Source organism: Delphinus delphis, chromosome 4 (genome assembly GCF_949987515.2).
Source record: "Delphinus delphis chromosome 4, mDelDel1.2, whole genome shotgun sequence".
Lineage (NCBI taxonomy): Eukaryota > Metazoa > Chordata > Mammalia > Artiodactyla > Delphinidae > Delphinus > Delphinus delphis.
Window position 1 is genome coordinate 111,475,587 of NC_082686.1, and position 144,179 is coordinate 111,619,765.

The 144,179-nt window shown below is 39.9% G+C and overlaps 1 protein-coding gene and 1 pseudogene across 2 annotated transcripts; both read right to left on the bottom strand.

Moving 5' to 3' along the window:
• Window positions 1-7,499: 7,499 nt before the first annotated feature.
• Window positions 7,500-8,254, bottom strand: LOC132424250 (tropomyosin alpha-3 chain pseudogene; annotated as a pseudogene).
• Window positions 8,255-13,686: 5,432 nt separating this feature from the next.
• Window positions 13,687-113,831, bottom strand: RYK (receptor like tyrosine kinase). 2 transcript variants are annotated; one of them, XM_060011294.1, is made up of 15 exons: window positions 113,416-113,831; window positions 83,798-83,919; window positions 72,414-72,513; window positions 70,557-70,691; window positions 67,283-67,336; window positions 63,480-63,624; window positions 57,580-57,680; window positions 54,476-54,601; window positions 53,113-53,199; window positions 47,406-47,475; window positions 41,609-41,741; window positions 40,538-40,647; window positions 40,218-40,377; window positions 15,366-15,502; window positions 13,687-13,981 (listed from the first exon to the last, which is right to left on the bottom strand). In XM_060011294.1, exons 1-15 carry the CDS (start codon window positions 113,642-113,644, stop codon window positions 13,870-13,872), a joined length of 1,821 nt encoding a protein of 606 aa, XP_059867277.1. In that variant the 5' UTR covers window positions 113,645-113,831; the 3' UTR covers window positions 13,687-13,869. The 2 variants fall into 2 exon arrangements, with proteins under 2 accessions (XP_059867277.1, XP_059867276.1); XM_060011293.1 differs by having other exon boundaries at window positions 54,476-54,609; window positions 57,579-57,680.
• Between the last annotated feature and the right edge of the window lie 30,348 nt (window positions 113,832-144,179).

Sequence of the window (144,179 nt, forward strand, 5' to 3'; positions counted from 1 at the left end):
TAAGTGGCTGGTTACACACCCTAAGCCCCCTCTTCTGTCCTCCTCTGCTACCCCCACTAGACTGTGAGAACAGGGTGGCTTCCTAGCCTTCTCCATTCCCAGGGCCTGGCAGAGCTTCTCAGTGTTCTAGTTGAATAAACAGACCAACGACCAAATACTCAACCAGCTGATCGAATCCCTTTGGTACAACATAAATTTATTCCTGAGTGGTGAGGACAAACAGCCAAATTGTATCTCCCTAAAAACCCCTCCTATACGCCAGGCCTGGCAGGAAGATAAAGCCATGATGGGGTGCCTCGTGCCCACACGTCACAGCCACAGCACTGAATGCAGCATGGGAAGCAGCTGGGCAAGCTCTAGATCTACTCATTCTGCTTTCCTGCACATGACTGATCCGCTGATGGTAGGTAATACACAGGTTAGCTATGCTCTGGTATGAAAGGATGAGATGAGCTGGGCCAGTGAGATGGCCTGTCTCAGAAATTTGATATGAATATAAGCAAAGAAACGGCCGGTTAGTTGCAGATACGTAGTGTGTACATAGAGGATTAGGAAGGCCAAACTGGCCGTATGTAAGCTTCAGTTACAAACTATAAATAAGCAGAGGAAGACGCTAGCTGGTACCCAGAGAGAAGCCAAGAGGAGGCTTTATAAGGCTAGGGATCAAGGACGGCCTCTCGGACAAGGGAAACAAAAGCACAAATAAACAAATGGAACTACATCAAACTAAAAAGCTTTTGCACAGCAAAGGAAACTATTAACAAAACAAAAAGGCAGCCTATAAATGGGAGAGGATATTTGTAAACCATATATATGATAAGGGGTTAATATCCCAAATATATAAATAACTCATACAAGTCAACATCAAAAAAAAATGACCCAATTACAAAATGGGCAGAGGACCTGAATAGAGTTGACATTTTCCAAAGGCATATAGATGGCCAACGTACACATGAAAAGATGCTCAACATCACTAATCATCAGGGAAATGTAAATCAAAACCACAATGAGATATCACCTCACACCTGTCAGAATGGCTATTATAAAGACCACAAATAAGTTTTGGCAAGGATGTGGAGAAAAGGGAAACTGTCATGCACTATTGGTGGGAATGTAAATTGGTGTAGCAGTCACTATGTAAAAGAGTATGAAGTTTCCTCAAAAAAATTAAAAATAGAACTACCATCCAAACCAGCAATTCCACTTCTGGTATTTTTCCAAAGAAAAGGAAAACACTAATCTGAAAACATATACGCATCCCTATGTTCACTGCAGCATTATTCACAATAGCCACAATATGGAAACAATTGAAATGTCCATCCATAGATGGACAGATAAAGAAGATGTGGTGTACACACACACACACACACACACACACACACACACACATGAATATTACTCAGCCATAAAAAAGAATGAAATCTTGCCATTTGCAACAATATAGATTATATTAAGTGAAATAATTCAAAGATAAATGCTGTATAATTTCACTTATATGTGGAATCTAAAAAACAAAAGAACAAACAAAACAGGAACAGACTACAGAGAACAAACAGGTGGTTGCCAGAAGGGAGGGGGAGGGGGGATAGTGGAAAAAAAAAGGTAACTATGTGAGGTGATGAATGCTAATTAGCTTAACTGTAGTGATCATTTCAAAATGTATATTTATATGAAATCATCACGTTGTACACCTTAAATATATACAACTTTTGTCAATTACACCTCAATAAAGCTGCAAAAAGAGTTTAAAAATTAAATTTTAAAAGGACAGTCTCTTGGGAGAGACGACATGCATGGTGGTTTCTGCAGGTGTGGGGTTACCTGGATGGATGGGAAGTGGGGGTATGGTGCAGCATTTACAGGAAGGGAGATTACGTGTGAAGGCACAAAAGGGATGTGTGTCTAAGAACCACTGGCTTCGTGACTGAGTAGAGAGCAAGGGAGGGGAAGAAGGTGTGTGTGAGGGGGACAGCAGGGCCAGATGGTGGAGGGAACTGTGTGCTACGGTGGCAAGTCTGGTCCCTGCAGGGAACGTTGAATACGCTCCAGGAAGACCTCACCTCTGGACACCTCCGTCTCACCGTGTCGCCCTCCCAAACCCACGGCTCCACCATCTCCCAGGACTAGGCCACCTCTAGACCCAACGCCAGATCACACTCTACTCACAAACTACTGACCCCTTTCATCTCACATCTATGCTGCAACCTCTTAGACACAAGGCTCCAGGCCTTCAATATTCTGGTCTAACTACCTTGCCCAGCTGGAGCTCACAGCTGACCATCTGAACTACATCTTACCAACACCCTAAACTCTCTTGCACTGCTGTCCTCACACCTGTCCAGAAAACCCACAATCCTCCATCAACCCCCCAGTCAGACTTCTCTCCTGTGGCGGGCTCCTAGCTGGGCCCCAGATCTATTCTCCTCTTCTTCCACAACACTAGAGTTTTAGTTGGTGACATGGCTGCCCAGCTAGACCCATTTCCCAGACTTCTTTGCAGCCGGGTGGGTGCCTAAGTTCCCACCAATGGAATGTGAGCAGAAGTGATGTGTACAACTTCCCTCTCTCTTACCTAAGAGGAAATTATTTGCTTTCCACTTCTGCTCCTACTGCCTTTCAGGAGCTGGAACACTGATATGTAGAGCCCAGCTCTGGCCATGCAGCCACAGTCTGTGGATGGTGGAACAAGATGGAAGGGCCCGAGGACCCTGAGCGGTCCTGAAAAATGAGGCACTCCACCCTCCTCCCTTTGCACTGTAACATGAGAGAGAAATAAACATTTATTATATTTAACCCACTCCTTGTTACAGCAGATTCTACTACTGTCAAATGTGTGGAGAAAAATGCCGTAACCCATCAGGGCAGTCCCGTCTCCAGGCCTCAGCTGAGGTCCACTTGCACTTGATCCTAATCAGCTCCCTTGCAAATTTCCCCTAGTCAAAGCTTCCAACTCTCATGTTTATCAGGCCCCCATCCAACCTCTCACTCTCAACAATCCTGTCTTATGGCACAACAAATGTGGAGACCACCAAGCAGGGTCTCCCACCATGTTCTACACACCACTGTGGTCCTCTCCCCTTAACTCAATGGTTGGTGTCCTTTTCTCTGTGCTCTGATTAGACTCCTTGGATTAAATTCACAGCTCCACTACATACTACCTGTGCAACCCACCTCAGCTTTCCTTTCCTCAACTGCAAAATGGAGGTGACAATACTACTTAACAGGATTGTGAGGACTAAATGAGATAATGCATGAAAAGCAACTAGCACAATGCCTGACACATAGTCAGCAATGGGCACCTGCCACTAACATCACTGAAACAAATGTGACCACATCACTACCTGATGGAGGCCTTCCACTGAATCTCTGTCACCTACAGAACATAGTCTAAACCTCTCAGTATGTTAGGCCCTTCGTGACACATCTGCCGTTTACCCCTGGCATGTTCTCTCTTGCTACTCTCTGCCTTGAACACTATGTTCTAATACCAAACTGCCCACAGATCTAAAAAACAAAACAAAAACCCATTCACTGATTAGACAGATATATATTAAAGTGCCCGCTTTTGGAGCATTAGTGACTACTCCAATAAATTAATTCCCCTTCCTGGAAAAAACCACCCACCTCCCTAAAAATCATCATGAGAAAAAGCCTATTTTTCATCCTGTGTCTGGGAAGTGATACTGAATTCAGTTTCCTAAAACAAAAATTAGGTTACCCTTCTTTCAGCTTTAAAATGCGATGCTATGCTAAGATGGTTATGGGGAAAAAAGCAATCTTTATATCTACTTTTAAATCTTATTGTTTAATGCACGTGAAATGTTGTATCCCATGGAAAGGGAAGGAGGTTCCTTTCAGAGGGACATTTGACACATGAGCCAGATGGTGAGGCTGGCAACAGGATGTTGAAGAGTAGGAAGACGGCCAAGGTGGCCAGCAAGGACAGTGGAGATGGGGGCAGGCCCTCAGGGCAGAGCCAGTCCCAGATTTTCACAAAGCGCGTAGCACCTGGCTGCAGTCTCCTGTCTCTTCCTCTTCCTGCCTTCCCAGAACAGGCAAGAAGGACCCTAGGGAGTACTTTCCACGAGACAAGAGTCTGCTTAGCTGACCAAGAATGCCTGTCAGGTCAAATAAAGCTGCCCTCCTTTCAGTCAGGTCACGTGTGGGTCTTTCTAAGGGGAAAAAAAGAGCAAAGGCCAGAGGGACGCTGCCTAGAGATCCCAACACAAAACTTAAACACAGGTTTATCAGGACATTGCACTTCCTGACGAAGAGATTACGGTCAAGTCAAACCCATTCTGGCCTGAGCGAGTCAGAGTTAGAGGAACTTCATTCAGAATATGAACTCTAGTACTTTTCTGGGGCCAGGGCCTATGACCAATTCCTCCTCAAGTCTACCAGAGTGTCCAGAATGTCCTGTTCTCTGAGTTATGGAGACAACATCTAGGTGTTCCTTAGATATATAGTAAGTAATGCTATCACCAAATAGTTCCAATTCAAAATTAACAAACCTTACATGAATGCAAAGAGTCTTTAAAAAGGCATATAAAATATAGTCCAGTAGATTCATGTGATATTTCATTAAATGAATAAACAAATGTTTAAGATCTTTTAATAAGAATATTTATGGAGACAGATAGCTAATCTCTAGCTTACTTCCAAAGGCCCTAGGTAGTCAGACCATGAAGCTAGAGGAAAGGCACCTGGTGGGAGATACCGCAGGCCAAACACCGAGAACAAAAATATCCCTGCAAGGCCAAATCTATAAAGTGGTGGCAGAATTATGGACTCGTGGAAAACAGTAGGGCCGAGGCCAAAGTACCAGCGATCAGGATGGAATAGTAGGGTTTTCTGGACATAGAGGCTAAAATGTTACCTAGTAATCCCTACCAGGATTTCTCCTCAAATAATGGCAGTACTTACCAACCTGAAAACTAGCTGACTGGGCACTCTCTACATTGGCAAAGACTTCATAACCACTGCACTTCCTCTCATACTGACAATACTCTGAAGCAGTGATATACTGCTAAAGGAGGCCAGATACCAGTCCCTTACCCCATTTCTGCACAGGGGCAGACATTGCTAGTTGCCCACCAACAGCCATCCCTATTTTCCTACCAATGGAAGCCAAATTTTGTTCAAGGTAAGAATGTGCTCAACTAAAAAGTTTCCTCAAATGTGCACAAACTGATGAATGAATAGTGTATATATATATATATATATATATATATATATATATATATCCATTACAATGGAAAATTTGGCAATAAAAAGGAATGAAACCCTGATACATGCTACAATATGAATGAACCTCAAAAATGTTACGCTAAGTGAAAGCAGCTAGACATAAAAAGTCACATATTGTATGATACCATTTACATGAAAGGTCTAGGATAGGCAAATCTAGAGAGACAGAAAATGGATTTGTGGTTGCCGAGGCCAGGGGTGGGGATGGAATTAGGAGTGACTGCTAATGGGCATGGGGTTGCTTTCTTTTTGTGTTGGTAAAAATGAATTCAATCGTGGTGATGATTGCACAACTCTATGAATATACTGAAAATCAGAGCTGTACACTTTAAATGGGTGACACGTGAATCAAATCTCAATAAAGCTGTTTAAAAAAATCCAACAAAACCAATTTCCCAAGATGCTGGACTGCTTGGGGTACCCATGTGCTACAGTTCTGTCCAGTAAGGTGTTGGTGGAAGTATACTATGAGAAAGTTGTCTCCTCAAAAAAGACTCAAGTAACTCGTGTCTTTTGCCTTTCATCTTTTTCTCATCTTCTTGCCTACTAAAAGTCTAGGCCCTGGGGGTCCCCTTAGAACAAAAACATGTTAAAGATGACAGGGCAGCAAAAATGGAGGTAGCGGGTAATGGATGATATCCTGGGATCACAGCACGAGCCCTGGTTTGTCTCTCTCTGGAATTGTTATGCGAGAGAAATAAACCTGTATTTCATTAAGTGATTATAGTGGTATTTCTATCACTTGCAGCCAAAGGCTATCCCTAATGATGCACGCCTATCTAACATCAGCCTGGGCTGATTCTTGGAGCCAAGAAGGAAAAGGAAAAAAAAAGTAGACTCAGAAAGACACAAAAAGTTGATTCCAAATGTAACATTCAGACACCATGGAGTCAGCGTCAATTTTTTTGTTTAAAGGGTAAATAGTTATTTTATTTTCAAACTATATATGTTTTTCCCAATTTTTGTATACCGCCAAGGGAGTGCTTACCCCTCTCTAAAAACAAATCGCTAAAAAATGCTTTAGTTTTAAAACACTGATGAACCAAATACGAGCAAATGCATATTATTATTATTATTGGAGGGCCTGGTTCTTTATTTCAAAAAGACATTTATCAATGTTCAGTATCAAAACAGTTACACTATTGGTTTTTCTTTCTCCCAGTCGGCCCCCAAAGAGACGACACCAAAGGAGAGTACATTTAAAGCCAATTTTGCTGAAGGATGCACACCTAACTGACCTCACCGAAACCTCACCAAAAAGGGGGGATCGGGTAGGGAAAGAAACTTTAAAAGACCAGCACACTGCCAGCCCCAAAGAAGCAAAGTTTCAAAATAATATAAAATTTAAAAACACTTGTACATAAGCTATTCAAGATTTCTCCAGCACTGACACAATGTACAATGAGATGGCACTTTTAGAGACAGCAGCTTCAGACCCAGAAAAGGGTGATGAGTTTCATATGGCTAAATCAGCGGTAAAACATAATTTTCTTTCCTTTCTTTCAAGGAGGCGGGAGAGCAAATAAGTGGTCACCTCAAAATAAGGGGCACATGATCCATTCTGTGGGTGGTGGGGAAAGGGGTAGAGCTGGGACAAGGATTTCGTCTCAGAGGTCTCACCATCTTAATTTCGTTTGGTCACTTCTGATGGAAAAAAAAAAAAAGTTGCCCCAAAATACTGTAAAGCTGAAAATCTGAACAGTGGTTTTTTTTTGTTTTTGTTTTGTTTTGGCTAACTCATTCTGCAATCACCTTTCTGGTTTGGCGGGGACTTTTTGCAGAGCAATGAGGCTTCCCAAAATGGAGTCCTTCTCTGGGCTGTTTGGCTCTCAGGAAGGCAGGCCCATACCTTTTTCCCTCCTCTATGGAGAGGGCGATATGTATTAAGCTGAAAAGTTACCTTCCAAAAGTGAGAAAGGGATTAGACTGCTGCTTCAGAACTATGGAAGTATCTGGAATGTTTTACAAATGGCTGCTACACCAACAACAAAAAAGATAATTACAAAATGCATACATCACAGCATGCTTTTGAAGACACTTAGCATTGTGCTCCGTTCCCTTAAACGTTGTTCCCAAAGGTGCTCAGCCTCTAGCCCAAATGGAATCTCTGGGGAGAGGCAGAGACAGTTTGGCGAAAAGGACACAGGGGTGGGGGTGGGAGACGTGGCAAAAGGAGAAAGCAGCTTTCCAGTTAAAGCTCAGCCCTCAGCTTAAAGGTCAGCTTCAGGCAGGCTGGCCTCAGCGGTCGGGGTCAGAGGGAGGGGCAGCGCAGGGCGGGACTAGGGCGCTCTACATCTCATCCAGGTCAAGCAGAGTCTGGTCCAGCATCCTTTGTGTACAGAGGTGCTCCTCTTTGGTGCATATCAGTTCATCTTCCAAATCACCGTCTTTTCCAGCTTGGTTACCGATCTCTCAGCACACTCAGCACGGGTCTCTGCCTCCTTGAGTTTATCAGTAAGAATCTTTCTCTCTTCCTCATATGTCTTCTTTTTGAGAGTACTTTTCTTCAGCAGCACTCAGACACTTCAGCTTCTGGTCCATCAGTCTGACCTGCTCATCCGTCTCTCAGCAACCGGACTCTGCCAGCTCAGCTCGCTCCTCTGTGACTTCCAAGTCTCCCTCAATAATCACCAACCTAAGAGCCACCTCTTCATACTCTTCTGCAATGTGCTTAGCTTCTTTGAGTTGGATTTCCTGGAGCTCCATTTTTATTTCCTCTTTTAAGCCTCGGTTTTCAGTAACCTTCATGTCTCTCTCGCTGTCATCAGCAGCTTTCTCGGCTTCCTCCAGCATTTTCAGGGCAGCGGCCAGGCGCTCTTGAGCGCAGTCCAGCTCTTCAACCAGCTGGACCCTATGGTTCAAGGAGGCCGCCTCAGCCTGTTCCCGGGCCGCCTTTCTCCTACACTTCCGCAGGGGGCGCTCAGACCTCTCCCCCGCGTCCCTGGCCTGCTTGCTGCAGAAGCGGGGTCTTGCGCTTCACCACCTCGGTGGTGGTGATCCCAGCCATGGTGCCGCCCGGCCCCTGCTCGCCTTCGGGTTCCTGCCTCCTCTGCCCGGAGCTGCGGTCGCTTCTCCGCCAATGGCATATTATTATTTGCTCAAAGAGGAATCCTTTAAACTATAATCGATTCCCCATTTTTTTTTTTTAAATACGTTTCTAACATCTGTTCTTTGAAGGGTTAGAAGACATCTCCCATTAAACCCTTTAGGCCTGGTCAGCCTTAATCCTTAAAGAACAGCACTCTGAGAGAGAAAACAAAGGCCCAGAGTTTCAGTTTACTTATATATAAAATGTATGTTCTCAGTACACTTATGCATGATGTTCATGTGTCCCAGAGGATTAAGTTCAATGTTATTCTGAACTATTAAGGGCATAAATGAACGTAGAAACAAAAATTATTAACAAGCAACTGTTTATGTTTTTCTTTTCTAGCCCCATAAATTATATCACCTCCTTTTTATCGTATGGGTGGGGGTGCAGGGCATGGGAGAGTAACACCTGGAAAAGAATCTTCCACTCAAGTCAATGAATTACTTCATTTGAGATGATTATTTCATGTACAACTCCAAATAAAGTTGACCTTATAGAAGTATGAAACAGAATTTGCAATCAGGCTAATTGTTTCTGCGACCAAAGAAAGAAGGGAAAATGAAGTATCAATGAAAAGGTGGCTGGGGGTGGGGCTGGGGGTTGCTTAAGCCAGCAATGGGGTGGGATATGGTCTTCCCTACCAATCTGTCTCCTTTTATTTCATGCTTTATTGGTTTATATTACATAAAACTTAAACTCTTTAAATTTGAATATAAATACCACATTATAATAGAACACAGTACTTTAAATGAGATGTTTTACAGAGTTACCATTTTTTTTAAAGCCTAACTGCTCTCATGTGCAAATTTAGGTGTTTTTACTTACCAATTCACTAAATATTCAGCCCTAAAATATGTCAAGCACTAAGTAGGCAGTGGAGATTCAACCTGAGTGAAACACAAGTTCCTATCCTCAAGAAATATAAACAGCCAAGTGGTAAAAATAAGCCCCCATCTTAGCTTTGCCAGAATGTAAACCCAGGGAACAAGGCTGAAAAGCAACTATGGCAGAGCCTGGAGGAGCGGGGTGAGGTGTCAGGGGAGTCTCTTGGGCACTGGGCAGTCTGGAGTAGAGTGTGGCACAGGCATAGGAAAGGACACATGAAATAGCACCACGCTCAGGCAGGAAAGTGGTAAGCTGGTGAAGCAGGAGGGGACACAGCAGAGATGAGTGGAGGCTGTGTACACCTAGGTGCTCTGAACTCCACTCTGCAGGCTCTGGTAAGGGGCTGAACGGTTCTGAGCAGGGACAGCTCAGTTTTAGGAAGCATTACTGGCAGAGGCTGGTTGGGTGGGATACAGACCAAGGCCAGTCCAGCAGTTTCAGGGCAAGAGGCCAAAAGATGATGATGGTAAGCAAGACCATGGCAGGTCTCAGGTCCTAAGGAAGCAACCTCAAAAAAGGCAGGTTTTCATATAATGGAAACGTTTAAAGTTCTGTGTACCACCTCTCTTCACCCTCGCATTTTCCCCCAATAAAAACATAACCTTTACCAAAACGAGAGGCTGGTGGCTAGAGCGGAGAGGCTTTCATGCTTGCAGATCAAATGACAAGAACGAAGAGTATTCCACACCCAAAGGGATTTTTCTCCCTCTGCTCGCTCATTCCCATCACCAGTGAAACATTTCCTGGAAAACAAACATGTCCCGTGCCTGCCCCCACAACCCCCCACCCCAATACTTCTTTGATCTCCTCTAGTTCTGTTCCATTTCCCTTCACAGCAAAACTTCAAGTAGGGTCTCTACTGTCCCACCTAGTATTTACACTTCCACTTGCTCCAATCCCTACTGCTTCTGTCAATAATTGCATAATGCCAAATCCCATACAGGCTTCTTCTTCCACTTTGAAATGCTTTCTTTCCTTTTTTCCTGTTTTTTTGTTGTTGCTTTTTCCAACTGTAGTGGTTTCTTCTCTTTTTCTGTTATTTATTCTTCCTTCACTAGATCATTAAAAGTTGGAGTTACCAGGACCCCGTCCCAAGACCTCCTCTCCATCTACACTGGCTCCCGAAGCAAGTTCATCCAATATCATGGCTTTAAATATGGTCTGTATGTTACACTCCTACATTTATATGTTCAATGAGACCTCCTCCCTGAGCTGCAGGTTCTCATCTATCTACTCAAAATCTCCACTTAGATGACCAATTGGCATCTCGAACATGGCTTACAACAAATTACTAATTCCCCCTGCTAAAGCAAAATCCTGTTCCTCCTAGTTTTTTTTTTTCCATCTCAGTATATAGTTTGGCCATACAGCCAGACTATATGTTCAAGCTCCAAACCAACTAGTTATTCCTGATCACTCTCTTTCCTTCTCCACCCCACCCTCCAACATCCAATGGATCCAGGTCCAATCTGCCCCTCCCAATCTCCTGCACTACTCTAATTAGTCCAAAACCACTATCTTTGCTCTCCTAAACTATGCAACAGTTTCTTATAGTCTCATTGCCTCCACCCTTGCCTCCCTACAGTCTAATCTTCACAAAAATGTTGGCATAATCTGTAAACTGCAAATCAGATCACGTCACTCCCTTATTTAAAAACTCCTTGACAGCCGCATAGCACAAGGAGATCAGCTCGGTGCTTTGTGTCCACCTAGAGGGGTGGGATAGGGAGGGTGGGAGGGAGACACAAGAGGGAGGAGATATGGGGATATATGTATATGTATAACTGATTCTAACACACCATTGTAACTAAGAAACTAACCATTGTAACTAAGAAACTAATACACCATTGTAAAGCAATTATACTCCAATAAAGATGTTAAAAAATAAAATTAAATTAAAAAAATTTTTAAAACTCCTTGAATGAAATCCCACTGTACTTAGAATATAAATGTGTCCCATGGCTTACAACCACCCCCAACCCTGCTCCAATGTCTGTTCCTACATCTCCCAGAGCTCTTCCCTAACTACATTCTAGCCACATTGGCCTCTGTTCTCTTCTTCCAGTGGCAGCAGCTGGAGGATGAACAGGAAGGGCTGACACTGGAGGCCAGCTCATTCCTGCTTTAATGCTTCTGCAATTATGTCCCTTCTGCCTGGATTTTCTCATAGGTGGCTTTTTGTTACTCAGATCTCAGCTCAAATGCCACCTGCTCAGAGAAGCCTGACTAAAGACATGTAAAGTTATTCTCTGATACCACTCTGTACTTTTTTTTTTATAGCACTTACCAAAATCTTACTTATGTTCATTATCTGCTTCTTCTAACCAGAATGTGAGACCTAGAAAGGGAGGAACATCATGTCTTGTTCCCTGCATACCTTGAAGGCCAGATATACAGTTGGCGCTCAATAAATACATAATGAATGAATAACCCAATCCTCCTTACTTCTATAAATAAAATTTTCTTACAATGGGGGTGTTACGAGAAAGGAGAGAATATAATAGAGCTCTTGGTCACTAGGGCCAGCTTATACCACATCAGTGCTTTGCTAATTTGCTTCTTTACTATAAAAATTACATTTTCTACAAAATCTATTCAGTAATATTCACAAACCACTGGAAAAAGCCCAGCCATGGAAATCTCGTAACTGCTCTTTTCACTGAAGTCAGTGACTCCAAGTAGTTCTGCAAGAAAAATCTATTTAAAGTCTTAAACCACCTCTAAAACAAATATACATACATAAAATAAAACAGCTTACAAACAGAGATATGGTTAAAGGCACCACACATCCAAGCAAACTGAGAGCACCTCTTACTACATGGTAATTTGGGACAGAAGTCAATGACAGCACTTTTTTCTTTGAACCGATCTTGTGCACAGAACTGTGATATATAAAAAATGCACTAACCTGAACATATTAAAAAAATGCACTGAATGTTGGAAGGGATGCTAGAGCGGAACCACTCACTTCATGTGCATAATAATACATAATAAACGCTATAAATAAATATTTGTTGACTGAATGCCTTCTAAGATTGCAGGTTGTCAACCAAAACTTCTCTAACTTACAAAGTTCAAAGAGCTTTGAAAAAGCTGGCCCCTTAGGGGGCTGAGTATTTCATAAAACCAAAGAACCAGTGTTAATAAATGGCATACAGAAAGATCACGCTCTTGGCCTGCTTGTGACAGAGCACGTATCATGTGAGCTATTTTCCCAGATGTGCTGCTGATTCATAAAGCTCCTTTAAGAACAGCAAAAGCCTCCAACTGCTACGCATTCTCTCCTATGTACCTGTGAGAATGGGAGCAGAGGCAGGCACATGCATGCCTAGCTATTTAAGAGGTCCATTCAACTCTGCCTTAGGCCAACTCTAGCCAAGTATAAATATATACATACCCTGAATTTAACGGCTCTGGAGAAAAGTTTCAGTGCTGTAATACTTCCTTGTAATAATAATCTCAACTTTTTATTAGAACCTGGAGGCTGAGCAGAGTCAGCTGCACTCGTGTTAGGGCTTGGGAGTCTGAGTGAGACACCCATGAAATGAAACAGGGCTATCTAGCTGTTGTGTGTTCAAAGACTTACCAGACACAACCAATCATTCATTATGAACAATATTTTCAATACTGTCATAATATAAAACAAATCCTTTAATTTCTCAGGTGTTTTTAAAAAACCATTTTATACTTAAGCCAGCCTTGAAGACAGGTACAAAATCTACCTGTTTACATTTTTTTACTCAAAACAACTCAAGCACCCATTCTGTGCATGGCACTATTCTAGGTGCAATAAAAGGAATTCCTAACCTTAGAAACAAGATTTCACTTTCTGGAATTGTGTTATCTCCTTTTCCAGAGAGTAAAAATAAATAAGATCGCCACTGTTCACTACTGACCTGTCCCAAACCCACTTCTGGCTCACAGAAATGCTAGGTTCTGCCAAAATTAAGATGTTTCAATGAACTCAGCTCCTACTTCCCCCAAAATAAGAAAGGAGAACTCCTTTTCATTAAAAAAATAAAGAACAATTCTCCATGGAAGGGCAGTTTCTAATAAGTATTTTTCTCTTTTTTTCCCCTCTAGCTTTTCTTTCAGTGTTCCTCCTCCAATATTGCCTTTTCCTGTACAAGGCAAACCGACATCTTTTTCTGTTTTTCTTTTCCTAAGAAAAAGTACTGCATCTTGAAGACAAACCATTCCCAAGACTAGTGATAAATATTAAAACAAACAAACAAAAAACTTTAAAGGTGAATCACCTACATTACCTTGATGAAGTAAAAAAAATAAAAAGCAGTTGCACTAAGGTAGCTATTCCAAATACCTGTGTTTAAACAATTTTAAAAACTGTTTATTTATTTTGTAAGAATGTACCCCTAGTCCAAAGTTAACTATGTTTAAAAAAATTTTTGGCCAAAAAATTTACAAAAACATTTTCAGTTCAACCTAATGAAAGTGATATCTAGAAAATATTTGACATCATTAAGTCTGCCTTAGATAGTTCCGATTCTAAAGCATTCCTAAGGCACGGTGCTCTGGAAGACAAATGTGCTTCTGCGGCGTTGCGTGGCGTATGCGGCATCCGTGACCGGCTGCAAGTGAGCCCTGGCAGGCTCCTTCCTCCTGACGCTGGCGGACTGTGAGAGGAGTCAGACGTAGGCCCCCAGGGCTGCATGGAACTCTGTGAGACACTGGACCAGCTGCTGGAACTTGGGCCTCTCCTCCGGATCTAAGGCCCAGCAACAAGCCATCACAGCAAATCTGCAGAGTGACAAGACCAGAAAATTTGGCTAGTGATGATATAGTACTCCTAACCTTTTGGTCAATATGATACCAGTTATGTTGTCTATCTAAATGTGGGCGTGGAGAGGACGATATATTAAAAAAATCAATCAATATTACTATCTGTTGGCAGAGCTAAAATGAATTATCTGGATGATATCTGTGGATTTCAATTCTGCAACATGTCAAAATATATCAGCAAATAGAGATTGTATATAACTACCTAAAACATAGTCAAAATAATAACCTGTGTTATCCTGTACAGTTGACTCTTAAGCAACACAGGGGTGAGGGGTGCCGACTCTCTGCATAAAAATCTGTGCATAACTTATAGTTTAGCCCTCCGTATCCCCAGTTCCCCCTCATCTGCATATTCAACCAACCATGGACCATGTAGTACTGTAGTATTTATCACTGAAAAAAATCCACACGTAAGTGAACCCACATTGTTCAAGGGTCAACTGTATTTGAGTTCTGAAAGAAAGAACTTGGAAGAAGAGGAACCTTTAACTAAACTGTAAGAATTCTGGATCTACAGTAAAATCTGTGCAAAAGCTGCCACCTTGCCACAGTATAAAAACCTTCAGGGGGGCTTCCCTGGTGGCGCAGTGGTTGAGAGTCCGCCTGCCAATGCAGGGGACACGGGTTTGTGCCCCGGTCCGGGAAGATCCCACATGCCGCGGAGCGGCTGGGCCCGTGAGCCATGGCCGCTGAGCCTGCGCGTCCGGAGCCTGTGCTCCGCAACGGGAGAGGCCACAACAGTGAGAGGCCCGCATACTGCAAAAAAAAAAAAAAAAAAAAACCTTCAGGGGATACTGGAACTGAGACTCAATCACCCCTGAACAGCCTCCTGCCCACTCCGATCCCATTATATGGGAAGACTAGCTATGTGATAAAAGCAGGAAACAGGAACTATCCCACTCACCAGACCAGAACATCTTCCTTATACGTATATCAGTTCACACCAGCTGGCAAGGCACAACAGCAATGAGAAAGGCTCTTTATAACTAAGGATGTCCTTAAGGCTCATCCTTAAGAAAGGCTTAAGGCTCCTGTGCAGGTCCTCACTCTACACAGGAAAACTGACAGTGTTCAGTGTTTTCTCACTATGTACATAAGTCTCTTGGATTAGATTAATCACTACAAATATGAGATGCAAAAAGTCCTAATGTCAAATGCTTTAAAAAGAATGAATGAGTCTGGCTGACTTTGTAGTTTCTCTACAGGAGTATAATTCAAGTCCAAAGAGGCATTATTCTCAAAAGGGAAGTCTCTGTACAAGTATGGACACCTGTTCTTTTTCTTTTATCCAAACGTCGTAAATGGAGTGAAATCCATGTCTTCAAGCTCAGAAAAAACTTACAGTTCATCAGGACAGTTGATCGGCTGGGCTATTCGGTAACCGTCTTTCAGGTACGCGGCCATCTCAAACGGGTCGATGTCCACATAGGGTGTTTGGCCCAGAGTCATGAGCTCCCACAGCGTCACTCCAAAGGCCCACTGAGAAGAAGAACGGCAACACCGTGAGGGGATATTTAAAACAGCTGTCAGAGTGCTGCTGCCTGTGGCGAGGAGGGGATATTTAAAACAGCTGTCAGAGTGCTGCTGCCTGTGGCCAGGTAGGGACCAAAAATAGCAGATTGATCAACTTTTTTTGTGTGTGTGGCATGTGGGATCTTAGGCGTGGCATGTGGGATCTTAGTTCCCTGACCAGGGATCGAACCTGCACCCCCTGCATTGGAAGTGTGGAGTCCTAACCACTGGACCACCAGGGAAGTCCCAGCAGATCTATTAACTCTTAATGAAAGCAAAATGTTATTTATAAAAAGAAGTCTACCATACCCAGTTAGATTCTCTTGTTGGACAGAAAGGAACATTTTAATGAATGCATTCTTTAATGTGAATATCATTATTATATATTCTAAGGTAATTAGAGCCATGGGAAAGAATTATTTTTACTGTTGATTACAAGCCCCACCACCCAAAACTGTTAATTATGTCTAAAATTTTCCTAATATGTAAATGTGTTAAATACCATAGCTGGTCAGCAGAGCTGAAAAGTGGAAAATGCAAATCATGTAAAATATAATGTCATGGATTTTTACTATGTTCAGATAATTTAAATTAACAGATGAAAGTATACTGGAAGAATATCTTCCAACCTTGCTTGGGTAAAACATGAGATTTATTTAAAATCAACATGTAAACTATTGGTAGGAGCAGAAATCATAAGCAGTGGCAACAGTGCTCAGTCATGGTCCAGCCAGGGCTCCTCAGTTTGCCTGTGGCTTCTGGACAGTGTGTGGACGGCAGGAGTATGTCTCCACAAAGCTGCTGCCATGAGGCAGGACAAGACTCAGACTGGGGGCTCCCACTGATCTGCTGCCACGCGTGGGCCTTGAGGTCAGGAGAGCTGAAGGTGGATGAGGAGGAAGATACCTGTGTACCATGCTATCATGTTTATGAATACCTTCAAGTTGTAGACATTTGGTTTTCATTTTTCTTTCTTTTTCTCTTTTAACTTTCACAACGAACCTATGAGAATCACTGGTAGCCCAATTTTACAGATGAGGAAACAGAGAAATAACCTGCCCCAAAAAACACTTTTTATAAGTGAAGGGGGGGAAAAAGGAAAGGGAAAAAGAGGAAAAAAACACAACAGGTCTGTTTATAAAATCTAAGCACAGTGCATCAAATTTTAAGTTATTTTGTTCAATAATAATGAAATACTATTCTAAAGTATACAGATTTTTTAAAGCCTTATATTTGTAAACAATAGTTTTATTTCTTATTATAATCTAGGCAAATAAGGAAACAGTGGAATGATATCTTAGAATATTTTTTAAAACTGTCAATGGAGAATTCTATACTAAGCCAAAATGTACTTGAAAAATGAAGACAAAATACAGTTTTTCAAACAAAAGCTGAGAGACTATGTCACTGGCAGACATACACTTCAAGACACGTTAGAGCAGTTCTTCATGTGGAAAGAAAAAACACCAATGGGAATTTGGATCTATACAAAAAATGAAGAGTGCTAAAAATATATGAACAACAACTAAGTATTTTTTCCTCATTTAAAAATTTCCTTAGGGCTTCCCTGGTGGCGCAGTGGTTGAGAATCTGCCTGCCAATGCAGGGGATGCGGGTTCGAGCCCTGGTGTGGGAAGATCCCACATGCCGCGGAACAACTAGGCCCGTGAGCCACAAGTACTGAGCCTGCGCGTCCGGAGCCTGTGCTCCGCAACAAGAGAGGCCACGATAGTGAGAGGCCCGCGCACCGCGATGAAGAGTGGCCCCCGCTCACCGCAACTGGAGAAAGCCCTCACACAGAAACAAAGACCCAACACAGCCAAAAATAAAATATAAATTAATTAATTAAAAAAAAATTTCCTTAATAGACTGTTTAAAGCAAAATCCCATGCACTGTGGGGTTTATAATATAAATGGAAGTAAAATGTATGCCCATAATAGCATAAAGGATGGAAGGGGATGAGTGGAAATACTGTATTGGAAGCTGCTTATATTAAACATGAAGTGGCATAATATTCGAAAGTAGAAGGTGTACACTGTAAGCCCTAGAACAGGTTTCCCAACTTCAGCACTAGTGACACTGTGGACTGGATGAGTCTCTGTTGTGAGAGGCTGTCTTGTGCATGGCAGGATGTTTAGTTCAGCAGCATCCCTGGCCTCCACCCACTGGATGCCCCAAGTTGTAATAACTGAAAATGTCTCCAGATATTGCCAAATGCCCCACACCCCCAGGAGGGAGGGTGCAAAACTGCCCCCAGTTGAGAAACCCTAAGCCAGACTGATGAAAGAAAATAAAAAGACACAAATAACCAATACGAGGAAGAAAAGAGGAAACATAATTACAGATCCTACAGACATCAAAAAATATTATAAGCAACTCAACTTTATGCCAATAAATTCAATAACTTAGATGAAATGAACAAATTCCTTGATATTTATGTTACCAAAATAGATACAAGAACAAACAGAAAATCTATACAGCCCAATATTTCTTAGAGAAATTGAATTCAAAATTTAAAATCTTCCCACAAAGAAAACTCTGCATCCAATTTCACTGGATGAATTCTATCAAACTTGAAAGAAAAAAATACAGTATTAGTTTCCTAATACAATGTTAGTTTCCTAGGGCTGCCATAACAAAGTACCACAAACTAGGTGACTGTTTAAACAACAGAATTTGCCTCACAGCTCTGGAGGCTAGAAGTCCAAAATCAGGGTGTTGGCAGGGCTACACTCACTCTGAAACCCACAGGGGAGAATCCTTCCTTGCCTAATCCTACCTTCTGGTGCTTTGCCAGCAATCCTTGGTGTTCCTTGGTTTGCAGCTGTAGTACTTCAATCTCTGCCTCTGTTTTCACACAACATTCTCCCCTTGCATGCCAGTGTCTCTTCTTATAATGATATCAGTCATACTGGATTACGGTCTACCTTAATTATGACTTCATCTTAACATTATATCTCTAATGACCCTGTTTCCAAAGGTCACATTCTGAGGTCTAGGGGTTAGAACTTCAACCTATCTTTTGGGGGAACACAATTCAAACCACAGTACAATCCTACACAAACTCTTTCAGAAAACAGGGGAGGATGGAACACTTCTCGACTCATTTTTAGGCCAGCATTATCCTAAATACCAAAACCAAAGCGTTTAGCTTTTTGGAACTTAATATCTTTTTTATTAATTGTTACCATTAAGGTAGAACAACGGCCATCCTTGAGGTCTGTGCTTTGGGAGGAGGGAAGAGACAGGGCTCAGATGCAGACGGATGTATATTTTTAAAATCTTCATAGGTTTAAGGGGAATCTTCTGTTCTGCTTAAAAATGGAAAAACGATTTCAAATTAATAAAAGTTAAAGGAAGGTGCCTGCTGACATACAGGTGTTTGTCTTTAAACTTTATATGAACTTTTAATAATGACAGTAATTAGTCATTGTAACGCTTAATTTTTAAAATAGTGTTCAGGGCTTCCCTGGTGGTGCAGAGGTTAAGAATCCGCCTGCCAATGCAGGGGACACGGGTTCGAGCCCTGGTCCAGGAAGATCCCACGTGACGCAGAGCAACTAAGCCTGTGCGCCACAACTACTGAGCCTGCGCTCTAGAGCCTGCGAGCCACAACTACTGAAGCCCGCCTGCCTAGAGCCCATTCTCCACAACAAGAGCAGACACTGCAATGAGGAGGCTGCGCACCTCAATAAAGAGTAGCCCCGCTGGCCGCAACTAGAGAAAGCCCGCGTGCAGCAACGAAGAATAAATAAAATCTTTATTTATTTATAAAGCACCAAAAAAATAAATTAATTAAATTAAAAATTTTTAAAAATAAATAAATAAAATAGTGTCCAATTGCCACAGGGAAGGTAGTTCACTACACAGATGGAACAGAGCCCAAAGAAGTGAAGCTAGTTGGAAGGGTGTTCCTACCCTTTATTTACAAGATAAGATGGGTCTGTTCCTATTCACTGATTGCGGTAGCAGCTTCGGGGAAGGAATAATCAATCCAAACTAGATTTTGGAGGAAGAAACAATAAGAACTGGTAAGACGTGGATACTGCCACTTGATGAGTAACCCCATCCACTGACAAGGGATGTTCTAACAACTTCTGACTGTAAGACTTTCATAGTAATGCTGGTGGTATCTGAGACCTGGAGTGTACACAGGGACCATAACAGTACAAAATATATAAGATGACTTAAAAAAAATACTTCTTTCACATTGTTGTATCCACATTACCACTAAGCACCCATCTAAGTTTCTTATGTTACATACTGCAGCACTAAGAAACACCAAAAAAAGAACAATAAACCCAAAGGGAAAGTTCCAGTTTCATTTCCTTACAAGCCAACAACCAAAAAAAGTGATTAATTACATGTTGGCTCACCAACCCTCTAAAAAAAATCAAGACCAAACAGCACAAGGATAATTTGTGGAAAACTTGCTCTCTAAAGTCTTCTGATAACTGAACCATTTAAAATTTAGACAGACTTATTCTATAATTTCCTCTTGTTTGACGTCTTTGAAAAGAGGGCAATGAGAAGGTCAGCCTGTTTTTTCCAGAGTTTTATAAAACTTTTATAAAAGGCTCTTGCTACATCCATTTAAAGAACATGTAGAGAATAACAGTGTTCTTCTATTCATCTTATTTCTCTTCTCCCAACTTGTGTTATTTTACAGCTTCTTAATATATAGGATACAAAATTTTTTCTTCACTAACAACATATACAGATGTGACTTGTCAAAAAGTATATAATACTCGGGACTACCCTGGTGGTGCAGTGGTTAAGAATCCACCTGCCAATGCAGGGGACACGGGTTCGATCCCTGGTCTGGGAAGATCCCACATGCTGCGGAGCAGCTAAGCCTGTGTACAACTACTGAGCCTGTGCTCTAGAGCCTGCATGCCACAACTACTGAGCCTGTGCACCTAGAGCCCCCCTGCTCTGCAGCAAGAGAAGCCACCACAATGAGAAGCCCGCACACCACAACCAAGAGTAGTCCCCCACTCGCCACAACTACAGAAAGCCCGTGCATGGCAATGAAAGACTCAACGCAGCCAAAAATAAATGAATGAAAAATTTATTTATTTTTTAAAAAGTATATAGATCAGAGTGATGTGAGGTGAGAACTCCACCAACCCTAAAAGGTCTCTCCCCTAGAATCTCCAGAAAGGAACATAGCCCCGCTAGTACCTTGGATTTAGCCCAGGAAAAGTCCAAGCTACAGAAAGCCATGTGGATGAAAGTCTCTTGGTGCTCCAGCCAGGAGTCAGGGCTCTGCCTCTGAGGTAGGAGAGCCAACTTCAGGACACTGGTCAACAAGAGACCTCCCAGCTCCACATAATATCAAACGGTGAAAATCTCCCACAGATCTCCATCTTAACACCAGCACCCAGCTTCACTCAACGACCAGCAAGCCACAGTGCTGGACAACCTATGCCAAACAACTAGCAAAACAGGAACACAACCCCACCCATTAGCAGAGAGGCTGCCTAAAATCATAATAAGGCCACAGACACCCCAAAACACACCACCAGACGTGAACCTGCCCACTACAGAGACACGATCCAGCCTCATCCACCACAACACAGGCACTAGTCCCCTACACCAGGAAGCCTACACAACACACTGAACCAACCTTAGCCACTGGAGACAGACATCAAAAACAGCAGGAACTACGAACCTGCAGTCTGCAAAAAGGAGACCCCAAACACAGTAAGATAAGCAAAATGAGAAGACAGAAAAACACACAGCAGATAAAGGAGCAAGATAAAAATGTACCAGACCTAACAAATGAAGAGGAAATAGGCAGTCTACCTGAAAAAGAATTCAGAATAATGATAGTAAGGATGATCCGAAATCTTGGAAATAGAATGGACAAAATGCAAGAAACAGTTAACAAGGACCTAGAAGAAATAAAGATGAAACAAGCAACAATGAACAACACAATAAATGAAATTAAAAGTACTCTAGATGGGATCAATAGCAGAATAACTGAGGCAGAAGAACGGATAAGTGATCTGGAAGATAAAATAGTGGAAATAACTACTGCAAAGCAGAATAAAGAAAAAAGAATGAAAAGAACTGAGGACAGTCTCAGAGACCTCTGGGACAACATTAAACGCACCAACATTCGAATTATAGGGGTTCCAGAAGAAGAAGAGAAAAAGAAAGGGACTGAGAAAATATTTGAAGAGATTATAGTTGAAAACTTCCCTAATATGGGAAAGGAAATAGTTAATCAAGTCCAGGAAGCACAGAGAGTCCCATACAAGATAAATACAAGGAGAAATACACCAAGACACATATTAATCAAACTGTCAAAAATTAAATACAAAGAAAGCATATTAAAAGCAGCAAGGGAAAAACAATGAATAACACACAAGGGAATCCCCATAAGGTTAACAGCTGATCTCTCAGCAGAAACCCTACAATCCAGAAGGGAGTGACAGGACATAGTGAAAGTCATGAAGGAGAAAAACCTGCAGCCAAGACTACTCTACCCAGCAAGGATCTCATTCAGATTTGATGGAGAAGTTAAAACCTTTACAGACAAGCAAAAGCTGAGAGAGTTCAGCACCACCAAACCAGCTTTACAACAAATGCTAAAGGAACTTCTCTAGACAAGAAACACGAGAGAAGGAAAAGACCTATAATAACGAACCCAAAACAATTTAGAAAATGGGAATAGGAACATACATATCGATAATTACCTTAAATGCAAATGGACTAAATGCTCCCACCAAAAGACACAGATTGGCTGAATGGATACAAAAACAAGACCCTTATATATGCTGTCTACAAGAGACCCACTTCAGACCTAGAGACATATACAGACTGAAAGTAAGGGGATGGAAAAAGATATTCCATGCAAATGGAAACCAAAAGAAAGCTGGAGTAGCAATTCTCGTATCAGACAAAATAGACTTTAAAATAAGGACTATTAAAAGAGACAAAGAAGGACACTACATAATGATCAAGGGATCGATCCAAGAAGAAGATATAACAACTGTAAATATTTATGCACCCAACCTAGGAGCACCTCAATACATAAGGCAAATACTAACAGCCATAAAAGGGGAAATCGACAATAACACATTCATAGTAGGGGACTTAAACACCCCACTTTCACCCATGGACAGATCATCCAAAATGAAAATAAATAAGGAAACACAAGCTTTAAATGATACATTAAAAAAGATGGACTTAATTGATATTTATAGGACACTCCATCCAAAAACAACAGAATACACATTTTTCTCAAGTGTTCATGGAACATTCTCCAGGATAGATCATATCTTGGGTCACATATCAAGCCTTGGTAAATTTAAGAAAATTGAAATTGTATCAAGTATCTTTTCTGACCACAACACCATGAGACTAGATATCAATTACAGGAAAAGATCTGTAAAAAATACAAATACATGGAAGCTAAACAATACACTACTTAATAATGAAGTGATCACTGAAGAAATCAAAGAGGAAATAAAAAAATACCTAGAAACAAATGACAATGGAGACACAATGACCCAAAACCTATGGGATGCAGCAAAAGCAGTTCTAAGGGGGAAGTTTATAGCAATACAAGCCCACCTTAAGAAGCAGGAAACATCTCGAATAAACAAGCTAACCTTGCACCTAAAGCAATTAGAGAAAGAAGAACAAAAAACCCCAAAGTTAGCAGAAGGAAAGAAATCATAAAAATCAGATCAGAAATAAATGAAAAAGAAATGAAGGAAACAATAGCAAAGATCAATAAAACTAAAAGCTGGTTCTTTGAGAAGATAAACAAAATAGATAAACCACTAGCCAGACTCATCAAGAAAAAAAGAGAGAAGACTCAAATCAACAGAATTAGAAATGAAAAAGGAGAAGTAACAACTGACACTGCAGAAATACAAAAGATCATGAGAGATTACTACAAGCAACTCTATGCCAATAAAATGGACAATCTGGAAGAAACGGACAAATTCTTAGAAATGCACAACCTGCCAAGACTGAAGCAGGAAGAAATAGAAAATATGAACAGACCAATCACAAGCACTGAAATTGAAACTGTGATTAAAAATCTTCCAACAAACAAAAGCCCAGGACCAGATGGCTTCACAGGCGAATTCTATCAAACATTTAGAGAAGAGCTAACACCTATCCTTCTCAAACTCTTCCAAAATATAGCAGAGGGAGGAACACTCCCAAATTCCTTCTACGAGGCCACCATCACCTTGATACCAAAACCAGACAAGGATGGCACAAAGAAAGAAAACTACAGGCCAATATCACTGATGAACATAGATGCAAAAATCCTCAACAAAATACTAGCAAACAGAATCCAAGAACACATTAAAAGGATCATACACCATGATCAAGTGGGGTTTACTCCAGGAATGCAAGGATTCTTCAATATACGCAAATCTATCAATGTGATAAACCATATTAACAAATTGAAGGAGAAAAACCATATGATCATCTCAATAGATGCAGAGAAAGCTTTTGACAAAATTCAACACCCATTTATGATAAAAACCCTGCAGAAAGTAGGCATAGAGGGAACTTTCCTCAACATAATAAAGGCCATATAGGACAAGCCCACAGCAAACATCATCCTCAATGGTGAAAAACTGAAAGCATTTCCACTAAGATCAGGAACAAGACAAGGTTGCCCACTCTCACCACTCTTATTCAACATAGTTTTGGAAGTTTTAGCCACAGCAATCAGAGAAGAAAAGGAAATAAAAGGAATCCAAATTGGAAAAGAAGAAGTAAAGCTGTCACTGTTTGCAGATGACATGATACTATACATAGAGAATCCTAAAGATGCTACCAGAAAACTACTAGAGCTGATCAATGAATTTGGTAAAGTAGCAGGATACAAAATTAATGCACAGAAATCTCTGGCATTCCTATATACTAATGATGAAAAATCTGAAAGTGAAATCAAGAAAACACTCCCATTTACCACTGCAACCAAAAGAATAAAATATCTAGGAATAAACCTACCTAAGGAGACAAAAGACCTGTATGCAGAAAATTATAAGACACTGATGAAATAAATTAAAGATGATACAAATAGATGGAGAGATATACCATGTTCTTGGATAGGAAGAATCAACATTGTGAAAATGACTCTACTACCCAAAGCAATCTATAGATTCAATGCAATCCCTATCAAACTACCACTGGCATTTTTCACAGAACTATAACAAAAAATTTCGCAATTTGTATGGAAACACAAAAGACCCCGAATAGCCAAAGCAATCTTGAGAACGAAAAAAGGAGCTGGAGGAATCAGGCTCCCTGACTTCAGACTATACTACAAAGCTACAGTAATCAAGACAGTATGGTACTGACACAAAAACAGAAAGATAGATCAATGGAACAGGATACAAAGCCCAGAGATAAACCCACGCACATATGGACACCTTATCTTTGATAAAGGTGGCAGGAATGTACAGTGGAGAAAGGACAGCCTCTTCAATAAGTGGTGCTGGGAAAACTGGACAGGTACATGTAAAAGTATGAGATTAGATCACTCCCTAACACCATACACAAAAATAAGCTCAAAATGGATTAAAGACCTAAATGTAAGGCCAGAAACTATCAAACTCTTAGAGGAAAACATAGGCAGAACACTCTATGACATAAATCACAGAAAGATCCTTTCTGACCCACCTCCTAGAGTAATGGAAATAAAAACAAAAATAAACAAATGGGACCTAATGAAACTTCAAAGCTTTTGCACAGCAAAGGTACCATAAACAAGACCAAAAGACAACCCTCAGAATGGGAGAAAATATTTGCAAATGAAGCAACCGACAAAGGATTAAATCTCCAAAATTTACAAGCAGCTCATGCAGCTCAATAACAAAAAAACAAACAACCCAATCCAAAAATGGGCAGAAGACCTAAATAGACATTTCTCCAAAGAAGATATACAGACTGCCAACAAACACATGAAAGAATGCTCAACATCATTAATCATTAGAGAAATGCAAATCAAAACTACAATGAGATATCATCTCACACCAGTCAGAATGGCCATGATCAAAAAATCTAGAAACAATAAATGTTGGAGAGGGTGTGGAGAAAAGGGAACACTCTTGCACTGCTGGTGGGAATGTGAATTGGTTCAGCCACTATGGAGAACAGTATGGAGGTTCCTTAAAAAACTACAAATAGAACTACCATATGACCCAGCAATCCCACTACTGGGCATATACCCTGAGAAAACCAAAATTCAAAAAGAGTCACGTACCAAAATGTTCATTGCAGCTCTATTTACAATAGCCCGGAGATGGAAACAACCTAAGTGCCCATCATCGGATGAATGGATAAAGAAGATGTGGTACATATATACAATGGAATATTACTCAGCCATAAAAAGAAATGAAATTGAGCTATTTGTAATGAGGTGGATAGACCTAGAGTCTGTCATACAGAGTGAAGTAAGTCAGAAAGAAAAAGACAAATACCGTATGCTAACACGTATATATGGAATTTAAGGAAAGAAAATGTCATGAAGAACCTAGGGGTAAGACAGGAATAAAGACGCAGACCTACTGGAGAACGGACTTGAGGTTATGGGGAGGGGGAAGGGTGAGCTGTGACAGGGCGAGAGAGAGTCATGGACATATACACACTAACAAACGTAGTAAGGTAGACAGCCAGTGGGAAGCAGCCGCATGGCACAGGGATATTGGCTCGGTGCTTTGTGACAGCCTGGAGGGGTGGGATAGGGAAGGTGGGAGGGAGGGAGACGCAAGAGGGAAGACATATGGGAACATATGTATATGTATAACTGATTCACTTTGTTATAAAGCAGAAACTAACACACTATTGTAAAGCAATTATACCTCAATAAAGATGTTAAAAAAAAGAAATAAAAAAAGGGAAAGAGAAAAAAAAAGTATATAATAATTCTTTTTTACTCTTTGATGTAATATTCACTAATGTTGGGACTATTCAGAGATTTCCATTCTGTTACTTCAGGCTGACCTCAATATATTACATATGATGAAAAAAAATTTTGTTCAATTCTAAATGATCTCATCTGACCATAGCAAAAGCATAATCAAGTGTTTTATGGCTAGGCCTTTCTGTTAACACTGGAAACCTAACATCCCTTTCTCATATATGGAAATAGGTTCAGATGACCAAAGTGGAATTAACTTAATGTGGGACAAGTGCTTTCCAAGCTTGAGTAATAAGAAAAATCACCTGGAGTGTTTGTTAAAATTACAGATTCCTTAGCCCCATCCTAGTAATTCTGAGGCCTGGAACTCAATATTTTTAAGAGTCCTAGCTGGGTCCTAAGATCCTGCAAACTTAGGAACTAGTCTTAGATGTGTTAGCGGTGGTGGTCAGACAGCAAAGACAGAAGACAGTTTTTATGTATTTTTATTGTAGTATGGCCAACATACAATAAACTGTTCAATTTGATATATTCTCACATATGTACACACCTCTGAAACAACTGCCACAATCAAGATAATGAACATATCACATATCCATCACTTCCCAAAGATTCTTACAGCTCTAATCCCTTCCTCCCAGTCCCCACTATCTCCAAATAACCATTAATCTGCTCTCTGCCACTAACATTAGTTTGCATTTTCTAGAATTTCACATAAATGGAATTATTAAAACTGTACATTTTGTCTAGCTTCTTTCACTCAGAATAACGATTCTGAGATTCATCCATGATATATTGACAGTTCATCCCTTTTCACTGCTGAACAGTAGTTCACTGTATGAATACAGCAGTTTACCCACTTACCTGTTGATGGACATTGAATTATTTCCAGGTTTAGCTACTAAAAATAAGGCTGCTATGAACATCTATGCCCAAGTATTGGTAAGGACATATGCTTTCATTTACCTAGGAGCAAAATGACTGGATATGGTATGTACATGTTTAACGTTTTAAGAAACTGCCACACTGGGAATTGTCCCTGGTGGTCCAGTGGTTAGGAATCTGCTTTCCAATGCAGGGGATGCAGGTTCGATTCCTGGTCAGGGAACACAGGCCATGGGGGAAATAAGCCCACATGCCCCAACTGCTGAGCCCACAGGCCTCAACTAGACAGCCCACACACCACAACTTCAGAGCCCACGTGCTGCAGTGAAGAGCCCTCGTGCCACAACTAGAGAGAAGCCCATGGGCCACAATGAAGATCCTGTGTGCCACAACTAAGACCCAACGCAGCCAAAAATAAATAAATTAAAAAAAATTTATTAAGGATAAAATATCTCATACTTAAAAAAAAAAAGAAAGAAAGAAACTGCAAAACTGTTTTCCGAAGTGTATGTACCATATTACATTACCATCAGCGGTATAAGAGAGCTACCGTTCTTCCATATCCTTGCAAAGACTTCAGTCTTCAATTTTAGCCATAGTAATGGGTGGGGAATGGTATTTTGTTGTGGTTTTAGTTTGCGTTTTCCTAATGATTAATGATGTTAATCATATTTTCATGTGCTTATTTTCCATTTATATATCTTCACTGGTGAAGTGTCTGTTGAAATATTTTGCCCATTTTTATATTGGGTTGCTTTTTTATTACAGCTTTTTTATTTACCCTGCTATCTGAAAGTAGAGCATTCCTATGAAACCTTTTGTAAACAGAAATGCCATAAAGTGAGGCAGCAATTACTTTAGAACACATCTTACTAACACATGCACAATATAAATCGAGATAAATCACAGATGCTCACAAGCACAGTTCAAAGCCATGGTGGCTTGATACTGAGATGCTGAGTGTAGTGTCTGGGGAAGGAGCTTGGTGGGGCCACTCTCACTGCCTGGGGTGCAAGATGCCTCTATAATGGCTGCTACAAAACAAACACTTGAATGCTGTTTTTGCTTTTCACCTTTTTTTTTTGTAAAACCAAAAACCTTCTTTCGATTTCTCTTGGTTTGTGAAAACAGGTACTAACATACGTCTTTCGTAAAAGCGAAGTGGCATAAAGCAAACTTTTGAAAAGTGGGGAATACCTGTACTGAATTTTTAGAGTTCTTTATATATTCTGCAAATATGTCCTTTACCAGATATATGACTTGCAAATATATCCTCTGAGTGTGACTTGTCTTCTCATTCTCTTAACACTATTTCAAAAAGTACAAGCTTCAAATTTTGATAAAGTCTAATTTGTTCTTTTACAGATCTTGAGTTGGTGTCTTGTCTAAGAAATCTTTGCTTATGGCAAAGCTCCAAAGATTTTCTTCTATTATTGTCTTCCAGAAGTTTTATAGTTTTAGGTCATGCACTTAGGTCTGTGACTTATTTTGAGTTAATTTTTGTACATGGAGCAAGGTATAAATTGAAGTTCATTTGTTTTGTAGCTGGATATCTAGTTGCTCCAGGACCATTTGTTTAAAAGAGAATCCTTTCTCCATTGACTTGCCTTTGCACTTTTGTTGCAAATTAGTTGTCCATACATATGTGGGTCAAATTTTACATACTCTATTCTGTTCCACTGATCTACCTATCTACCTTAATCCCAATACCACAACTATCTTGATTACTGTAATTTGAAATCAGACCCATAACTTTCTTTTTTCAAAGCTGTTTTGGCTATGGTTCTTTGCCTTTCCATATCAATTTTATCAATCTGTCAACTTCTACAAAAAAATAAAAATTAAAAGCCTGCAAAGATTTTCTTCGGAAATGTGTTGAATCTATAGGTCAACTTGGAGAGAACTAACATCTCAATATTGAGTTTTCTGGCCAACAAACAAGGTACACCACTCCACTTATGTAGGACTTTAATTTCTCTCAACAGTGTTTCATAGCGTTTTCATCATATAGGTCTTTCACAATTTTTGTCATATTTATTCCTAAGAATTTCATATTTTATGATGCTTTTATGTTTTTAAAAAACTTTTAATTTCTGATTTTTATTAGTATGTAGAAATACAACTTACTTTTGTACATTGATCTTATATCCTGTAATCTTTCTAAACTCATTTATTAGTTCTAGTAGCTATTTTGTATATCACATTGGATTTTCTTCATAGACGATCAAGTTGCCCACAAATAAAGAGTTACTTTTTCCTATGCAATATTTTCTTACCTTTTATTTCCTTTTCTTGCCTTAGTGCACTGGCTAGAACCTTGAGAACAATACTGATGAGAGTGGGTGCCCTTGTCTTGTTACTGTTATTAGGTAAAAAGAATTCAGCCTTTTAGCATTAAGTATGATAACAGCTATAGGGTTTTGTTTTTGTTTTTGTAGATGCCCTTCATCAGACTGCTAGGAATTTTTACTAGAAATGAATTTTGGATTTTTTTCTAATACTTTTTCTGCATCTACTGAGATGATCATATGGTTTTTATTTTTTAATATGTAATACAGTAAACTGCACTGCTTGACTTTTCAAATGACTGAAAAAGCTTGTATTCTTGGGATAAAGCCTATGTGGTCATAATATTATTTTTAAATATATTCATGGGTTCTAAACTTCTGTTTAATTTTTGCGTCTGTGATCATGAGTGATAATGATCTGTAGATCAGTTTCAAGGTAATGTTGACTTCACAGAATGAGTTAGAAAGTATTCTCTCCTCAACTTTCTGAAACTGTATAGAATTTTTATTATTTCTTCCTTAAATGTTTGAAGGCATTCGGCAGTGCCCTAGAGTTTAATCTAGGCCTAAAATTTTCTTTTGGGGCAGGTTTTTAACTAAATATTAAATTTTGGGGGAATTACCTGGCAGTCCAGTGGTTAGGACTCCACACTCTCACTGCTGAGGGCCTGGCTTTAATCCCTGGTTGGGGAACTAAGATCCCACAAGCCACGCAGCAAGGCCAAGAAAACACAAAAATTCAATTTTTATATGGCTATTCAGATTATCTACTCCTTGAGTGAGCTTTGAAAATTCTTATCTTCCAAAGAATTTGTCCATTTCACCTGTGTCTAAATTTATTGGGAAAAAGTTCATAATATTCTCTTACTATTAATACCTGTGAGAATCTTTAATGATATCACCTCTCTCATTCATTATATCGTTAATTTGCAACTTCTTTTTTTCCTGATTAGTCTGGCAAAAGATTCATCATTAATGATATTCTCAGAGTTAAGCACTGGTTTCACTTGATTTTTCTCCACTGTTTTTTTCTGTTTCATATTTCACTGACTTCCATCTAATCTTTATTATTTCCTTTCACCTACTTACTTGGGAGTTAAACTGCTCTTCTTCTAGTTTGTTAAGGTGAAAACTAAGGTCACTAATTTGAGACTTTTCTTCTTTTCTAATATTGATGTTTAATAGTATACATGTCGCCCTTGAGCAGCATCCCCCAAATTTTGAAATGTGTCTTTACTTTCATTCAATTCTAAGTACTTTATAATTTCCCTTTTGATTACTTCCTTGACACATGGGTTACTTGAATGTGTATTATTTAGTTTCTAAATATTTGAGGATTTTCTAGAGTCCTTTTTGTTGTTGTTGTTTTAATTTATTTTTATTTTTGAGTGCATTGGGTCTTTGCTGCTGCTCGCGGGCTTTCTCTAGTTGTGGTGAGTGGGGGCTACTCTTCATTGCGGTGCGCGGACTTCTCGCTGTGGTGGCTTCTCTTGTTGCAGAGCACGGGCTTCAGTAGTTGTGGCTCATGGGCTCTAGAGCACAGGCTCAGTAGTTGTGGCACACGGGCTTAGTTGCTCCGTGGCATGTGGGATCTTCCCGGACCAGAGATTGAACCTGTGTCCCCTGCATTGGCAGGCGGATTCTTAACCACTATGCCAGCAGGGAAGTCCTAGATTCCTATTTTTGATTTCTAATTTAATTCCACTGTGTTCACAAAACCCTACTTTGTGTGAATTAAATCCTTTTAAATTTATTGACTTGATCATGATCCAGAATGTGGTCTACCTTAGTAAATATTCCATGTGAACCTGCAGATATGCATTCTGCTGTTGTTGAATGGTGTGTTCTATAACTGTTAACTAGATCAAGTTGGTTGGTACTGTCATTGAAATCTATATCCTTACTGATTTGCTGTCTATTTTACCAATTACTACACAAGGCACATAAAAATATGTTCAATTATCTTTTTAAACGATTTAAGTAATGAGAAAAAAAACCTGTATACATTTACCCATGCAGTTACCATTTCTGGTATTCTCCGTTCCTTCGTCAGACCCGTATTTCCATCTGGCTGGTTCCTAAAGGACTTCCTTTAACATTTCTTATAGTGCGCATCTGTTAGTTATGAATTCTTTCAGCTTTTCTATTTCTGGAAAAGTCTTTATTTCCCCTTCAGTTTTTGAAAGATATTTTATCTGGATATAAAATTCTACATAAGTTTTTTCTTACAGTAGATGTTCAAGATGTTTAAAGATGCTGCTTCACTGTCTTCTCCCTTGCATGGCTTCCAGTGAGAAATTTTCCTGGTTCCTCTGTATATTAACATTCTTTTTTTTATGGCTGCTTTTAAGATTTTCTCTTTATCGCTAGTTTTGCGCAATTTGATTAAAATGTGTAACGCATTAGTTTCTTCGTGCTTATTTTGTTTGGGGTTTGTTGAGCTCTTAGATCTGTGGATTTATAGTTTTAATCAAATTTGGAAACATTTCAGTTATTTCTTCATTATTCTTTTAGTCCCCCACTGCCCCGCATCTCCAATGCATGCTTTTGTGGACCCCGATTACAACTATATTCAGCAACTGAAGTTGTCCCATAGGTCAATGAGAGATCCTTCTTCAAGAATTTTCTGTACCTTCTCTCTCCCATCTCTTGCTTTATTCCCATCTCAGACAAGAGGTATACCTCCTCCTATGCCAAACTATACCTTTACATGGGCTTCTGAGCCCGTTCACCTATCATCTCTTGGACCTCCCCTCCAATAATCACAAGTCCATCTCTTTCTCCCCATTGCTTCCCTGCCTAAAAGCCACACCAAACAAACCCAGTAAAATAAAACACAACATTAACACAATAAAACCTCTCTTGATCCTGCCAACCCATCAAGCTACAATCCTTCTACTCCTTTTCATAGCTAAACTTCTTCAAAGTGTAATCTATTTATTGTCTCCACTTTCTCACCTCCCACAGAGCCCTTAACAACCATATCCATCTTTAATGATTTACTAAACCTGCCTGTTCAAAAGCCCTCAAAGATTTCCTCATCCTTTCTGACTACTGCAGATATGTTTAGAGACTAGACTCTCCTTGAAACTATTTCCTTCCTTGGTTTCTAAGACACAGCATTCTCTGGATTCTCTTCTTACCTTTCTGTTTGATTCATTGTTCATCTTTCCTTTCTCACTAACTAAAGTAAATATTCCCTACATTTTCTCTTGGCTTTCTTCTCTCTTTATATTCGCCACCTCTGAGCTCAACAAACTCTCTTGTTTATTCTATCACACACTTTTACGAAGCTGATGTACAATTTCTAATATCCTGCTTCTATGTCTGTCCAGAATTCCAGACCTACATTCCACCCATCAGTATCCTGAACTTAACATGCCCCATAGCAAATCAATCATGTTTTCCCCTCAAACCAGACAGTCTACCTGTTGTCCTCAATTGTGTTGCATCTTTACAGTGCAAAGATTGCACTTACATTTTCAGAAACATGGGCCCTGGGCACAAAAGCAGAGTAGGTATCTATGCAATATATCTAATACTTAAGAGGGAGACCTTAGGCCACAAATGTCAATTAATAAATCATTTACTCATAAATAACAACTGTAGTCAAAAGAACACATGGGATCTCTGAATTGAAGTCTGTAGGAGTGAGACAAGGAGAAAAATGAGGATTCAACATGGAAACAGAGGGTAGAAGAGGACAGTGTGAGGCCCTCCAAGATTCTTTTACACAGTCACGTACACAGCTCTCTAAGGATAAGATTAACACTGCTACGTGCACACACACACACACACACACACAACTTTAATTCTGTAAATATGGAAAACCTTCTAAAGGAAAATAATTAAGTCAGAGTTCCCCACTGCCTGTTCTGGGAAAAATGACTTGTGCCAGAAAATATAAGGCAGCGTGTGATAGGTGCCATTATTAGGTAGATAAAGAATTCTTTATGGGTGTCATTAAGTAGATACAATTCTCTGGGATCCAAAGATGATCAAATTAAATGGCACAGAAGCACCTGGCGAGTTTGGACTCAGCAGGAATTTCGGATTGGCTTAAATGCAGAATATAAAGAAACGTACAGTAGAAAATATAAAACTGAAACATGAAGATAAGGAACAGAAGTTCTGAAAACCAAGGCGAAGGAGTTTGGATTTCTCTTTACCAATTCCTTTAACTAAGAGTTCACTCTGAAGATCAAAATATCATAGAGTAACATTCCAAGCAGTGGAAGCTTGAGTTTAATCGACTTTCATTAACATTAACTAAACAATTTTCACAAGTTTCCAAAACTAACACTATGCCGTACTCGAGGTACAGGCTTTATTAGTATATACCCCTTTCTGAATATCCAATTTTTGAAGCTATACTATTCTACGAATTTTCATTTTTCAGACACGTATTTTCCAGGCCTTTCCAATAACCACAGTGGAAATATGTATCTATAGAATTATGCTACTTTAAAAAAGCTTTACTGGATGCACAGTGGTGGGCCAAGCCCCTGGCACACTGAGTGGAGTCAAGGGCCAGGGGCCAGGATCCAATTAATAAATTCACACAAGTGACCTTTAAAGGGTTCTTTTTAACAATTCTTCAGTGTAAACTATCACCTAAAAATCTTAATAATCCTTTATACTTATCACTGTGGCTAATACTTTTCTATTCCAGCTAAACAAATGTACCCAAGTGTACAATGACTATATAGAAAGTGCATTTTGACTGCATCAGGTATCGAATTTAGTACATGCCTGCTAACTCAACTTCAAAAATCTGCAAACTTTAGGCACAGAGTGTCCTACGTGACTGAAAAGAGACCAAATCTGTCCTAGGATCTAATACTGGATGCCTACCAAGCCATCACACATATCTGCTATATATGGTACTTTCCTCCACTGTATCAGATGCTTAGACATTGCTCTATCAGAACACTGGGGCTATTTGAAGGGGATATTAAATAGAATGATAAGGACAAGGCAGGAAAGGAAAGGAAGGGTATGTTCACAAGATCTCTTAAGGAAAATATCTATTCTCAAGGAGAGCCAAATACAGAAAATAAATTGAGTGCAACTACTTGATCACAAGACAGGAACTGTTCACTCTGAAAATATATTAACTGTTCCTAAAGTAAATCCATTTATTCCGCATTCCCAGGAAATATTAGGACTATTTCATAAAACTAAACAATATTTTCTTAATGTTAATAAAATTAAACTTTAAATCTTTATTTCCTAAAGTAATGTCTGAATGATTTTTTCACCTCTCCAGCTTTTTTCTAATGTCTTTTAATCAATTCATCTTAACATGAATATTTAAATAGTAAGTCTAAGATTGTTGATGTGTAAAATGTGCAACCATAATGGAAACAAATTAAATAATGGGACTCTAAGTATTATTCTAAAATTAATAATGAAGAAATGGAATAAAATAGAAAGTTTTCTATTCTTTTAAAAGTAGTAAGCATTCTCTGAAAACTATAGCTCTCTCTGATACCACAGTAGTTCAGAAGACCACTCTTCATGGGCATATTATGAATGTGAGTTTCTCCTGCACAAGTCTTTTCAGGGTTGTGGCAGTGACTTTCCATGGCACTGGGCAAAGAGGAGCAATAAGAAGCACTCTGCAGCAAACAGAGTATCTGCATAACTACGGATTTCTCTCCTTCTTCTGGAGATAATCTCTAATGTTCACAAAAGAAATGTCAAGGAATACACTTTCATATGCCATGCACCCTAAAAACTGTTTGAATACCTTAAAGGATCTCCTTATTGCCATAAACCACACTGATAAGACTAACATGGAAATCATTTCCTTGACTTGTTTTTGTCCCAAGAAAATGCTTTGTAAACACAATGTAATACCATAAAGGCAAGAAAACCACCAAGAAAAAACTCTTAATTGTGTATTCCTGATTGCATTCAGTCTCTTAATAGAAGGTAGCCTCTTACAGAATTATGTTAGCTACTATAACTAGCTAAATAATTCAAAGAAGACATAAATCAAGAAATCTATTTTCAAATAAAGGAAAAGAAAGTCACCAAAAAAGATCTATGGCAGTACCACATCTGATGAAAGCAGAGTAAAAACAATATCCAGAAATTCTTAATAATGGCTATGATGATGTCATATCTTAGAATAATATTAGAGATTTATAACTAGTCAAATCTGGTTGTGCATATTTCCTAAGTTCAACAGTTAAAAGCTGATATTAACATTATAACAATCTTGACAGAGTAAAATATTGAATCCTTCCAGTAAAAACTGTTAAAACACAACCCAGAAATGCAATGTATTATTTTTAAGACAGAAAACATTAATGTATTTCCAAATAAATCAGGGAGAATTTTTAACTATAAAGGAATGCAAAAATGTTAAGGGTCTTTTAAGGGCAGAGAAAATTTCCCTCCGAGGCAGTAATATCATTTGTTAGATGCTACATTAATAGCTAAAATATGTATTTTACATGTGTAGATATTCTGGGGGGAATGGGGTTACATTACTTATTTTGCATTTGACTCTGAATGAAGTTTTATAGCCCGAAAGTACAATATTAAATGTAACTTTTTAAAACCCCAATTTAATCCATAAAGGAAAAGTAGAAGCACAGCATAACGATTATGTATACACAATTCAATACAAATGTTAAAAAGCAATTTAACGTGTGCTTCAACACAAGAATTCAAAAAATACTCAATCCCACAAAACAGAAAGGCAGGATTTTTACACTAAATAGCCCCATCACAGTCATAGGAAACAGAACAGTATTCCCATTCCTTTCAATCTCAATTATCCAAGGCAAAAGATATTTAGGGGAAAAATACATTTTAAAGGAAATGAATTTATAAGAATCTAAAGAAGAAAAATCTGAACATTTTAGGAGTTGACCATGTTAAACGTAAATCAATGTGGGTATTCTCACCATCACATTCTAAGTACAGCTCAGAAGAACTTGGGTCACACAGACACTTCAAGTAAGTTTATGCCGAGACATGCTAAAAGTGGTGATGATTTTAAAGTAATTCTCCTGTTAAGGCAAGTTCTTACACAAAATATGTGAACTGTTGCAAAATTTGTAAAATACCATAATTGTAAGAATAACTAATTCTAAGTATGATTTTGAAATATTTGCTTAACCAAGCCATATATCCTCTATATGGAATTTACCAGCTAATACAGCACAGTGTACCCAGCTGAAGAGATGCAGATCACATTGCTTAGAAATGTATTATTAACTATAGTCTCATTAGTTGAAGTGTATCATCTAATTTTCACTCTGGAGTTCCTGTGAAATATGTGATCATAAGTGTTATAAAAAATAATTCCTAAAAAAAATTTCCTATTACTGCTTAAATATACAATGGAATACTTATATAGAAATAAGCAAATACATTAGGTTAAGCATGCATATTTTGGGGGCTTCCACTGTGCAAGCTAACAGTACTACTGGCCATCTTGCATACCCCTCTGAAATATTACTTATCAATATTCCTTTTTCTAAGAGAATAATCAAACAATTCCCAATCTCCTTGAATTTACATGGCATCTTTGTATTATAGACTGCCATCTAAGAAACATCTTCTATTTCCTGCCCATTAGACTAGTTTTGGGTTCACCACAACTGCCACCTCATTTCTGTTAAGGCAACTGTGCTATATTTCAATGAGTAATAAAACCATAAAATTTTAAAATCAACCATTAAAAAGAATATTAACATCCCAAAGAGATGAGTGAATTAATCTTTTAAATCAAATATGGAATGATATTTTCAAAGAAGATGTGAGGAAAATTTCTTCTACTTTTCTGCATTCAAAAATGTTCAGATGCAGGCTTTTCTACTAAAGGGGTGGATTTGAAAACCATGTAGCTCTAATTCAACTGATATTATGTTTTTGAACTATGTTCTAAAACCAAAGTTAAACTCAATTTTTTTCCCCATGAAAATGGCTTTGCTTAATGTAGAAACTGGTAAAGAATCCCACCTACAATTCAGAACTTCTGAATAAAGATTTGGCAACCTGAAAAACAAGCATCTGAGTATAACTGGTCCTTACTGTCATTCAATACAGCAGCTGTTTGCTAGCCTAAATCAAGCTCTGTTTTCCTTTTTTTTAAACATCATTTGAGAAAAATAAACATCAAAAACAAAAAAAGCAACCCCTCCTTCCCCCCAAAAGAAGTCCAGGTTCTCTTTAAATAACTATGAGAACTATGTAAGTTGCTTGGCGTATTTGTATTGCTTTACTTGGAATTTTAACTTCTTGACATTAATGTTAGAGAAATTTTATTTTATTATCACAGCTCTGGAAGAACAGACTAGGCCTAGTTTCCCACTGCTATACAAGCTGAACCCTCAGGGCTCTGTGTCTAAGAATCAGGATTTATTCCTCCCACCTCCACCCATTCTCCAAAAGGCCCCATGACTCTGGCTGGGAAAGACTGTGGCAACAAGTTTCCATCCACTATTAACTTTTGCAGCTGCTCCATGAAGCAGAAAACATCCTTCGCATCATCACTCATATCTATTCTGCCCATCTCACAAGCGTCAGATAAGCTTTTCTTTTTTCTTTTCAGAGAGTAGTTGATTTTAAATTAAGTTAAAACAAAGTATTTTGAAGATATGCATAATGAAAGACCTTCACTTACATGAAAAAAGGTTAAAAACTATATATGTAACTTGCTCATTCACATCAAGTGAGCACATTTCATCAAAACACGTGGTATGCAGAAAGGCACAATATATCAAATAGCTAACCTAGCTCCTGAAAAAGAAAAAAAAAAATAAATTAAAAGACTATAGGGCTTCCCTGGTGGCGCAGTGGTTGAGAGTCCGCCTGCCGATGCAGGGGACACGGGTTCGTGCCCCAGTCCGGGAGGATCCCACATGCCGCAGAGCGGCTGCGCCCGTGGGCCATGGCCGCTAAGCCTGCACGTCCGGAGCCTGTTGCTCCACAACGGGAGAGCCCACAACAGTAAGAGGCCCGCGTACCGCAAAAAAAAAGACTAATAACAAGAGAGGGTTCCTCCCTTAACAAATCATTTCAAGGATTTTAAATTGGAAGATTAGTTTTTCAATAAGGAAATCTTAGGTAATTTCAATTACTGAGTATAGTGGATTGAATGGTGGCCCCAAAGATATGTCTACATTCTAATCCCCGAAACCTATAGATATTACCTTATATGACAAAAGATGTGATTAAGTTAAGGACCTTGAGAGTAGAAACATATCCTGGATTATGAGATAAATCCTAAATGCAATCATATGTATCACTGTAAGAGAGAGGTAGAGGGAGTTTCGAGAGACAGACACATGGAGGATAAGGTGGTATGAACATGGAGCAGAGAGATGCAGCCACAAGCCAAGGAGTGCCAAGAGCCACCAGAAGCTGGGAGAGGCAAGGATGGTTTCTCCTTAAGGTCTCTGGAGGGAGCACGGCCCTGCCTACACCCTGATTTCAAACATGTGGCTTCCAGAATTCAACTGTGAGAGAATGAGCCTCTGCTGTTTTACCACCAAGGTTGCTGCAATCTGTTACAGCAGCCACAGGACACTAATACACTGAGGGAAATTGGTATTAAAAGAGTAGTCCTTAACCCACACAAAGTTAGTAAAAGGGAAACCCTATATTATAAATAAAATATATCACTGAGACACAAGATATAATGATATGGTAAGCCCAATTTTTATAGCTGAAACTTTGAAGCAAATTACTCTAAAATTTTACATGTAACACTAACAGATATTGAGTGATACAGGGGGACCTTATAAGCAGAAGTTTTACCTAATCTCTAAATATTCAGCTATAATAATAAAGTGCATTAAGCAAGAGATAGGGAAATAAATTAATTTTCCAAATCAAACTAAAAAGTGGCAGAAATTAAAAACAATTAAAATGCCTACAAAATACACACGAGTAACTGTGGCTTCTGAAACTATACATCACTAAGTTGAAAGGATCCCACTATATGATCTGCTTGAATAGACAGAACCACCCAGAAACTGACAAAAAGGAAGAGAGTGACATCTGGGGAACTGTAAGTTACACAGGCCATAAAACTTGGAAGAGGTCATTTGAAAAAAAGAAAACAATAAATCTTTACTATCTGACAGCCACCTGGTCATTCTGAGACTTAAAAAACCTAACTTCAGGGCTTCCCTGGCAGCGCAGTGGTTGAGAGTCTGCCTGCCTATGCAGGGGACACGGGTTCGTGCCCCGGTCCGGGAAGATCCCACATGCCGCGGAGCGGCTGGGCCCGTGACCCATGGCCGCTGAGCCTGCGCATCCGGAGCCTGTGCTCCGCAACAGGAGAGGCCACAACAGTGAGAGGCCCGTGTACTGCAAAAAAAAAAAAAAAAAAAAACCTAACTTCAATATCATCACCTTTAAAACTGGGATAGTGTCTACCTATCTCATTACACACAGTGATGGGCCATGGTTTGGGTCACAGCTTATCTCCACAAACTAGCTGACAGTTAGAAAGCTAACTATACTTGCTTTCTGAATAAAAAACTTCGGGGAACAGTTATCATATTAAAAAAATTGAAAAACGTTTTAAAAGCATTTGGAGCCTCCTCCATTCTGCTGATATCTGGGGGTCCCAGTACTTACCACATCACTAGCACTGGAGAATTCGTTATTAACCAGACTTTCAAGAGCCATCCACCGAACCGGCCTGTTTTCGTTGTCTCCCAGACAATGATAGTCCATAGGGAACAAGTCTCTGGAGAGGGCATTGTCTGTGATCTTAACTTGAAGTGTGTCATCAATGCTGAAAAGTAGATATGAACATCAAATACAATTGAATACTGAAAAAATATGGACCACAATCACTCATAAATACAACACAGTTCCCACTGTGACTCCTGGAGAGAACCCAAATTCAGGGAACACTAAATATCAAATGACAGTGACAAGCTCATGGCACCTACACACAGTTCCTAGCAGCCAGGTCTTTGTGGATGACTTCCCTTCTGGCCAGATAGCTCATTCCACAGGCAATCTGAATAGCCATGTGGACCAGGTCTTGTTGAGAAATTGCCTGTGGTAACAGAAAATGACAATGTCTGCAGTTAGCACAAAAACTTTGATGGTAGTTATTTTATTCCACAATCTTACTCCATCCCAAAATACACCTACACACTAAGTTTTAAAAAGCTACTTCTTGACCAAGAACATGTTCCCATAGCTTCCTATACTTATACCTACTACAGTCCTTATCATTCTGTACTGTAATTTACCATTTACTTCACTCTCATCTGTTAGGTGTATCTCCCCAACATCCAGCATATACAGTAGCAGCTAAATAAACATCTGTTCAATGAATGCTGAATTCTAAGGGTAATATTTCAAATGTTTATTATTCAATAACTTGTTCTTTTCTTTTACAATATTAAGCTTTTATTAGGAGGTTATCCCCCGGAGACCATTTTCAAACTAATGCTAGTTTACAGCTCTCTCTGATGTGCTCCTCTAGAGCTAATGTGCCAGGACTGTAGGTTGAGGAATGAAATTCTTCTCCAGGTGATGCTGGTGGGCTATGGCTGCCAACCACTTGCTGGAAACCCTGGCTACCAAATTATCACCGACAATCTACACCTCCAGCTACCACCAGCTTTTTTTTTGTTTTTTTTTTTGTACAACATGGACCAAATGGCTCTGTAAGGTCTATATCCATTCCTAGAAGGGAGATCTGGTACAAGTACCTTCAAAGAGTTATAAGGAAAATGACTGAGATGGTGTCACAGAGGGTTTGAGGTGATTATGAATAATACACAATGGTTATACATGGAAAACCTTCAGCATCAGCAGAATGTAAGCCTCAAGACAGGAATCACAAACCATCTCTCTCTAAATCAATAGGTTAGCAATATCTTCTGGTTCAACCTTGAGTTTCTTTTTACAGACTTCTAAACAGTTTATATACAAGAATGTTAACATCTACCTTCAAAGATATTAGAAGCTACTGGTAAATAATTGGTATGTGGGCAAATATTTCTCACCTGTGGATTATTGGCCTCTACTAATTTGCACTGCCGTAAAAACAATTTAAGATTCCCCCAATTCATGTAAGGCAATATCACCATGGGCTTTTCTCCTTCTTCTATACAGACATGGGTAATAGGAAGAAGATTTCTATAAAATAATAAAAAATCAGGAGAAACACAAGTGAAATCTGAAACTTCAGGGGGTTATTTTTAACAAAAAGTAATAAAATAAAGATAACCTAAAACAAAACAAGAAAATCTCAAACTTACTTAAAAACATATAACCATTAAAAATGTAAAATTATAAATGCTCTTTTAGACTGGACTTTAATGTTTTCCACATACCCACTTTCTTGATAGGGAAAAATTATAAACTCAGAAGTTGTTTCCTGTGGACTACATTCTCTTAAGACACACTCTAGCCACACTAAATCTCTACTCTAAAGGGTAATCAAAGGGACCTAAAAAATGAGTTGACCATGAGCATATGATAACAGCCGATTTGGTTCATTATCACGCTTAAAAAAGAAAAAAAAAAGGGGGGCCCCAACGCAAGTCTGCAGAAAAGAATATGATAATCAAGAGCTTGAAACTGTCACAAAAAGCCAAGAAGTTCTTAGCAGGTCACATGGGATTTCTAAATCCTAAATTTACCATTTACTGTCTGTGTGACCATCTCTCTTGGCCTTAGTTTCCATACCTCTAACATGGGGATCCCACCAGCCATACAATGTTGCGGTGATATACAAATAAGGCCAAGCATGCAGTAAAAAAAAATCATGTTCCTTTTAAAATCTCCATGGCACACATACTTTCATCCTATTGCCTAATGACACCTCTTCCATTGGTACCTGGAAATAACTGTTAATTTTTCCCAAGGCTATGTAACTTTTTACATAATTACCTCATTTCCCCCACTAAGCTGAAAATTCCTAGATGGCAAAAACTAAAGTGAACTCCTTTTTTACACCCAATGCTTTGTATTCTGTGCCACAGAAATAAGCATTTAATAAATATTTGGTAAGTAACACCAAACAACAAGCTGAAAAACATTCCTCCTCCTTAACTTGGAAAATTCTGCCTCTAAGGATATTAATAAGGAAATATTATTAAACATATGAAAACTATATGAACAAGGATAGTTAATGCAGTCTTAATAGTAAAAGCTGCAAACAACAAGACTGTCCAAAAGTAAGGAAGTACAGCCAAATAATAGGATGGTATATAACAACTAAATAGTCACAAAGGGATGTTACAAGAATATGAGTAAAAGCTTACTTATAGGAAAGCAAGATACAAAATTCACATATGCTTGCAGGATAATTACAAGTATGGGGGCAAATACAACTCTGCACAGAAGTATGCCAAGAGTTGTTGTTTTTGAGTTGCGAGACTTTAGATCATTTCTACCTTGCTTTTCTGTATTTCCTAAATTGTCTCAGTTGAGTATGTATCTCTTTTAAAACCACAGTCACACGATTCTGGCCTAACAGTGCAGAAGTGAAAGCTGTGGGGCACCCCTCCTGCTGTGCAGGAGTTACTAACAGGGAAAGCACTGACCCTGAGGAGCCGGGAAAATGAGGACTCAGAGGTCAGTAAACCTGTATGCGGCAACTTCTCTGTAAGGCTTCTGCTTGCCTTACAGCCCAAGAGTGGCAGTGATGATTAGTCCCACTTTACAGGCGAGGGAATCCATGAAGGTGGTAAGGGGTGAAGTAATTTGCCAAGGACAAACAGCCAGCACATAGTGGAAAAAATTCAAATCTTCATCTGATTCTAAAAACCTTATGTTTTCCACTGGATCACTGGACATTCCCTCCCAGGGCAGCAAGACAGAGTCTCTTTTCACACCGAGACCCACACATACTAAAATGACTACAGCAGGAGGATGGAGGGAGGGGGAACTGGAGGAAGGCAGTCAAAGGTACAAACTTCCAATTATAAATAAGTACTAGGGATGTACTGTACAACCTGACGACTATAGCTAACACTGCTGTGTGATATACAGGACAGTGGGTAAGAGAGTAAATCCTAAGAGCTCTCATCACAAGGAGAAAATTTTCTTTCTTCTTTCTTTCCCTTTTATTGTATCTATATGAGAACATGGATGTTAGCTGAACCTACTATGGTAATCATTTCACAATATATGTAAATCAAATCATCATGCTGTATGTTTTAAACTTATACACTGAGGTATGTCTATTATTTCTCAATAAAAGTGGGAAAAAATGACTACAGCAGGTGTGCACTCAGGTTTAACTGCCTACCATGATTTCAGGAGTAATATGAAGAGCTGCCCAATCTCTTTAACCCTCCCAAAATTATTTCTCTGCACCTTTCCTCATGACTGAAATTCACTGAGCAAAGTTAAAGGAATCTGACCCAAACACAGGAAGTTTGCTGGATGAGATCAAATCACTTATTCTATCACCAGAGGATTAAAAGCCCTCCGGGAGAAGTAACAAGCTGCATGAAAATATTTCAAAGAATAAATGGCTGCTCTTCATTCTGCCCAGTTTATAAAGGAAAGGAAGATAAAGAGGAAGATATGGGATCCATAAGAAGAGCGGATGAGGCAGAAGCAGGTGCTATAGAGGAAAGGCAGGTTCTGCAGGGACTTGAGGCAAGAACTGGTCCAGTTCTCAGTCTTGCCGAGCGTGCCTGCAGAGTGAGAGCCATGAGGCATTCAGCAAAGTGCCCATCATCAGGCACCCTTGGGCCAATGGAGAGTCAAACTACAAGCAGAAATAGCTTGAGTACTTTTTATAAAGCATGTCTGATGAAATTTAAATAGATCAACAGCTATCTTTTATTTATACAGCTATTTTAACTTATAATAAAAATTATTCTAAAAAATTCCAGTGGAAAAAGGAATGAAAAGAAAGAATTTCAAGATGCTTTAAAATATTTCAACACTTTAAAACTCTTAATCACGGAATGTTAAAACAGGAAGTAAACATGATGAATTACATACCAAAACTAGTTTTTTAAAAAAGGTAAAATCAGAAACTAGGTGTCATTTCTTGCTGAGTGTATTGAGTTTGCTTGATAAATTCTATAATATGATCACTGAAGATCATTATTTCTTTTTTAATTTTTTTTGCAGTACGCGCGCGCCTCTCACTATTGTGGGCTCTCCCGTTGCGGAGCACAGGCTCCGGACGCTCAGGCTCAATGGCCATGGGTCACGGGACGAGCTGCTCCGCGGCATGTGGGATCTTCCCGGACCGGGGCACAAACCTGTGTCCCCTGCATCGGCAGGCGGATTCCCAACCACTGCGCCACCAGGTAAGCCCATTATTTCATTTTTAACCCTCATGCCTAGCAGTGTTCCAAGTGCAAAATGGGCACTTAATGAATGAGAACGTATGCATACACAGAGCCATGAACAGTCTAGACATCAGGGGTCAAAAGAAATGTGTTATAGGCCCTAGTCCCCTTAAAAATGAAATAAATTGCTACAGTGAGTAGAAAGAACCATACACTTTCTACACATTGATAATGTGTTTTGCTCATTAAAAACCAGGAGTCCTGGTATCACTTTATGATGAGGAAGAACAATTAACCAGGATCAAACCATAACTTGCCTTTAGAAGACATTCCCTAATCACTGAACGTACAGTAACAAATAACCCTAATTCAGTATAAGTCATCCCATTCCACCACCTAAGTGTATCCTGGGGCTACTAATTCATCCTAGTTGGATGCTGGAAAATCCTATAGCTTAAAGCTGCCTGAGAAAATGCTGCAACTGCTTGCTCTGAACATTTTTCAGCCAAAGCACCTTTGGGCTACTGTGGATATAAAACTGCTTCTTGAGAAAATCCTGGCTTTGTCTATATCCCTGCCACCCACTTCTGTGCTGATGTGGTACAGACCTTTAATCAAGGTAAGAATACTAGCTAAGTACGTAAGTACTAGGTTAACATTACATACTAGTATTAAACACTCTGGTTCTTCCCGCTAGGGTCAGCATAATAAATCAAGTACTCCAAACATTGTCAAAGAGGACATTCCCAATTGATCATTACCCAGTTCTTGCTTTGTTACTCAGAGGAAACAAAATGTGTGTGTGTGTTTTTTTTTTTAGAAAATATAGTCTAAAGGGTCAGTTATCTATCCATTCCTCTGCAAATGACTTCTATTCTTGGAATGAATCAGTGAATCAGGTCAATGGAAGGTAACATTCTTAAATCACATGACTTTAACCCTTCAAAAGGACATCTTTAGTCCCTCATTACTGTGTGGTCAATTTTTTTCAAAGGTCTCTGGCTTTTTTATTTTCAATGAAACTAAAAAGTATATCTGTTCATTATCTTAATCAATGTCCCAAGTATATGATAAAGCTAATGACATCTGTCCCAGAATGTGAAACCAGAAAAAGTTTTCTCCCCAAGAAACATGTACATTTCCTTCCCTTCTAATACTGAGATGTATCAAACTTTGTTTCCTTCAGCCTTGCTTGCCCAGAAGCTAAGAGTTGTTTTATGTTCAATCACAGTAAAAATAATTGTCTCCTTAATGTTGGCTTATTTGTCTTCTTTTCCACCATCACAATGCCAAAAAACTCAAGTTCATTTTCATTACCATTTTATTGATCTTACTATAGCTGCCTTCTTTTTAGGTTCTCAAATTCTTTTGACTATGAACCAAAGTATAAATAAAATTCAAAAATAAAACTCTGCACAGTCATCTTATTTTTTGGCAGAACTCAAGTAACTGCTCAAAGTACACAGAAATTACAATGCATAATGCCTTTTGCACACATCACTTTCTTTTTTTTCCAGAAGTCCATAAATATCTTCCAACAATGATGGTCACCATTCCATTTTTTAAACATATGTGATCAAATTTTCAGTAGGCACACAAATTAAGCTGACTCTGTATAGTGCTTTAAAACAACAACAACAAAAACCTTGCCCAAATATTGATACTGTACATTGTGATACTATAATTATGCCCTTTTTGGCTCAGAAGATAGAATCTCTTATTATAGCTCTGTGAAAAGGACTGATATAAAGCTTTTAAAAAAAGTTCTTCATATACAGAACTGTAAGTATTTTTTAAAAATCATACTGCAAACTAATGATAAGAGACTGGTTAAATAAAATGTGGTGCATCCATTCAATCAACTACTATGTAGTCTTTTTAAATGTGGATGTGAATTTATAGTTACTTACATGAAAAGTTAGATACATTGTTTTGCCATATATCAAGAAGTGTGTTAACCTTGTTAAAGATAATGGTATTGTGATTATATAGAAAAATGTCCTCAACTTTTTGGAAAATGCATGCTGGAAATGCATTGAAAGTGCTAAGATATCCAATTTAGTTTAAAATATTTCCACACTTGCAAATATCTATCTATATCTAACTAAATAGTTGATAGATACATAAACATGCACAGCAAAAATGGCAAATGTTAACCACCAATGTATTCAGGAGGTGGGCTTACTGGTGTTTATTATTCTTTTCTTTGGTACTCTACATGTTCAACATTTCATAACAAATATTTTTTAGCATATGTATATCATTATCCTACTTTTTAAAGGGAAAGATGCACATAAATATAAACTCTTTCCTGAAAGCTCAGCTATAATTATCCAGATGTGGGCTTACATACTCTTCTTTATATTTTACTGTGTTTTAAAATTTTGTGCAATGAGCATGCATTTCACTTTTATATTCAGGAAAAAAACAAATTAAGCTATTCCAGAAATGCTTTCTATTAACAGCACATTACAACATTCTTAAAAATGTAGCATACAATGCTACCATGCTTAACACAATGCTGGGTGGCTTCTCCTCTCACCTGTGATGAAGACCTCGTAGCTTACAACTTTCAGTGAGCATCATTGTCACCTGAATTTCAGAAGCTTGATCTACATAAAGAAAAAGACACTGTCATATATAGTATGATAATATTATACATACGACATCAATATTTTCTGGTATTAGTAAGTAACTCTCTCTAACTGTATGGTAAATTTCATCAAAAGTTACAGGCAAATCTAAATAGGTCTAGCCTAAAATTCTATTGTAGTAGGTAGAGTCTCATTGACAAGGTCAACATTTACAGATGCCATTAAGGATAAGTTTGACTACGTAAAAATCAGAAACTAAGTAAGGTTCCAGAAACAAAGCAGACAAAGTAATAACAGACTGGAAAAATATCTGTAACACATAAGGCATATAAAGGGCTGATTTCGTCTTTTCCCCCCCTTCTTTAAAGAACTCACACGATAAGAAAAAATCTGAAAAAGAGGCAAAGGATATAAACATATAGTTTACTAAAAAAACAACACAAATGACCAACAAAATTAAAAAAACAACTTTCTGCTTCATTCCTCAGTAAAGAAATGCAAATTAAACGAGGAGATGCCATTTTCCTCATCAGATTGGAAGAGACAAAAAAGTCAGCTACCTGTCAGTTTGGGCAAGAGTGTGAGGAAACAGGCTCATCCACAGTATCTTGGGTAGGTGGGGGAAACAACAGCTAACAAAATTTTTAATACCTTTTACCATCATCAATCCCACTGCTAAGAGTCTACTCATAAAAGCTCATCTATATATAACGTAACAAGAATACTGTTCAATTATAACAACAAAAAAACTCAAAACAACCAAAGACCAAAGTGCCCATCACAGAGAACTAGTTAAATTAGCACGTAAGAATAATATGCAGGGGGCTTCCCTGGTGGCGCAGTGGTTGAGAGTCCGCCTGCTGATGCGGGGGACACGGGTTCGTGCCCCGGTCTGGGAGGATCCCACATGCCGCGGAGCGGCTGGGCCCGTGAGCCATGGCTGCTGAGCCTGCGCATCCGGAGCCTGTGCTCGGCAACGGGAGAGGCCGCAACAGTGAGAGGCCCGCGTACCGCAAAAAAAAAAAAAAAAAAAAAAAAAAAAAGAATAATATGCAGCTACCTTAAGAAAAAAAAGTCAGATTTACATGTACTGACAGAGGAAAATCTGCAAGACATATTAAATTTTAAAAGCAAGATGAAAAACTGTGTTTGTGCGATCAGTTATATTTCAAAATCAAATTTATTTGGAAAATTAGATATATTTGGCTGTGTTTTTCTTCTTACTCACAGAGGGAATCATAGGAAATTGTTTACGGTGGTTACTTTTAGAGATGCGAGAATTTACATTTTGCACCTTTCTGTCCTGTTTAAATTTTCTAACCTTACAAACATAGAATTAGAAAAAAGTGACCACAGGAGTTCTGACTGGAGATTGTGGTGCATTTTATTGTTTGCTTCTTCTTACCTCTCTGTGGTTAAACAAACAAAAAGAACTACTATTATATTGGTAGAAAAAGATTTAATTTTCATATAATAGCCCAAATTAGCATGATTATTCCATTTTATTTTTAGCTTCTGAACTCATGGTTTTTGGTCCAGGTAACAAACAGAACTAAAATTGGCTTTTAGTTCAATGTTTTTGAAATAAAACATGATAATGCAATTTACCAATATCTTTAGTGTGCACCTTCAAAAGAATTTGAAGCCATTAAATATTTGCACAAATCTACAAGGATGCCTTCTCTTATAGGGACCACTATTTTAATAAGTATAGAAGATTTTCTCCCCTGTCTGAAAAGAACATTTCCATTAAGTGAATAGTATATTTTCATTATAAAATTGAAAATGAGTTTTAATTTTTTTAATGGTTTTTAAATATCAAAAACAAAATTAACAGTATACCCTTAAAAATACTTTCAAAGAAGCCAATAATAGATTTGTATGCCAACAATTTAAAAAATAGTAATAATAATTTATAGATCTTCTGATCAATGCAGTACGAGGGAGAAGAAGATAGAAAGATGGGCAAAGCCAAGATCCACCTCCCAGCCCTACCTAGTAAAATGCTAAACCAACAGTAAAATCCAGACCTCTAAACTCAGGCACCATGATTATACACTCAATCCTTAAAAGTGGAGCTGTCAAAGCTGAGAAATAGTCAATTTCATTTACTTCCAAAACTAACCCGTGGAATCACTCCCTCTCTCATTACGTGATATTAGTGTTCCCTTTCCAGACCGCTTCACTTAGTTAAAACTTTTGTAGGAATACAAAATGGGTAGACAAAAAGCCAAGGACTTGGAATACTTGCTACTTCTTTGAAAAAGCACTTTACCTCAATGTCTGCTGAAATAAACTCTAGTTGTTTAAAAACTGCTTAAAATTTAGGAACATTTAGTAAATGGCAGAATATGCCTTTTTACTCTTTCTGTAATCTAAATAAGTGTTAATAAAATTATGGCCAGAACTATTTGGGGACTGGAAGGATTTTTTTTTTTTTTTTTTTTTTTTTTTTTGCGGTACGCAGGCCTCTCACTGCTGTGGCCTCTCCCGTTGCAGAGCACAGGCTCTGGACGCACAGGCTCAGTGGCCATGGCTCACGGGCCCAGCTGCTCCACGGCACGTGGGATCTTCCTGGACCGGGGCACGAACCCGCGTCCCCTGCATCGGCAGGCGGACTCTCAACCACTGCGCCACCAGGGAAGCCCTGGAAGGATCTTTTTAGAACTGAAAACTAGTAATAGTTGGAGGTCTGTACCCATTTGGTAAGAGTTTACCTTCTTGTCAACTGGTACAGAGATCCAAGTAAAATGAAAGGTAATTTCAGGATGTGTCATTTTTTGCATAATTTTTTAAGTTTTTAACTTTGATAAGCATGTTCTATTAAGCCAGGGACACTTGAGCTGGATAATGAGCTAAGGAAACTTTGGAGAAAAAATAATTTTATACATTTAGTAAGAAAAAATCATTTTCCTGGATACCTTACCCAGTCTGGTCCTAGTCTTATAATTTTAAATACTGAAAGGTCTATCTTTAAGATGTATACGTTTGAAAAGAATACTATACAATAATTTATATTCTAAAAGTTACAAGAACAAAATGATTTTTACAAAACCCTACTTATTTCTAATTTGTAAAAAATTAGAAGCTATAAAAGAAAATAAGAACTTAATACAAATAACCTCAAATTAATTCATTTATTTCATGGAATTCAATTTCACAATATTCACTGTGTGAAATTCAGATTCCTAATTTCAATCTCTGGAAATTTATATTGGGATATCCGTTAAGTCTCTGTGAAAAATGATAACTTTTAAGAAGCCAAACTCCAATTTCCTGCTTATGCCTAAAGGCAAAGGTAGGGACTTCCCTAGTGGTGCAGTGGTTAAGACTCCACGCTCCCAATGCAGGGGGCCCGGGTTCGATTCCCATCAGGGAACTAGATCCCACATGCATGCCACAACTAAGAGTTCACATGCTGTAACTTAGAGTTCACATGCCGCAACTGAGGAGGTGGCGAGCTGCAACTAAGGAGCAGGTGAGCCACAACTAAGGAGCCCACCTGCTGCAACTAAGACCTGGTGCAACCAAATAAATAAAATAAATATAAAAATAAATAAGTTAAAAAATAAAGGTAAAGTAACTGATCTTTTAAAAGATTTTTGCATTTTTAGCTCTACTTCTAATTGTATAGCATGTAACAAAGCATACATATTTGTGAAAGAACTTTGTCAACTCTATGTAGCTTCAATTAAAAAATAACATTCCAAAAGAATAAATCTCAAAGACACTCAATCATGTGGAGTTATCTAACAATTTTAAAGCAAATACCGTGGTCAGTACACTTCCTCTGTGTTTCCCACGCAAATCATGACCACATCTTGGCTAAGGACTCACTATGCTTTCTCTTGTTTCCGTCTAGCTCAGAGAGAACATTATAATTACAGTGGTAAGACAGAGAAACAAGCAAGTGACTACAATTCAAAGGTACATGGAAAGAGAAATCTTATCTTGTGAAACAGTCCCAGTATCTGCATTGTGTTTTCTTATCACTATTATTTCCTTTCCCCCCATTTCCAATCCTAAATCAACCCAATTCTATACAGAAACCTCTTTTGTTAATTCAACATTCCTTCAGAACAAATTAATAATATCCCGGTTCTAAATTATCCATAGAATATTTACAAACCCCAGAAGAAATATTAGAATTAAGGGGGAATGTTTCCTTTAAAAAATGGAGAAACTGTAACAAAAGGCAGACATTATTAAACTTAGGGCTCAAATTTTACATCTACCAAGAGTAATATGTAAAGTATCCTTCAAAACTAGTCAGAAAACCTAGTGGGACCAAACCTAAAATTCAATCTTTAGAAGTGTTTTGGGGTTAGGAGAAGTGAATGAATAAATTCATTTCATTAACTGTTAACTTACTTAACAGTAAGTTAAACCATCTGTTTAGAAAGAAGAAAGTGTGTGTTTATAGCATCCTTAAACAAGCAATTTTGCTAAATTAAAAGAAATCAAATTCCAAAGTTTTTTTGTTAGATTAGTACAACCCAACTTTTTAGAAACAATAAACACAAACCTTTCATGCTTCCTAAGAATTCCTTTAACTAAATTTAGAAACATAAGTTCTTATAAATTAACTTTGTGAGCTTCACAAAATTGTCACCTCCTACTCATAAAACTGAATTTAATTTTGCCCTCAATTTCTGCATTTGGAATGCTAAATTTGTTTTTCCAAAATTAATAACTCGTTATTTCAACTTACATCAGACACTGTCAGACATTAAGCACTCTTTAAATTACATTTTCTCTCTTAAAATGAGCAAATAGACTTACCTAAGAATTATTGAAGCTTTTACAAAGCTTAAATATACAAATCAGTTATAAATCATTAAAATTCTAATATTATAAAAGGACTTGCTAATTTACCAGTATTAGGCAATAAGCCATATAAAAACATTCTAGTATATGTTGATAGGGAATCTCTAACTGAAAATTTTATATAAATCAGTAAGTGAAATCAGTAAGTGAAAAATTAAGCATCACATTTCTCCAAAAGGAGAATATGTGAAAATAGGTATTCTGTTCATGAAAATATAAACTATCACTACCTTTTAGAAAACAATCTGGCAACAACTATCAATATTTTAAATGTAAATACCTCGTGGGGCAGCAATTCCAACTACAGCTATACCTGCAAAACTCTACCAAGAAATAATACACACACACAGCAAAAAAAAAGGGAGGAGAGGGAGTGAGAGAAAGGCAAATAGCACCTATTCACATAAGGTTCAGTGGGTCTGGGGGTCATTTTTTTTCTTTATAAGTCCTCAGTATTGGGGGTGGAGGGGTGCTGAGATGGAGGGAAAACTACTATCAATGTTTTTTAAGAAGGAAAAACCAAAGAATTTTAACCTAGGAAAAACATAATATTAGATATAGCAAAAATGAAGTCACGTGGATGCAGTTTATTTAGAAGCCTGAGTAATATCTAATAAATATATAATGTCTTAATTTATTAGCTTCTATGTTCTATACCTTAATGAAAACAACACAAATCTCCTATAAGTTTAGATTGTATGAGCTAAATTAACATGGACTGATTAATGATTAAGGTCTGGCACACACTGAAAATCTGAAACAATTTTGCTGACATAAGCCACCTTAGACAGAAAAGCAGTATGGAAACGGAATGGGATAAAATCCTACCTTTAACTGTTTTTACAAATGCTTGTTTTTCCTTATTTGGATCTTTTTCATCTACTAAAATCCCATGGAAAATACGCCCAAAAGTACCTAAAAGGAAAAATAATTATTGAGATCATATGATAACGTTCATAAAACTATAAGTACAAAACTTTCTGGCACAATACAACTTAAACGTAATAAGGGAAAATGTGATCAACATTACTCCAGCCCTAGCATAAAAAGACTCAAATCTTTGTTTTTTAATGACTGTTAAAGGCTCTTTTTAACTACAAAATATCTTAACTTGCCTTAACTTGCCAAATTTAAACTATATATGAGAATTCATTCTGAAATATCCTAAATAAACTAATGATATAGACAGGAGCACTGGAGCTCAGTAATGGGGTATCCGTAGAGACATTTATGAGTTTCTAGGCTTAGCCTCAGAGCAACGACAAAGGAGAAAAATGGACTCTCCTCATACATTCAAAAACACCAAAAAAATCTGCTTCCATTAACTACTATTTGCCACTGGAGACAGTTCAAGCCCCTCCCTTGGCTGTGACTGACCTACAAGTATCTCAACCAAACAGATGAATTCAGAATGACTCACATGCATCCAAAACATTCCAAACTGAGTTATGGAAGGGGGGAAAAAGTAATTCTCTATTTAACAACTTGAGGAGCTCAATAAAGTATTTTATTATTAATTTCTGTCTTCTTCTTTCAGCATTCTCCCCAATCAATACCTTGAAACTCAAAAAAGAAAGCAAGGACCAGCAAGAGGGGGAAGGGCAGGGTCCTATCTCTCAAACACCTATCATGTGTTAGTTCATTTAATGAACATCAGTTCATCTAATCTTCATAACTGTCTAAGAGTAGACAACGGAGTCCAAATTTAGAGAAGAGGAAACTGGACATGGAAAACAGGAAATGATTTCCCCAAGGTCACATAGGTAATAAATTGTGGGACTGGGATTGGAAGTTGGGCATAACTCCAATCCCCATGCATGTGCCTTCTGCTAGAACCCATACACTTTCCATCACAGAGAGAATTACTTAGAATGCTTCAAAGAGTCCTGCTAGGTAGTGATCACCTTCAGACAAGAACTGAACAGAAAATATACTTTAAAGGTGACAAACACTAATAATCATGCCTTAATATACTTGAAAATCAACAATTGCACCAAAGCTGTCCATATTAAGGCAAATTGAAAATCTAAAGAAAGGGAAAATAAAAATCAGTGTTACAGAGGAAACAAATTGTGCACTGCTTTCTAGCCTTAAACTCAAAATGAGATGAAATTCTTAAATTCTGAAACAAAAAAATTTTTATACTACTAACATTTCTTCCTTGAAAACCTGATTTTGAGATAATAGATACCTTCTTGGAGTACATCTTTTAGAGTTATCCTCTCCCTGGATATTGCGATATCCTTCACCTTAGCTTTGGCCTCCAAAAGAGTGACACTTCTCAGGTCATTCTTCTCTATCCGCAAGGTAGGATAACCTGAGGAGCCAACAAAGCCAAACCAAGAAATATAAATACCCTTATTATGGCATCAGGGTCAACTAGTTCAGTTAGAACCTCAGGACTCAAGTCACAGGAATGAATGAATGTAAGAATCATAAATGGAAAAAGGCACACACATGAACAGGGAGAATTACTTATGAAGGCCATACTAAATTTTAAAGAAACACTTTCCCACCTATCCCAAAATCTTAAAATGCAGAATTAAAACAAGAAACACTAAAAATAATATTATATTACCACCACTTCAACTGCTTTTCAGCCAAATGAAACAAGCTTTGATTCATGGAATTTAATGTAATCCCTCATATGGACTGCTTTTCTCTCCAAAGATTTTCTAATACAGTCTCCTAACAAAAAAAAAACCTTTTCAAATGAAGACATGTTTGTAAAAATATCTTTTCTAAAAAAACATATAATTGATTTAATCATTCTGGCATCCATACAGCCTAGTCATACCACTGTGAGATTCATATTTGTTTTTCGGTTCCCTAATTCCCATTCATTCTTAATATGATGATGGCAAAACAAAATTTCTGGCCATCAATTAAAATTCTCATTGCACAAAAAAAAAGTCAGAATAAAAGTTAGTGTTAGCAAGCAGAAATTGGAATGGTATCCCCATTGGAATAGTATTTTGGGGAAGAAAAATCCGTAAAGAATGGGTGGACTTGGACAACGGTCATCAGTGGCTGCTAGAAGAACTACATGAAAGGCTTTGGAAAGCTTTATAATGGATGGATTAGGCTGACAGAACTTGATTCCACTGATCAGCACTTTGACCATGATATGTCTAGGTGTGTGTGCATATGTGAGCATTTATGAGTGCATTTATGAGTGTTTAATCCTTCCTGGAGTTCTCTGAGTTTCTTGCATCTGTGGACTGTTGTGTTTTGTTATTTTGGAAAACTCTTGGCTATTTTGTCTTCAAGTAATTTTTCCGCTCCTTTCTTCTTTTATTTATAGACAAATATATTTCCATTGGGTTTTCTTAAAAGCACTATTTGTTTTTATCATACATAAGAAATGAAGTATCTATCTCCTTAAGGTAATGTCTACAAAACAAACTTCTTATTGGTGGTAAATAAAAAAATTTGTCAACAAATAAATTTCCACTGACTTTTTAAAATGCATTTTGCTTTTAGCATATATAATAAATTACTATCTACCTCTTTAAGGTTATATGCACCACCAAGAATTGACTCTAATGAGCAAATCTTGACAGATAGACATTAAAAGCAATGATGTGTTTCTTATAAATAGTTTGGACTACTCTCACATCTATCATTATATTTCCTGAGGAACTTATGTCTTTCTTTCCTTGGTGGAGATGTTAACTGCTGTTATGATTTCTCTTAGATTTCTTTTAAGCTAGAGTGCCCCCTCCTTCCCTTTCGTTTTTCTTGCCACATCTTATTAAAGAAACTGCGTCAATTATCCTGGAGAATGTCCAGCATCTGCCTCTTCTAGTGTCATCTAACTTGTTTCCCTATCCCTGTATTTCTTGTAAACTGCAAGTCAGTTTTACAGCCTTGATTAGATCCAGGTTAACTCTTGGAGGGGGAGGGGAGACAAGAATACTCCATCTGGGAGCACAAAATACTAGCTGTCCTACTTTTAATGATGCTAAGTTTCAGTAGTGGATTCAGGCGGTGAAACTCTGATCCCTCAAATGGTAAAGTTCCCTACTTCCCTTTGTTTGTATAGTTTAAAATACTAACGAACGTTTCCTGAATCAAATATTTTATTAGGGGATGCAAGTATGATTTTCTAATTCTACCATTCCTTCCACATTTATTAGCTGGGATTTTTCTGTAAAAAAACATTTTCCTTCATAAACCAGCACTATCTGGTTACTGTGAAATAGTTCAGGTAGCCAGTTGTCAGAGTAAGGCATAATAATGTCTTAGTTAACTTGGTGCCTTAGTTAACTCCCATAATGACTGATTTTTCTAAAAAGTATCATTACGAACTTGTGGATTTTTACACATTTTTACATTTCACATTTACATCACTTCATCAATCCACTGCAGTCATTATTCTTTCTGATGCTCAATGGTCCCATTTTGGGGAGCTCTTGTCTTTAGTAGCTTCCTGGATTTTTGGCTCAGCAAATGTCCCAGGTTTATCTTACACATTCCCGACCCAGTCCTGGAATCATCCGTTTCTCCAAAGAATCCTGGTACTTCTTAATGAGAAACAGTACTGAAAGACCACAAGAGGGCACTGGGTGAAGAACAGATACTCCTTAATTTTAGTTTGCTAGAGAGTAAATGTCAGCCCAGGGGAGATAATAGTTAATTGCCTACAAGAACCTCATTAATCAATGGCACCATTGAGTTGAGCCCTGACTTGTAGTCCACTGTCTATCCTGATGATTGTGTAGTTTCTTATTTGTATGGTGACTGAGTCCTCATTATGTCTAAATTATACTCTAAGAATGATTATTTTCCTCCAAACATCTACATGTTACAGTATAAAAACTTTCATCAAAATCCTTTTCAAAAAAAGGAAATCAGACCCCATTCTCAACTCTAATGGCAACTAGTTTCCCATCGTGATCAGAAGACAATGTAACGTCCTAACCACAGCCCATGAGACCATCAAATAATTCATTAAAATCCAAGTCTCTGCCTTCATAGAGATCAGTGGCTTATTCTATCTAACTACCTGAAAATCCTCCTTCTGAATTTGTATAGAGATGGTTCAGCAGCCCTCTTAATATAATCTATAGAAACCTCCCCAAAACTAATTCTAGCCATTAAACCTAAAATTTTAATACTCCAATTTTGGAATGTTTCATTCAATGCTCTAGAAAGCAAAAGTTAAAGCCTAATTCTGTACATGTTAGATACTATGTACACAGCATGGCACACGTAACTAACCACACAGGACCAAGGAAAGACAGAACATAGACAATTTTAGTAAACCATCTTTAGAATTAAATTAACTCTTACTGGTGATAGGAGTTGCATTGTTGGGTGTGTCAGCTCTCAGATACTGAGTCGTCTGGGTAGATGGCTGAGACAGCCCTTGGGAACTACTGCTGGCACTGATGCTGCAAACAATTTTTAAGAGAGAAATACTTGGCAAGTCAGCTTCAATGAGAAATTTCCTTTTTCCATACATACAAAATGCATGTAGCCATTATAACCAGCTTAAAACCCTAACGGAGATCACAATAACACATGGATCTCTATCACAAATGTTCCATATTGAAATTTTAATCTGCCTCATAACGTAGAGCTCTATTTTTTCCTTCCTTCCTATCTCCACAACCACCAGGCAAGTTCATCATATCATAGTCATTCACAAATGTGGTATTCCTCAGACACCACAGATAGCAGTCCTGAACCTCACAAAATGTTATGCTAGGGAACCATCTCTTAGGAAAAGAGCTCATGCCGCTCAATTAGATTGCTTTTAAGACAAGGAGCATAAAGACAGGCCTCTTTTAATGATGGTCCAAAATCAAATGGCCTACAGATGATGGAGTATGAAAGCAAATCAAACGTGCCAACGTGCTCAAAGCTTGGGAAGGGAGTTCCTACCTGGTTCAAATCTGTTTAATCATATACATTTTGCTGCTTCTACTTCCCCAATTCCACCTTTTTAGAATTTACAGAACTTATTAGAAATCTCTAGCACGTGAAGCATTCTATTATGCCATATTCTTTAAGTAATGAGGAGACCCAGAAAATGGTAGGCTCAAATAAATGTGAACCCCATACTCAAGATTACTACAGATTAATGTCCTTTTGTCTTGTCAGTGGACGACGACCTTATCCCAGGGTCACCCTTGCACACATTCCAATTTCACTGCCTCAGCCCTTGTATTTTTGCAGCAGTGGAGAAGTGAAGCATAGAAATTCAGCATGAAGAGTGAAATCACAGGCAGGATGTCATCCCCTCAGGAGGAAGGTCTACTTTCCATGCCTCCCTTAGCTATAGAATCGGCAGAGTCCCATAAGAGGCTCCCAAATTTCCTAAATATGAAAATTGTTTAAATCACCACACCCCACAAAATAGTTCTGTATTTTCATAACCTAATGATTTAAAAAACACATAATGATAAAAAGCTGCTACTCAAAAATTGATCTATATAGGTCTACACATATAGTGGGTATGGGACAGTACAGTGAAGAGATGTAGAGCATAACCTTGAAATCAAAACTGCCAGCACCACCATTTATTAACTAGCTGTATGACCTTAGGCAAAATGCTTCTGGAGCCTCAAATTCCTCGTGGATAAAATAACCATAATACTACCTCCTGAAAAGGTTGCTAAAAGGATTACATGAAAAATATAATCCTTTTAGGGCAATGCCCTGCCCTCAAACATACACTTACAAGTTATTATTACTAATTATGCATATTATTACCAATATTATACATCCTTAATTCCTGGAACCACCAGGCACCTGTTTTTGGAGTTCTGAGTACATACTACTCAAAGACCACGTCGGAAATCAAATCTGTTAAAAGTCCAGGATTCAATAATGGGGAGAGGAGAGAAGCATCATCATCCCCAAAGAGGGGGGAAGTAATAGAATACAATTTACTTACCCATAAAATGGGACTAAGAAAACCTACCTCCCAGGATTTTTGTGAGGCTCAAGTTGTATAATGTATGTGAAAGTATAATTCAAATATTACCTGCAACCAATGTACAGGTTGAATAAATATGCACAGACCCCAAATTATTTACTATTGTGTTTCTCTTCAGCAGCTCAACAGTAGGTGGCACTCTTGTACCACCTCAGAATTCCTGAAAAGCCTGGGCATACAAAGATGTTATGCGCTCATCCATACTTAGTGGTCCCTACAATAAGCACAGCACTAATATTAAGCGATCAGAACACACCTTTGAAAGCCCAGACTTACTGTTATGAGAGAAGCGCGGAGCAGTTGGGGATCGACCCCTGATACCTATTAAATTCAATATCTACATAGCTACATCACATGAGGTAAAAAATGAAATAAAAATGTACACTTGCTAGCACTTAATAGTTTAACACCAGTCTAAATAAATTATCTCATTTGACTTTCATAAGCAAGTAAGCTTAGTTATGAAGACATTAACCTTGCTTTAGCGTTGAAGTTAGAACTTAGGGCAAAGATCATCATTTTCCTTCAGAGCGCTTATTATGATTTATATTTCTCTATTTTTCTGTGTAATTCATTTATGTAATTATTCATTCAAAAACTATCTACTAAGTGTATACTAGATGCTAGATACTGTGCCAGGTGCTGGGGATACAGCAGTGAACATAAGAAACAAAGATCCCTACCCTCATGAAGCCTACATTCTAGCAGGGATTTTTGGTTTAATATCTATCTTGCCCAAGCAGACTGTAAACTCCACGAGGGCAGGAAAAGTACCTATTTGTTCACTCCTCCCTTCCCAGCACTTAAGCCAGGGCCTGGCACAAGAGGCCTCAAGTGGGCCCAACTCTTAGTGAGAGCGCAATTAACACTTACTGAATCAATCAATCCATAAACAGAGAAAAACACCCTTCCTTGGAATAGAAAGCTATAAACCACACAGAAGAGTTGCTGCTGACATGAGCTATTGATATATACTGAAAGAGGGAAAGAATTATTGCTCTAACAGAATGGTTTCCTGTCTCTCTCTACTCATTCCTCATTCAACAAATTCTTCATGCAACATTCATTCAGTGATACCTGTTAGACACTGAATAAGGGGAATACAGAAATGAATAGGGGGAAATAAAAGGGACCCTGTCACCAGTAATGGCAAGGGTGATGGGGCAATGCAGATAATGGAAAATGAAGATATTGCCAAATAACAAGTTCATGTATCCCACAAAGGAGTGAACTCTCCTATAGTTGCAAGCTAACAGGGAAAGACTACAGTATAGACAGGGTACAGATCAATCCCTCTGTGGAAGGACTTTACAAAAGCTCTGCATCTCCAGAATACACTCATCTGGCACAACACAGAGACTGAGAAGATGAGCTTATAGTGTCAGGAGAGGGAAAGTCACACACTTGGGCTCCAACTGCCCCTGGCATGAGCACACCTCAGGCAGTTTTATTCTCTGCCTCTAAATAAGCTCTGTGTATAAGAGGACTCTGGCTCCTGAGTGTCAGGAATGGAAGAACTCTGTACCATCCCTGTGCAAGCAATTCCATGGAGCCATGGGTCCCATCAAACCTCACAGGGCTGCTGTGAGGATTAAGAGGATTAATGGATGTAAAAGCACATGGAACAGTGCCTGGCATATAACAAGTGATTTACACAATTACAGTACTGAGTTATTACAATACAGCTATTACAACAATAATGAGTCCCTTCTGTTGCTCGGCCCTGGTCCTAGAAGTGCAACCCTGAAAAAGTTATTTAATCTCTTCAAGCCTGTTTCTTTATCTTTAAAACAAGGACAGTACCATACCCATAAGTGGCTGTGAGTGTCAAATAAGATAATACATGTAAAGTGCTTGGTACAGTACTGGTAAATAGCACTCAATGAAATGGTAGCCATTGTTAACTCAGTGGCCCCAGCACAGAGGGAAGAAGCAGTGTCTCTTAAATGCTATTAGATCACTGGATGGGAACTTTCTAGTCACCACTACTAGCTTGCCTGGCATGTAATAAATAACAGCTAGTAGAATAGGAAAAAGATGAAGAAGAAATTAGTCCATCACTACCAACACACTGCAACTTTCTGAAAAGAAAAATCATAATAATGGCAATTACTATATGCCAGGCTTGTTCTAAGAGTTTACACTTTTATTTCACTAAAACTTCCCAACATGCCTACAAAGTATGTGCCATGATCATCTCTGCTTTAGAGATGAGGAAAACTGAGACATAAAGCAGCTACAAAACTTCCTCTATCTGGGCCTGTAGCACAGACAGAATTCAGAGACGTGCTGGCTCCAGTCCATGCTCTTAACCACTAGGCTGTACTCTGAAAACAAGTGATGATGAAAGCTGCTTCTATTCAGTCAATGTCTGGGAACATCTGCCTGAAAACTAGAGAACTGGAACACCAATTCATGGGTGGTAACAAATTATTTCAGCAGCAAAGGTATAAGCCCCATGGATTCTGAAGTTCTTGCACAACTCTGATCTCTGTGGGTTCAGAGCCCCCACCCCCACCGCCCACAAGCAAGCATTCAAGGAGAATGTGTTTATCAAGACAGACCACTAAATGCCATGCCTTCCAGTGACCTCTAACTCTGCCATATCCTCTCTAAGTCCCATCAAAATGTTCCTGTTACTTCACTTCCCCCTCAGTACTTTCTCTACAAAACCTGATTGTAAGTAACACAACCATATATACAAAACATACTCTGAAACACCCCACCCGTGAATTTCCCTTCTCACTCTGACCTCCTCCCTCTTCTTTCTCTACTCAGATAAAGAAAGGGTAACAGAGGGGACAGAGAGTAGTTAGGGGCAGGAATTAATCCAACCAGGATCCCCATCCCCTTGTGCTTTTGTTTCTGCCACACATATGCTTACCCGCTGTACGTATGGCACCATGTAGGACTGGGAAGTCAGCAGTAAGATGCACTGCTCCCTAACTGGGAAAAGCTTACATTCCAGCAGGAGAGACAAGTACACAAAAACTGATTTTAGAAGGAAAAAGTAAAATAATTGCTACCAAAAAGAGAGAGAGACAGAGAAACGGAGAGGGAAGGAGAGAGAGACAAAGAGAGGAGGGAGAAATTGATGGTTGGGAGGCTTAAAAAAGAGTTCATAGAAGAGACGGCAATGGAGTTGAAATGTTAAGAATGGTTTGAACCAGTGGAAAATGCAGGGAGCCCTGTGGGCAAAGGAAAGCATGAACAAAAGTCCTGGAGGGCAAAGTGTAGGGCAAAAGTGAGGAAAAAATAATCATTTAACTGGAGCGTGAAGTTAAGGATGAGAGACAAGGCAGGCTCATCTCCAGACTGTAAAGGAGGGTGCCTTGAAAGCCAAGTCACGAAGCTGAGAATGTCTTCAGTCAGCAACTGGGAATCACTGAGGAGGGAAACGAGAACTGTGCACTAGGAAAATAAACCTGTCTATGATTCCATCTTTACCTCTCACCCTATCCTGGCTATAACGTCTTCCTGGTCATCTTGACTCACCCAGGCTGGGACGGGCACTTGTTTTATTCCCACACTATAATACACATACCACAATCATCAAATTTACAAACTTTTATAATATGGGTTAATGTCAAAGATTAAATACTTGAAGCCATGAAGTATATCATTACTTTTTTTTTATTCCTAGCACTTAGCATAACATCTAATCCAGTGTATCTCAAAGCCTACACATTAGACTCATCCAGAAAGCTCTAAGAAAAATACTGACGCTCAAACACCACCCTAGACCAATGACATCAGAATTTCTGGAAGGGGGTACCTAAGTTCTGATGTATTTTAAAAGCTTACCCATGACTCTAATGTGTGACCACGTTGAGAACTAATGATTTAAATCATAGCAGGTTCTCAATAAATGTTAATAAATTGGACAGATGGATGGATAGAAGGATGGATAGTGATGGAGGGACAAACTAGGAGGAAGAAACAGGGCTATTTCAAAAAGGTACTAAGAGTCTAGAAGAGAGTCATGTCAAAGGGGATAGGGAAAAAATTGATCTCTACTACTTCTCCACCAACTAATAAATTAATTTCTGACTTCACAGATTTTTAAAAATAAAATTAGAGAAACACAAAGACAGTATTTTTTCAAGTATTTTTTCCCTTGGCTAGGGAAAGCCTCCCATCCTTCTTCCTCTGCACCACTGTGCACCAGTGGGCATGGGTGTGTGTGGGCTCCCATGTAAATGCAAACAACTGCTTTTATTTTTCTCCTTTCCCAAAATATATACGATACCTGTCATCCAGTTCAATCCTTTTCATACTATGAAGGTGCAAAACAGCTAATATTATTGCTACAAGAAATATTACTGCACAGCAAACCCCTACGCTGATATAAAATACACGTGTAGAAGTGGTTGGAGCTGCATGTACAGGATCATCTGAAATAAAAATGAACAGCACATTAAGCTTTTTAAACAAATATCATCAATGGCTTTGTGACCTAATATACACAATGAGTACCCTGTTCTTTGTAAAAGATTTTCATTTCATGTGTCCATTCTTTGATAAGATCAGTTACCAGTAGCATGTTGATGTAAATTCACACAATTTAAAAAGTGTTTTTGTTGTAGTAAAAGAGGGATTTTAAATAGAACTTTTGGTTAATGAGTAAAATTTACAAGTGGTATACATATAATAAAACATCTATAGAAGTGCTGTCCAATAGGGGAATGCTCTATGGTGTGCATTCCAATACAGCAGCCACTGGCCACCTGTGGCTATTAAGCACTTGAAATGTAGCTAGTACAATGGAGGAACTGAAGTTTTAATTTTATTTCATTTCAATTAATTTAATGTTAAACAGCCACACGTGGCTAGTAATTACCATACTGGACAGCAAGCTCTACAGACCCTTCCTCAACAGTGACACCTGGTATGGAGAGATCAGACATCTTTGTTGCCGATGACCACTAACTCACAGGGGGAGGGATATACAGTAGAGCGACCCACAGGTAAAACAAACAAACAAACCTTTCATCTTTTTCACTTTTGAGAGTAACAGAAATTATTTTGCTTATCTGTTTTTAAAGATAAAAGCAGGAAAACAAGACTATACTCATGAAATAAAATAACAATCACCTTAATACTATTCAAAAAGAAAGAAAGCCTCAGCAATAGGGGAAATCATTCAAAGACACAGAGACACGTGTATATACATACACACAGAAACAACTGAGAAAGAGACACAGAAACAAAGATCCGCATGATAAGAGCAAGCAGAATGGAAGACAGAGAAATAGAAACAGAACTGGTGTAACTGGAGATTCATGTAAGTTTTGATGAGTACTCACATCAGAATTCTAGTGAAGAATTTGGATTTTATCCTAAATGATATAGGAAGTCACTGCAAGGCTTCAACCAAAGGAATGATACACATGATCATACTTGAAAATAAAAGAAACAAAGATGACTCTGCATGCTGTATAAAGAATACTGTGGGGAGGAGCAAAAGCAGAAGCAGGAACAAATCAGGTTACTACAGCAGTCCAAGAAAGAGAGAGCAGTGGCTTGGACAAGAGTGTTATGGTGAAGGTGAGAAGTTCACGGATTGGGAAGCAGAGTCAACAGAGTTTGCTAATGGATTGAACCGGGGTAGAAAGAAAAAGAGGAAGCAAAGCTTTGGCTTAAAGAATTAGGTGGATAAGGTACCTTTACAAGCAGAAAAAAGAAGCAGGTTGGGGAAACAGAGAATCAAGAGTTTTGTTTTGTCCAAGAGTACCTAGTACACATCTACATGGAGATGTCAAATTGACAGAAATACAAATGTGGAGTTATGGGGATAGGTCAGGACAAAAGATAAAAGTCATAGCTTTCAAAAATTTAAAAATAAGATTGCTTTCTAAAAGTTAAACTTTGAATCAACAAATAATAAACCAGAACAGATCAATGCAGAGAGACCGAATGGCTTCTAGGGCAGCTAGACTTGACAGCAGCCTGAATGAAGGTATGACTTTCCTTAAGAATGCCACAGGCCGTTCAACCTTGAAGCGGTGGGAAAGGAAGGTCCCAAAGGCTGATGTTGGCAGTATCCATCTCAGCACACTCCAAGGCAGAGGTGAGGGTACCGCTCTGCTGGGCAGGTCCCCAAATGCGCCCCGCCTGACTACCTCCAAATTCCAAGGCTTGTGTATGCACTGTTCCCATTCCCTCACTTTGACATTTCACCTGCCACCACCTAGTCACCCTTCAGGTCTCAGACGAGATGCCACCCTCCTCAGGAAGCTCACCCTCATTCCCAGAGGAGGTTACTTGCCCCTCTCCTCAGGATTTCCAAAGCCCCTTGTGCTGGCCTCGTCACAGCCTGCCACAAGATACTGTTGTCACTGGTACTGCAACTCCATTTCCTCTGCTACATTAGAAACCCATGGGGGCTTATAGAGTCTGCTTTGTTCAGTTTAATCCTCTGCCTCAATCATACCACCTGGCACATCATAGCCTCTCAGTAAACGTTAGATGGATGAATACACAGAAAGGGAGCGGAGGAGAGAGGGAGCAACGAAGAGGCAGACAGAGACCAAGGATACGCAATACTGTATTCTGCTTGTCAGAAATAATAACCCTACTAGCATAAAAGAAACAGATAAAATCATCAGAATTTTACAAGTGAAGTTGGAGAGCAGCAATATTTTAAAAAATAGTTTTATTTTCTTCTCAAAGACAAATCCAAATGAAATATTTCTAAAAGGCAGACAAATCTCATATTATTTTACCTTCAAAAATGGTCTACTTTGAGACAACCAGATGCTTTGTGTCTCCTGAGGCAATAAAAAAGATAAAATAGGAAGCACATACTACCATCTATGAATTATTCTAGCCAAAAGAGTTGGTTCTCAACCTAACGAAGTACAAAATCTAACTACCAGTTTAGAAGAGAGAAAAACATGTTAAATGACACCACAAAAATGCAGATGTGGAAAATTCTATGAGACAAATGACTCAATTTCTTCAACAAATAAATGACATTGAAGGGAAGGGGGTGGTTTCTGATTAATATAAAATACATGTCAACCAAATACAGTGTGTAGGCTTCATTTGGATCCTGATTCAGGGAAAAAACTATACAAAGACAATTTTGAGACAATCAGGTTAATTTGAACATGGACTAGCTATCAGAAGATATTAAGGAGTTAATTTTGTTACATGTGATAAATCAAATACAAGTGAATAGGTGTTGGGTGATTGTGGCTTTTTTGATGGCCTTTTAAAAAGTTACCTACCCTGAAACATTTATGGGGTGAAATGATATGATGCCTAGGATGTGCTTTAAAGTACTACTCTATCCTTCCCCACCCACGCACCCAACTGAAAAAGGAGGAAGGAATCAACGGTACAGGACTGGCAAATGTTGATCATTACTGAAGCAGGGTGATGGTCACATGGGGGTTCATCAAAACATTCTCTTGACTTCTGCATACTTGAAATTCCCTCCCCCGATTTTGTTTTAGTTTACTTCCATAAAAAGAAATCTAGTAACATTTTAAGATACTGCTATTAAATTCAGGAAGAGTAAGAGTTAATAATGTATTCATGTCAGAAAAGGAAAAAGAAGTCTAAGTTATACTACCTTACACAACCATTATCAAAAAATAAAAATCTCCTTCAAGTTTCTCCTCTGTAGGTTTAAACAATGTGGATATTTAAGCCTGTATTTTCACCTGGATGAAACTAGCTGAGGGTTACCCAGGCCATGAATTAGATTTTCTATCCTTCTGTTAAACAGATGAAGATCTTACACATATTTCACGTTCGTACTTTAATTATGACCATTTGAAATGATGATATAAATTCTTGCTTATAAAAGTTTTTTAGATCACATGAAATATGTATGAATTTTGCTTTACAAAATTTTCAATATTCTAATAGTTTCATCTGAACATACCAATCTACAAAACATCAGTGAAATAAGCAGCATGGCGTCATTTAATCTTTTGACAAACTGGAAACCACAAAACATCCAAGCTACACAAAACCATGTTCATTTGCAATCCATCATTTTTCATCCCTAATGATGGAAAAAGATAATACAGTAACACTTACAAATAGTTCTGCTAGTGTTTTTGTCCAAGGATGAAGTTTTTACTTCTTCAAGTTCTGAATTAAAAAGGAGATAAAAGATGCTTTAGAAATTCTTTCTTTTCCATGAAAATCCTTAAATACCAAATTATATTTTCTGAATTTTTTCTCACATAGCTTTATGTTCTAACAGAAGTCCCTGAACTAAGTAACAAGGTATTTGTTGCAAGATAATAAACATATAGGTAGCTAGTGGGAAGAAGCTGCATAGCGCAGGGAGACCAGATCAGTGCTTTGTGACCACCTAGAGAGGTGGGATAGGGAGGGTGGGAGGGAGATGCAAGAGGGAGGGGATATGGGGATATATGTATACATACAGCTGATTCAGCTTGTTATACATCAGAAACTAACACAACATTGTAAAGCAATTATACTCCAATAAAGATGTTAAAAAATATATATATAATAAATGCTACATTACTATTCTGATAATCATCACTATATTCATCAATCAATAGTCTATGCCTATATTAGCCAATGGGTATTACTTACAGATAGATGCTCAATGAAAAAGGGTTTTTGTGGTCAAGAAGTCTGGGGAAAGCTACATACTATAACCTCTGTGGAGGTTCACAGTGCACATTAGCAGAGTGCCAAGGCTCTGAGGAGTTTGAGAGTAACAAAACCTGTCTGATCCAATAATTTACACCCTCATAAAGGAACATTTTCTTCCCAGTAACACCCATTAACATATACAGTACATGTATGTTTTCTGTGGCAGACAGTTTTCAAAATGTAGTAAGCTGGAAAATCATATAAATATATTAGGATCACATATTAAACAGTCATGAATGTAAACTGGATGATTAGGGTGGCCAGAAGTATGACCACCAAATAAAAAGGGTGGTACTATATTAAACTTAAGTCTAAAACAGAATAGAAAATTACATCAACTGTTAATTTTCATGTACATATTAAAGAAAATGGAGAAGGTATGGGATTATTCTGAATATCGGCTAATCATTAACCTTAGTGGGCTCCACAGATCCCATCACACTTGACCAACATTCTGCCTTTAAGCACTAATAGCTGAAGCGCCGTGGTACAGGCAGCGCCACCTCCCTAGGGGCCAGGAACCACCTATTCTGCATTCCTCACTGACTGCCTATGCACGCTTAGGTGACCACTCCAGGTCCCAGTCTCCTCATATTATATAACGACTAGGTTGAACTAGTGTCTCTGAAGTCTTCTTTGGCTTTAAAATTACATGAAGGTATAACTGGATATGTAAGAACTGACAAATGTATCAAAACACCAAAGCTAACATGGGACTAACTTTTCATTTTAAAAATGTCCATTCTGACGAGATCACGCATCCAGGGTGGTGTGGCCATAGACTAAAAATGTCCATTCTGCATAAAGAAGTGCTGAAAATACATGTGCATGCACACACACACACACACACACACACACACGCACACACACACCACACACATAATGGAACACCATTTAGCCATAAAAAATAAGGAACTCCTGCCATTTGCAACAACATGCATAGACTTTGAGGGTCTTATACTAAGTGAAATAAGTCAGACAGAGAAAGACTATGAGATATTCTATGATCTCACTTATATGTATATAGAATCTAAAGAATCAATTTTTTTTTTAATCGTAAGAAAAGAGATCAGATTTGTTATTATCAGAGGCAGGAGGGAGGAGGAACTGGAGGAGGTAGTCAAAAGGTACAAACTTCCAGTTATAAGATAAACACTAGGGATATAACGTACAGCACGGTGTACTTTATATGTTATTTAACACAATATGTTAACTGTATGATATATGTGAGAGTTGTTAAGAAAGTAAATCCTAAGAGGTCTCATCACAAGGAAAAAATTTTTTTATTTTTTTGCTCTCTTTCTATTGTATCCATATGAAATGATGGATGCTAAGTAAATTTACTGTGATAATCATTTCACAATGTATGTAAATCAAACCATTATGCTGTACACCTTAAACTTATACAGTGATGTATGTTAATTATATCTCAATAAAACTGGGAAAAATATACATGGAGAGTAACTGTTTACTTTATATTTACTCTAATTAAAAGATTAAATTAGAGCTTAAGAAATGCCCATTCTAATGCAGTACAGCTTTTTTACTGGCATGTTATCTGGACATTAGCCATTATAACTCATGTGCTGGCCTCAGGCGTTCTCATAACACTCAGCACTAACTTTGACTAGGAAATGTGTTAAGAGACAGTTTGCCAAAGAAGCCAAAGAAGCAAGAGCACGGGTTTGCAACCCAGCTCCACCACTTAGCTGTCCGGCCTTGGCAAATTGGTTGGATTCTCTGAGCCTCAGCTTGCTCCTCAGAAAATGGAGATAATGAGAGAACCTACTGCCTAGGGCTGCTATAAGCATTAAATGGGTTTAATGTGTGTAAAGCACTTGGAACACAGTAAGCACTCAGCAAGTTTAGAGGGGTTTTCTTTAGCTTTTTTTTTTTCCTATCTTAGATACTAACCAGCTCTACCAATGTGACTTTGTAAATTCAGGTCACTTTAATCTCTCTGGAACTTAAAGTGAGTGGGTTGGACTAGATAACCTTTAAGGAGAATTCTAAAATTCTTTGATCTATGACCTAGCATGCTGAAGCTCTTTCATATCCACTGTAATTTCCTGAGCAACAGATTATTCAAAACCAAAAACTACCAACATGTATTAAGTACCCACATATGGTATTCTAAGTTTCAGGTGATTAGCTTCAATTAATCTAAAATCAACCAACCAACCAATCTCTTGAAACAGGTTATTATGCCACTTTACAGATGAAAAAAACTGAGACTTAGGTTAAGAAACCTGTTCCAATTATCCTGTCAAGAGCAGAGCTGTAATTCTAACGCAGGTCTTTCTGGCCCCAGGGCAATTCTTCTACATAATGGTAATTCATAAAGGAAACATAGTTAACACCCCATTACTCAGGGGTATCTATCAAAATTACCTGATTTCTTTACCTCTTCAGCCACTAGTGCTATTTCACATTCCTAAAGGAAAACGTCCTTAGCAATTCTGATCAAAATTTTGAGAAAGCAGGAAGTAAGTGGGGCCTGAATGAGATTCCTGGCTACAAGCTATCTAGGTGATTATTTTGGAATTTCATCAGTTAGTGCTCTCTTTTCTCACTTGCAACTATAATCAAGATTTGATCACAAATCTGTAAAAAGATGACAAAATCTATTTTTGACCTTCTCACATCTATATAAAACACATACTTTGGTAAATAAATTCCTTACTTTTGTAGCACATTTTCCTTCGCTTAAAATTTAAGACTGTAAAGTTTTTTGAAGAATTTACTGTCAAGTTGAGCTGCATTAGTATCATAACCTCAGAATCTACTTTGCCAGTACAGGAAAGCTCGACCCGAAACACTGTTTAAAAAAGAAAAAATATTTTAATTTTCTAAAAATCAACATTAATGCCCATTGAATAATTTAGAATTTTTTTTCAATAAAACTACAAATAATACATTTACATAACATACTAAGCAGAAACTTTCAGAGAACTTATCTTTAGACTACACAGCTTTGGACATTAAGTACTTCATTCATTACAGATATAAAAGTTAGCATTAAAGAACAAACCAAGACATAAAGGAAGAGAATTATTTTCAAATTTGCTCATGATTTTTAATATATCAATTTGTCTCATAAGTTCTCTTATTATAATAAAGCTACAGAATCATAAGGCAAACCCTACTACCTCATCAGTCACAATCAACAGTAATAACAAAAATTACTTGATAAAAAAGGAAAGACAATTCACCACCAAAATGCAATTATGTATTATTCTTAATGAAGAGATTAAAAATAAACCTGTAAATGAAACTGATAAATTCTCAACTATGAACTAAAAAGAAAAAAAAAACCTTTCTAAACAGAAACTGGCTTTTAATCAATTAATGTAAGCAAGGGGATTAACAGACTTTGGTGCACTTTTTTTTTTTTTTTTTCAATCTTTCAGTTTAAGACTCTTTTTCTACAAATTTAGAATACATCATTCTACCATCTACATCAGCATATGAACAATATGGGCATTTTTAAATTTCTTTACTGGCCCATAAAAATTAACCAGCCTTCCCATGTTTTCTTAAAGCTTGGATTAATGAATGTCACTAATAACAGTGAGTAAGACTGTCAAAAAATTTCCATAACACTGGGGCTTATACTGTCAAGTTTAAAAATTTTTCGTTTTCTTTAAATCTCACATCTTCAGAAGCCTCTCTCAAAAGGCTGGCTCAAAAGTAGTTAAATTGGTGTAAATATAACACTTAAATGATTTACTCAGACATGTCCTGAGTGCCTATCCTGTTCCAGATGTTATGCTAGGCACCCAGGGTAGATAGCTGAAAAAGACAGCTCCTGCCCTCAGGGTGGCACAGGCTAGAGGGAGAAAGAAAGAATTACAAGATAATGTGATCAGTTCAAAACAGCTAAATACAGAAGAGTTAACAAATGGAGGGAGAGGAGGCAGGAAAAGGAGAGTACAGATTTTGAGTCTTGCAGAATATTTAGTATGAATAGAAATTCACAAGCAGGAAAGATGAAAAAATGGTTCCAAATACAGAGACCAGCTTGTGCAAAGGCATGGCTCTGAGAACTACATGTAGCATGGCACTGCTGGAACACTGGGGCAAATGCAGCAATAAGGTTTAGACAGGCAGGCAGGGGCAGATGTAAACACAGCACACTGGCTGGGGAGTGTGCAATGTACTCAGCTGACTGGGGTGGGGGCACTGAGGGGCTTGATATCACATGGTCGGAAGTGAGTGTTCGGCAGTTATCAGGGCTGCAGTGTGGGAACTAACGGAAGAGAAACAAGACCAGACAAAGGGACCCAGCTGGGGGCCAACAATGCATATAAGGAGATAGAGAAGAGCTGAGTGCAGACAGTTCTGGAAGGGTTGGAAAAGAGGAAATGGTTTAAACAAGTCCAAATAACCCCTATTTAAAAAAATTACTTTTCAAAGTACTTATGCGTCTGATACCTACGTGTGTGCGTAGAATACTACATTATCAGTAGTTTAACTGTTCTTTGAGAGTACATGGGACACAGTTAAAAACAGTATGTTAAACTCTGTCACTGAGACTCACCTGATAAAGTGCGTGGAACTTCCCCCTGAGCAGAAATGTTGACCTGGGGCATGTCCATAGCCACAAAATTGTCTACTTGGAATCCCAGCTTATATTCAACCTGTAAAATGGAGAAATAAACATACTGGATCCATCATAACAGAAAAGGCACCAACAGCTTGACCTCACTGATTTAGGTCATTAACTAATGAATGCATGAGCCTTTCATAAGAACAAATAATCTAGCTATTTTTTAAAAAGTCCAAATTGTCAGAAACAGTGCTAGGAATGTTCCTTTTGTTTTAAACAGTTGGAAGAAACCAAGCCAGGGAAGTTGAATATATGCAAAGTAGCTAGAGTGGGAATCCAGCTCAGCTGCGTCTGATTCTAAGACTTTTCCCCACCAGACTGCATTGCCTCTTACATGACCCATTAGATTACTGTCTTGGGGGTGTGTTTATTTTTTTCTTCCAGTTTTATTGAGATATAATTGACATATATCACTATATAAGTTTAAAACGGTTACAGCATAATGATTTGACTTACATACATAATGAAATGCTTATCACCATAAGTTTAGGGAACATCTATCATCTCATATAGATACAAAATTAAAGAAATAGAAAAAAATTTTTCCTTGTGATAAGAACTCTTAGAATTTACTCTCTTAACAATGTTCATATATAACATACAGCATTGTTAATTCTATTTATAAGGTTGTACATTATATCCCTAGCACTTATTTATCTTATAACTGGAAGTTTGTAGTACCTTTTCATTGCCTTCATCCAATTCCCCCTGCCCACCTCCTCTGGTAACCACAAATCTGATCTCTTTTTCTATGTGTTTCTTTGTATGTTTGTTTGTTTTTGAAGTATAAGTGACCTACAACGCTATATTAGTTCCATTTATGCAACAGTGATTTTTCTATACATTTCAAAATGATCACCAAAATAAGTCTAGTTACAATACATCACCACAAAGATATTGTTTAGTTATTGACTATACTGCCCACACTGTAAATTTCATATCCTTGACTCTTATTTTGCAACTGGAAGTCTGCACCTCTTAATCTCCCTCATCTATCTCTTTCGTCCCCCTCTACCCTAACTCCTCTGGTAACCATCTGCTTGTTCTCTGTATTTATGACTCAGTTTCTGTCTTGTTATGTTTGTGCATTTGTTCCTAGGAATTTTCAATTGGATAAAAATTCAATCCAGTAAGCCACCCTCTATTTCATGCTCAGAACAGTACCCCCACTCTCCTGTACAATCTGCCATCTAGGATTCAGAAATTCTGCTGAGGACTACAGCCACTGACAGAGAAGCGCTGGAGAGGCAGATAGATATGAAGAGCCAAGGGGCTGAGATGTATAATTTACAGACCATGACTAGTCACCAATGACTTCTCTATTTGATAAAAGCCAAGCTCTGAGGGCCTGCATGTGACTGGGATGAAGGTCTATTCTACAGACCCACTCACCTCACAAGCAGATTCCAAGGTACAAATTTCTCATAGAATATCTAAGCCACATTCTCTAGTCCAGCTTTCACCACTGAGAAAGTTTATGTTTGGATGCCCATCTAACCTCTGGATCTATTTCTCAAGTGATTCAGAATCAGGAAAGGAAGAGGGGTGACTAGGAAGATGTCCTGGGAACACCAATATTCTCTATCAATACCTGGTCTACACAGGTGGCTCAATAGAACCAATCAGCATCAATCAATAAATATATCCTGTTGCTAGAGAGATGTTCATGAAAGAAAGAGTTCAAAGTGCAAAGCAATAGGTGAAATTCAGAATGGCTGCCACCTTCAAGACCTTCAGTGAGGCCTTATATTTCACACTACTCTTTGTCCTGCCCTTGGGGACTCAATAAGAATGGTACCCCTCTCCCATTCAGTGGTCACAAGGGCTTTTTGGTGGAGGCTGGGACTGGCAGAAGCCAAAGGGCAGTGGGTTAGGAAAACAGTAGTAGAAAAGAGGTCCAAGAAACCGTTCTTCAAGAAACTTAACTAGGAAGAATGTAATCAGGTAATGGTGGGGAGCAGGGCTGGGGATGGGTGGTGGGGTAGATTTCAAAGCCCTTCTTTCTTCTTTTTTCAATGGAAGATACTCAAACATGTTTATATGCTAATGAAAAAAGCCAACAAAAAAAGACTTAACAAAGAGGAAACAGGGAAAGAGTAATCTTCCAGATTATAAAAGAAAGGATGGACACCTGAGTATCAACTGGGTCAGGAGGTGTTTAAACCATGGATAAGAAGGGCTCAATCCAATGACTGTAACTCCCCCTCTGGGTTTCTCTTTTCACACACTACTTGAAAGTCCCAGAACGCTGTAGGGAGTATGCAAATATTAAAGTATTGCTTTACAGTTAAGATAGGTATACAAACAATTGTTGAAGGCTGTATTCGGTAAGTGCCACGTTCACAACAAAGGGAATGTTCTTGCTGCTGCACATCAGTGACTTAGTGGCACCTTGGCTAGAAGTGTTCCCTCTCATCTTAGCAGGCCAAAATACCATCACTGCCACTAGGGGGTGAGAGAGAGCTGCAGCCCAGAAAGTCTGGGCCCAGAATGGGCAGGCTTTCCCAGCAACGCTCATTGACTAACATTAAGAGAATGCATTGACTATATCCCTATATCCATGCTACCTCTAAACAGGGCAATACATGAAGGGCAAGTGCATGAAAAAAAAATTAAGCACAGTCAGCAAGAACTGGATTAGAACCATGAGACTGTGTGACCATTAGGTAAATTACTAACTTTTCCGAGTTTCAGTTTTTATAAAATGAGGCTAGTATAACCATGTTATGAGGATCAAATAAAATAATTAAGATGACACACCTGTCAGTCTGGCACAGGTCCCCTTTAATAAACGCAGATCCCAGTGGCATCAGCAATCATTCCAGAGTAGCTACCCTAGGCCCTGCTGCACTTCCCCGTAAGCACCAGCCTACTGACCCCAGAGATTCTGACACAAGCTTTCCTATGCCCTGCCAAGAACAATACTGCTGCCCTTCTGTTTTGTCCCCCATCTTGGGAACGCCACTATTCTAAACAGCCTCCCATACTCTCAGCCTCTTCACAAGTGTCTTCCCCACCTTCTCCCCCAGACTGGCTTTCCTAACCCTCAACCCTCAGGGCCTAGACAGTAGGGTCAGCATTCTTTCAGAATCATTAGGTCCTACACACCCCTTCCTCATGCAAAACCCCCTATACTCTGAATCTCCCAACTTCTACTCATAACAGCTATTTCTCACGCCAACATCATCAGTGACACACAGGGACTCTGCAGAGGCCTGGGCACTTGGCTCACTCTGTCTCCTGCCATCTTCCTGATGGCTTCAATATTAACATTCAGTATTCCTATGTACTGAAGAATTGCCCCATAACCAAAACAAATGCAAAAATCCCACTCTATCAAAGATCCCATCATAACATCTGATTCCTATAAAACCAGTTCTTTGTCTCCAACACTCTGATTCAACCAACATTTATGAAGCACATTTGTAAGCCAAGGGCTATGCTCATAGTTGGGATGCAATAGCCAGTAAAGCTATTTCCATCCTCTCCAGCCTAGCTAGTGACCTGGTTTCACTTTCCCACAGACTGTGCCCCAAAGAAGACTAGTTACCGACACAGTCGTATTGCCATCAGGACTCTGACCACCTCTCACTCTACTTCTGCTGCCCAGCACTGCTGGGGGAAATCACACCTGGAAGAGAAAGTTGCTACGACACAAAGATAATCCCCAGCTTCAGGGTAGGCCGTTAATTCTGCTCAGCAATCCCTTCCCCACTCACCCCTCTCTCCCTAGTCTTCTCACTCCAAATCTCACAGGATCCACAGCTTCACCACCTGCTGCCCTCCCCACTTCCCTTCTCTCGGACAATGCTCTTGTCCCCTGCGGCTGGCACACAGGAACCCCCTTTCTGCCTTTCTTTTCAGCTCCAGGCAGATCTGTTTAGAACACTCAACCTTTGCGCACCAGTCCCAAGGAGAGATCTGTTCTCCTCTCCAAATGATAAACCCTTCTCTCCTAGTATACTAGTTCTAGCCCACTTCACCACTGATGGGATTTTGTATCATCAACTCATCTCTCTCACTCTCCTATATCTTCATTTTCTCCCATATGCCCAATTACCTACTAGACATATCTACCTAATAATCTTACAGCTCTCAAATGTGGCAGATTCAAAACCAAACTTATTATGCTTCCCCACACTTGCTGTCTCCTTTATTCTAGGTCTCAGTTATTGCAAGCAGAGGCACAGCTAGTCAGGGACCAGAACCCCTGGGGCAGCAGATAAAGCCAGCGGCAAACAGGGTCAAAGGCCTTATCTGCAGTGCTAAGGGCGGGAACAAGACTAGCTCTGGAGAGTCTCAGTGCAGTCACAGGTTGGGGGCGGAGAAGGGCAGGAGGGAGAGAAGTAAGCTTGTGAGTGGAGCTGGGTAGAGTCAGGGGCATGGAGAGAGGTGGTGAACGGGCTGAGTAAGATTTCTGAAAAGCCCAAGAGCTTTGGCCAAGAGCAGCCTGGAACACTAAGAAGTGTGAAAGCATCATGCCTGTCCTTTGCTTCCTCCCTTTTTGATGCTCTCTGCCTAAACGTGAAAGGCATTCCAAAGCAGTTCTCTTCTCCCTCTGGAACCTTCAGAATATAAAATTTTAAATTGCAGTTTCTGGGGTTAGAAACTGCCCATTATTAAAGGCCAGTTTTTTCCTATTTTGGCATGTATCACTCTATATCGAATCTCACTTGCCAATGATCCTTTGAAGAAACAGATCTGCTCTAAAGCTAACATTTATAATCTACTGGAACAAAGGAAATCTGAACAGCAGTTGTTTATCAGAAAAAAGAATGAGCCAAAATACTTCAGAAAAGAAACTAGAGAAAATATAAATATTTGAATAAGCTAAGAAATAAACATTTTTGGTAATCTTCCCTTACTTGGAAACAAATGGCAATTGCAAAGAGGCAGCTGCTGAGTAAAGCCACTTCCTTTTGGAACACAGTACAGATTTAAAGTGAATACACTTGCCTACAGCCAAATAGGCTTTTAATTCCTCTGAAATTACCAGAAGTGCTGCATTTCTCATAGAAACTCCACTCTGCAGGCGATACAGCAGGCTGAGCCCCAGGGCTGCTGTAGGAACTCTGGACAAGTTCCCTGCAGACCCTCCTGACAATGATGAATTCCTGAAACCAGATATCAGCTATGGGATGGGAGTGAGTGGGGATTGTATTCTGCTACATTTTGGTATATTTTTGCCTTTCAGCTATCTAAAATATCTACTGACACTTAACAGATGCAGTTGCATGTTTTTTTCTGGATATTGGAGAATGTTCTGGAATACAGAAGAAACTATTTCTTAAAGCCACCAGTAGTCTTTTTTTTTTTTTCTTTTTGAGTGTGTGGCCTTGTGAAAGACAAGCAACACCAGAGTTCTCATCCCATCTGGAAATGCAATTAACCCATCACATTTACCAACCACTCACTAAGGCAGTGTGACACAATGTCATGAATAAGACACAGCTCCAGTCTCTGAGAAGACCACAACCTGTTTGGCAAGATAAAACAGAATCACGTATACACTGGAGAACACTATTATCAAAAGCTCTGATGTGTTAAAACTAACGTTAAAATATCTACAATGTGAAGTGAAATACCAAGAAGCCTGGAGATCTCTGGAAGCAAATACCTCATCTTCTGGCAATTCTTAAAAAGCAAGAACTACAAAGTGCTGGAGCCTGGGAGCCATGGCCTTCCTTCTGAAAGTTCCTGATTGCATCCCAGAGCCAACATGATCAGGTGAAGAACTCTCCAACATGTCTCTCCTAGCCCCTTGCATGATTTTCCCATTTCAAAAAAATACACACACACACACACCTAGATGCTTATCTATGCACGGACTATCTTTAGAAGGGGAGACTAGAATCAGGTAACAGTGGTTGCCAATGGAAGGGGAACTGGGTGGCTAGATTGCTTGGGGATGGTACTAGGAAGGTGTAGGGGATTTATTTTTCACTGTATACCCCTATGCCTTTTGCATTTTGTACCATATGCATAAACGAAATACTCAAAAGATTAACTTTTAGGGCTTCCCTGGTGGCGCAGTGGTTGAGTCTGCCTGCCGATGCAGGGGACACGGGTTAGTGCCCCGGTCCGGGAAGATCCCACATGCCGCGAGCGGCTGCGCCGGTGAGCCATGGCCGCTGAGACTGCGCATCCGGAGCCTGTGCTCCACAACGGGAGAGGCCACAACAGTGAGAGGCCCGCGTACGGCAAAAACAAAAACAAAAAAAAGATTAACTTTTAAAATAGACAAACTTCAATTAAACAACCGTGCTAGAATCACCGAAGAGATTATGACCTAAAACTGGAATTAGGAGCTGCAATGGAAGCCGAACCTAAATTAGATTTAACGTACACACGTTCCTTAGTTTTTTACTATAAAACATTTTAAGATATAACATGATTAGCACTTTCCTCTAAATTCTTACACCTGCTACAGATGAACTGTGAGATAAGTTTAGCTATATATTCAAACTATGAATTCCATTCATTTTTCCAAATTTACAACTTTATTCAGAGTGAAATATCTGGAAAATCCCAGGTGTGCAACTAGTTTGTCAACTAGCTTGTCAAGTGTACCCAACCTATGTTTTCACATTTCTAGATACAGGAATCCACCACTCCTAAAGCAGCACATTCTAACTTTGAAAAGCTCTAACTGTTCAGAAGTTCCCCATTTGTTGAGCTGTGCCCTGTGGCTTCTACCTGTGCATCTCTTCCATAGTCAGTTAAGGAATACCTGTAACTAACTACCAGGTGCTACACCAGGCACAAGGGACACAGAAAAGGACAAAAGAGGTTCCTACCCTTAACATGCTCAGCACCTTGGAAGGAGACAGACAAGAAAATCAACCACTAAAATATTCTTAGAGTATGATAAGGGCTATGAGGGAGGAAAGAGAAGGTCACTGTGGTTACAGAAAAGGGCACCTGACATAGATGAAACAGAGGTGACACCAAGTGTAAGTTTTGAGATAAAAAGAGTTAATGAGGTAGAGAATGAGGAAAGGGCATTTCTAGCAGAGCAAACAGCAGCAATGTAACAGGGTACAGGGCATTCCAGAAATTGCCAGATCCCTCCCCCAAAAAAATGGCAGTAAACAATTAGCAGGAGGGCAGGCAGAAAAAGAAAAGGCAGGGATGAGATCATGAAGGCTCCCTAAGAAATAGAACTTTATTCTGATGGCAACCGAGAGCCCTAGGACAGCTTTGCGGGGGGTACAGCAAGAGGTCAGTCCAGAGGCAAGACCAGTTAGAAGACTATTTCTGTATCTAGTTAAGAAACAATGAAAGCCCAAACTAAGGATGAGGCATTAGTTTCGAGAGAGACAGGAAACGAATTTAAGGTGTAATTATGAGCGAGAATAATCTGGACTGGGAAGGTGAAGGAGGAGTCTAGGATCCCTTCTAGGCTTCTGGCCTCGACGTGTAAATAAATGTGATGGCCTCCAACAAGTCAGGGAGCTTCTGCCTTACGAGGACTATCATACCAGCAAGAGCAGTCCAAATGTGCATTAATGATGGTATTTAATACCCGCCACAGAAGTAGTTTAGAAATGATGCTCTGCAAGATAATGTGAAGAACATGAAAGTACAAAAGAGCTATACCAAGGCTCCTCCTAATCCAAAATGTACCCACGCCAACACTGCTTCCCATTCAAACATATATATTCATCTGAGCCCCTTCTTCTATCTGCTCTCCTCCACTCCAATTTCCTCCTTGTGACAGGCTCCTAAAACTCCTCAGGCACCCACTATCAGCAGTCAGACCCCTGAAACTCACTCCAAATGAAAAAAAAAAAAAATTAGTGTATATTTTTAAAAATGAATGAAAATAGAATGTTTAATTCTGTTCAATTCTAACTGCCACATCCCACACTGCCTTTTTATTCATAAGTCACTACTCATGCACTTGCCCAGAAAATATTCTCATGGTATATCAGCATTTTTTTCCCCAAGTGGGCCCAGAAACAATCACATCCTATTCAAAGTCAGCAGCTTACCCAGAATAGAATCTCTACTATTTCATTAGATTTTTCACTATTTTAAAATATATGTATTTTTTGTTTTCGTATTCATCAACATTAAAGATAGGAAAAGTAACAAAGGACTAACCATCAATTTTTTGAAGAATATAAAAAGCTTCTCTGCCTGAAAGATTCACAGAAACGATGGATCTCAGAGTTGCAAAGGAACTTAAATTTTAAGACTGCCACTCCACAATGTTTAAATTCCTTCTACAGCACTACCACCAAATGGCTACCCAGTGCAGATCACCTCTTCCAGTGAGAGGAAACAATCACACTGGCTAAAAGTGAAACCTAGTTCTAAACACAGGTGCAAAAATTAGTGGTTGAAAGTGTGTTGCATTATGGGATTTTAATATATAATTTCAAATTATTTCCCCACGATTACCTGTTCATTATAAAGGAGAGAACTTTACAGTGGAGAAACCTGGTGAACTGTGTGATCACAGTTAACATCAACAGTAAGGGGACAAATTGACATCGTGTGCACTGTGGAGGACAGCAATGCTGTAGTGTTACCACCAAGGAGACATTCCAGAATCTAACCGTAAGGAAACCTCAGACAACTCAAAATAAGGGACAGTCCACTGGCCTGTATGTTCCTAAATGTCAAAGTCAAGAAACACAAAGAAAGGCCACAGGAGAAAAAAGGGCTATAAAGAACATGATTGGGATAACTGATGAAATGAGTTCTGTAGATTAGATAATAGTATTGTTTTAATATTAAGTTCCTAACCCTGTTCTTAGAAAATATACACTGATATATTTAGGAGTAAAGGGACACAATGCATGCAATTCACTTGCACACAGTTCAACGGAAAAAAGTATGTGTGCATGAGTGTGGGGAGAATGAGCGAATGAATGATAAAGTAAGTAAATGGAGCAAACCAGTAACAATTAGTGAACCTGGGTAAAGGATACTCTTTGAGAATTCTTTGTACTGTTCTTATAATTTTCTCTGTTTGAAATTATATTAAAAGTTACCCGCCCCAAATAATAATGTCACACAATGTTATATAAGAATACTGAAAAATGTGAAAGCTGTTTCATTGAAGAGTCCAGGTGTCTACCCATTCAAACTAACAGACCTTAGATTAAAATGTCTCAGGTGAACCTTTTCTGAATTACCTATATGATTTATGCTGGCACTTCAGTATATCCAAGTTACCATCTACCATATGTTCTTAGTTCACATGAAATTTCTCTCTCTGTTTTTGTAGATTTCACCCTAAAGAGATCTATCCACTCCTAAAAGAACACCCCCCTATTTGGATACCCCAAGGCAATAATGTTGGACAGTTGAGGTGCTCTAGACAGCTTGGACCCAGGATCCAAGCTAATTCAACTTTAATCACAGCATTCCTGCAGCTACGTTTTAATGCATGTATGTGTATGTGTGTACGTTTCTCTAATGTACATGTGAGTATATATAATAATGTGGATATATGCATATTTATATAATCATTTTTACTTATCTGACTGGCAAACAAATATACTTAAATATTTAGCATTAAATGGTGAACTGAAAGAAGCACTCTTATTCACTTTGTAAGGAATGTTGGCTTATTGGTACCACCTTAAGAGAGGGAAGGGAGAACGAATTTGGCAATATCAATCAAAATTTTAATCGTGCACAGTCTCTGACCCAGTCATTTCACTTCCTGGTCACAACGTACTACTCAGAAATAATGCCAAAAGTACACAAAAATTTCTTAACAAATTAAGATGTTCTTAATGTATACATACATACTCATAAACATTCACACACATACATATTTTTTGTTTCTATATTCATCAATAATAAAGTTAGAAACAGCAACAAAAGATGAACTACCAATTGTTTTTACCATGGATTTTGCCTGCCAAATGAAGTGAAGAAACTATTTGTAATAGTGAAAGGAAATATTGTTTGAAACAGTAAAATGCTATTAAAAATCCATGCATCGGGCTTCCCTGGTGGCGCAGTGGTTGAGAGTCTGCCTGCCGATGCAGGGGACATGGGTTTGTGCTCCAGTCCGGAAAGATCCCACATGCCGCAGAGCAGCTGGGCCCGTGAGCCATGGCCGCTGAGCCTGTGCGTCGGAGCCTGTGCTCCGCAACGGGAGAGGCCACAACAGTGAGAGGCCCGCGTACCGCAAAAAAAAAAAAAAAAAAATCCATGCATCAATGAGGCACTTAACAAATAACAATACATCGTACATCCATATGATATCATATTATAAAGCCATTAAAGAGACTGCGTTAAATCTGAAAGTAGAGAAATGGAAAGATGCCAAGACATAGTATCAGGTAGGGGGGAAACACTGTACAACACATGTGTTAGAAAATCCCCTTTTTGTTTAAAAAGGAAAAAGAAATGAGCTTTGAAGTATACCAAATTATAAACAATGATTACTTCTTGGTACAGAGGTACAAAGTCTTAACAGTTCTTAAAACAATTCTATAATATTTGAATTTTCCCAATAACTATTATTGTTTTCTAAGTAGATAAAAAAAGATCTATATTAAAGTGATCAAACTTAAATGACCTGCAACAAATATAAGGACAAATACCACTTTATAATAATTTTAAAATAAACTGTACAGTAGGTATTCTTATTTGTTTTTAGTAGCAAAAACTATTTTTATTTCCCAAATAAAACCCTACTCAGAAGCTTATATATAATGGTGCCAAAAGAAACTGAAGTTGATCGGGGGAGGTGGGCTCTACATTCAGCCTCTCACTCTCTGACCTAAGAGAAAACTTATCATGTTAGAGAAGCCCAGACAGCCAGAAGAAATGTGAAGAATTCAGCAACAAGCAAACTAGGCAAGAGGTTCGTCATAGTTACACACAGGTGCTTACGTCTGCTGTACCTGACTTTTACCACTTCTCCATAAATGGGAGAACTATATCCAATACCTCAAACATGTCTGAAACACCTAACTTACAAATTCCCCCACCCCTCACTCATATCACTTCATCATAACAGTAACAGCATAGTCATTAACAGGTCCAGCTGTCCCCTCTTCAAGCTAGAGCTACATCCCTATTTGAAAAGCTTGAAAAGATGTAAGTGTTCTGCCATAAGCTAGTCACATAAATGATGACTACCTTCATTTTCAAGGATTTGAGAAAGTCTAGAGGACTAGGCTCAAGATTTAAAATAGAAATCTGAAAAGATCCAGTACTGCTACAGCCCACCACCCACTGATCCCCTTGTATGGTTGGCAGCCCATTCCTCAGATACAGTCCTTGCCTCAGCCTCTGGGCCTGGGTGGTCCTGTCTTGGCATCTTTGGTTGACCGCTCTCTTACCTTGGACTTTGCATGCCAAGTGAAGTGCAGGAAATTTGTCTCGCTGGGTACTAACAGGTTAAAGGATAGGGCGTAGTGACTAATAAGATCATTTCTCACATAATAAAGTTCTGCATCAAGACCTAGAAAAAAAATAGGGAAAAAAATTAAACGCCCATAATACCCTCAAAAGCATTAACCATCAGTATTTCAAATACTGATTATTATAAAAATAACACTGATGTACAAATGCACATCACAAACATATCCCACATGTGCTGCCTTACAAAGTAGGAAGAACACAGGATTTCATCATCACCAACAAGGATTAAGAAACTGAGACTCAGGACAATTAAGTGGTCCTCCAGCTAAGCACAGGGGTGCTGGAGCCACAACTCTGGGAGCCACGCTGTCTTCCGAGAACCACCAATGTGATACACTTCCTTTTGGAAACAGACCTTCTCAGAGAAATGCCTACAAACAAAAGCCCCTTAACCCCACAAAACTGATGAGGATTTAGGAAGAGAGATGGGCACCTGGGTGAAAATATTAATGTGAACCAAGGCCTCAAGACCCCAGCCAGAAATGACCTCGGCTTCTGTCAGTACGACGCACTGGCTGCTTGGACGGCATGTTACCAAGGTACACTCACACCACTGCCACATAGACACACGTCCTCTTCCCAATCTGAACTACAAGGTGGAGAACACCATACTTCTCGTATTCTTGGGACAGTCCTCTGCACAAAGCAGATGCTCAGTAAACACTCGTTAGACAAGTTAGAACTGCAGATAAAAAGAGAAATAATCGAGATGCCTGAGAAATGTTGGAGATTTCAAACCTCACTCATTGCCATATCACTTTCTTGCCCAAGGTCACATCCAACCTCAAACACACATCACATTTCTCAATTTTGTGATACCCCTTCTTAAAATAAAAATTTTAAAGGCAAAATTTAATCACCATCTTGAATGGAAAACCAGTAATTATTGTGAAAAAATACAAGGTAACCAAAAAAAAATAATAAATCAATTAAAAGGAAAACAAAACGTTACTAAATACTAAATACTGTGGCCTACACCAAGGCAGTGAGCCTGAGCCCAGCTCATTGTTTACAAAAAGGGAGGAAGGGGATAATAGCAAGTGTTTGAGAGAGGTAAAGAATCAGAGGTTTTCTCTATGATAACCCAAAAGAACTTTAAGAATGAAAGCAGGGAGTAAGTTCTCTCAATTGATTTACTGTTATTAAAAGTTGTGACCAGGTGTCCCTCTAGTAATGCATGACACATATTCCACACATAGGAGGGAAAAAGGTACAGGGGAGGCCAACTGAAATGTAAATTTCATACTTACTGAGCCTTATACCATGAGTCTAAAACACCTTGTGGTATACAAAGAGGTCAAGGTGAGGCTCTCACACCTCCTAAGATACAGATAGAGAAATGAATAACACTGCTATAGGCATTTCTCCTGTAAAATTAGTTTTCTCATTTCTGAACTGAATCTAATACAATCATTAATTCAGAAATGAGATTTGAGGCTTACATAGGGGAAAGTTGCTGCACTGGTTGAGCAGCGCTGCTTTATTGATCCTATAGAGGAAACCAAATGCAATGAGAGAAAGTTAGAGGTCTTCTGCAAAAGGCTCTCCCTGCCAGCAGAACAGGAAGTGCTAGCAAACAATTGGGGAGGGAGGACTGGTAGGGCTGGAGAAAGGAGGGTAGGGGAAAGAAAGTAAGAAGGTGGGAGAGAGGTAGGAGGGAAATGCAACAAGAAAGCTGGGTACAAAGAAGGCCATCAGCAAACACAATAACTGTAAATAGCTTAAATTTTGCTTGTTTTTAAATATTTTTTTTACTCTAGTCTAGATTGATGCTGTTCATAAGAGATATACAATACCTAGAACAAAATTTTAAAATATATGCCAGGTTAAAAGGGGGAGAAAAACAAAGAAGTAAATATGGCAATACTGACATGAGACAAATTAGAACTTAAGGTAGAAAGACTTTATATTAATAAATTCATTAATTAATATGAATTTATTAGTAAGAAAAAGTTCATATTCATAAAAACATAAGATATAGTAGTACAACTAACAAACGAGCTTCAAATATAGAAAGCCAAAAAAAAAAATCAAGAAGAAATAAATCCACAATCATAGTTGGAAACTAACATCCTTCAGAAAACAAAAGATCAAAACAGATAAAAATTTAGTGTGGACATATAATTTGAACAATGTAATTATGGGACATGAAACAAGGGAGGTTAATCATGAATTAGACCCATTACACTTTTTTTTTTTTTTTTTTTTTTTGCGGTATGCGGGCCTCTCACTGTTGTGGCCTCTCCCCTTGCGGAGCACAGGCTCCGGACGCGCAGGCCCAGCCGCCATGGCTCACGGGCCCAGCCGCTCCGCGGCATGTGGGATCCTCCCGGACCAGGGCACGAACCCATGTCCCCTGCATCGGCAGGCGGACTCTCAACCACTGCGCCACCATGGAAGCCCCCATTACACATTTTACAAAATGGATTCTAACTTGAAATAATGCAGGCTACCTTCTCTGATAAATACCACAATATAGAAATTAACCATAAGGATAAAGTCAAAAGATGATTACTTGAAAAGATTAGTAGGGACTTCCCTGGTGGTCCAGTGGTTAAGAGTACGACGTGGACTTCCAATGCAGGAGACTCGGGTTTGATCCCTGGCTGGGGAACTAAGATCCCACACACTGCACGGTAACTAAGCCCACGCCCAACAACTACAGAGCCCGTGTTCCCCAACTGCAGAGCCCACGTGCTCTGGAGCCCATGAGCCACAACTAGAGAGCAGCCGGCACACCGCAACGAAGAGGCTGCGCACCGCAACAAAGGATCCCGCATGACACAACTGAGACCTGACGCAGCCATAAATAAATAAATAAATAGATAGATAAATAAATAAGAAAAAAAGGAGACACAGACTAACAATATTTAGGAAGAGGCAACGTTACTACAAGTCCTATAGATGTTAAAAAAAGAATATTATGAACAACCTAATGACAATTTCAGTAATTTAGATAAGATAAAAAAAATCCTTGAATTTACCAAAACTGACAAGAAGAAATTAAAAATCCAAATAATTAAAAATCTTCCCTCAAAGCTCCAGGTCCAGATGAATTCTACCAAAACATTTAAGGAAGATATACTACCAATCTTGCACAAACTCTTTCAGAAAACAGTCAAAGAACTTCCTAACTCATTTTATGTTACACTGATATTAAAACCTGACTAAAACATCGTAAGAAAATTAGACTGACTTCCCTCGTGAACATAGACACATTCTCTATCAAACATTAGCAAACTGAGTCCAGCAATATAGAAACAGGTTAATATATCATGACCAAGTGTTTATAAAAGGTAAACCTTTAAAAATCAATATAATTAAACACATTAATGAATAAAAGGCAAAAACCCAGATCATCTCAATAGATGCAGAAAATGCATTTGGTAAAATTCAAAGCCTAATAATGATTTTAAAAAACTGGGCAAACTAGGAAGAGAAGTAAATCTTCTCAGTCTGGTAAAGAGTATCTACAAAAACACTATAGCTAACATCATACTCAATGGTGAATTTAAATTCTTATTTCTAAGATCAGAAACAAGACAAGGATGTCCACTTCCAACACTTCTATTCAACCTTGCGCTGGAGGTCATAGCCAATTTATAAGACAAAAAGTATAAAAGTTAGAGAGGATGAACTATAGCTCATTATTCACAGATGATAGGATTACATGTGCAGAGAAAACACTATGAAATCTATTATTAATAAAATACTGCTAAAACCAATTCATGAATTTAGCAAAGCCTCAGAATACAAGGCCAATATTCAAAAAATTACTTGTATCTCTATATACTAGCAACAATTGGAAAATAAAATTTAAAAATCAATACCATAACATAAAAGAAAACAGTATCTAGAAATAATTCTAACTAAAGATAAGACCTCTTTACTTGGAAACTACAGAACATGACAGAAAAATTAGAGATGACCTACGTAAGTGGAGAGACACCATTCTCTTAGATAAGCCTCAACACTGTTAAGATGTCAAGTTTCTTAAATTGATCTATAGCTTTAAAGTAATCCTAATCAAAATCCTAACAGATTTTCTGAAGAAACAAATTAACTCTAAAATGAAATTTAAATGCCAAAATAATCTTGAAGAAAAAAGAAAAAGACAACGTTGGAAGACTCACACTACCTCATAGGTAATGTAAGGATTCCAATTATCATCCTATTTCACAACAGGATGAAGAACTAGAGTAATCAAGACAGTGTGGTATTGGTATAAGGATAGATATATCAATGGAACAAAACAGAATCCAAAACTAAACCCACAAGGGTCAATGGAATTTCAACAAAGGCACAATGGCAATTCAATTAAAGTGATGCTAAACCAAATGGATAAAGGTATGGGGGGAAAAATCTTGAGCCCTATCTTACATATCACATATTACAAAACCTGATCTGAAATTGATTACAGACCTAAATGTAAAGGCTAAAACTATAAAGCTTCTAGAAGAAAATGATTATTTTCACAACCTGGGTTAAGCAAAGATTTCTTGGACTGGCCACATAAACCACGAGAGAAAAAATTGATGAATTGGTCATCATTAAAATTAAAAACTTCTGCTCCTTAAAAGATATTAAGAAAATGAAATTCAAGTCACAAACTGGGAGAAAATATTCACAACTCATACACCTAAAAGGACTTGTTTCTAGAATAAAGATCTCTTATGAACCAAAACTAAAAAGACAACCCAATTAAATAAAATAGGCAAAAGATGTGAACATACATTTTGTAAGAAAAGATATGTAAATAGACAATGAGCATATGAAAAGGTGCTAAACATTATTAGTTATCAGCGAAATACAAACTAAAACCACAATGAGATACCATTTCCACTCACAAGAATGACTAAATGTTGGCAAGGATGTGGAGCAACTGCAACTCTCATACATTGCTGGGAAGGTAAAAATGTTCAACTACTTTGGAAAACAGGCAGTTTCTTATAAAGTTAAGCATATGCCTACTCAGACCCAGTAATTCCACTCCTAGGTAATTATCCAAAAGAAATAAAAACATATGATTCCACAAAAAAACTCGTATGTGAACATTGATAACACTTTTATTCAGAATACCCAAAACTGGAAACAACACAAATGTCCATCAGCAGATGAATGAATAACCAATTGAGTATATTCATACAATGGAATACTACTCAGCAATGAAAATAAACTGTTGAGACTCTGTAACAAAAGGGATGAATCTCACAGACAATATGAGTCAAAGAAGCTGTACACAGAGTACATCCTATATGATTCCATTTATATAACGTTCTAGAGCAGGCAAAATTAATCTGTGGTGACAGAAATCAGATTAGTGTGGTTGCTTGGGAGGGGGTTGGGAGGGAGATTGGTGAACTGATTACAAAGGGAACCTCCTAGGGTGATGGAAATGTTCTGCATCTAATGGGGGCGGTGGTTACATAGGTGTATGCATTTTTCAAAACTCGACCAACTGTATCTGCACGTTTCATTGTATGTAAAGTTTACCTAAATTATTTTAAAGAGTCAACAAGTTTTTACCTCTCTTTTCCAGTCTTAAAAAGCTTGCATACCACAGAATGTTACTATCACCAACATAAAAAGTTTCAGAAAAAAAGAATTAATCTTAAGTGATCAACAACTTCCAAATTTAAATTTCAAACATCATTCACAGGGAAATGAATTGTTCCTAATAAATAACAGTTATAAGGTTATTACTGGTAATAACAACGATGTGTAAATATTTAAATTTTCCAGACACAGTTCAAAGTGTCAAGAACATCTAGGAGTTCTGTAAATTCAACTCCACATAAAACTCCTTCCCAGTATCTTAGCTACCTCATTCACTGAGGATTCTGGAACCAGTTTATGAAATTTCTACACACCCTTATCCTGTGACTTATTATGGCAGACTCCCAACGTACCTGAGACCAACCCACTCTCAACCCAACCTTCAATGATCCTTTTATTCCTCAACTCCAACAACCTTCATCCATACCAAAGCAACCCATTTCTATGGACAGTGACAATATATAAATTGCTCTACCTCCAAAATCTTACACTGTAATTATCTCAATAGTTAGTAGCTCCTCAGCTCCTTCCCTTTATTGTTACAACAGCTGTTCTGTGGGCTCATAATATCGCCAGTGTCCATAATCCTCTTGTTTTTCCCATTTGATTATAGCAATTATTTCCTTATTTTCTTCTTACTGGCCTCAACGCCAATTACTGCAATTACTTTCTTACCAGTACCCTCAACTTTCTCCCACAGCCTATATCAAGACATGCATACCCTACCCTGAAAACAGCCAATCTTGAACTTGACTTGACACCCCTACTCCTTGTCTTCTCTGGTGCTATAACTGAATGCTGCATAATCCTGAATGAAGTCATTCCCACAAATGAGTCACTACAAAACCATGACTTCTATGCTCAACAAATAAAGTAATATACATAAGCTGTTGAAAGTTTGGAGCCCTGTGATCCATATCTTAATGACCATCAAAATAAACTGAAAATTTTTAACTCACTACCCTAGATTGAGGTATTGAAACAGTAATACAACTGTTAAACAGAGTTGCTGTTTCCTGACTAGATTTTGAAAGCAATTTATTTTGAAATAGCCATTCTTTTTTTTTTTTTTTTTTCTTGCGGTACGCGGGCCTCTCACCACTGTGCCACCATGGAAGCCCTGAAATAGCTATTCTTTATTAACTCAGGTAGTTATTCCTAGTTTGGAAGGGTTTGAATTTCTTCAAAGAAGCCATTTTAATGGTTCAAATTTAATGGTTCAAATTTTCACCTATCAAATTAGCAAATACAGTCTGTTCTGTCATAAGACAGGTTCCTGAACACCAATTAGCTTATAAGTGGTTAGTAAATAAAATAACAATACCAGTACAACACAGAAATTGTGTCAGTTTACATTTGAATTTTCCCAGGCAAGGGGGACTGGAATAGCAGGTAAAGAATTATAACTTTCAGTGGAAAAGGAAAAGACCCTTACTCAATTCAGCTACCACCAGGCAGGAGCCCTCTCAGCCCTATTTTAAGAAAACTAAAAATAAGCACCTGCACGCAGGGCTCTCTCCTCAGAGGAGCACCACCAGTCTCTGCATGGTTCCTGGACCTAGGAAGATGCACTTTCTCTTGTGTCCAACTCTATGGCAGCCCCAATGGCTTAGAAAGCTGCTCTCATCTGCACTATCTCAAAAACATGCAAGCCAGCGATTTCCACCCTATTATGTTTTAACATCTTTAATTCTCCTCTGAAGCAGCCTCAGCCACCCTAAGTGGTTTGACCAGGCTGTCCAAGTTATCTCATAAGGTACCAATTATGCTTTTGTTAGTAATTGGTTTGAAAACTGCAGAGGTCTTGAATGGTTTGCCCTTAACCTTATTCTTCCCATAAGTCCTGTTATTTTCAGTGACTTGGAAACCTTAAAGGTTTTTTTTTTAATGTATTTGATGTTGTAACAGAAATGCTTATGTTCTTTAAATACAATACTGAATGTTAGGCAGTGTGCGGCAAGCAAGCAATTTGTGAACATATATCAATATTTTATAAATATTTATATTCTGACCCACTAAGTCCAATTTGAAAAATTCATCCTAAGGAAACCAAATATAGATCCAAATGTTTACGTATAAAGATATTAATCAAAATAAAATTTAAAATTGAAGAAAAGTAACAATATAAACTACCAGCAACAGAGCAGTAATCAATAAACTATAATATATCCATAACAGAGAACGAAAGTTTTCAACAATTTCTCTTTCTTTGGAGGAGAGAGGTGGTACTCTAAGCCATTACACCCCTTCAGTCAAATCTCTCCTGTTCATCCATGTGACATATTGAGCTTCCCCTTTGAAGACAGGTTTTAATGACTAAAAAAACACTGAAAAAGACTATGAAGCCATGAACAGGACTGTTACAAATAAATTTTAATGAATTGAGTTTTGCTTAGAATGTTACATTAAATAAGAACAGGCAAGATACAAACTATATACAGCAAAATTTTAATAATGTCTGGCATCTATAATAGTTCCCTTGCATAAAATAGGTGTTCAATAAATATTTGTCTGGTGAATTAAATGTACATGTATATGCAACCCTCAGTGTTCACAGCAGCACTATTTACAACAGCCAAGACGTGGAAGCAACCTAAATGTTCATAAACAGATGAATGGATAAAGAAGATGTGGTATATATATACAATGGAATATTACTCAGCCATAAAAAAGAATGAAATAATGCCATTTGCAGCAACATGGATGGACCCAGAGATTATCATATTAAGTGAAGTAAGCCAGACAAAGACAAATATCATATGATATCACTCATATGTGATACAAATGAACTTATTTACAAAACAAATAGACTCAGACATAGAAAACAAACTTATGGTTACCAAAGGGGATGGGGGGTGGAGATAAATTAAGAATTTGGGATTAACATATACATACTACTACATATAAGATAAATAAGCAACAAGGACCTATTGTATAGCATAGCAAACTACATTCAATATCTTGTAATAACCTATAATGGAAAAAGAATCTGAAAAAGAATACATATACATTCAGAATATATATTCAGTTATATATATAACTGAATCACTTTGCTATACACCTGAAACCAACACAACATTGTAAATTAACTATACTTCAATTTATAAAAAGGTTAAAAAAAAAGAGGACCTGCATTAAAAAAAAAACCCTGTACAGGTATACGTACAATGTGTGTGTTCCATTTCTCAAAAAAGAAAGGAAATACCAAAAAATATGAAGTGATTGATTATAAATGGTGGCTTATGGGTTATGCTTTTATTCTTTTCTTAAATTTCCTATGAAAGTTAAGTTAAACTGGGAAAAATAAAAATTAGTTTTCAAAAACATGTTTAAAGAAATATGCATACAGCTACAGCAATGCACTGAACAAAAACCCAATTACTGCCTACAGTAATCCATGAAGGCCAGTAAAAGCTAGAGAAAGCCCTCAAACAACAAATTTCAATTTTAAAAAATCACATTGGTAAAGATAATATCTTTGATATATCAAGATTAACACTAGTAATAATAATTTACTAATGACTAAAACACCTTCCTTCAACTTTCCCTTAAAATACCCAACCAAAAGGCAAAATCTGGCAAAGCACTACGAACTGAAAAGCTCACAGTGAAAAGTTCAAAGCTCAGAAAGAACTTCACCATGCAACAGTGACAATGGGGCTGAAAGGAGAAGAAAATCCCTGGACTAAGCATGCTCACTGTCTGAATAAGGATAACATGGGAAATCCTGAAGACGACAGAGAAGGCAACAAAGCTATAGGTTTCAGGGAAATCAGAAGCGGGCCAAGAATTACATTCCCAGACAAATTCTCATCATATGTGAAGACAACAGATTCTAAAAAAATACACCGATTATATATCCTTCCCCAAAAAAGCTACTCCAAAACATACTGAAAGGTTAATAACACTTTTATTTCTAACGTGAGGTAATCATTTTACACTGAGGTTTACATAATACATAATAATTCAAGTATAATCATCATGAATATAACTCTAAATGAAATGTAAGGAGTCCAAAAAATTCCCCAAATATTAGAAATGCAAAGAGAACCCAATGTAAGTACAATCTTCCCAAAATAATAGAAATACGAAGAGAACCCAATGTAAGTATAATCATGGTACAAAACTATCAGTCTGATCTTAGCATGTTGATACGTGTATCTCCATCCATAATTAATACGGCTGAGTGGACATGCAGACACACCAAGACCGTACTCTAAAGGAAATTCAATTCTTTCAAAGCATCAATAAGAGATTTAGAAAAAGTGATCAGCTATAATGAAAAGCACAGTCAATTTCATAAAGTAGAAAATGTATAGGCCACAATCTGACCACAGGTAAGAAGACAGAGAGTGAGGGAAAACATAACATAATAGATTGTGAAGTACCATCTATATCAAAGAGTTACCCATGTTCTAAGATTTCAACTATATAAAGAAAAATAAGAACATGGAAAAAAATACTGGAAAGATATTTACCAAAGACTGCCAATGCACGGTTAAATAACATATACTTTTCTTCTTCTTTATGGTCCTGTACACTTTCCAAATGGCCCATCAGTATGTTTTTACTCTGATAATCAGGAAATAAAATTAATAAAATAAAAAGAATTTTAAATAAATTGATTTTTAGAAAAAGATGAAATCTGTAGAGACTATCATACATTTATTTCTGAATGTAATCTTTTTTCTTTCCTTCCCCATCACGCTCAAAACAATTTTTAAGTAAAAGTGAAAGACAATGAAGACAGAATCTAGATAATCTACTTCTTTCTAATTGCTTCTAATTATTAGTGTTTCAAATATGACAGTAACAATTAAACGCAATCTCAAAGCAGGGGTAGTAGACAGCAAGGCTTATCCATTGTCTGGGAGTGGTGTGGTAGCCTCCACAGAGAAGCGGGCAGCGAGGAATGGTTAGAGAGGCAATGAGGGAAACAGTTTATTCAGTGATGCTATATTGAGCCAGCTGGGCACAAGACAGGAAAAGGGTAACTCTTTAAGAGACCAGGAAACAGAGCCTGGTAGAGGGGAGTGACTGAGAAAGTAGGTTGGGGTGTCCTGATCAGAACAAGGAAGTTCCAAGGGCTGAGAAAAGGACCAAGTCCAAAGTGTCCATTTCAATGAGTGCCTTATTTAGAAAAGAGACCTGAGAACCAGGACACCAGCATGGTCAAAGGAGTAACAGCTGAGAAAAAAAAAAAAAATCACAGTAGATTTTAATATCCTTTGGGATAAAGGGAGGGAAATAATGAAAGCAAGTCAGGGTATAGTCACTGAGGATCATCTTGCAACTGAGTGGCTGCAACAACTCTAATGGGTCAAAGGTCATACAAGTATCAATAAACCTCAATGATATCAAAACAGACGAGGATGCTGAGTCAGTGTCCTGGGGCAAAACAATCAAAAATCAAAGTAAGAAAGAAAGGATATAATGCATGATAAAAGCTGGTCCCTTAATAAACAATCCAAAAAGGAAATTAAGAAAACAACTCCATTTATAATAGCACGCAAAAGAATAAAATACCTAACAATAACTTTAAACAAGGAGATAAAAGGTTTATCCACTGAAAACTACAAAACATTGCTAAAATTAAGGAAGACCTAAATAAATGGAAAGACATCCCATCTTCATGGATTGGAAGACTCACTATTACTAATGTTAAGGTCAAAATACTACCCAAATGGATATATCAGTGCAATCCCTATCAAAATTCTAACCCCTTTTTTTGCAGAAATGGAAAGGCAGATTCTCAAATTAATATGGAATTGCAAGTGGCCTCCAACAGCCTAAACAGTCTTGAAAAAGAACATAGTTGAGTCACACTTTCCAATTTCAAAACTTACCACAAAGCCACAGAAACCAAAACAGTGTGGTACTGGCATAGTGATAGACAGCTAAATTGATGAAATAGAACTGAGAGTGCACAAATAAGCCTATATATTCCTAGCCAACTGATTTTTAAAAAATAATTATTTATTTATTTATTTGGCTGCGCTGGGTTTTAGTTGTGGCACACAGGATCTTCAGTTGCGGCATCTTTAGTTGAGCCGTGTGGGATCTTTTTTTTTTTTTTTTTTTTTAGTTGCGGCATGTGGATTCTAGTTGCGGCATGAAGGATCTAGCTCCCTGACCAGGGATTGAACCCCTGCATTGGAAGCATGGAGCCTTAACCACTGGACCACCAGGCAAGTCCCTAGCCGACTGATTTCTGACAAGAGCGCCAAGACCACTTAATGGGGAAAGAACAGCCTCTTCAACAAATGGTGCTGGGACAACTGGATATCCACATGCAAAAAGAATGAAAATTAGACCCCTACCTCACACCATATACAAAAACTAATTCAAAATATAACAACATAAATATAAGACCTAAAACTATAAAACTCTTAGAAGAAAACAGGGATAAATTTTCATGACCTTGGATTTAGCAATGGATCCTTAGATATGTCACTAAAAGCAAGAGCAACAGAAGAAAACTAGATAAACTGGACTTCATAAAATTAGAACACTCCCTAACACCATACACAAAAATAAACTCAAAATGGATTAAAGACCTAAATGTAAGACCAGACACTGTAAAACTCTTAAAGGAAAGCATAGGAAGAACACTCTGTGACATAAATCACAGCAAGATCCTTTTTGACCCACCTCCTAGAGAAATGGAAATGAAAACAAAAGTAAACAAATGGGACCTAATGAAACTTAAAAGCTTTTGCACAGCAAAGGAAAACATAAACAAGACGAAAAGACAACCTTCAGAATGGGAGAAAATATTTGCAAACAAAGCAACTGACAAGGGATTAATCTCCAAAATTTACAAGCAGCTCATGCAGCTCAATATCAAAAAAACAAACAACCCAATCCAAAAATGGGCAGAAGAACTAAACAGACATTTCTCCACAGAAGATATACAGATTGCCAACAAACACATGAAAGGATGCTCAACATCACTAATCATTAGAGAAATGCAAATCTACAATGAGGTATCACCTCACACCAGTCAGAATGGCCATCATCAAAAAATCTACAAACAATAAATGCTGAAGAGGGTATGGAGAAAAGGGAACCCTCTTACACTGTTGGTGGGAATGTAAATTGATACAGCCACTATAGAGAACAGTATGGAGGTTCCTTAAAAAACTAAAAATAGAACTACCATATGCCCCAGCAATCCCACTACTCGGAATATACCCTGAGAAAACCATAATTCAAAGAGTCATGTACAACAATGTTCATTGCAGCTCTATTTACAATAGCCAGGACATGGAAGCAACCTCAGTATCCATCGACAGATGAATGGATAAAGAACATGTGGCACATATATACAATGGAATATTACTCAGCCATAAAAAGAAACGAAATTGAGTTATTTGTAGTGAGGTGGATGGACCTAGAGTCTGTCATACAGAGTGAAGTAAGTCAGAAAGAGAAAAACAAATACCACATGCTAACACACATATATGGAATCTAAAAAACAAAAAAGAAAATGGTTATGAAGAACCTAGGGGCTGGACAGGAATAAAGACGCAGACCTACTAGAATGGACTTGAGGACATGGGGAGGGGGAAGGGTAAGCTGGGACAAAGTGAGAGCGTGGCATGGACATATATACACTACCAAATGTAAAACAGATAGCTACTGGGAAGCAGCCACATAGCACAGGGAGATCAGCTTGGTGCTTTGTGACCACCTAGAGGGGTGGAATAGGGAGGGTGGGAGGGAGGGAGACGCAGAGGGAAGAGAGATGGTGATATATGTATATGTATAGATGATTCACTTTGTTTTAAAGCAGAAACTAACACACCATTGTAAAGCAATTATACTCCAATAAAGATGTTAAAAAATTTTAAAAAACCCTGCATATTGAAAGTCATTATCAAGGTGAAGACAACCTAGAAAATGGAGGAAAATATTGCAAGTTATGTATTTGATAAGGGTCTAGTATCCACAATATATAAAGAACTCTTACAACTCAACAGAAAGACAATTTAAAAATGGGCAAGGGACTTGAAAAGACATTTCTCCAAAGAAGACACACAAATAACCAACAAACACATGAACACCAGCAGTCATAAGGGAAATACAAACCAAAACCACAATGAGGTAAAACTTTATACTTACTAGGATAGCATTAATTAAAAAACAAACAAACAAGCAGAAAACAGCAAGTGTTAGCAAGGACATGGAAAAATTGGAACTTCTGTACATTGCTGGTGGGACTGCAAAACGGCTCAGCCACTGTAAGAAAGTTTGGTGGTTCCTCAAAAAGTTAAACATGGAATTACCACATGACCCACAATTCCACTCCTAGGTATATATCCAAAACTGAAAACAGGTACTTAAGTACTTAACACACATGTTCATAGAAGCATTATTCACAATAGTAAAGATGTGAAAACAGCCCAAATGTCCATCAACAGATGAATGAAGAAACAAACTGTGGTATATACATAGAAATGGAATACTATTCAGTCACAAAAAGGAGTGAAGTATTGATACATGCTACAATGTGAATGAACCCCCAAAACATTATGCTAAATAAAAGAAGCCGATAGAAAAGGTCTCATATTGTATTAGTCCATTTATATAAAATATCCAGGATAGATAAATCCACAGAAATAGAAAACAAATTGGTGGTTGCCAGAGGCTGGGGGAAGAGGGAGGTGAGAAAAAACTGCTTAACGGGTGAGGAGTTTTACTCTGGAGCAATGGAAATATTTTGGAACTACACAGGGTTGGTGGTCGCACAACATGGTATATGTACTCAATGTCACTGAATAATTTGTTCACTTTACAATGGTTAATTTTATGTCATGTGAATTTCACCCAATAAGTTATTATTTTTAAAGAAGAAAAGAAAAAAAGCTGACCCCTGCCCAATGAATGGGGAGGGAGTGTACTAAAACTGACTTCCAGTGACTAGAAAGTATTATGAGGAAAATATCACTCACAAGAAGAAAGCAGGTTTCAGTTAAGCTGAAGAGATAAAGCAGCAGTATGAAAGAGTCAGAGGAGACCTCAAAACAAAACTGGAGCTCTACAAGATAAAACTGAAAGGCCCAGCAGAACAGAGGACAGAGCTGGGGAACTAGAGTGGGTGGAAGGTAGAAAGGGGCTCTGCAGGAAAGCAGGCAGGAACAAGGGCGAACAGCCCTGGATTGAAGAGGTAGCATTTTGTTATTAGAATGTATAGAGGTTTTCTCTTCGAACCTAAGATGAAAAACATTTCAGTTCTTCGCCTATAATAATCAGACTTAAATTTCTCACTGCCAATTCCAGCAAAGTAGGAATGTTACTCTATTGTTAGAAAATATGACATTTATTCATAAGTTATTTTTAAACAACCCAAATTCCAAGCTGAGAATCCAAAGTTATTTCTGCAAAACTCTCAACAGCCATCAAGGAATATTCATTTTCCTCTAAACAATATTTAAAAAAGCTCAAGCCTAATTCAAGGCCTGTGTTCTATATGACCTGGCCTGTGTAGCTCAAGTTCAAATAACACAATAGTTTAAAAATTATTCTAAATGATTTTAAAAGTTAACTATTGGATTCCTAAGGCCACAACAATGGTCAATTAGTGTCAATGACCAAACCACCTCCCTTTAAAAAAGAGCCACCTTACAGCACAAAACAAAATACATTCCAGGAGCTGTTCACACGTCTGTCTTCCCCACTACCTTGCACCTCACAAGCAAGGCGGGGGTCTTAGGTTATTTGTAGGTACTCAAATGTTAGATGCATGAATGGCTAGCTGTAGATAAAAATCAACTACATCAAAGATAAACTTTAAGGGAAATGATGTTTTAAAGAAAACATCAGGAATCAGTTAAGGTAGAAAAACAAGTGATGTAGAAACAGAACTATAGCAGAGTTTTTGCTAATGAGCAGCTGAGTGACCTTTGGCAATCAATTATTTAACCACCTTCACCAGGCATCAATTTTCTCAACTATAAAACAAGGGAGTTAAACCAGATAAAGTTAAAGTCCCTCCTCAGCCCCAAAATTCTATTATTCTATGATATCATCCATGGTTTCCAAATGTCAGCCAAAACTCTATTATTCTATGATATCATCAATGGTTTCCAAATGCTAGTCAAAGCTTAAGTTAAAAATTTACTTAGTCAAAATAATCTTCTAGGTTCTGAGGACAGTGTGGTATACAAGCCAGAGGAAAAAAGCCAAAATCACTTACTACGTATGAAACCAGTAAATACTCTGTATTTTAATCAATGCTGAAATTAAATAAATACAGAGCTCTTACTTCAAATTTTCCTGGTTTATGGAAACTAACAAACTGAAATAAATACAATAAAGTAACAATTTGTCCATCAAAATCTCATAAACCTAGCTATAGTCGAATTATACCTAGAAAATTAGCTGAGACCTAATATTTAACTACATCATAAGAAGGGAATTTACAAATGTTAGACTATAGGAAAGGGGCATCCTATCTTCATAATTAAAAATGAAAAAGCACATAAATCTTCAATCCCCATAGCTGTTTAAACGATATTCTTGTAGATTAAATGAGATGTTTCATGTGATCTCTGCCCATTCAGATTTTCCTCCTACATTTATTTCTCCTGCAACCATAAATGTCTGGATAGAAGTGGGCTGAGAGTACACATGTACACACAGAGAGTATAAAAAGAATTAAAGTGAGCTTTTAAGAGAAAGAAGACATCAACAATGGAAGACAAAGTAAACATGCCCCTTCCCTCCACCCGCTTCCTACAGGCTGCCTCCTCATCCCATGCCTAAAACTGGCCTCCTCAAAGGAAAGGCAAGAGGTCCATCCTTTGGTCCCTAAGAAGTGGCTAGGGGGTCAGCACCAAGAAAGGGAACCTCCTGATCCTCTCAAAGAAAAGCCAGCATCTGCAATCACTGAGCACCTTTCCTCACTCTGCCACTTTAGGAAGAGTACATGATGTGTGATCAAAATCAGCAGCTCACTTAAAACAATCCACTGGAATGGTTATTAGTTGCCACTGCTTTAACAGATCAGGCTCCAGGATACAACTATTCCAGTACCAAGCATCTCCCCTCCCGTGTCTTCCATTTCAGTACATAACTTTGACTGTAATTCAGTGATCCCTGAAAATGGAAACCCAAAGCTCTCCATCACAAATGCTGTGCTCAGGTTTGCCTCTCTAGTACCTGTGATGATATGACCTTTGAGAGAAGTTGTGTGGAATCAAAGGGAGAGTGTGGTCACTTTTTTTTCTCTTCACGAGTATTGTCACTTTTGATTTCAAATGGATGACTCAAATAATACCGTCACCTTCCCCATCTGAAAATACTACAGCAGATGGATAAGAAATTATAAAGAGGGCTGACACTAAAACACAGGATCAGGGAACAAGATTTCACATCCAATTAATATAGCTGTCATCTTAAAAAAAAAATCCATAAAAGAATTCCCCCAAAGATGTGATTTGTACCACAACTGCAGAGATGTTAAAGGTGCTCCCCAATTCCTATGTAAGAATAGTAACAAAAACGTAACCCATAATCTCTAGCACTATAACATAAAATATGAAGCATGCCCTGCCATAGCATGAGAATGTTCTAGTATCTGGTAAAATGATACTCTGGAAACTAATTTATCATTGGTTCCTGCACTATTTAAAGAAGAAAATGATCTCACCAAGCTCATGCATGCATTGCAAGTACAGTTTGACATAACCACCATTCAATTTCTTTCATAGCCAACTCCTAATAGGAGCACACACTCTCAGTCAGCCGTGGAGGCCATTAGTAACTTAGAGTTGGCTATTATGGCCAGGGGCTCAAAGCACAATGGAGAACTCACAAACATCGTTTCTCCCTCCCAGCAACTCCAAGTGCTAACTTGGAGTCAGGTTCCAAAGCTACCTGAATTCTTTTCTAAGGCAAGTCACTTAGCTCTCCACTAGAAGTTAGTGCCATGAGACCAGGGATCTATATCTGCTTTATTCACCAAAACATGTCAAGCCCCTAAAATAAGGCCTATTGTACATTCAATAAGTAATTGCTCAGCGAGTGATAAATGTTGCTACCCAAGGCAATCAACCAGGTGATGTCTAAGTGACCTCTCTTTCTAACATTCTATGATTTGAGTTTTTATCCAAAAACATACAAATCCCCCACCAATAACTAAAATAAATTATTTTGAGGATTATGTAGCATTTTCATATACATTATGGCAATATGATAACAGACATCCTGCTATACATCTCATATATGAGGAAACCAACACTCAGAAACATTAATTACTTGCCTACCCACATATAACAGAAGGAGGAGATGGACTTAAAACTCAAATATGCAGATTCCATATCCAATATTTTCTCACACCATGTTAGCTAGTATAAACCCACATTTGTGCACATGTGCACGCATGCGTAGGTATACAACCTTAGTGCTTTTTCTTGAAATTAAACTAAATTCTCTCCTTTAACAAATAATCTAAGGAGTTAAACAACTTTAGAAAAGATGCAAACAATCAAAAAGATAATCCTTGGCCATTTCCACTTATGGACAAGATAGAATAACAGGACAAGATTAACCCTCTCATCTGAAATTATCAAAAAACAGACAAAGTATATGAGAGTTCAGAAAGACAAAGACAGCTAGAGTACGTAGGACAAAGTACCAGAGAACAGAGAGTTACACAGAGAGAGAATTTCCAAGATCTGCAGAGGGTTGCCCCTCGAGCCTTCAGCTGAGTACTGATCATGCATAAGGAAGCCACACAAGGGCAGAGAAAAAATAAAAGGTTAACAGTGCATAGCACTTCATACATTTTGGAATATCACCTATTCCCACCAGCCAGACTGGAAAACCTCATGAGTCACAGGTCAAAGTACACGGAAGGGTCTTGACTCAGTAGTGGGGAATAATTGGACCTACACTGAGCACTGCTCCTGTCTTATCTAACAAGTCTTAAAAGCAAGACCTGAAAAGATCAAACTGCTTCCAAGTAACTTAACTGGTCCCAGAACAAAATGTAAGAATAATTACAGGAATACAAAAATATCCAGCACCCAACAGGGTAAAATTCATAATGTCTGCCATCTAGTCAAAAACTACCAGGCATGTAAAAAAGCAAAGTAAGTAGATAGACAGACAGATGACAGATCAACTGAAACCAACCCAGAACTGGCAGATGTTAGAATCAGCAGACATTAAAACAACTATTGTAACTGTACCCCACAAAAAGTTAAGTAGAGACATGGAAGATATAAAAAGACCCAAATCAAATTTCTAGAGATGAAAACTACAATGTACGAGATGAAAAAATACACTGGCTAGGATTAACAGCAGGTTAGCATTTCAGAAGGAAAGATTAGAAATTGTTTTCTGGTTTTTAATTATTTTTCCGGAATCTCTCTTGAATATTTTACATCCTTCAACTGTAGTGTGGACCAGCAGTCTGCTGAGAGACAGCTATGTGCGAAGCCATGAGGTAGCCTTAATCAGTAGGGAAACTATAGAACATGATGGGTACAGTGATACAGATGTGTTTGTACATGGTATAGAGCTATGGAAGCCAAGATGGGGGGCACCTTACCCAGAGGGGGGGTTCAGGGGACAGAGACTTGGGAAAATCAGGCAACTTCAAAGGAAATAAGCTATTAAAACTAATTTATTTAAACTTACATTCATAAGTTCAGGCCAATCCCCTTTTGGATAATAACTTAGCGGGCAATGGGAAATGATCAAGAGAATGATGACCCCAGTAAGGCACAAGATAGTGAATCCAAAAAAAACAAAAAGAAAATATGATTCATTCATTTATTCATTCACTGAACTTTTACTGAATATCCTACTATATGCCAGGTACTGATTTAGGTGCTGGGCATACAGAGTGGAACAATATAAAAGGTCTCTACTCAAACAGAATTAGCCTTCCTACAGAGTGAGATGGAAACAACAAAAGTATCAGGTACTTTAAAGAAAACAGGATGGGGGCTTCCCTGGTGGCACAGTGGTTTAGAATCCGCCTGCCAATGCAGGGGACATGGGTTCAAGGCCTGGTCCGGGAAGATCTCACATGCTGCGGAGCAACTAAGCCCATGCACCACGACTACTGAGCCTGCACTCTAGAGCCCGTGAGCCATAACTACTGAGCCTGTGTGCCACAACTACTGAAGCCCGTGTGCCTAGAGCCCGTGCTCTGAAACAAGAGAAGCCACCTCAATGATAAGCCTGCGCACCGCAACGAAGAGTAGCCCCTGCTCACCACAACTAGAGAAAGGCCGCACGCAACAACGAAGACCAATGTAGCCACAAATTAATTAATTAAAAAAAAAAAAGGAAAAGAAAACAGGGTGACAGAACAGAGTGGCACTGAGGGTCAACCCTAGGAAGGCAAGGCTCTCTGAGGAAGTAACATTAAGCTAAGATCTAGAAGGCTCTAGCCACGTAAAGATCTAGGAAAAGTACATAAGGCAGAGCAACCATCGAATGCAGACCCTAGGGTGAAAAAAGCTTGGCACCAAAGGAACTAAACGGTGGTATGGTGGGGAGCAGGGACAAGGGAAGAAACAGGTGGCAGGCAAGAGTCTCTACATAAACATTCATTTAGAAATCAGGAAGATCTAAGCCTAGATATTTGGTATTTCTGAATTACTATTAATTTCTTAGGTGTGATAATAGTTATTACAAAATTTTAAAGAATTCCTATCTTTTAGAGATACATATCAAAAAATTTTTTACAAAATTTTATGTCTGAGTTTGCTTCAAAATAATCCAAGCAGAAGATGAGGGGGAGTAGGACAAGGGAGCAGATTGGGGAGTGGAGAAGTATAGACCAAACAGAACTGGCCATGAGCTGATAATTGTTGAAGCAGGATGATGGATACACAGAGGTTCATTATACTATTCTGTCTACTTTTGAATGTTTGAAATTTTACATAATAAATACATTTTTAAAAGCAAACATTTAAAATATAAGGAAAGGTATTAATAAATATAAATGCCCCCCTTCACAGGGGACTTATTAGGGCTGCAAAATTATTCTATATGATACTATACTGGATGCATTTGTCAAAACCCATATAACTACAACAGAATAAACCTTAATGTATGCAAATTTTTTTTTTTTAATTCAGGCGGCAGGGGGAGTTGGATGAAGGTAATCAAAGAGTACAAACTTTCAGTTATAAGATAAATAAGTACTAGGGATATAATGTACATGATAAAGATAATTAACACTGCTGTATGTTATATATGAACACTGTTAAGAGAGGAAATCTAATAAGAGTTCTCATCACAAGGAATGAAATTTTTTTTCTCTTTAATATTTTATCTATATGAGATGATGGTGTTCACTAAACCGACTGTGGTTAATTATTTCATGATGTATGTAAGTCAAATCATTATGCTGGACACCTTAAACTTACACAGTGCTTTATGTCAATTAAATCTCAATAAAACTAGAAGGAAAGAAAATCACGTAGGCGGTCAAAGAATCCTAGGATGAAATATAGAATGTTAATAGATGCCCCCTTCCAGAACCAGCTTTTGAGGGATTCAGGTGTACCCATAAGCTTTCATCAGGGGGCCCTGTAAGGTCCTCAAAGTCTAAGAACCCCCATCACAGTGTGCAAAACTTAATATGTGTGGGATCCACACCCTTGTCTAGGAAAAGGCCCTAAGGCTTTCACAAAATAAGGTTGAGAACCACTGATATTTCTCTTGCCAGCAACTTCCTAGCTGAAAAGTGAGTTGCCATTGCTCTTAAACCTAATGGTAATATCTCACTGCCATCATTTGCCTACCCTGCAAGGACATTACTACACAGCCATTACCACAAGTAAATAATTTACCACCAGTGAATTTTACAACTCTGAAAGAAAGTCGTGACAAGTACCCAAAAAAAAGGAAAGGTGGCAAATTATGTCTGTCTCCTTCACAGTATCACCTTATTGGGACTTCCTTGTGGCGCGGTGGTTAAGAATCCTCCTGCCAATGCAGGGGACACGGGTTTGAGCCCTGGGCCGGGACGATCCCACATGCCACAGAGCAACTAAGCCCATGCGCCAAACTACTGAGCCTGCTCTCTACAGCACGCGAGCCACAACTACTGAGCCCACGTGCCACAACTACTGAAGCCTGCGCACCTAAAGCCCATGCTCTGCAACAAGAGAAGCCACCACAATGAGAAGCCTGCGCACCATAATGAAGAGTAGCCCCCGCTCGCCACAACTAGAGAAAGCCCGTGTTCAGCAACAAAGACCCAACGTGGCCAAAAATAAATAAATAAATTTATTATTTTTTTAAAATCACCTTGTTAAAATACTATATTTCATTTAATCTAAAATGCACCATTATTTTTTGTGCCACTAAGATGCCACTAAGAAAGAAAAAGAGCTGTCAATTAACTGATGATTCACCATTGATTGTGAAATGGTTCCAATTTCAGAGATGTTCAAATGTGAAAAAGCCGTACATCTTACAATTCATGCAACATGCCATTCAAAAATCTCACTGGCTGGGCCCCATCTCAGATCTCCTAAACAAATTGCTCAGAGTAGGTATAGGAATCTGTACTTTGTTTAAGCCCCTCAGATGATCTAGTTAGATAAAGACTGAACTGTTAACTTTCAGAGGCAGCAGAGTAGAGAAGGCATGCACTTTAGAGTCATATAGCCCTAGACATCTCTGTGACCTCCAGCAAATTCTGTAATTTCCCAGAGCCTCAGCTTTATCTATAGATAAATGCCAATGCCATCTACTTCCAGTGGTTGATAAAATAAAATATGTGAAATAGTTGACACAGAGCAAGACATTTATATAAGAACATGTTCATTATTTATGAACAAGACACAACATATCTGTCTTATGAACAAGAATGGGACCTATTAAATTACTTTTCAGAAATATTCTACCATTCAGCACTGTCACTTGCTGGGCATAGTTAAGTAAAATCAATTAATAAGTGTTTATTACTTAATTCAGCAATACACACTTTTGTTCTGGCACACCACATTTTTAGAGGTCCTACATAAATGAAAGCTGCTTAATAATATCTTGATTAGAAAACATTGTACTTGATGTACAATAACACAAAAAAGCACACTTTTAAGCATAATATAATTTCAGAGTAGCTAATGGCTCTACTTCATGTCAAGTTTTTGTTTTGTTTTGTTTTAGTATGTATAGCTGGCAAGTTTTTTCAGAACACTGGCATAACTGTGTTAAAACCCCACAAGTAATGCTGTGGAACTTCTCAATTTGTGATGCTCAAAAAAATACCCACATGTTTCATTTGTTTCTAAAATGATCCTTAAAATCCAAACAGTGTTCCAGGCAGCACCTTCAGAACTGACTAGTCAACTCAGGATATGACTCATAGGGGACAGGTTAGCCATAACTGGACAGAGTTCTCCCACATGTGTAGCACGAAGAAGGAAAAAAAAACCTCAAAACCCACAATTGCACAATGTCTCAGTCTTGTTCTCCCAGTGAAGAACACATGGATTCAAATTAATGCTGCATCAATGCCACCAACCCTACCCAAATGCCCAGGATTAAGAGTGTGCTGCAAGGTGCTAACCCACCTCCACCAGCACCCACCTCCTCAAAGTCTGGGCAGTGGCAGGATATGCCAGACACCAGCAGAGAGGACACCCTCACTGCCCTCCCCCAAACACTTGCCCTGAGGTTGAAGAGGAAGAGAGGTGCTGGGAGGAAAGGAACAAGTGGCTCATCTCATCTTTCTTTTTCCTCAACCATTTCCCAAAGAGTCCTTCAGTTCAGCTGCCCAAATGTGAAACTCAGATTCCTCTGTGACTCCTCCCTCTTCTTTAGCCCTGAGGTGTCCTCCACTAAGTCTTCGCCAAACTCCCAGAAAATTCCTCACAAATCCATCCCACTCCCCCTCAACTGTCCTAGTTGATTCCTCTTACCAGCACAAGGCTGACTCTGTCCCATTTCCCAGATCCAGCTTTTCAGTCTTCAAGCCACCCTTTTCACTGGGGCCGAAGCTGTCTTTTCTAGAACCCAGTCCTATCTGTATACTCTCCTTTCCTAAGTTCAACAGTTCCTCATTACCTATAAAATAAACTTCAAATTCCTAACCTAACTGCAACCTACCTCCCAGCTTTATATTCTGCCACTCCCTGGTTTTGCCAAATTTTCTCACCTTAGCCTACTCCTTGAATTCACACAAATTTGCTTCCATACAGCTATGGATTTGTTCGTGCTATTTTCTCTGCCTGACATGAAATGCTCCCCTTTTCTGTCTTTCAAGTTCATCCTTCAAGATGAGGCTCAAATGTCTCCTTTCCTGGAACACATTCCTGAAAGCCCCTAAGCCTCTCCACTCCCCCTCCTTCTACAGTCAAAAGTAATCATTCCCACAAAAACTTGTATCAATCAGCAGTATAACTCTTAATCTCAGTGTTATAGTTGTAGATACAACTGTTAGTCTCCCCTACGAAATTTTGAGTTCTTCAAGAAAAGGAATTCAGTAATTTTGAATTGCCATTTTCTACCACAATATATGGTACTTGGTTGGGCTTCAAAAATTTTTACTGGACTGATTTGGGGAGCAATGATCTCAACTAGTATTGAACTGATTTTAAAAAAGATGTGAACAACACTTAACTCTTTCAGAGGATATTTATTTTAACGGAGAGGCAAGTTATCCAAAGTGAATTTCTAATTGGTATGAGGCGGAGTCTATTCTCAGAAGTCCCCCTGACTCCTACAGATTCCCTATCACCACCATCACCGCTGCCATGACCAGTTTATATCATACCCCCCACCCATCAGCATCTTATTCCCACACCCCCTAGTACTGCCCCAGCCACAGACTGATTTCACCAGCTCTGGACTTCCAGGGAACTCAGCTATTAGAATTATCAAGTAGATAGAGAACAGGAGAGAATGCAGATAATAATCAAGACCACAGATGAGCACATGTGGCAGCAGGCTTGCCGATTCTAGTCCTTAAGCATTTTGGTTAATCACAGCTCCTCCAGAGCTGACAAAGAGGCAATATGGATTCCAGACTGAGTCAAGACCTGGCCCTCTATTCACTGCCCAAAGGGCCCCAGATCAGTCTTCATCAGTAAAATGGAGAAATGCATGCCTACACTGCAGCCTAAGCAGGGCCTGGGGACACAGGGATGCCACAAAAAACGTCTGAGGCTTTTGGAGTCTCTATACCGATGGACTTCTATCAAGACTGCATGCCCTACTACCAAGGAATGAGCTAGTTACATACTTCCTGCACATCTGTTTCCTCATCTATGTTATGGAAGTAACAATACACACCCAAAACAGGGATTACCTTTGTACCTAACACAGGCAAGATTGCCACACGTCAGCAGCATTCTAAATTCAAGTGTCAACCATTTCTGTGACCACCACCACTACTCTTCCTAATACTGTTAGTACCAAAAAACTACACATCACCAGCTCTTCAATAGTCAAAGCCCAACCATTTACACACTGTAGAATGACCACTTGCCTTTACCCCCATCCTCCTAGGAATTCTCTAAAATGACAGTAATGAAATCACAAAGACATTAAACCACAAACACAGAAAGGCAAAGAAGACAATGCAACATATATTTCAACAAACTTTTGCAAGATGGAAAGCAGTTGAAGGAGTGGTCACTGCCTCTCAGAACCTCTGGAGGGACTCAGCCCTGGATGCAACAAGGGCCACCAAAGGCTGGCTTGAGGCTCTGGCCTGTCAAAGGGGGAGCCTCTGATGAGGGGCATTCAAAGCAGTTGGGCCCCCAGGTCCAGCAAGAGACCCAAAGTTTTTCTGAAAAAACTGAACCACAGAGGCTGGTGTACCACCAAGCACACCAGAGGCAGCAGACTGCAGGTGTCTTCTCTGCAGACACTGATCAGTCCCAAAGAAGCTGTGAAGGTGCTGATATGTGTGTGTGCGGGGGGGCTCCCAATGAAATGTTCACCCACATTCCAAGGGAGGCCAATAGACCACCCACCTACCCACCCACAAGCTTGCCCTCCCCTAATCAACTTTTCAGCATCTCACTCTTAATTACAGACAGCCAAGGATCAACAGATACTATCTAAATGAACAGAAAAAGAACTCTGAAATGAACAGGCACATTGGAGGAAGCAGAAGAAATATTTTAAAAATGTTAAACATACAGAAAAAATTAAAAACAACAAACACATGCCTCAAAGATAAGTGAAGATAATACATCCATAAAATTAGAATAAAATGAAATGGAAATGGAAACAGAAAACAAAGAGTTCTAAAATTTAAAATCATCATTAAAATTTTAAAAATAAAAGAGCTTGGAAGACAAAATTAAGAAAATTTCCCCCTCTTCCCACCTCCAAACATAGAGATATAAATAAGAGGCAACATACGTTGAGTATCTGAAGATCAATTCCAGAAGATTCAATAACCAAACCAATAGATATCTCAGAAACAAACAAAACAAGTGATGGGTAGGAAATTATCAGAAGTAACAGACATTTTTGAAAACTGAAGGATATGAGTCTCTAGATTGAAAGGGCTCACTAAGACTAGAGGGATCACAAACAGAAGGAAGGACCCACACCTGAAGCTGATAAAATTACAGAATTTTTTTAAAGACAAAGACCCTAAGCTCAAAAAACAGAAAACAAACAAACAACAACAACCAAACAAAAAAAAAAAAGAAAAAAACACACAAGGAAAAAAAGGAATCAGAATGATTTTGGATTTTTCATCAGAAACCCTTAAAGCCAGAAAACTGTAAAAATGCCACCAAAAATCAGGAAAATATTTTTTTTTCTGTCTAATATTCTAAATTCAGCCAAATCACCTATAAAGCATGAGGATAGGATAGACACCTTCAGACATATAAGGCTTCAAATTATTTACCTCCCATGCAACCCTTCTCAGTAAGCTACTGAGGATATACTTTAGCAAAATGAAGCAAACAAAGAAAAAGGAAGACAGAAGATCCAGGAAACAGAGGCTCCAAGACAGGAGAGAAGGGTACAGTATGTGCAGGAAAAATAATCCCACTGTCCAGATTGGAAGAAGAGGATGGAATGCTCCAAAGCAGGGAGTCTCTAAGAGGAAACCAAGTGAAAGTGATAGATGATTTGATGTGTTACCTGGAAAAAAAATATCAAAAGGCATTTAACATATTTCTTCGAGTGTATGAGAGATTGTAGCCATAGATACAGAAAAGACTCAAAAAGTTTATAGTTTATTTGCTCCAGGAAAAACAATAACATACAGGAGAAGAAAACATAACCATGGGTCACTATTTAACTCACAAGTGAGTTTATATATGTGTGTGTGTGTGTACGTATACGTACATGTATACATATAATAATGTATAATAAAAATTTACAATATAAATATATACACAATAATCTAAATACAGACTGCTGCTTTTACTAAAAATGATGTAACTATATTGGGGGGTTTGGGCAAGAGAAGAGGACAACTGCTCAGTTATGATACTAGGAAGTGAAATGCTTATTCTACATTGATTTCAAAATATGAAAAGTAAAAAAAAACAGGGAAAAAAAAAAAAAAAAGAGCTAGCTTGGGATAGTAGCTTCCACTAGAAAGTAGGGCCCGGAGGATAAAAAGGCCAAAGGCAGAAGACTGCTGTTTTTTCATTTGAGGTCTTTTAGCACTATTTGATTTCTTTTTTTAACTATGTGCATATATGAATTGGATTAAAACAACTTATTCTCATGTCAAGAACAATCAGTTCAATTTATAAAGATGTCACTACCAACTTTATTTATAAGTTTCATACTTGGAATTGCAAATTAATTGTCTTACAAATATTATAAAGTGATGGTTAGTTTCCCAAGTCAGCTTTCAGAAGGCATTTAACCCATAATGATACAAAAACATGGTACAAAGTATTTCAAGTAGTCTTAAACACCATAAGCATAAGAGTTCCTGTGGGAAACTGCATTCTGAGAAATCAGTATGCCTGGTATACATCTCAGCCCCACCCAATTGTTCTTCCCCAGCCAGGGGCAGCTAAAAAATAAAGTCAGAATAGATGAGGAAGATGGAAGGAAGGAGAGGACCTGGATCTGGCAGGATGGAGAGTCAAGAGACCCACTGTAACAGGTCAACTCTGTTTGCATTAGAGAAAATACTACTGAAGGTTCCCCTTGTCCCAGAGGTGGACCAAGGTTGATCAGTGAGGAAATCCTCCCTCCCCTCTTCCCAACAGCTCACTCCTGGGCACAAACTGGATGCTCATCAATCAGGTAACAAATACATCATTTCAAGTATTAATTAGCAATGACTCCTTTTCCACCATGCCATAATCAAACTCCTATATAAATATCTTTATTTCATTCAATGAAATTTGAAACTTGTTGTGGCCTATGTCAACACTATGTTTGATTATTTTTAAAAAAAGATTATTAAATGTGTGACCTTGAGCAAGTTCAAGTCTCACTTTCCTCATCTCTAAAAGAGGAATAATGATATCCACCTCACTGGGTCACAAGAAAATTAGAGGAAATAATGTGTATAAAACATGTAGGAGGAAGTATATGGCAGGCACTCAATCAATGTCAGCCTCTGGTTGTGCCATGTCCCCTACCTCAATTGGTTTCTTATATGTAAACAAAGTCACAAATTATATACACGCTTTTAACCAAAAAACCTTTACAAAACCATGCATAATACATTAATATTTTTAAAATTAATGTTATGAGTCAATTTATAAGCATTCATTATTTTTCCTAAACCTTAGTCTTGTTTCAAGTACTAATCCAATTTGCTGTTTTAACTTAGCTAAATTAAATTCAGCTAATTCCACCAGACTAAAAAGAGGATTATAGACTGGCAGGACATTACAAAAACACAGCATTCTTTGGTTAAAGGGGACAAACCCGTACATGTAACAATGTCTAAACAGCCTGCTTAAAAGCAGTTCCATTTTAACACTGAGTGGACTTCAGCAGACCTCAAGAAAGTCTTATAACAAAAAAAATTGAATAAAATGACAGCTAATGGATGCTTAAAAGAATAATTTTCCCCCTCAAACACTTAGACGCACCACAAATCTGAGATGAAATAAAAATGAAAAAAAAATGTGGTTTTCTGGCCCATAATACACAAAAGAAAGTGAATGTATAGCTATCTGCAACTACCAAAGACTTCCCATTTGGGGCCATTTCTATCAGAACTTCCTCTAAGGGGTCATTTCCAGAATCCACAAAGTCACATTTTTCTAATTAATTCCCCAATGACAAAGCTAATTAGGTAGCACAGAACCACCAACTGACCCAAAGCCAAGTTCTCCTTTTCTTACAAGGTATTCTAAGTAGAAGAGTGGCCCAGAAATTCAGAATCAGTCCAAACTCCAACACAAGAACCAAAAAGGTACTGAAAAAGCTAAAAGGTCGGCTACCTGGAGATTCATTCACTGTTGTAAAGTACGCTTATCGGTCCCAAGATTTGGAGACTGTCACGAACATGTAGTGCCCTTATAACCAATCTCTGTCTCTCATTTAAAAACAAAACAAAACAAAAAACTACGATAACCAGAAAGTATGAGCACCGTAGTGTGGCCTCTACTGGGGCATCAAAACCACAGCAGATTTAACCTAAATAAAACGTGGATTTCGAGTATCCAAAATCCAGGGCCCTAGAGTGACACGTTGAGGAAAGGTCAAAGAAACTTGGAGCGGCAGAGAAGAAGAGTCTGCCTCTAGGGAATAAGGCGAAAGGCTAAAGAGGCTGTAAGCAGGCTGGAACGGGGTAGATCGCCGGGGGCCGAGGGGTCCCCGGGTCTTTCCGCGACGTGCGGGGGAGGCCGGAAGGCTGGCCCAGGGCGGGGGCCGGGCAGGGACCACACCTCCCGGCCAGCAAGGCAGGCAAAGGCCGGGGCCCAGAGGCGACCCGGGGCGCTGGGGCCTGCCCGCCCGCGGTCCAGGTCGTGCGGACTGGGCCGCCGGCGGCCGGAAGCACCGGGGCCCGACCCTACCTGCCCACCCCGGCGCAGGCGGCCCCACTCACCGATAAGCCGGCGCACCTCATCCTCGCTCAGGTAGAGGCTTACGCTGGGCCCGGCAGACGCGGGAGGCAGCGCCGGCGGCCTCGGGGCAGGGGCGGCGGCGGCGCCTGGTGCGAGCAGCAGCGGCAGCAGCGCGAGCAGGAGCAGCAGCGGCGGCGGCGGGGCCCTCAGGCCGCGGGTCCACGGGAGGTGGCCCCGGCCCGGCGGCCCCGGCCGCGCCGTCCTGCGCATGGCCACCGCCGCCGCCGCCGAGGAGAAGCGTGGGCCGCCCGCCGCGCCGCCGCCGCCCACCCCCGGCCCCGAGCCCCTCACAGCCCCGAGCCGGGGGCGGCCGCCCAGCTCATCGCGCCGCCGGCCCGTGGCACCCTGCCGCCGCTTCAGACCGCCGGAGCGCGCCGCCGCCGCCGCCGCCTCCTCGGCCGCATCTTCCGCTGCGGGAGGCGGGCCGCGGTGGCGCGCGTGCGCGCGCCGCCGCCGCCTCGAGAGCGCGCACGCACGCACCGCCTCCTCCGTGCGGGCCCGAGCCCGGCGAGTAGCGCTTTGGGTTTCCAGGTTCTCTGAAGGCGAGGGGCTCCCCGGTCACCCTGTAAAGGAGCCCGTCCCCGCCCCACGTTGTCACCAACCTGATGTTTGCTTGTCTATTGTCTGTACCACACACACCCCCGCCCGGGATGGAGGGTCCAGGCAGGCAGGCCCGGGCAGCGCCTGCAGCCGAGTAGGCTTCCAGATTCAGGGAAATGCTTGGATGCGGCCGCTCTGATGGCAAAAGAGAAACATGCTTTTTATTTGGAGAGAAAAAGAGAAAATACCTTTTATCCTACCAACGGAGGTCAACATTAACATTTCTGTGTCTGTTTTGATGGATATATACTGTATACTTTTACTTTCCAAGAAGATCTTGTTGAGCAAACTGCAAACTTTAACCTTATTCCTCCTACACATTACAAATTTTTATTTTTTATAATCGTTTTGCGTCTCTATAATCAACCCGAATTTGGGGCTGTCAACCCGTGGTCCATGCTGGACTTTGACAGCTCCCCCCCGCATATGAAGTTGTGTGCAAAAGTGTGTGTCTGCCTCTCAGTGTGTGCTGTGTGTGGGCTTGAGCACACACAGAGAAGTGATATGTACATCTCCTCATTTGTTTCAGGGAGTCCTTGTCCCTGAAAGACGTTAAGAATCACGGATACACCTCGTCTCTTTTAAAGGCCGACCAGCGAGCTGGTGCACCTCGTGACGTATTTATTGATGAGTCGCGGTCAAACCTGCTCCAGGTGCTGCCTCTCTTCGTGAGGTTTCCAAGCATCCCGGCCAGGCCTGGGTCACCTAGCCCCTGTGGGCAGCCTAGACCCTGCCCTGACCCTATGCCTCCCACCAGGCCTGTGCCTCTGGGAACAGCTGCTCCCGGGCCAGGCCCAGCTTCAGTGCACAGTTGCTGCAAGAGCAGTGAGGCCCTGGGAGGCTGCTATTTTTATCCTCTGGGGTGGGTGGCGGAAGAGCCGGGCTGATGAGGCGGGAAGTCCTGGAACTTGATTTTCTCCTTCTCTACTGAGAGGGATGGATTGAGTTTAGAGATAAACCAGCCTTGATTTGTCAAGCCTCAACTCCCCAGCACAGAATACTGTGCCCATCATTCTACAGGAGGAGGATGAGAAGAGGGTGAGGGCTGAGGAAAAGTGCTCCACCTGAGAACGATAAAGCCACAAAGGTCAGCAAAAATACTTCTCTTGGGGCAGCCACTGCTACTTATTAGGGGACCAGGGCTCTGTCAAGAAGGGCTTGGGGGGCTTCCCTGGTGGCGCAGTGGTTGAGAGTCCGCCTGCCGATTCAGGGGACGCGGGTTCGTGCCCCGGTCCGGGAGGATCCCACATGCCGCGGAGCGGCTGGGCCCGTGAGCCATGGCCGCTGAGCCTGCGCGTCCGGAGCCTGTGCTCCACAACGGGAGAGGCCACAACAGTGAGAGGCCCGCGTACCGCAAAAAAAAAAAAAAAAAAAAGGGCTTGGGGCTAGTAATGTGCTGTGTGAACAGGCTCTCAATTCAGACAGTAGGAGTTTTTTTAAAGGATGGCATCTTCCCGGCATTTTTTAAAATGACTCACAGTCCCCCTGTAAGGAAGCCCCTGTCTTTAAGGCAATCTCCTCTTATCAGTGACTTCTTGAGGGAGAGTGTGGTGTCAGCAGAGCACGGAGCTGTCTGGCAGTCAGGCCTGGCTGGGCTCTGGTACTTGTTAGTGGTGTGACCTTGGGAAAATTACTTAAACTCTCTGAGCCTCTGGTTTCCTCATTTATAAAATAAGGGGGATAATGCCAGATTCACAGGGCTTTTACAGGATTTAATTGGAGAAGATGTCAGTAAAACACCTAGGCAGACACAGGAATGGGTGGGTGTCACATCCATTGTTGTTGTTATTATAATTAACCTCTTCCCTCTAATGACCACTTCCTGGAAATTTCATCACCAGTTATCTCCAACCATTCAGACCAGGGATCCTCAAGACCTTCATTCCAGGTAGCACCATGCCTGGCCCAGAGCCAAGCTCAAGACATTAATGCCAGGCATCACGGTTGGCCCAGGGATGCAGGGGTGACTAAAGAGCTTCCTTGAGGAGGTATGATAAACATCAATTGCACATTTTCATCAGTGCTAGGAAGAAAAAGCTAGTGGTTGTCAATGTTCCCAGACCAGCCGTAGTATCACCTGGGAACATGCAAAAATGCTAATTCCTAGGCCCCGCCCCAGACTAACAGCAGTAACAACTTCAAGGGGTAGCAGCACACAGAGAAGTGGTATGCACATTGCATCCCTTGTTCTAAGGAGTCCCTGTCCCCCAAAGAGTATCACAGGCCCTCCAAGTGATGCCGGCCACTCTGTCAAGAAAATCTCAGCTCTACCATCTCTCTTTTGGACTCAGTTGCTGCTTCCCTGACCCCCTGCTTTCCCCTTATTCCTTTAGTCTGTTCTCAACACAGCAGCCAGAGCCATCCTGTTAAACCTTAGCTGGATCAAGTCACTCTCTGCCTCTTAGGCTGCCAATGTCTCCCTAATTCATCTAGAATAAAAGGCAAAGTCCTTACAAGATGTCAAGGTAGTTCTCATTCTTCACCTTCCTCCCTTCGTGTCCAATCTAGTCTTCTTCTACTCTCCCCCTACTCACTTAGCTCCAGCCACAGTGGCTTCCTTGCTGTACTTCCAATGCATCAGACACGATCCTACCTCAGGGCCTTTGCACTGCTGTTCCCTGTACCTGGAATGCTCTTCCTTCTGATATCCACATGGCTTCATCCTTCACCTGTTCAAATCTACACTCAAATGTTAACTTCTGAAGAAGATTAAAATTTTGACTTCCCAACACTTTAACTCCCCAGAGGGGGAACCAGTTCCCAGTCTCTCCTATCTCTGCAGGGTACTTGGTCTCACACAACACCCAACCAATCTCTGAAGAAGGAGTCCCCTCTCCCTCCTGGGTCGGGGTGTGGGTGGCAACTTTTGAAATTTCCCAATAAGCCTCAGTGTGAAAATGCTGGGAAGCCCTGACTTCAGCCTTCTGAGGTTTCTTTGCCTGGAGGAAATGAAGGCCACAGTCGTCATCCTGCTCCACCCACTGCCCCCGCTCTTGGTTTTGCTTGTCACTGTGGTTGACCTTACTCTCCTCCAGGAGACAAATTTCAGGCCCAGAAACTACCATCATCAGGACTTGTTTCACTGCTCCTAAAAAAGGCCAGCCTTGGGCTTCCCTGGTGGAGCAGTGGTTGAGAGTCCACCTGCTGATGCAGGGGACATGGGTTCGTGCCCCAATCTGGGAGGATCCCACATGCTGCGGAGTGGGTGGGCCCGTGAGCCATGGCCGCTGAGCCTGGGCGTCCGGAGCCTGTGCTCCGCAACAGGAGAGGCCACAACAGTGAGAGGCCCGCATACCGCAAAAAAAAAAAAAGGCCAGCCTTGGGATTGAGATGCAGCAGGGTGGGTGGGTGGAAGCACTGGGCCGTCGGGGTCCAGCGGGGAAGGGGTGAGACATCCTGGTTAAGGGAAATGACTGGGGTGTTCATGCGTGGAGTCTTATGCCCACTCAGAGCCTGGCTCACTCATGTCCACAAGGATAGACGCCCAGTTCACAGAGCCCTGAGAGCAACTCCCAACCCAGACTGCACTCACTCAGCTAGGGGAGGTATCTAGAAAGGGGTGGCTCTAAGTTCTGAAAACACCCCCTTCCTTTGCAAGTGGCGGTTGGGAACACTGCTCTGTGTACTACGGAGCAGTTTACTTTTTAAACCTTCTCCCTCCACTTTCAGTGTGAATGAGTCAAGCAGCACCATAGTCCTGGAAGAAAATATGAACATCCTCTTTGACACAAGTCATCATCTCTCTCCACCACCTCCCAGATTCACGTATGTTCTTATAGCCCTTTCTCTAGACATTTACCTACACGTATCACATACATGCAACTGTATGTGTGTGGTTTCTTTCAGTTTTACAGAAATGGGTAATTGTTGACACGATTTGTTTTTTCCCTGATCAAAATGAATTGAGGCCTTGAGGATGCTTGCATGACAGGACACACAGAGGCATTTTGGTTGGGATGGACAGTGCTAGATTTCACAGTTCTGGTGATGGACCACTCATCCTTTTATGTGCATCTCTGTGCATGTACGTAGATATTCAGAAGGGCAGATTCTCAGAAGTGAAGTGCTGAGTTAAAGGGAGTTAACTTTTAATGTTGATGGATTCCACTGAATCGCCCTCCGAAAGACTTTACCAATGTACCCTTCCACCAGTGGCATAAATGAAAGAGACAAGGTAATATATCAGGGTTTTTTCATTTTGCTTTTGACAGTCTGGTGAAAGAAAAAATAACTCTTTAATCTGGGTTTCCCTCATTACCAGTGAGGTTGAGCAACTTCTTGTAGGTATTTATTGCCCATTCAATGTACAGCTTTTGCCTGTTTTTCTAGTGAATGGTTCGCCTTTTTTCTTGATTTGTAGATATTTTCTTTTACTGTATCCCTTGTCATTTAACTTTGCTTATGATGTCCTTTACTTAATTTAAATTTTGGATTTTCATTTTAGATAAATCTCACAATCTATTCCTTTACGGCTTCTGCATTTTGTGTCTTGCTTAAGAAAAACTCCACAATTAATATTTTTTGTGTTTTTATAATGCTTTTGTACCTTTAAAACAATTAGCCCCTTCATCCATCTGGAATTTATGTTTATATATGGCATATGACACAATTTTATTTTTCCATATGGGGAGCCATTTTTCCCAAATGCTATTTTTTGTATTTATTGAATATTCCACTCTTAGTTGTTGTAAGTAACTGTATTAGGGTTCTCCAGAAAAACAGAACCAATGGGATATAAATATAAATAAATAAATATATGTGGGTGTGTATATATATGTGTATATATATATACACATACATACATATATATATAGAGAGAGAGAGAGAGAGAGAGAGGAGAGATAAGAGGAGATTTATTATGGGAATTGGCTGTCATGATTACGGAGCCTGAGAAGTCCCAGGATCTGCCATCTGCAAGCTGGAGACCCAGGAAAGCCTGCAGTATAATTCAGTCTGAATCCAAAGGCCTGAGAAGGGGGTGGGGACAATGGTGTAATTTAAATCCCAGTCTGAGGCCTGAGAACCAGGAGTAAGTCAGAGGGCAGTAGAGAGGGAGTTAGCCCTTCCTCCACCTTTTTGCTCTCTCTCATTGGACTGGATGATGGCACCCTCATTGGTGAGGGTGATCTTCCTTACTCAGTCTACAGATTCGAATGCTAATCTCCTCCAGAGACACCCTCACAGACTTATCTGAAATAATATGTTGCCAGCTATCTGAGCATCCCTTATCCCAGTCAAGTTGACACATTAAATTGACCATCACAAGTCCACCCCTTGTGAACTTGGCACCCATATACATCTCCTTAAACTATATTTAATCTCTAAATAAAAACAATAATGAGATCATAACTCTGCCGACATGATACAACTCCCCTATGTACAACTGAAAACATGCTAATTTCTTCCCCAGAAGTGGAGGTAAAATACTTGAGTGATGTTTATTCTTCTCTTGATATCCTACAACTCAAATACTATGATGTGAAATTAATAATACCGATATAAAGTCAATACATCTTATGTTTCATGATAAAAGGAAATAAGAGTGGAAAGAAGACAAAGATATTTGTGTAATGTATGCGTGTATACACACAAATGTATTCATAACAAAATTGGTTTTTTTCATAATAAAATAAGCTTTGGGGACAAATGGTTCCCATATGGAAAAAAGGAATGTAACAAAATTCATGATAATTACAGGCATCATTTCTGTAGCTGGTCCCATGACTGTAGCTGGTATTTACTTTTTTTTTTTTTTTTTTTGCTATATGCGGGCCTCTCACTGTTGTGGCCTCTCCCGTTGCAGAGCACAGGCTCCGGACGCGCAGGCTCAGCGGCCATGGCCCACGGGCCTAGCCACTCCGCGGCATGTGGGATCTTCCCGGACCGGGGCACGAACCCGTGTCCTCTGCATCAGCAGGCGGACTCTCAACCACTGCACCACCAGGGAAGGGAAGGGAAGCCCCTGTAGCTGGTATTTATAATTACCTTCTTCTACTACTCATTCTGTGTATTCCTTTTGCCTTCGGCAAGCACCTCAGCTGGTCATGGTTCTTTATGTGGTAGGGTGACCCAAGACTTCATTCCTAAAGGGTCTGGCCATTACTAAGCCTGACTGGATTGGGTTGTCCTAGTTTTCCATTGAACCTAATCAGAGGGCAAGGTAAACTAAGGACATCCTCAGGGGTCTCCTGTATTCCTAACATACTCTTCCTTACTTATCTCTGGTATCCATTATTGCTTTTGAAAAGTCAGTTGTAATTCTAACTGCCAGTTTGACACATTATTTGTCTTTTCTTTACAGTTGTTTAAGAGATCTTTTTTAGCGGTGTTCCAGTAGGTTATATGTAAATGTGTATATCTTTCCATTTACCTTGCTTGAAATTTATTGAGATTCCTGGATCTGGTGTCTTTAAAAAAAAATTCCAGGAAATTCTCAGCTCCATTTCCTTTGTCACTCCTAGATGGATAGATTGAAATGCTTTTTTTTTTTCTGAACCGTTTGAGAATGGGTGGGAGACATCATGAGTACTTCATTGTACATTTCCCAACAAACACATTCTCTTTCATAACCATAGTACAATTTTCAAAATATAGACACTTAACATTGATACAATACTATTTTCTAATCCACAGTCCATATTCAAATTTTGTCAATTGTCTCAACAAAATCTTTATAACTGTTTTTTCCTGATCCAGGATCCAACCAGAATCACACATTGAGTTCACTTGTCATGTCTTTTTAGTCTCCTTAATCTGAAAGATTCCTCAACCTTTCTTTTGCCTGAATTTCTTGTATTTTGTAGAACATTCTTCAATTGGTGTTGCCTGACATTTCCTCATGACTAGATTCAGGTTACATGTTTTTGGCAGGAATATCACTGAAATGATGTATTCTTCTCAGTGCAAGGTATCAGAAGACACAGGATGTTGGTTTATTGAATATTCCAGTCTTTTTTAAATATTTGTTTCTTTATTTGGTTGTGCTGGGTCTTAGTTGCGGCAGGTAGGCTCCTTAGATGTGGCTCGCCAGCTCCTTAGTCGGGGCACATGGGCTCCTTAGTTGTGGCATGTGAACTCCTAGTTGTGGCATGCATGTGGGATCTAGTTCCTTGACCAGGGATCAAACCCTGGCCCCCTGCATTGGGACTGTGGAGTATTAACCACTGCGCCACCAGGGAAGACCCCTGAATATTCCATTCTTAAGGGTTGTAACCAATTATATTAGTCAGGGTTCTCCAGAGAAACAGAAGAAATAGGAAATAAATATAAATAAATATGTAAATATATATGTTAACTTTGATCACTTGGTTAATATGTTTTCTGATACATTTCCTTTTAGTAAAGTTACTCTTTTTCCCTTTGTAATCAATAAAAAATTAGGGGTGGTGGGGGAGATACTTTGAGATTCTTTAAATCTCTGGTTCTTCATCAAACTTTTATGCACTAATTTGATCATCCATTGATGATTTTTTAACTTTATTATTCCTTCCATATTTAGTTGGCGTTCAACCATAAGGGAGACCTTTTCCTTTTCTCCTATTTATATTTAAAATTTACTTATATCAGTGTGGATTTGTGAATTCTTGTTTTATTCAGTGGATTATAGTCTATTACTATCATTATATATTTTTCAGTCTCAAGACATATTTGATGATATTTGAGATTTTGCCACTTCAGTTGGTTCCTATGTCCTTTGGTATGTCTTTGGCATTGGTTGAACATTTTCTTACTTTATGGAACAATGAAATATTCTTGTCTCCTCTTGTACTTTTCTGTCCCAACCCTGGAATCAACCCATTTTTCTTAGGAGCCCCAGTTCCTTTTAGTGGAGAATAGTATTCAGAAACCAAGATTGAGGAGCTAGGTATGCTTACTGCTACTGGGGTATAATTGGTTCTAGGCCCTCTGAGGAGACAGAGCAAGGAAATAAATGCATTTATGTATGTATATGCCTGTGTGTGTATATGCATGCATACACACATGGATCTGTAAAATCAATGAGTTTGCATCAACACCTCTGATTCCATTCTCACACCGTTCCTTCCTTATCCCCTATTTGTAAATCCCTTCTATGACAGTAAGAAACCTGGCTCCATTATCCTCGCTGTATCTGCTTATTTGTTCAGTCCTTCCATAGTTAAGCAAACTCTTGGCCTTGCTTTCTAAAAGCTTAGCCCCAGAAACACCAATCTCCACCCCCACTCCCCACTCCAGGTATGCCAGCCAAAGCTCTGCCGCCATGAAGGGGAAGGAAGGGAGGCCAGTTAAAGACTGGGCCCTTGACATGCCATCCCTTACGTCTTGGGTACACTGGCCAGAATGTCAGTCACTGATTCCCTTTTTATCTGTGTCCATTGTATTTTTCAGTTCATCATTTTCATTTAAAAAATTGCCGTAAATTGGGTTTCCCTGGTGGCGCAGTGGTTGAGAGTCCGCCTGCCGATGCAGGGGACGCGGGTTCGTGCCCTGGTCCGGGAAGATCCCACATGCCGTGGAGCGGTTGGGCCCGTGAGCCATGGCCGCTGAGCCTGCACGTCCGGAGCCTGTGCTCTGCAACGGGAGAGGCCACAACAGTGAGAGGCCCACGTACCGCAGAAAAAAAAAAAAAAAAAATTGCCATGAATCTGATTTTAATTTACAAATTCTCAAATGGTTGCTTTTCTGCCACAGCCGGTTCTTGTTTTTTTTCTAAATAATAATAATAATAATAAAAGAATATCTAATATTTATTGAGCACTTATTATTACCTGCTGAACCAAGTGTTTTTACATGGATTATCTCATTTAATTTTCACAATAATCCTATGATATTGGTATTGTTTAAATCCCCATTTTATAGATTAGGAAATCGAGGCACAAATTAATTACCTTGCCCAATGCCATCCACACATCTAGAAAGTGGTAGATCTAGGAATTGATTTCAGGTAGTTTGATTCCTGAGCCCATGTGCTTAGCCATTCTGGAGCAGTTACTCATATGCATTTAAACTCTTCTCTTTGTGCTCACTCTTTCCCCAGACATCAGTCTTTCTTGTTGTTGAGTTTGCTACTCTCTTTTAGGGTACTGGTTTTCCTCAGGTACCTCCTGACTCTTGACTGCCCTTTCCTCCTCGGGCTTGTGAACCATGTTGGTCTTTGAGGTGCAGGTTCTGGGGATGAGAGTGTGCCCCTGCCTCTCCCCACGCCCAGAGTATGGTGGGGGGGGCCTCTGCATGCATATCTTTTGCTATGAGGTCTTCATGTCTGTCCTGGGTGTCACTTGCTGCCTAGACATCAATCTGCCCCTGCGGCCCCAGTGCCCAGGCACTGCTTTATCCTGGGGACAATGCCACTGGTAACCCCTGCTCAGCACAAGAGGAGCTGAGAGAGGATTCCACCAGCCCTGTTGCTTCAAATTAAATATCCTCATGGTTGACCCAAGGACCACCCCGCCATTCCTCAGGTCCATTGACTCTGAGCTTGGATCCGTTGAAGAATCATTCCCACCTCCAAAGCAGGACTTTTCTGGTTTTTCACTGTGGTTTTCTCTGATCTTGTTTCTCCTAATTTGATACCATCCAGTTTCTGTTTTCCAGGGGATTTCTCAATTTTTCTGATCCGTGCAAAAGAAATCAGTATTTCTGCATGACAAAACTACCCTAAGCAAAATTAAAAAGCAAAAGATAAGTTGAGGAAAAATCTTTACAATTTTTATCCCAGTCAAAAAAGTGTGCTGTATGAAGAACTTTTGCCAGCTGATGTAAACACACACACACGTATCACAATTCAACAACAACAAAAGCAGGTAAAGAAATGGACAATTCGCTGAAAAATACAAATAGTTTGGAAATATATTAAAATGCTTAAGCTCAGTCATAAATAAGAAAAATGCGAGTTAAAACTACACTGAGATACTGTATGTTAACCTGTTAGATTGACCAGTCTCTAACAGTTTGATAACATGTCATAGCTGACGGGAATGAAAATTACAAGTCTCCAAGGAAGGCATTTTGACAATTGTCTATCAAGTCTGCAAATGCAGATATTCTCTGACCAGCAGTTTCACTTCTAGTACTTTATCCTAAGGATATATTTGCATACTTAGGAAGTGATATGTGGACAAAGTTATTCCCTGCATTATTTCATAATAGCAAACAATGGGAAACGTGCTCATGGATAGTGCAGTGGTTCAGTAACCTATGGTGGGTCCCCATGGTTATGTGGGTATAAAGAAAAATGAGAAGGCTCTTTATGTGTGTGTATGAGTAAGACCAGGTGCAAAGCAGTATGTGGAGCATGCTAGTATTTGTACAAAAAAGGGGCAACGGAATATAATTTATATGCTTGTACGTGCCTAATATAGATATGGGAGGTTACACACACACCACCATCACCATCCACCACCACACGCTGATATTGATTGCCTGGGGCAGCGATGGGAGGAAAACTTATTGTACATCCTTTGATACTTTTTAGAATTTTGAACTAGGTGAACATGCTCTCCTTTCCCTCAACAATTTGTTTTATAATTCTTCTCAAAAAACAATGTGGTTCAATGATTAGTCTTATTCTCTGGTGCTATTGTGGATTCTCTTCCTCCTCCTCCCCTCCTCCCCTCCTCCCCCCTTCTCCCCCCTCCTCCTCCCCTCCTCCCCTCCTCCTCCCCTCCTCCCCTCCTCCCCTCCTCCTCCCCTCCTCCCCTCCTCCTCCCCTCCTCCTCTCCTCCCCTCCTCCTCCCCTCCTCCCCTCCTCCTCCCCTCCTCCCCTCCTCCTCCCCTCCTCCTCCCCTCCTCCCCTCCTCCTCCCCTCCTCCCCTCCTCCCCTCCTCCTCCCCTCCTCCTCTCCTCCCCTCCTCCTCCCCTCCTCCCCTCCTTCTCCCCTCCTCCTCCCCTCCTCCCCTCCTCCCCCTTCTCCCCCTCCTCCTCCACCTCCCCCTCCTCCTCCACCTCCCCCTCCTCCCCCCTCTCCCACTCCTCCCCCTCCTCCCCTCCTCCCCTCCTCCCCCTCCTCCCCTCCTCCTCCCCCTCCTCCCCTCCTCCTCCCCCTCCTCCCCTCCTCCTCCCCTCCTCCTCCCCTCCTCCTCCCCTCCTCCCCTCCTCCCCCTTCTCCCCCTCCCCCTCCCCCTCCTCCCCCCTCTCTCCCACTCCTCCCCCTCCTCCCCTCCTCCCCTCCTCCCCCTCCTCCCCTCCTCCCCTCCTCCCCCTCCTCCCCTCCTCCTCCCCTCCTCCTCCCCTCCTCCCCCTTCTCCCCCTCCTCCTCCCCCTCCCCCTCCTCCCCCCTCTCTCCCACTCCTCCCCCTCCTCCCCTCCTCCCCTCCTCCCCTCCTTCTCCCCTCCTCCTCCCCTCCTCCCCTCCTCCCCCTTCTCCCCCTCCTCCTCCACCTCCCCCTCCTCCTCCACCTCCCCCTCCTCCCCCCTCTCCCACTCCTCCCCCTCCTCCCCTCCTCCCCTCCTCCCCCTCCTCCCCTCCTCCTCCCCCTCCTCCCCTCCTCCTCCCCCTCCTCCCCCCCTCCTCCCCTCCTCCTCCCCTCCTCCTCCCCTCCTCCCCTCCTCCCCCTTCTCCCCCTCCCCCTCCCCCTCCTCCCCCCTCTCTCCCACTCCTCCCCCTCCTCCCCTCCTCCCCTCCTCCCCCTCCTCCCCTCCTCCCCTCCTCCCCCTCCTCCCCTCCTCCTCCCCTCCTCCTCCCCTCCTCCCCCTTCTCCCCCTCCTCCTCCCCCTCCCCCTCCTCCCCCCTCTCTCCCACTCCTCCCCCTCCTCCCCTCCTCCCCTCCTCCCCTCCTCCCCTCCTCCTCCCCTCCTCCCCTCCTCCTCCCCTCCTCCCCTCCTCCTCCCCCTACTTCTCCTCTTCCTCCTCTTCCTCTTCTTCTTGCTCCATGACTTTATGAGATTTGGGAATGTGGGGAGGGACAGCAGATATGTGCACCTAGTTTGCTACCTGTTTCCATTCTCATCCCTCATTATTAATCTCTAATGTATAGTATCAAGTTCAAAATAGCATAAGCTAGTGTGTTATGATTGAGAGAGAGAGAGAAAAAAAAGGCCTGATTTTAAGGAATTGGTCCTGTGATCGTGGGAGCTGGCAAGTCCAAAGTTTGTAGGGCAGACCCACAGGCTGGAAATTCAGGGAAGAGTTGATATTGGAATCCTGAGCCCAAAATGTGCAGGCTAGAAACTCAGGCAGAAGTTCTATGTTGCCTTCTGGAGGCCAAATTCCTTCTTCATGGAAGCCTGAGTCTTAAGGCCTTCAACTGATTAGATTGAGGTCCATCCACATGATGGAAGGTCATCTGCTTTTATACAAATCTATGGAGTCAAATGTTAATCACATTCAAAAAGTACTTTCACAGCAGCATCTAGACTGGAGTCTGACCAAATATCCGGGCACCACTGCTGAGCCAAGTTAGCACATAAAATTAGCTACTGCAGCCAGTCTTCCTGTTTTTGTCCTCTTCACTGCCCACGGCTCTCTGATTACTTGTTGTTGTTGAGGTCGAGCAATGTGTTCAGAGCATGTTGACTCCTGTGCTCAGCCACACGGTGCTCTCCAGGCACCCATGCCGCCACAGAGGTCATAGGGTGTCATTTTCACTCAAGTGTCGGAATCACTCCATGGTTCTCCTAGCCTCACACAGAGGGAAGCTCCACCAGGGCTAAGATTTCTCTGGACCACATTTCCCTTCCGTGGCTTCATTGACTTAGTGAAGCTGTCTCTAATCTTTTCCTCTATTTTACTACAAATATAATCATAACAAATAAACATTATATTTGTGACACAATGCACTCTTGAAGAATTTCTTCTCCTTCTCCTTCTTTTAATGATGCTGTTAGGGGTACCTGCTATGGATTCATCAGCCAAAGAAAGAAAAGGCACTTTTTCTTCCCTGTTCAACAGGATCTTAGGTCATGGTAGCTTTAAATGCTGAAGGTCAGCCTGGCTCTCCTGAACCCCAAAGAGTTACCAGACCTGTGTTCTCAGGAGCTTGGTGAAAGAAACTAAATTGGATGAATTGGAAGTGGATGTGAGGGCTAGGTTAGAACTTCCAGGGAAGGAGGGGTCAGTTGCCAAGTAAACCTTACTGGGGCTGGGGAGGGGGAGTGTCTCAGGGTTTGTGAGGAGGCTGGAAGTCTGTGGACACTGAGTGGTGACCCTGGTTGCCACAGGGGCCCCTGTAACTGAGCCCTTCTGTGAGGAAGGCCCTGGGAGGGCCATTTCCGAGTCCTGCCTGGAGAGGCAGTGCTGGTCCAAAAAGCCGAAGTCTGAATCTACACAGCAGGAGAGGCTCCTCTTTCCCCACTGTTCTGGACTAGACAAGCCTAGGCTTCTGATGTGACTTGAGGGAAGGGGAAAGAGTCACTGAAAATGACTGGTACTTTTTGCTGACCATTATGAGTGGGCCAGGTTTGACTGAGAAAAATAAAGGTATATGTCATCCTTGCAATTTGAGTACCTAGGAGTAGTCTTTACCTGACAGGTATGTGATTTTTAGATCCAGCCTCATTCTACTCAGATTCTTTCTGCTAGATTCTGTCCTTTCTCTCAAAGCAAAGTTCCTTCCCTTACTCAGAATAACCCTTCTCTTTGGCATCTGTCTCCATCCAATTATATCAAGAAATATATGAGACCCTGCAGGATTCTGGGGGTTCCTCATTCTTTCTGTAGAAAATATTATCTTTATGGGTAATCAGTTTGCACTACCTAAAACCCCTGCTTTATGCAATGCCTGCATTTCCTCCAAGTAAATGCTTTTCTGCAAGGAAAGCCAGAGTTCCCAAACTCTGTCCTATGATATACCGGCTTGGTAAGTGGTTTATAGTTCCACCAAACTTTATCCAGTAAGTTTGAGAAACGTTGCATATCAATGCCTGCTTTTGGAGAATCAAATGTACATTAGTGGGTGCGGGGGAGAGATGGAGTGGGAGTTTGGGGTTAGCAGATGCAAACTATTACATATAGAATGGATAAACAACAAGGTCCTACTGTATAGCACAGGGAACTATATTCAATATCCTGTGATAAACCATAATGAAAAAGAATATTTAAAAAATTGTATATATATATATACATATATATATAAATGTATGTATGTAGATATATATATATATGTATAACTGAGTCACTTTGCTGTACAGCAGAAATTAACACAACATTGTAAATCAACTATACGTCAATAAAAAAATAGAATTTTTAAATGTACGTTAATATAATAAAGATTGTGAGAAGTCCTGGTAAGCTTTACTTAACTCAATGATTTCTAGACATATTAAATCGCCACTTTCTCATGGTACACTTATTGGCATCATCAGTTCTGCAGACCGTGTTTGGGAAACTGGAGCAGTGGAAGGACCACTAGGCTTGGAATGAAAGGAACTTTGTCCTAATCCATGGGACCCCCTCGACAGGGTCACCATGCTTCCTTGGAACGACCTCTTCCAATTTGCAAAATGAGATGGCTAGACTTGATTTTTTATTCAGACCTGAAATTGAACCTACCTTTTTATCTGACCACTATTAGAAAATTGGGGCATACAGAAGGAGCTGAGAGTTTATCCAAGAAAAAGGAGAGAGCACTGAACGATGGTGAGGTAGATCGGGGCTCTGACCCCCACCAGCTCTGTGACCCCAGGCAAGTTGTAAGTCCTTGGTTGTAAATGGAGTCAATAATAGCAATTCTGCAGCAGGGATGAGGAGAGGAGGGCGTGAGGCTGTGCATGCAAAGCACCCAGTCAATGGCCTGGCCCATAGGAAGCAGAGCTGTGAAATCGTCCTAGTGATGATACCACAGAATTAGAGCTGCGGCACTCTCTGAGATTTAAGTAGAATTGATTTGAAACCCCACCTTTGCCTCTACTTAGGTTCATGCACCCCCGCCAAAAAATGCCCTTGTGTTCCTAGGATCCACAGGCTCCAAGTTCACCCCCCACCCCTGCTCTCAGCTCTCTGTTCCGAGCAGATCCAGACAGCACCAACCTCTTTCCCCCATTTGCAGGATCGTGGGGGGCAGTGTTACTGTAATAAACTTTGTTACAGATGTGGAGTAAAGGGAAGTGGGGTTGCGAGTAGAATGGGAAGGGTTCTAGACCAGCACAGAATGGTCCAACTCTTGAGACACTGCTGATCTTTACATGACAGTCACTCCCACCGAGGCCCAATTCTCTCCAGCCACCCACTGAGTTGGTGAGATATCTCCCCCCCACCTCCCCCCGCTCCCCAAGTCTGTCCTCAGTTCCCTTCCCACTCGAGATGCCTTTAACTCCCCAATTCAGGCTTATTTCCTCTGCAGAGGAGTTTAACTATCTCTCTGTTTTCTTTTCTCAACTGTTCACCTTCTGTCTCCAGCCAGGTGTTTTGTCAAACAAAGATCGTTGTGCACAACAGGAATGCACGCCTGGGGGGAAGACACAGCTGCAGTGTGTTATGATTTTAAATATTAGCTTTCCGCCCTCTCTGCTACGATTATAATTATTACTGAACTATGCCTAGGAGAGACGGGACAGTCAGACTAGCATGTAGATGGATCATTTTGGTGAAATTTAGAGGATAGACTAGAAGTGAAATGTAAGATCAGAGGTCGGGGAACCAGGCAGCAGGGCCTTCCTGATACAGTAGGTGAGAGAGGATTGGGCCTAAACAGGGCAGGGCAGTGAGGATGGGAACAGGGGACCTGATGTGAGAGATATTTATGGGATATGGTCAATAGGCTTGATGATAGAGTGAGTTAGGTTGTGGGGAGGAAGCAGAGGCCAAGGACGAATCCTACGTGTTTGGACTGGGAACAAGTGATGATGGTGCCATTATGATGGAGAGAGGACAACAGCAGTATTAATGCTCTCCTTCCTCACCATCCTTTCCTCCTTCTGCTACTACTAATGATCATGGCCATTTATTGAGCATGGACAGGAGGTCAGACACTCTGACGAGTGCTTAACACACATGATATATGAGACCATTTGATCCTCTAAGGAATGCAGTATCATCCAGTTTTCCAGGTGAGAATACAGTAACTTTCCTAAAGTTTCACAGATAACAAAGTGCACTTTGAACACGTTTAGGTTCAGAAATAGCGATTTTGGTTCGGGACATGCTGAGTTTGAGGTTCCTGTGGAATATCCTGGCAGAAATGTCCCACCAGAAGATGGAAATGTAGGTCTGAGCTCAGCAGAAAAACTGAGCAAGAGTCACAGCCATCCATACAGAGGTGGCAGGAGAGGCCAGGGCGATTAGCATGGGATGAGTCAGGGAAGCCTATGTAGAGAGAGGGGCAAAGAGAGATGAGATGAACGCTGGGCATTTCAATGCAAGGGACAGGAGAGGAAGAGAAACTACAGGAGAGGAGTGACCAGAGAGTGAGGAGAGCCGGCAGAGTAGCAGTGCAGTCCAGTAAAAGTTGTGTGTCCCGTCTGCTGAACGCTGCCAGGGAAGCCAAGAACGAAGCATGCCCAACACATCTATCAACCAAGGGGGCAAGAGGGGGTGAGACAGAAGGATCTGGGAGCAAAGTCTGCAAGAAAAGGACATTGACTTAGAGGTAAGTACATAGAAAACTAAGCAAAGGGGAAAAAGGGCAATTATTAAATCCAAGGAAAACAAAAATTGTTCAAGAAAGGAAAGGCAATTAGAATATACTATAGTAAGTTAGCGTGTGTGGGAGTCTTCATAAAAGCTAAATCTTTTATCTCCCATGCTTGGAAATCAGTAAATAATGTCCAAAAGTCAAGAGGTAGCGATATAACTTCACTCTTTAGCAATATGGAGGAAAATATTTTTAAAAACCAGTTAAAGGTGTAAAGTGAGAATGGGAATAGAGAACAGGAGAGAGGACCAGAAGACTACTGTTTTTCTAATGTTTTAGAGAATTACTTGACTTTTTAAATTATATGTATGCAGAACTTTGATAAGAAATTAAAATAAAAGATTGAAATGGGATAAAGAAGGGTCGATTGGAGCATGATGAAGGGGTTCTTCCCACCCCGTGAACTGAGCTGTCTGTTAGACCTCATTCCAACTACGTAGTAAAAACCCATGTAACTCACGAGACAGGATGAAACATGAACTCTTAATCTGTGGCGGACTAATAGCTGAGACATCAACTAGCAGGTTCACTCCCCTCAGCCACCACAAGAAGCCCTCTAGCAACAAGAATGGCAGACGCCTTAGCTTATCACTTCAAAGAGGTTCTGTTCTCCGGTGGACACGATACAAAACAGTCTGGAAAGTCTGCATAAACTCGGAGAACTGGTTTCCACTGTGTCTGTGGTGTGTGTATGTGTTTATAAAAAGAGATTTGTGCTGGAGGAGGACAGAGACGGGAGACAGGGCAATAGAGGGAGAACAAGGGTGATAAGAGGTAGAACAGTCCTCCCGCTAACATGACTCTGACGTGGGGAGAAAGCAGGAGAGGAGCATTGCCCTGGAGGTGCAGGGGCACCTCCGAGAAGGGGAGGCTTGTGGGCTTAGTGTCCAAGTTGCAGTTGCTCAGATGGGTCTTCTACCTTCTGATAAGGGGAAGCGAGTAAGATGACAGCATAGAGATGTGAGTGGGCACCCCGGGTTTGCAGGTCCTAGAGTGGCTTAGAGGCTTCTAGGAGCTTGTAGTGAGTCACAGGTTAGTTGGGAGGGTGAGACGTGCTGGCCTGGTTGGGAAGAGATACCTACCCATGGAGGCCTGTGCCAGGAGGTAAGAGAGGGACAGGCCTGATCCTTAGCAGTGAGGGAAAGGTGAGGCTGGGCTGCATGGGATGGAACAGGATGTGCCACTGACCAGAGCTGCCCCACTGTCATCTCTGAGAGAGCACCACAGACCAGAGGACATCAGGAACTGACAACAGCCTGGGTCCCAGAGCCTAGGAGACCAAAAAAGGGATCCATTTCTCCCTTTGCATGGTGACTGTGCTGAAGAGCAAAGTTCTCAGCTTATGTTGGACCAGGCAGCAGTGCAGAGGAAGAAAAGAGGATGTGCTGAGCTCCAACTGGATACTAATCCCAAATGTGGCTGTGAAGTCATGGGCTAGGACTGCATGTACCAGGATCAGCTCATCCTTCAAAGGCCAGGACAGAGTCACAGGATCAGAAAATAAGGCCAGTGTGAGAAATTAATAAGTTTCTATTTTACACACTTGAATTTTGTGAATGGCCATAACTGGCTACTATTTTCATTACACTGTTAATATCCTTTGACTCGAGAGGCCACAGGGGCCTGAAAACCTACTTATCCTAACAGTTTAAGAGCTACTGCATACTGAGTGCATACTAAAGGCCAAGTGCTTTACACCCAGAACCTCATTTAATCCTCATACACCCATTTGTGTAGCCCCATTACAATCCCCATTTTACAGGTAAAGGAGCTGGGAGTTACACAGGTGGTATAACTTGACCAAAGTCAGTAGTAAATGGCAGAGCCCTTTACTGAATTCAGACCCAGTCTGCGCTGATTCCAAAACCTGAGCTGACACTGAAGAATGACGTGAGCAAATTGTGCTTATGGCCACAGAGCCTGGTTTCTAGAAAGCAGCTGGTGTCTGGACATTAGTGAGTGAGTGCACACATCTACTTCTGGGGGCCGGTCGGCACAGAAAGGTGTTGTCAGTGGTGCGGAAGGGCTGCCAGGTGAAAGCCCTGACATGCGGTTTGGTGCTCTAACCTGTTAACAGTAGCAGAGGCAAGCATAGAACAAGAAGCCTGAAAGTCTTCAAGCTCGAGGCATCCTTTGTCCTGGTGATTTTGAAACAATTGAGGAATTTCTTAACTTTGGAAGACGTTCAATAAATTTCTATTAAGTGAGGTATTTAGTTCATGTTCTTTCAACTCGTGCCAAAGAGCTGTCAACTTAGATCACGAAAGATCATAACATAAAAAACTCTCTGTTCTGGCAAGATTCATCAAGCCCCATGCCTTTCCCTGTTAAATTCTTCCACATCTGTCCTCTCTCTTTCTCGGCTCCCCACAGTGGCTTACACCTTCATCACGTCCAGCCTAGGCCATGGCAACAGCTTCACCATTCAGCAGGCATGGACCAAACACACTCCTCCGGGTCAGGCAGCAGGCTCAGTGCCAGGGTCCAGAGATGAGGAAAATTTAGTGGATTAAAATAACAATATATTTTTATTGCTCACAGTTCTGGGGGTTGACTGGGCTCAACAGGATGGTTCTCACTTAGGGCCTTGCACACTATTATGTTCAGATAGCAACTGGGGCTGGAGTCAGCTGAAGGCTTGTCTGGGCGTGTTGGTCAGGATGGCTCACTCATGTAGCTAGAAATTGATGCTGCTGTTGGCTGGGAGCTCAGCAGGTCCTAGTAACCAGAGAGCCTACATTTGGCCTCTCTGTGTGACTTGGGCTCTCACGTAATTATAGCTGGATTCCAAGAATCAATGCCCAAGAGGATCGTGCAAAAGCCTTGTGACTTAGCCTCAAAAGGCCCAGCGTATCACTTCCCCCACATTCTATCGGTCAAGCAAGTCGCTATGGCCAGCCCAGGCAGGGGAATTAGACTCTACATCTTGATGTGCATCAGGGAGATGAGGAATTAATGACAGCCATCTTTGGTGACTATCTCACACCATGTAATTGTGGGATATGGAGTGATGGTTACTGCCAAATCAAAACAAGTGACCATCCTGTATTTCCTCACCTACAAATCAGAGCCCCAGGGTGACGATGCTTCCCCTCCTCCCCGAGTCAATGAGAAGAATTCGACGTGATTCTGGCGTTAACCTGGGGACGGGAGAGCCATTCAAATGCCAAACTGTCCACCAAAATCTGGATGGCTCAGTGCTGTGAGCCAAGGAGGTGCCAGGAGAGGATAGAAGAAACCGTAGAAAGCAAATGTCTCTGGGGCATTGGGGATAAAGTGTCTGTTCATCTGTGTTTCTTCTGAAAGTCACTGCCCACCCACCCTTGTCCACCTAACATGGGGGTTAAGGACAAGGATGGAGCAGAGCTGAAACGGGGAGAGGTTGCAGGAGGCTAAACTTGGAGGAAGGCTTGAGCTTACCCTGAGTGGCTCAGCCTCTTAGTGCCAATTTGAGTTGAGTTTAGGCCTTTGGCTAAAGGAGGAGGGGACTATTCCCCACCATCTACCCCCAGCCACTTTGGCCTTTGAACTCTGGTAGACTGAATGATGTCCCCCCGCGAAGTGTCCATGCCCTAATCCCTAGAAACAGTGACGATGTTATGCTACATGGCAAAGGGGAATTCAGTTTGCAGATGGCATTAATGTTGCTAATAGGCTGACTTTAAGATAGGGAGAATACCCTGGGTTATCGGGCAGGCCCAGCGTAATCAAAAGGGCCCATACATGTGGAAGATGGAGGCAGAATCAGATAAGGAGATGAAAGCAGAGGTCGGTATAATGTGATTGCTGGCTTTGAAGAGGGCAGGCAGGGGGCCACGGAACAGGGAATGTGGCAGCCTCCAGAAGCTGGAAAAGGCAAAAAACAGATTCCCCTCCAGAGCCTCCAGAAAGGGGCACAGCCCAGATGACACCTTGATTTTAGCCCACTGAGACCCATTTTCGACTTCTGAACTAGAGAACAGTAAGATAGTAAATCTGCGTTGTTTAAAGCCACTAAGCCTGCGGCAAGTTGCTACAGCAGCAATAGGAAACAAACTCAAAGGACCTCAGTGATTAAAATGGGAGTCCCATCACTGGGGACAGTGGGCCTGCACACCTCTTTGACCGAAAACATACAAGAGCAGGAAATATCTTGTCAGGACTGTTCAGGACTGCTGGGGTGAGGGCTGGAGAGGAAAGTGACAGAAGCTGAGAGCAGACCAGACTCTCTGGCTGAGAAAGCGGTGGGGGGGCAGGGAAATGAGGAGCGAGGGGCCAGTGGACTGGGTAGAGGGCATTTTATGAAAGAGATGACTTGCCCTCTTCCCAAGAGGAGGGACCAGAATCATGCCATGGTGGGTGGCATGATCCCCCCTCATTGCCCCTTTTGGAAAAACATTCAGTAAAAGCTGTCTCATTCTACAGGCTTTTGGAGGTGGATTTGTGTGTGCTCTGGATACACCTCTGGGTGAAGTGTGGCCACAGAGCAGCCAAAGTTGCTGATTAAATGAATGTCTCTTTTCCTTGTCTAAAGGCAGAAACTTAGGCCTGTCTGAGCAGTTCTTGCCCAAGTCCAAGGAGGAAATTTTAAAAGCCATAGGAGCAGAACAAGCAGGGCTCTGAGAAGGGGGCATGTTTACAGGTCAGTTTGCTTGAAACGAGGAGCAGAGTTATCTAGAATCCTTCAAACCAACGAATATCAAGGAACGTCATGCTTGGTGCCTTGGGTTTAGGATTCAAAACCCAAAATATGTTTCCTTACCTCTCAGAGCAGCAATTTCCCCCTTGAAGACTAGTTCAAAATACATGGAGAAGAAAGATGGGGTTGGTGGCTTTTCCAATGGATGTTTATTGTTTCCTCCTCTCTCTCCTGTCTCTACTGGAGAACAGGGGGAATGGGGGTGGGGAGGGAAGAGATGCCATCTCTGCTGCTTCTCAGTTTCCATCTGTTGGTGACGGAAGGAGCACCTCAACCCCCATGGGTGCTTGGAGTGTCAGGGACAGTCCTGGCTTTGCTCTTGTGGGAAGGTGAGGGGACAACAGGGCACTGCTCACAAAATTATAAGGTGGAGAGTATTCCCGAGCCTGCTCATCTCAGGGCAGCCTGCTCCAAGGGTTTGGCCACTCAGTAGGGCATTCACACGTGGGTGCTGCTAGGCAGACCCCCCGTCTCCGCTGTCAGACCTCTGCCCAAGGATGGGGCTCCACACCCCTCACTTGCCTACACTCTCGGTCCCCTGCCTTAAGAGATGATTCTTGCTTTAAAAATACTCACGCCCTGATTTAGACTTAACATTTTTAGCTAATGTCTTCTGCTGCTACTGTCATAGCTGGTTAAAAGATAACATATTAAAAACATATGCAGGGGACTTCCCTGGGAGTCCAGTGGTTAAGACTCCATGCTTCCACTGCAGGGGGCACGGGTTTGATCCCTGGTTGGGGAACTAAAATCCTGAATGCTCACGGTGTGGCCAAAAAAAAAAGAAGTATGAAAAATGTAAAACAATTTACATTTATTTTCCTTCCTCTTTGTAATCTTCACACAAAGTAAAGAAACCATGAAACCTCCACAGCTTCCTGAACCAGAGTTGTACTCAGTACAAAATGCTGCAGGTAGATAGTAGAGGTGCGGGCTGAGGATTATGCCCCAACTTGATTCTTCCCAGCCATCTCTTATCCTTCATCCCTGAAGAATTTCTCAAATGCATTGTCAAATTCATTGTCTTCATTTCCTTGCCAATTCATTCCAATCCAGCTTCCATCCCCCCACTCAAGGGAAACTGCCCGTGCCTTGGTCACCAGAAACTGCCAATGGCTGGTTGTCTTTTTTCCACTTACGTTACTTCTCAGCGGCATTTCACACAGTTCTTCCTCGCGAAAGGCTTTCCTTGTTTTCCTCCTGCCTGACTGATGGCCACTTCTCAGCCTCCTTCCTCCTCCTTACCCGACCTTTAAGTGTAGAGGCCCAGAGCTCAGACCTGTGTGCTCCCCATTTCTCTATTTATATAATCTCCACAAGTGATCTCATCCAAGTTTCTATCTATCTCTGGCTCAACTCTTTCCACGTGAGTTCCAGATTTGCCTTTATCAATGCCTTTTCCAACTCTACTTCTGTCTTTAATAAGCAGCTCACATTTAACATGGTTCAAAGTCAAACTCGGTTTCCCTTGAGTTCTGTTCCTCTGCAGTATCATTCACCTCTGTAAAGGTACCCCAGGTTGCCATTCCTGAAGCTGAATCCCATCTCTTATCTTTCACTCCCCTCCTTTTGCTAAGCCATTGGCAAATCCCATCTTTTCCATCCTGAAAATATATCCTGAATTCCCTCTACTTCTCTCCAATTCCATCATCTCCTTGGAAATCTGGACCCTGACTCCCCCCTCTGCCCCCACCACCCAACATTATCCACACATACACACACCCACCCACACACACTCGCTCTCAGTCTCTCTGGCTCCCATTCCCTAATGATTGTCCAAAAAGTTGCCTTTATAGCATTCATCACATTCCGCAGTTGCATTATTTATGTCCTGACTGCCTTGTTTACATTCAGTCTCCTCAGGACCAGGACTAGAGTAAGCTGAGTGAGGCAATTGCCTTGAGCACTTAAGGACATGCCAGGAAAACTCACTAATCAATGTAAGTAATACTTTATGCAATATTTTTAAAAATCAAAATGCAAAAAATTTCATGATGAGCAGAGCCAATTCCAGCATCGCATAATTTAATTTTTTCATAAATTCTTCAGTAGACATCTCTATAGATAAAGACAATAACAACAACAACAAAAACCACAATTCCATTATCACACCTGACAAAATCAATAATAATTCCTTAATGTTATTGCATATCTGGTTCATGTTCCATTTTCTTTGTTGTCTCACAATGTATTTTACAGATGGTTTGTTTGAATTGATTTCCAAATAGGGTACATGTGATGGTTAATTTTATGTGTCGACCCAACTGGACTAAGGGGTGCCCAGATAGTTGGTAAAACTTTATTTCTGGGTGTGTCTGTGAGGGTGTCTCTGGAAGAGATTAGCAGTTAATTCAAGAGATTGAGTAAAGATCACTCTCACCAGTTCGGGGTAGACATCATCCAATCCATTGTGGGCCTGAATAGAGCAAAGAGATGGAGGAAGGGCAAATTTGCACTCTCTGCTTGGGCTGAGATGCCTTCAAACATGCTGCTCCTGGCATTAGGGCATTCACATGCAGATCAGGACTTACACTGCTGCCCCCCACTTACCCCCTATCCCCACCCCCAGTTCTCAGGCCTTCAGACTCGAACTGAATTACGTCATCAGCTTTCCTGTGTCTCCAGCTTGCAGACACAAATGATGGGACTTGTCAGCCTCCATAACTGTCTGAACCAAAGCCTATAATAAATTTCCTCCTGTATATATCCTATTGGTTCTGTTTCTCTGGAGAACCTGAGTCCACCCATTTCTGGGTTATCTCAATTCTCTTTTTTCACTCTTTTAGGCAATTTGTTTTTTGAAGAAATCGAGTCACTTATATGTAGAGTTTTCTACATGTCCTCTGTATTTCCTATAAACGCAGTTGGGACTTAATTAAATTCAGGTTCAATTTTTTTTTTAGCAATAATATTTTACACATAGTGTTAATACTTCTAATTGCATCACATCAGGAGGCTTATAATGTCTATTTGGCTCTATTTTTGTGATGTTAAGATTGACCAGTGAGTGAAATGATATGATGTCTGGGATTTACTTTAAAGTACCCAGTTGTTTTAAAAAATTAATTACTAAGTTCAGATATTGTCAGCCTGCGGATCCATCTATTATAAAGTTCCCCCTTAGCCTTGCACCTATGATTTTAGTAGTTATTGATGATCATTAGTCAGTACAAATCTATGGTATTCTAACTCTATCATTCCTTGTATTGGTGATCTACTGTTGCACAACAAATTAGCCCAAAATTTAGTAGCTTGAAACAACAAACATGTATTATCTCATAGTTTCTGTGGGCAGCAATCTGAAAGTGGCTTAGCTGGGTCTCTCGTGTCATTGCAACCAATCTGCTGACTGGGGCTGCAGTCATTTGGGGCTGGACGATCTCCTTCAAACTCACTAACATGGTTGTTGGCAGGGCTAAGTTCCTACTGGCTCTGAATAACTCAGTTCCTCACCTAGTGAGCTTCTTTCTTCATAGACTATTTGAATGTCTCACAATATGGCAGCTGCCTCAGAGTGAGTAAGGAGAGAGAGAGAGAAAGAGAGAGAGAAAGAGAGAGAGAGAGAGAAAGGGAGACTGAGAGAACAAGATGGAAACCAAAGTCTTTTCTGATCTATCTCAGAAGTGACATGCCATCATTTCTACTATGTGCTGTTGGCCAAACAGACCAACCCTGATACAGTGTGGGAGGGGACTGCACAGGGTGTGAATACTGGGAGACCCAATTGTTGGGGGCCATTGTGGAGGCTGGTTACCACATTCCTTTGCATGTATTAGCTGGAAATCTGTGATGGAAAATTCTCCTTCATCAACTACTCAGTTACTCTAAAAGATAGTTTGTATGAAAGAGGCAAAATAAATTCTCTATTCTTTCCTTTTCTTTACCACTTTTCAAAATAATGAGTTGGTTCCCTAGCATCCACTTATCTGCCTAATAAATTATTTTTAATAGCATAATGAACTCATAACTTTAATATGCTTATTGTGTTTCAATCAAGTACACACATCGTTATTTTCTCAGACAGTTTTCGTTTTTATTTTTTGTTTGTTTATTTTTCGTTTTCAGATTGTTCCATATTTGGTTAGTGGGAATTCCTTCTTGTTAGCTGTTGTGTCCTTTTGGCACAAATCCAGTAGTCTCTGATAACTTCCTTTTTTTCTGGTACCACAAGACATTTCAGGCTTATCTTGTACATTTCCTGCCTTAGCAGTTTCTCCAAAGAGCCCAGGTTCCCTTTACTTTTTTGGTCTATTCTTCCATTTTTTCCTTTTTAAAAAAATATCATATAATCAAATATGTATGTATACACATGACCATATTTCTCCTGCCTCTTTCTTAAAATAAATATGGCATACTGTTCCTTTACACACTGTTCTATATGTTGCCTTTTTCACTTAACAATATATCACAGAAATCATTTTGTAGCAGAACATATCGATATTTCTGAATACATTTTACATATGCATTGTATTCCTTTGTGTGGATATACCCAGTCCTCTACTGAGGGACATTTTTGTTATTTCAGCAATAGCATTTTCAAAGGAACAGTTGTGTGAAAAATATGATCAGAGGTTTAATTAATTTAACAAAGGTTAAGTATTCAAATGAATGTACATAATTCCAGGGTTTTATGTGATGTAATCTTTTCCATTTATTCTTGAAATGTAGGGGCAATAGGATCCCAAGTTGATTCTATTTTTCAGCTAGGGAAATTCAGGTGCAAAGGGAGTAAGTTCCTTTAGATATCCTGGAATTTATTTACCCCTATATCTCATAACTACTTTTACAATAAAATTTGTATTGGTGACTAGAGAAATATATTAGCATTCTCTATTATATGAGCAGTAAGCCATTTCTCCACCTTCAATTAAAACAAAAAAAGCAAAGTGAGTTTTTGTTCTTTGTAATGAACTCCTTGCCCCAACACACACTTCTGGGGCTCATCCCTACCCCATCTCCACTTTAAAAGATTTTGCTGGGGGCTGCAACTAAACAGCCTTCTCAATACAGAGACCTGAACATACCTGATGACATAAATCACAGTGTTGGTCTGTGGCACAAACCCCCAAACCATTACCTGATACAGACAACTTGAGAAAAAAAGTCACACAAGTCCTAAAATAAAAACATCTACCCTAACCCTCCATTCCCTCCACCAGCTCTCAACCCTGTAGATGTTATACTCAAAACAAACAAACAAACAAAAAAAAAACAAAGAAAGAAAAGAAAAACAAAGAAGGATTTTAACAATTGGAGTTTACTCTATTCTTCTGAAGGGCCTCTGAAAGAAAAGACGTTGAACAGATGGGCCATTCCCAACCCTTGTTCATTCATCAGAAACGCAAGGGAATGGAAGGAGAGGCTAAAGAAAACTCCTATTCCCAGGCCCATCCCCAGGCCTCACATTGCCCGAGATACTTTTGGTCAACTTCTTATTTATTTATTTGGCTTAAGGGATAGTAGAAAGACTTACAACTCCTACTTGTTGGAAAAAGAAATGGTATAGCTCTAAAGTAAGTTTCATTTGGATGAAAGATTTAAATATTTTCTCAATAATCACTTCGTTGATTTTATCAAAAATGGATGTTGAACATTGTCAAATGCTTTTTCAGCCCCTATTGAGATTATCATATGACTTTTATTCTTCATTCTGTTAATGTGGTGTATCACATGATTGATCTGCGGATGTTGAATCATCCTTGCATCCCTGGAATAAATCCCACTTGATCATGGTGTATGATATTTCTAATGGGTTGTTGAAATTGATTTGCTAATAGTTTGTTGATGATTTTTGCATCTATGTTCATCAGGGATATTGGTCTGTAATTTTCTTTTTTTGTGGCATCTTTGTCTGGTTTTTTGTTTTGTTTTGTTTTTAACATCTTTATTGGGGTATAATTGCTTTACAATGGTGTGTTAGTTTCTGCTTTATAACAAAGTGTATCAGTTATACATATACACATGTTCCCATATCTCTTCCCTCTTGCATCTTCCTCCCTCCCACCCTCCCTATCCCACCCCTCCAGGAGGTCACAAAGCACTGAGCTGATATCCCTGTGCTATGCGGCTGCTTCCCACTAGCTATCTACCTTAGGTTTGGTAGTGTATATATGTCCATGCCTCTCTCTCGCTTTGTCACAGCTTACTCTTCCCCCTCCCTATATCCTCAAGTCCATTCTCTAGTAGTTCTGTGTCTTTGTTCCTCTCTTACCCGTAGGTTTTTCACGACATTTTTTTTTCTTAGATTCCACATATATGTGTTAGCATACAGTATTTGTCTTTCTCTTTCTGACTTACTTCACTCTGTATAACAGACTCTAGGTCCATCCACCTCATTACAAATAGCTCAATTTCGTTTCTTTTTATAGCTGAGTAATATTCCATTGTATATATGTGCCACATCTTCTTTATCCATTCATCCGATGATGGACACTTAGGTTGTTTCCATCTCTTGGCTATTGTAAACAGAGCTGCAATGAACATTTTGGTACATGACTCTTTTTGAATTATGGTTTTCTCAGGGTATATGGCCAGTAGTGAGATTGCTGGGTCATATGGTAGTTCTATTTGTAGTCTTTTAAGGAACCTCCATACTGTTCTCCATAGTGACTATACCAATTCACATTGGCACCAGCAGTGCAAGAGTGTTCCCTTTTCTCTACACCCTCTCCAGCATTTATTATTTCTAGATTTTTTGATGATGGCCATTCTGACTGGTGTGAGATGATATCTCATTGTAGTTTTGATTTGCATTTCCCTAATGATTAATGATGTTGAGCATTCTTTCCTGTGTTTGTTGGCAGTCTGTATGTCTTCTTTGGAGAAATGTCTATTTAGGTCTTCTGCCCATTTTTGGATTGGGTTGTTTGTTTTTTTGATATTGAGCTGCATGAGCTGCTTGTAAATTTTGGAAATTAATCCTTTGTCAGTTGCTTCATTTGCATATTTTCTCCCATTCTGAGGGTTGTCTTTTGGTCTTGTTTATGGTTTGCTTTACTGTGCAAAAGCTTTGAAGTGTCATTAGGTCCCATTTGTTTATTTTTGTTTTTATTTCCATTTCTCTAGGAGGTGGGTCAAAAATGATCTTGCTGTGATTTATGTCATAGAGTGTTCTGCCTGTTTTCCTCTAAGAGTTTGATAGTTTCTGGCCTTACATTTAGGTCTTTAATCCATTTTGAGCTTATTTTTGTGTATGGTGTTAGGGAATGATCTAATCTCATACTTTTACATGTACCTGTTCAGTTTTCCCAGCACCACTTATTAAAGAGGCTGTCCTTTCTCCACTGTACATTCCTGCCTCCTTTATCAAAGATAAGGTGACCATATGTGTGTGGGTTTATCTCTGGGCTTTCTATCCTGTTCCATTGATCTCTCTTTCTGTTTTTGTGCCAGTACCATACTGTCTTGATTACTGTAGCTTTGTAGTATAGTCTGAAGTCAGGGAGCCTGATTCCTCCAGCTCCTTTTTTCGTTCTCAAGATTGCTTTGGCTATTCGGGGTCCTTTGTGTTTCCATACAAATTGTGAAATTTTTTGTTCTAGTTCTGTGAAAAATGCCAGTGGTAGCTTGAGAGGGATTGCATTGAATCTGTAGATTGCTCTAGGTAGTAGAGTCATTTTCACAATGTTGATTCTTCCAATCCAAGAACATGGTATATCTCTCCATCTATTTGCATCATCTTTAATTTTTTTCATCAGTGTCTTATAATTTTCTGCATACAGGTCTTTTGTTTCCTTAGGTAGGTTTATTCCTAGATATTTTATTCTTTTTGTTGCAATGGTAAATGGGAGTGTTTTCTTGATTTCACTTTCAGATTTTTCATCATTAGTGTATAGGAATGTCAGAGATTTCTGTGCATTGATTTTGTATCCTGCAACTTTACCAAATTCATTGATTAGCTCTAGTAGTTTTCTGGTAGCATCTTTAGGATTCTCTATATATAGTGTCATGTCATCTGCAAACAATGACAGCTTTACTTCTTCTTTTCCGATTTGGATTCCTTTTATTTCCTTTTTCTTCTCTGATTGCTGTGGCTAAAACTTCCAAAACTATGTTGAATAAGAGTGGTGAGAGTGGGCAACCTTGTCTTGTTCCTGATCTTAGTGGAAATGCTTTCAGTTTTTCACCATTGAGGATGACGTTGGCTGTGGGTTTGTCCTATATGGCCTTTATTATGTTGAGGAAAGTTCCCTCTATGCCTACTTTCTGCAGGGTTTTTATCATAAATGGGTGTTGAATTTTGTCAAAAGCTTTCTCTGCATCTATTGAGATGATCATATGGTTTTTCTCCTTCAATTTGTTAATATAGTTTATCACATTGATTGATTTGCGTATATTGAAGAATCCTTGCATTCCTGGAATAAACCCCACTTGATCATGTTGTATGATCCTTTTAATGTGCTGCTGGATTTTGTTTGCTAGTATTTTGTTGAGGATTTTTGCATCTATGTTCATCAGTGATATTGGCCTGTAGTTTTCTTTCTTTGCGACATCCTTGTCTGGTTTTGGCATCAAGGTGATGGTGGCCTCGTAGAAGGAATTTGGGAGTGTTCCTCCCTCTGCTATATTTTGGAAGAGTTTGAGAAGGATAGGTGTTAGCTCTTCTCTAAATGTTTGATAGAATTCGCCTGTGAAGCCATCTGGTCCTGGGCTTTTGTTTGTTGGAAGATTTTAAATCACAGTTTCCATTTCAGTGCTTGTGATTGGTCTGTTCATATTTTCTGTTTCTTCCTGATTCAGTCTTGGCAGGTTGTCTGGTTTTTATAATGGGTAATGCTGGCCTCGTAAAATGTGTTTGGAAGACTTTCTATTTGGGGGGAGAGTTTGAGAAGGATTGGTGTTAATTCTTCTTTGAATGTTTGGTAGAATTCACTAGTGAAGTCGTATGGTCCAGACTTATGTTTGTTGGGAGATTTTTGAT

Excerpts from the sequence above, each read along its gene's own strand:
- RYK (XM_060011293.1), bottom strand. The coding sequence starts at position 113,644 with ATGCGCAGGACGGCGCGGCCGGGGCCGCCGGGCCGGGGCCACCTCCCG. Across the intron at positions 70,692-72,413 it reads AGTTCCACGCACTTTATCAG|TGTTTCGGGTCGAGCTTTCC; the intron begins GTGAGTCTCAGT and ends TTTTTTAAACAG. Across the intron at positions 15,503-40,217 it reads TCTCCAGTGCTAGTGATGTG|TGGGCCTTTGGAGTGACGCT; the intron begins GTAAGTACTGGG and ends TCTTCTTCTCAG.